Raw genomic sequence first — 144,179 nt, 5'->3', positions numbered from 1 at the left:
TTGACAATACCACACTACATTTGAGTTTAGGGATATCAATGTTATATATTTGTGTATGTTTTATCTTTATGTATTAAATGTTATAATTGTTTCACATTTGAGACCTGTCTTCCCCCACTCAGTTATTCAGTCGGTGTCCATCATTTTAGTCTATCTATAGTGTTAGAGTTTAATTTGTGCCACTAAGGTGAAATAGTCCACGGGTGTGTATCCCCCCCGATACATCCTCCCCATTCTCATACTCCCGAGTCTGAGAAAGTATGATTTGACAGGCAGCTAGACTTAATGCCTTCCCAATCAGCGAGACGTGGTTATAGAAATTACGTTGTTTTATTGATAAAAAGGGTAAAACTGGAAAGAGAATATAAAAAACTTACATTACTGTCGTGAAACTATTTAACACACTTCAGTTAACGTAATGTCCGTTCATTGATCGATCGATGCAGTCCGTTCAAATAGCCATCAAAAGCTAAACTAGGCATACTTAAAATTACTAATTACATACTCAAATCCCATTAATGCAATTGAAATAAACATCTTAAAGTAGCCTACAGTCGTAATTCAAAGTAGCAAAGGTGACTAGGCTGCCCAGTGTGGCGCGCGTGCAGCCCTGGACATATTATGCCATAGCGCATGCGAATCATGAAAGCCTATATTATTATATAGTTCGCGATCTAATCGTATCGGATGAGAAATGGACATTAAATGGCCTATATAGGCTACACAACAGCTAATCACCGCGACAAACACCTATATTATATTCTAATATGATGACCGGAATTTTTCCCGTTTGTCCGACAAATTGAAATCTTCCCGGACACGTTGACCGGCACCACATTTTTCTAACGGAAACCCTGGTATGTACGTGGCACTACTGTCTTCAGCTGCTGTTACTGTGAGATAGTGAGGGCTGGGTGTACCTGATGATGGCGTGGTCGGTACCTAGAGTGACCACAGTGGCATCGGTAGCCTGCAGGGACATCAGCTTGGCCAACGCCTCAGAAGTCTTACTCTGCAGAATGGAGACACCCAACACAGCGCCACAAACTGAGGAAACTGAGGAAACTTCAAACACAAACACGCAATGTCTAAGCAATGAAGTGACTGCGTAATACAATGACAGAGATTCCACCTGAGGCATACCTTTGCGATGTGCTCAAGCCATCGGCCGAGGGCGATGAATACAAATAGCATAGGCGGTGTGTCGAAGAAGGTGACGGGGCTTTGGTCGGCTCTCTCTGCCATGGCCACGACTAGGACAACGCAGGAGTAGACGTAGGCAATGGAAGTAGCCAACACAATCAGGACGTCCATGTTAGCTATACGGTGTCTCAATGACCTATAGGCCTGTATGTAGAAGTAACGGCCCCCAAAGATCTGATGAGACAGAAAGGGGGGAGGGGGGAGATAAACCCCATTTGCACCTTGCCATATGTGTCCTGTATCCAAATAATTACCTCCAGCATTGACACTGGGCCAAGTCGGATATTACCTGGACAGGTGTGCAGAGCAGGAAGAAGGCCAGGTTGAGGAGGGAGAGGCCCGGCAGCAGGTTCTGATCCTCGGGCATAGAGCCACCATGCTCCTGGTGCTGACTGTCCATCACCATCATATAAATCATGAGCCCCATCACAGGTACCCCAAACACCAGACTGAACATAAATGAGTTCTTCCATCTAGAACCCAGGCACACATCCACACGAACAAATATACACAGACACACAAACCTCATCAGATGAGCAGGAGCACAAAATTATTAGATAATTATTAATTCATTAATTCATTAATTCATTAATTCATTAATTCATTAGTATTCAAGATACACACACATAAACACACACACACACCAAACAAAACTAAGAAACAACAACTGGAAGGACACTTTCTATCTACAGTAGGCACAGACACAAACAAATACACTGAAGCACTCTCTCTGAAAGAGCTATAACAGATACTTGCTGTTGAATTTCCTCCTGGTGATCCAGGTTTTTTCCAAAGCCTTCGGTCTTGAACAGAGATGCCCCAAAGCCCAGCCCCTAGTACGTAGTACGTGTAGTGTGTGTGTGTGTGTGTGTGTGTGTGTGTGTGTGTGTGTGTGTGTGTGTGTGTGTGTGTGTGTGTGTGTGAGTGTGTGTGTGTGTGTGTGTGTGTGAGAGAGAGAGAGAGAAAAAGAGAGAGAGAGAGAGAGAGAGAGAGTGAGAGAGAGTGGGAGTGAGAAGGAGAGGGTGGGGGTGGGGGGTGTAGAAAGTAAGTAATTCCAAATTGTATTAGTTTTCCTCAATCCTTTGACAGAATCGTAATTTTATTTTTGGTCAAATGTATCTAAAGCTGAATAACAATTCATTGCAAAACTCAAAAAAAATTAAATAATCTTGCCTTTGTACTTTCCTATATCCTCGACACTCATTTGCAAAACCTTTTATTCTTTTTTCTTTTTTTTCTATGTACAGCGAATATTATCACCCTTTTCAAACCTATATGAGAACAATATCAAGTGACATACCTCAATGAGTCTGATGATATCTCGAGCCCCAAGCACTTCTGGGTCAAACTTGATGTGGGCTTTTTTGGTTGCCAAAGCAACCGAGGCCTCAAGAATTCCTTTGGTCCTGGTGAGTTTGGACTCAATGTTATGGACACATGACGCACATGTCATCCCAGTTATCTGTAGGTGACAGAAGCACAGTTCAGTTGCACCTTACAACCCTGGGACCAAATGGTAATGGGGTACACAGCATAAGCAGAATGAAGCCTTTGATTCATTTCTATGACGGCAGGTAATCCCTGAAACATTGCTATAGGGAACCGTAGGCACTTGGGGTCTATTACAAAAGCTAAAGAAATAAAGATTATCATTACTTTATGATTCCTATGCCTTATTTTACTCTACTGCAAGCCCTTTTGACATAGGCGATACGAGGATATATATATATATATATATATGTGCTCAGCCTAAGAGCAGAACTCACAGAAAGGTCCAGTTTCCCGTCCATAACAGCATTGTCTTCTATCAGTGTGGCACCAAAGCCTATGCCCTGTATTAGTTTTGTTACCAGAGCTGCGTCAATAACATCCGGGTCATACTTCACCTCTGCCTTTCCAGCCATGAGAGCAACAAGCACTGAGATGACACCTGAAACAAACAAACAAACAAACAAAACCAAAAAGACAAACATGTACACACGCATGCACACACACGCACACACACACACACACACACTTCATCACAAGGAGTCACAATTGTGTGTGTGTGTGTGGTAAACCACAAACCAGTGAAAGTGGTTAACACATTTCAACACATTTCAATCATGTAGCCACAATAATACTACCAGTTCAAAAGTTCTTCACAGGAGATGATAGTGACTTTAAGGATGACATCACTCACCTCTGTGTTTGAGGAGACTCCTCTCAATGTTAGCCACACAGGAAGCACAGGTCATGCCTGTCACACAGATAAAGCATTTCTGCACCTTCCTATCCTCAGAGCTACCGTTGGCTGTGGCCATCTTGGTAGGATCAGAGCTATTGCTAGGGGTAGACACCTGGGAACGGTCAACACTACCGCTGCCAGCCATCTTGGGGGACCCCACATGGGAGGACATGGGAGGGGCACTGGACCTACGGAGATCAGAACCAGGCTCTTCAGAAGAATAGAAAACAACATATTAGCCACACACAAATGGATAGATAGATGCATGGATGGAGATAGAATTGATTTAAAAAAATAAATACATAGTAAGCCTAGTAAGCATAGAAATAACAAATTATCTTGAATGGAGAGTCTCCATTGAAAGTGTGATGCATGTATTGGCTTAATCTGTGTGTGTACTAATAAAGCCTAAACAGGGATCAAAGTTACTGTAAATACATGATGGATAAATACAAAGCCAGAACGACCTAGATAACCTGTAGAACATTGAAGGAAAAAAAATCTAACATCAAAGAAACATAAACCTTTCCATAATCCGCTTAGGCTAATTCTCTTGACTGGCTCCATTGTGCCATTAAAATCAGCCAGGAAAAGTCTGAGTAATTCAAGAACACTTGATGCTACACTAGAAAGCACACTTGTCTGGTTTCCAAGGAGACCTGTGGCCAAACACTGCCTCCACTCCACCAATAGCAAGGCTGGAAGTGAACTGCATAGAAATGGAATGCATTGAATGCATCAGAGAGTGTTAAGACTCTATGACATTCAGGCTTTTGGGGATGTTTAATAAAGCTGTGAGTTGCGTCCTACAACATTACTCAGCATTCTGTAGAACAATATGTCTACTCAGTTAATATGTCAATAATATATCTATATGTCGACCTAGCCAGAAAATGTAGTTGAGAAAGTACATTAATGAACATACCTGTAATTGATGCATCAAAGCCCATGTCCTCAATGGCTGCCCTTAGCTTCTCTGGCTGAGTAAGATTAGGGTCAAAGGTAACTGTTCCCTTTTCCTCCTTTAGTGACACCAATATAGAAAACACCCCATTCATCTGAGAGATCATCCCTTCAATGGACTGTACACAAGAGTTGCAGGTCATACCTACAATCCCAATGATAACAGTCTGAGTGGATGTATCAAAGATGGAATTTGAAGGCATCTCTTGCCCCAGGTCCACGCCGCCAGTGACTGGTCTGTGAGTGCTTTTGTCTAATAAAGTGGCTTCAAAACCCATATCATCAATCTGTTCCCTTAGCTTCTCAGCTGTCACTATGTGCGGCTGAAATGTCACCACGGTCTCGCCCTTGTCGAGAGACACCTGGATATTGAGAACCCCTGGCAGGGTACCTATCCGTTCCTCGATGGAGCGTACGCAGGACTTGCAAGTCATACCCTCAACCTTCATCCTTGTCAGGGATACTGAGGCCTCTGTCTCCTCCACCTTGGTCACCTCCTCCCCAGCCACATCCATGATGCTGTAACCCATGGCCTGGATCTCTAGAGAGATCTCCCTGGTGGTGATATCCGAAGCCTCGTAGTCAACTTGAGCCAAGCCACTCGCCGTGGACAAGCTAACAGCCACTACTCCCGTCAAGCTGGAGATGCGGCTCTTGATGGCTTGGACGGAGGACTCAGGGGTAAGGCCAGAGAGCTTGAACGTAGCTTGAGAGAGGGTCCTCAGCTCGTTCTGACTTCCAGGCTCATATGCCAGGTTCTCGTAGGCCCGCCTCTGAGGGCACCAGGCCTCACAGGAACTCCCATTCTCCTGGAGAATAGAGTAAGAGTTAGAGAGATAAAGCGAGATGAAACTTGAGAGGGATGTCACACTTCTTTAACATGTAACAATGATTCGGCCCTGGCCTTGGGTGTAGTTGATTAGCCCAAGCATCAGCTGGCCATTTGGGTCCCCTAAGTGTAATTGCCGAAGTGTGTGTGTGTGGGGTTCTAAAAATGTGACCGTCTGGATTCAAACCAATGTTGCCTGTGTATTACAAGACAGTGTTATCCCACTGAGTTCAAGTCTGGGCATTAGCTCGAGGAGCAAACACAAACAGTCGGGTTCTAGGTAAGATGTTAATCAAACCACCTCTGTTACACTAACATTGCCAGGATGTGTATGCGTGGAACCCATAGGTGGTGTGTTAACATGGGTGTTAAAAACATAAAAAACATTCCTGGACAAGCACAATGAACACATGACTGGTGTCTGAGAGAAGCCATAACCCTGCTCACACGGCACCAATGTGACTGCTTAGAGTCAACACTCATCTGGATCTGACACTTTAGAGTAGGGCTTAGTGGAGTGGAAGCAGGGACACAGCCAGAACCACCACTGCGCCATTTTAACAATACAAATTTGGAGTAGCCAACATCTTCTTCACACCTGTGATTTTCAGATTGTATGCTGGTGAATGTGAAACATGATTTTTCAACGTGATATTATTTTCTTGTGACCATGTTCAGGAGCTCGATGTATATGATAATGATCCATGCACAGTAAACCACAAGAGATAGGCTATGGTTGATAGATAGATAACTTCTGTTTAATCATGTTTGTTGACTGTATAAAACCAGGACAGGAAAGCCCAAAAACATCCACTAAAATGCTGCTGTTTGCTGAACTGTAAGTGAGCCCTGGTAGTGTTCAAAGTACAGTTATAGCCTAGTAAATACATATAGCCTAGGCTACGCGGACAGTTGATCTGTCGAATATAACAGTGTAACATAATGATCTATATAATACACGATTTAATGTAGCAGCCAGAATAAACATGATATCTAACCTATGAAAGAACAATTGGCTCGGGATGACACGTGCAAAAATGACCAGTGCGCTCCTTTCTTACCTTCTGATAACCTCGATTCGTTCCGTTCCCGTGGTTCCCTATAATATGTCCGGTTGGGACAGATGAGACTCTACAAGCGCAGTCAGCCTGCCGTGTAGACTGACATTCAGACATACAGACCTGTTCACTAACGGCCGATTTCGAAACATATTTAGTAAGTCTATTTGGCGACTTTGCCGAAAACATGATCTCTTGAGTCTTTTGTTCCCTCTTTTCCGCATAACACTAGAGTGCAAAAGTTCGTTGGTTAACTTTCCATTTCTATCAGGCAAAGTCGAAAAGACATTAGCGGTGCGCGTGAGTAACCTCGCTCTGCTTGCGACACCACGGGCTCTGTGGCAAAAGTCGGTCTGCTTGCGAAACGGGCTCAGTGGCAGTCTGGGCAATAAAATCAGTGTTTTGCGGCCGGCTTCAGGGCACGTAACTACTGTAGTAGGCCTACTTGTAAGGGTGCATTTAGCTGTGTAATAGCACCCACAATAACAATATAAACTTTTGCACTCGGCGCGTGTTTTATTCCTATGCAGTGCAATGTGTGCATAAAGGGCAATTATGTTTTGCCCACATTACACAAATAAAAATGTGTGTAATGTTGTGTAAACTCCATGGGGAGTCCAGAGAATTCCGCGACAATGAATATGAAATGCATTTGCAAATCATTTTCAAATTTCATTAGACTATCATTTTCACAAAGTATATAAAAAACCCTTGCTTATCTTAAACCAACTTCTCATCAATCTCACATTAAAAATTATGGGAAAGATTTGCACAGATTTTACTTATCCCAAACATGTGTTTTATACAAATGTAGATTTGTATAGCCTAACATTGAATTCAACACCAGTTAGCCCGTAGGATGTGGACATCTAAAACCAACTTCTCACCAGAGATCTTGATGTATGGACTATGGCTAGGTTGACGGTCCAAACAAGCATGATCATCCATCAACAAGCACATGCAGATGAAGGCAAATACATTTTTTGATGTTGTTTCTTGAATTGTACACACACGCTCACTCACTGAACACTTTATTAGGAACACTTTTATAATACTGGGTACACTATAGCCTACAGACATGGTATGTCACACCAAGCACCAACATCCTAAGCAATCAAAAGAGAAGCTGTAGCATAAAAAACATTCCTAAAATACGCCCGAAAATCTGATCTGCAGCAATGGTTTTCACAGTAGCCTACTCCATAACTTTGTTACAAAAAGCTTTAGGGTGGGCTCCAGGGAGCAGTTGGATAGTGTGTGTATATACGTAGGCTATGTGTGTGTGTGTGTGTGTGTGTGTGTGTGTGTATGTGTCACTTATATATTATACACACACACACTTAAATGTATATTTAAATTCTGATTTATTTTGAGGGAATTTTTTTTATTTTGAGGGGATTTTGAGCCCTGCCTCTTTTTCTAAGTATTGCATCATAACTGGGGATGCATTGTGTGAATGTAAAAGGCTAAGAATGGGTATGTTGCCTAGAGGCAACAAGGTGCCATAGAGGGTTAAATTCTGATTTATTTTGACCATTGGCCCACTCCTGAAGATAAAGTATGAAGTGTGTTACAGTAGGACTAAATGGCACCTCATTTAGGCAACTTACAGTCCACAACAGGCATTCAGTAGACACGTAATTAAGTGTGAAGCCTAGTATAGGAATAAGTGTTCAATTGATTTAATAGCACCTACTACTCAATACAGGATATAACTCACGTAGTCTAAGGAGTGTGTCCTCCATCTAAACCCCTCAAAAAAAGTTCGGAAACGTTATTTTGGTTGATTATTCCTCCCCTTTAATAATACCAATTGGTATTGTATTTTATATCGTTGGAAAGCCTGATTAGTCACCTTTACAATGAGGTACAACTTGTAAGGATAATGCATTCGTGGAATGAGCAACACAGCTAAACGTGTGGGTAGCGGCCAAAAAATATATTCTTCTGTTGGTATTCACTCTCGTTTGGAGTTGCTTGGTGGATTGGATGATTGCACTCTCCCACATTAATAAGGAAAAAACAACACATATTGGCCACTTTTACACTTTATTAATTTTACACTGTCAGGGACCTCAGTAGCGTGTGGATAACAGTTGAGTTAAGACAGGTGAGTGGTTTAACTAACTGAGGGGGTAGGTCTGCTTACAAGTTATTGATTGATTGATTGATTGAAAACCTTTATTGTCCCCAATGGGGACATTTTGTTGTCAAACAGCTTAGTTAGGGCAGACAGAAAACATTCAATAAAATACATAAAACAGTGCAGGCTCAATAAGTAAAAAGTTCCAAGTTCCAAAGTTAGAATATGCCTTTCCATTTTCTGTCTGACACATCTTATTCAAGGGGTCTTATCGTGCATCTCCCTCTCGTGAACAACCATGTGCCTTTTAAGAGTTCCATTGGTAGCAAAGCATGTGCCGCAATCATTGCAGCGAAATGGTCTTTCTTGTGTGTGAACTCTCTGGTGCACTCTTAGGTTGCCTGCAGAAACAAAGCCTTTTCCACACAATGAACATATACATGGCCTCAGTCCTGTGTGACTCTGCATGTGCATTTTCAGGGTTCCCATCGCTTTGAAGCCTTTGCCACATTCTTTGCAGCAAAATGGTTTCTCTTCTGAGTGGATCCTCATATGCTGATTCAATTTGTCATTATGAGTAAAGCATTTGCCACATTCTTTGCAATTGAACGGTTTCTCTCCAGTGTGACTTATCTGATGGCGTTTTAGACGATTTGCTGCAAAAAATGACTTTTCACACAAAGAACACTTATATGGCGCCTCCCCTGTGTGTATCCTCTCGTGTGCTGTCAGGTGCTGCCTCTGGGTAAAGCATTTGCCACATTCACGGCAGCTATGTGGTTTCTCCCCTGTGTGAACTCTTTGATGGCTCACTAAACTAGAGCTGTTAATGAAACGGTTTCCGCAAACAGAACACTGAAATGGTTTCTCTCCAGTGTGGCGCATCATATGCTCTGCCAGTACATGCTTAAAGACAAAAGATTTGCCACATTCTTTGCAAACATGTGACTTCACACCAGCGTGTCTCTTCATATGATTTCTCCGAGTTCCTGACTGACCAAAACATTTTCCACATACTTGGCATTTAAATGGTTTCTCCCCTGTGTGAATTCTCATGTGCTTTGTTAAATCGCTCTTTGTGGTAAATCCTCTACAGCATACAGTACACCTATGTGGTTTCTCTCCTGCACCAATCCTAAATGCCACTTTCAGCTGACTAGTTGTTTTGCCCTGCCTACACTTTCGTTTTAATGTGGTATCCCCCTTCTGTGGCTTCTCTGGTGCTTTTTTATTTTGTTCTTTCTCTACCTGTATTCTCTTTGTGCGTAGTGGCTTCTTTAACCCTGAACGATCAGATTCTCTGTTACCCTTTCCAGGTACAGTTTGGTTACGGTGGAGATGTGAGGGCTGGAATGAGTGTGGCACCTCTTGCCCCTGAGTGATCCTAAGCTCATGTTCCTCCTCTTTATGTGTGAGGTCTGAGTCGTCCAGTCCCAGATTCTGGCTTCCCTCCTGCTCCCAACGATGTTGCTTAGATGGAACTCCCACTTCACAGACAGAAATAGTAAGCAGCTTGATATCTAAGAGAGTATGAAGGAGAGAGAATGAAATCAATTCAAGGAATAAATGTTGACATCATAGCTAGAATTGCATTAGTAGTAAACAGTTGTTACTGTTCTTTATTACCTTTGTTTCACAATGCAATGAAGTGCAGCTAACCAATTAAACAGTAACTGTGTGCAGTAAGGTCTACCGTTGCCTTTGTTTCAACCAATATTTTCAACACGTGTGAAGGTACAAAACACAGGACAAACGGTAGCAGGTCTACCAAACTACATTGAGTAGAAAATAGCTATTCACTTTTGTTTTACCATGCTATCATCTGCAGTTACGGTTGTTTCCTTTGATAGCAGGTAAAACAACTAATGGCTAAGTGTACAAACCTGCTCGATGTAACTTTATCTGCGGCATGAAAACGAAATCCAACAGCTTTCCTAGTCGGTTGTGCTTTTTCTTTTGGTTTTCTGCTATAGTTTTCTTCACGGAATCGGATATTGCATGCTTCGGTTGTTTAGACATTTTGAAACTGAGCTATAGATTACACTGCTTGGAAAAGGCTTACAAATCTGGTACTTTCAAACTCTTGCTTCTGCATCTCCGACGTAAACATTGCCCTGCCCCCAGCCCGCCAACAATTTATGAAGCCACCTCAGGGAAACGTCACTTCCGCGACACGCTTTCCCAACAAAACGTGCGCGCACACCTCAACCTTAAACTTTTGTGAACCAGCGTGCACTGGAAGCAGCGCTGCTCGCGGGAGCGAGCACCAAGAACGATAGTTATGGAGATAGACTCCAGTTCTATGAGTGGAGCGGAGCCCCATAGGGGAGCTCTGCTCCTATTGGTTTACCCGCTACCTAAAGTAGCCAATGACTGAATTTTTCAATGTCTGCGCCCGCCCTGGGGTGCTATATAAAGGGGCGTCCTTCGCTCCCTCATTCTCCCAAACATATACAAAACAGCCGGGTTTGAACGAGTCGAAGTGGGCCAGCAGCCCTATGGGGCTCCGCTCCACTCATAGAACTGGAGTCTATCTCCATAACTATCGTTCTATATCGTGGAGCTCCGCCCCATAGGGGAGCTCTGCTCCTATTGGTTTAGGCGGAGCGAGCGAGGCCAAATGTACCCCCACTGAGACTATTAATCCGAAAACAATCTCAGCGGCACCCGGAGCTGACCACTGATGTTGGTTCAAGACAACCTTAAAAAGTTGGCCCAACCCACACCGAGTCTGCTCCACTGATCTAGCCCTTACGTGAGCACGCAGGGTCGTAGATCTAACGGAACATGTCCTGGAGGAGGTCCCCTCCCCAGGCACATCCGTAATCATCCTGACAGCACTTGAATAGCATCCCCAACCAGGGTAATCCAAGTGCCATCCCCACTACATCAGTCCTCAGCAAACTGAGGACAGAATGAGAAAGGATGACGAAGAAATATCACTTACCTAACCCTTACGTTGGGTTGTTGATTTAACCGAACATGTCCTGGAGGAGGGTCCCCTCTCCAGGCACATCCGTATTCATCCTGACAGCACTTGAATAGAATCCCCATGACCAGGGTAATCCAAGTGCCCTTCCCACAACATCAGTCATCAGCAAACTGAGGACAGAATGGGAAAGGATTGAGGAAGAATATCACTGACCTAACCCTTACGTGAGCACGTAGGGTTGCTGATCTAACGGAACATGTCCTGGAGGAGGGTCCCTTTCCCAGGCACATCCGTATTCCTCCTGACAGCACTTGAATAGAATCCCCATGACTAGGGTAATCCAAGTGCCTTCCCCACTACATCAGTCATCAGCAAAACTGAGGACAGAATGAGAAAGGATGAGGAAGAAATATCTTCCAAGTAATACTGTTGTGAAGGCCCACAGTTTAGTGCCAGTTTAGTTTCCCCAAAACAGCCCTATTTTGCCCCAGTTATTTCTTTGTTATTTTCTATACTATTTCTGTACGTTTTATGAAGTGTATGTATTATTCTTGTAATGTTTATGCATATGTTTGATGACGTAGTATATCCGGGGTGTGTCCGTGACCCGGATGCTACGTTCGGTGGTGTATATATAAGAAACGGAAGTAGTCCGCGAGTCAGTGTGTGATGAGCATCAGAACGAGAGAGACCAAATGAGAGAGAGAGTAACGCGAAGTCAATGTAAGATGGCGGATTCAGTACGACGCACACCGTGCAGAAGCTGAGGACGCCAGGAAAGCGATTATTGAGTGTACCACTGTAGCCCGTTTAGTTGTGTTCCCGTTGGACCGCCTTGCCAGCAGCCGGCTGTTCAACATTGGACCAAGCGAGACGCCAGCTGGACATAATCGTCGCCTCCACGAGCGGACTGCGACCGAACACTGACTCCAGCGGAGCTTCGACGCGGACCACCGGACTTGGGCCCTTCACCTCGTTGTGGACCACGGAGACGGCCCTTTCCCTCCGCGTTGCTACGTCACCCCCCCCTTTCGTCGGCTAACTTCATCGACGCACATGCCATCCAACCAGGCCTCAACGCGCACCACAGCCCTGGACTATAAGCCTGTTCAGGCCAGAGACTATCAGTGAGTGATTGAGTGCGTGTGTGGCCGGCGGGGAGGGAATGTCTATCTGGGGATGTATAAATCAGTCATGTATAATAAATGTGTTGTTCATATGTGATACCGTTACCGTGTGTTAGTTGTTTGTATGCTAAATGCTAATGCTAATTACAAGGCTAATGCTAATGCTAGTTCCAATGCTAAATGCTAATGCTAATTCCCATGCTAATGCTAACGATAGTAACTGCTAGTCTAACGGTTTGCTGGCGCCCCCTGCCTGTATCCTCCTACACTGCCTATTTAGCTCCATTAGTTAGATAACCAGCCCCTTCCTAAATTATACAGTCCTTTTCAGCTACTCCCTGGTTACAATTGGTCCTTCGAGCCGGATAGGTAGTGTAGTGATAGCATGGCTGAGCGCAGCCAACCAGACCAGACAGTTACCCCCCCTTCTCCGCCCCCTGAGCCAGAGCCACGACCACAGAGAGTCCCGCGGTTGCCTCCGAGGTTACAGGAGTATGAGCTTGAGCTCGAAAGCTCACTGAGTGGTAGCGAGGAGCGCACTCCACGGGATACAGTGGTCGGAGAGGCCGAGGTGTCCGCCGGCGCGCGGGTGGCTAGCACTGAGACAGCCCACAAAGAGCACCAGCCAGAGGATGAGATGGCAGAACCGCAGGGTTTTGCCGTGGAAACGGAAGAACAGGAAGGAGAGGCCCGGTCCGACAGCGCCTGCGGGCGGAAGAGGGAGGGCTTCAGCCTTAACGATCTGCCTCCCAGTACGGCGCGCTCGAGACCTAGCTCCTGCCGCTCAGTGGCTTCCTACCGGTCCAGGGTTTCCGTGGGCAGTTCTGCCTCTGGGGCGGATAGCCTGCACTCCAGAGGGAGTAGTGCCGCGCTGTCCGAATATATGCGCCAACAGGCCGAGATGGCGTTAGAGCGGGAGCGCCAACAGGCCGAGATGGCGTTAGAGCGGGAACGACTCCAGTTCGAGCGTGAACGCCTCCAGCGCCAGGAGGCGCTAGAACGTGAACGCTTCCAGATGGAGCGCGACCGCCTCCAGATGAACGGAGCGGAACGTGCGGCGGAGAGACAGCGCCAGGAGGCGTTAGAGAGGGAACGCATCCAGTACGAGCGCGAGCGCCTCCAGATGGAGGGGGCGGAACGCGCGGCGGAGAGGCAGATGGCGAGAGAGCAACTGCACGCAGAGAAGATGGAGGAAATGATGCAGACCATGCGCGACGTGTGCATCAGCAGAACTCCGTCGGCCCGTAGCTCCAGAGCATCATCCGCACGGCCCTCTCGAGTGCCATCTCCTGAACCCCCCGCCGATGGCTCCATGACCCCCGCCATGACTGTCCAACTACAGGCCCAGCTGACCACCTGGAAGGAAGAGGACCCGGGACCCGACCGCTACGCGGCCCAGAGGGAGCCAGCGTCGCTGCCCGGGAGGGGAGCCATCCCCCAAGAGCGTAGCACACCCCTAGGTCCTCCAGTGCACCAAAATGCATGCAGGCCGGACACCCAGACCGTCACTCCAGCCCCGATGATCCACTACAGGATGTTCCCCCAGGTGGAGGGACCCAAGTTCCCCTTCTTCAAGGACGAGGACAGGAGCCAGTATGTGGAGCTACGCATCTGCCTAGACACGCTCTTGGACGACTCCTGCTCAGAGTCCTACAAATATGCGATTCTCCTTCAGCATGTGAGGAACCCCAGAGCCCACAACATGGTACTGGCCCATGCCTCCGCACCGACACCTTACACCAGAGCGCTCGCTGACTTGGATGCCCGCTACGGTCGTCCCTGGAACCACGCCCTTGCTGAACTGCAAGCCCTCGAACAGCAGGCCCCCATCAAGGATGACCGGGCGCTGGATGACTTCGCGCTCCGCGTACACACCTTGGTTGGAATGCTGAAGACGCAGGGCCCAGCTGGCGCCAGCGAGATCAACAGCACCTCCAACGTAGAGCGGCTGCTCCGCAAGATCCCACGCTTCCGGCAGGAGAGGTTCCGGCGGCAGCAGCGCGTTCGTAACCCCGGGAAGTTGGGTCTGAGCATGGCTGCCTTCGCGGAGTTCCTACTGGAGGAAGTGCATGACACCAACGTAGACGCCATGGGTTACGCTGAGCCGAAGAAGGAGAGGGAGAAGGGAGACCGCTGGGACGGGCCGAGCTCGAACAGAGGACGCCCAGTAGGAGTGCTGCACACGGAGGAGGAGCCTCGGAGAGAGAGGACCACCCGACCTGAGGGAAAGGATTCCTCTCAACCCCCTCAAAGGGGACGGAGAGGTCCACCGCCATGTCCGTACTGCACCAGCGAGCACTGGTTCAATGAGTGCAGTGACTTCAACAACCTGAGTACCGAGGCCAAGCAGAGGTGGCTCGAGGAGCACAAGAGGTGCTGGAACTGTGGGCGCGACCATCTGGCGAAGAACTGCACCTTGAGGAGGAAGTGCAACCGCTGTGAGGAGGTCCACCTCAACATCCTACACGAGGTCTCCCTCGCCAGGTCCACGGAGGGCAACAGAAGCCCTAGGTCCGGTCGCGCACCGGAAGAGGAAACCCCTGTCTACTACCTAGACTCGCCACAGAGCAGCGGCTCCAAGGTCCTACTGAAGGTGGTGAAGGTCCGACTTCACCACAACAACGCTGTGTACGACACGTACGCCGTTCTAGACGACGGGTCGGAACGGACCATCCTTCTCCAGGGGCCAGTGCGCCAGTTGGGGCTCCAAGGGACTGCGGAGAAGCTGACTCTGCGCACGATACGTCGCGACCTTAGAGAGGTCACCGGGGCGAGAATCAACTTCTCTATCTCCCCGGCGGGGCGGCCGTCGGACAGATATCGGCTTCGGAATGTCTTCACCGCAGACCAGCTAGCGCTCTCCCGCTACGACTACCCCCTGGAGAGGTTACGCGCAAGATATCCCCACCTACGGCGAGTAGACCTACATCCGATAGAAGGAGCGGAGCCAACCCTTCTCATCGGCTCGGACAACGCTGAACTGATCGTGTCGCTCCGTCCTCCGCTGAGAGGACCACGAGGCTGCCCGATGGCTGTTAAGACTGCGCTTGGGTGGGCCCTCCAAGGCGCTACCAAGGGGAGAGATAGAGACGGGAGAGCTACGTCATCCCTCCATGTCCGAACCGAAGAAGCAAACCGACCAACCGGACCGCCTGGAGTGGAATCTATTGCTGCCAGTGCACCTGGAACAGTTAGTACCACAAATGGTTCACCACAGGATGACCAACCAAAGAAGAAGTCTCTGTGGACAGAGCATAAGTCTCTGGATGGGAAGCCTTACTACTACAACTCCCAGACTAAGGAGTCCCGGTGGTGGCGCTACCGTGCCATGGCGGCAACAGCTGTTGCCGAGGAACACCTGCAGGTGGCCATGCACCCTCACGTGGCCGAGGTCAGCATTGACGCACCCGTCAACTCCGTCGAGTACACGTCAGCCATGAAAGTCTCAGCCAGTATTGTAGACGCCTCCAAGGAGGAAAGGCCGGAGTTGGCGAAGAAAACGTACAAGTGGAACCCAAAAGAGGAGGCCAAGCAGGCCTTCAAAGAGCTTCTGGAGGAGAATGGTGGTTCATCCAACGCGTCATGGGAGCAAACCATGAGAATGATCATCAACGACCCACGCTACAGCGCCCTGCCCAAGCTGAGTGAGAAGAAGCAAGCGTTTAAGGCCTACAAGGCTAAGAAGGAGAAGGAACAAGCCAAGCAGCTCAGGAAGAGGAACTGGGAGGCGCTGAAGAGCATTCTGGACAACATGGCCAACGTCACCTACCGCACCACCTGGTCCGAGGCCCAGCAGTACCTGCTGGACGACCCCACCTTCGATGAGTACGAGGAGCTGCAGAACATGGACCAGGAAGACGCTCTGATCTGCTTCGAGGAGCACATCCGCGCCCTGGAGAAGGAGGAGAAGCAGAAGACTCTGCTGAGGGAGAGAGACAAGATGTCCGAAGGTGCCGTGGTACTGGTGATCGACCAGTCCCTTCCACGCGCCGCCTGGCAGACAGGCAGAGTGACCAAGGTCCTATCACCTCATACCTCACGCTGCTAGAGCCGCCTAGCCAGTGTGCCTTCTTTAGTTAACTGAAACCGAGGGTTTCATGGGGCGGCTGTTGTGAAGGCCCACAGTTTAGTGCCAGTTTAGTTTCCCCAAAACAGCCCTATTTTGCCCCAGTTATTTCTTTGTTATTTTCTATACTATTTCTGTACGTTTTATGAAGTGTATGTATTATTCTTGTAATGTTTATGCATATGTTTGATGACGTAGTATATCCGGGGTGTGTCCGTGACCCGGATGCTACGTTCGGTGGTGTATATATAAGAAACGGAAGTAGTCCGCGAGTCAGTGTGTGATGAGCATCAGAACGAGAGAGACCAAATGAGAGAGAGAGTAACGCGAAGTCAATGTAAGATGGCGGATTCAGTACGACGCACACCGTGCAGAAGCTGAGGACGCCAGGAAAGCGATTATTGAGTGTACCACTGTAGCCCGTTTAGTTGTGTTCCCGTTGGACCGCCTTGCCAGCAGCCGGCTGTTCAACGTTGGACCAAGCGAGACGCCAGCTGGACATAATCGTCGCCTCCACGAGCGGACTGCGACCGAACACTGACTCCAGCGGAGCTTCGACGCGGACCACCGGACTTGGGCCCTTCACCTCGTTGTGGACCACGGAGACGGCCCTTTCCCTCCGCGTTGCTACGTCACCCCCCCCTTTCGTCGGCTAACTTCATCGACGCACATGCCATCCAACCAGGCCTCAACGCGCACCACAGCCCTGGACTATAAGCCTGTTCAGGCCAGAGACTATCAGTGAGTGATTGAGTGCGTGTGTGGCCGGCGGGGAGGGAATGTCTATCTGGGGATGTATAAATCAGTCATGTATAATAAATGTGTTGTTCATATGTGATACCGTTACCGTGTGTTAGTTGTTTGTATGCTAAATGCTAATGCTAATTACAAGGCTAATGCTAATGCTAGTTCCAATGCTAAATGCTAATGCTAATTCCCATGCTAATGCTAACGATAGTAACTGCTAGTCTAACGGTTTGCTGGCGCCCCCTGCCTGTATCCTCCTACACTGCCTATTTAGCTCCATTAGGCTAATAGCCTCGCAAAATCAAAGGGACAGCCTCTGCTTTGAGAGTGGTGTCCCAGCTTTCTGTCCGCCATAGCAGATCAGAAGCCGGGGAGAAGATCTCAGTCCTGCCGTGCGCTTCACATTATTGTGCCAACGCGCGCACCGGACAATACAATGTAAAACGCCTCTCCCTCTCTCCGTCGTGAGGAGGAGGACAAAAAGGCGCTCAGAGCACAGCTCTGAACCCTAAAAACACGATTATCCGTAGGGATAAAAACCGGGTTAGGGCGTAATCCAGCTTTTGTTTCGTCATCAGACATGATCAAACAATCTGCCCGTGACGAGAGAGCGCACAAACACTCGCTCGCTCAGCCGTAGTCAAGGCGAGGAGTAGACTCGTCTTGAGAGACAATAAAACGCAACCCTCATGACAAGCTGAGATGGCAGCGTAAAACTTTAATAGTTCCTGCCGCCAATCCCTTGTCAACAGCGACTGTAAGAAGCACAAGAACGTTTCGACCCGACAACAGACAGGGTCAACGTCCTGTCCCTCACACCACTGTGTAAAACTCGCCAGCGCGCCGCATATCCCTTTGCAGTGGATTGCGCGCGCGCACTCTGAAATGGTCTGAATGACCGCGTCTGTCAGACCCCTGCGTTCTAACAATCCCTCTCAGTAACCAGGCCATGAGGGGCCCCCCCTCATAGGCGGCCCCTTCACCAAGCCTCCGGCTTGAGAGAGTGCATCTTGTCGATGAGGTATGGGCCATGGGCCCTCTACCAACATCTCCATCAGTTCCGGAAACCACGGGGCTCCGGGACGGTCCGGGGCTACAAGAATTAACTCTAGCCTCTCTGACCTCACTCGTGCCAACAGTGGGAGGATAGATGTCAGGGGTGGGAACGCGTATAACAGGACCCTCGGCCATGGGTGGTGTGCGAATGTATCGACTCCCAATGGCGGGTTGTCCTGTTCGCGCAGGCCGCAGGGAGAACCAAAGGTGACACTGCGCATTCGTCCGTGACGCAAACAGAACCTCTTCTGCTTGCCCGAACCATGCCCAAATCAGCGACACAATGGAGGGTGCTAACCTCCAGTCGTCGTCCCTCGGGCCTCCCCGTGATAACAGATCTGCTCCTTCGTTGAGCAGACCTGGAATGTGGAGAGCTTTCAGCGAACTCAGGCGACTCCGCGCGCGATGACGCGCGGGTCTCTCCAGTAGCTCAGGTCGGTTTTAACCGATCTCTGTATTACAATCAACTTGCGACGGCGTCTCACTGGAATCAGTCGCAGTCCTGCGAACCGCCTCTGCAGTCCGCGCATGTGTAACAGGCCTAAGGGGACCACTACATGGGCTGTAGACATCAGTCCTAGTAAGGACCTTCTTGACAGAGCGGTGATCGTATTTGTCACTCGACACACCCGGAGAGCTGACGTCAGTGTCGCTCTCCGTGGTGCCGATAAACTGGCCTTCATCTCGGCAGTATCCAACTGAATGCCTTGATAGGAAAACTGTTGAACCGGCCACGGAGCACTCTCTGTCCAGTTTACAGCTAACCCCAGCTGAGTGAGGTGCTGCACCAGTGAGGTTGCGTCCCGAATGGCTCGATTTGGGCATTGGGCCAAGACCAGTAGGTCGTCGAGATATGCTAATATGCGTATCTCGTTTCGCCTCAGTGGTTCGAGTGCTGTCTGCACGCATTCGGAGAAAATTCGAGGAGCAAGCGTGTACCCGAAGGGCAGGCGCGTGTACTCGTAAACCTTCCCTTGGAAAGTAAAACGTAGGAATTTCCTGTGCCACTCTGTGATTGGCACACGAAATACGCGACCCTCAGGTATCTACGAAAGGGGCGTTTCGCCACTCTCTCGTTGAGGACCCTAAATCTAGTCTGGGTCTCATGTCTCCCGAATTCTTTGGGACAAGGAAATATGAGGAGTACCACCTCATGTCTCACTGGTCCCTCGGAACCAATGTCACTGCGCCCTTTGTTAGGAGATTCGTAATCTCCTCCTGGAGCGCACATGTCTTTATCGGGCAGGACAACAAACAGTCTCTCTCATGCCCCTGAAGGGCGGAGGAGGCTGAATGAACTGTAGTGCATATCCCCTCCTCAATGTCCTGTCTAGTCAGCCCGACAGAATACCTGTCCCTTCTAGCCATTCTGCATAACGCAACAACAGCGGCTGGACCGTCTGTTGTGGTGCAGTCGACAGAAAAAACTAGAATTTCTGTATGATCCCAGCCGCCGCTGTACACCGAGGAGGTGGCACAGCCCAAGGCGGGGTCATTTCGAAGGGATGGGCTGCCGTCTGTAAAGAGTGTTTGTTATGTGTAACAATGCTCTTTATTGACGCAGGTTTATTATGCCTGATAATCAAAGAACCGGCCGCACGCTCACGAGCTGGGCCAGGTCCTGATAGACATGGAGGGTTTTTTGATGTACATAACGACCCCTCTATACGGCTACAGACAGGGGTGTTTAACCTCTATTGTGTCGTGATAGGGGTAAAAAACGTTAAGCAGAGAGCTGGTCACACGCTAGTAAGCTGGTCCAGTCTCCGCCTTTGTTTCTAACCGGTAGCGATTGGACCACGCCCTGACAAGGCAGGTGGGTCACCGCTCTGGTAGATAACAGACCCTCTATACGGCGACATACAGGGGTGTTTAACCCGCTTTGTGTCGTGATAGGGGTAAGCCTGTTAGGCAGAGAACTGGTCACACGCCGGTAAGCTGGGCCCGTCTCTACTGTTATGCAGAAAACTGGCCACACGCCGGTAAGCTGGGCCAGTCTCCGTCTTGTTTCTAATCGGTAGCGATCCGACCACACTCTGACAAGGCAGGTGGGTCTCCGCTCTGGTAGATTGCATGGAAAAAGCCACCTTTACTGAAAAAGTAATGTGGGGATTTACCCTCTTTTGCCTCTTTATTTTTTGAGGTAGGAACAACTGGTGGGGGTCATCACCGACCCTCCCGCCAGTGAAAGCGGTGGCGGGGTCATTACCGAACCCCCGCCAGTCACGCATTCCTCTTGCGTTTACCCCCACGCCATGCTGTGGGGGGGTTACGCTGCCGTGGGGGGCCGAAGCGGGCACCCTCGGTGGTCGGCGGCGGAGGCTGGGAAGCCTGAGTAGGGTATGGCGCCGTCGGTAGAGGCGGAGCCCACCCTGCATTACGCCGCGCCCTCCGTTTCGCAGTCGCCGTCACTGACGGTCTACCTGCGGAGGAAGAAGAAGAGGTGGAAGGTCGCTGAAGAGGGAGGTGTCTGGCCAGGTGCTTTTTAGCCTCCTCCATCGCGGCCAGGCGCTTTGTCATGGTATCCATGGCGGGACCGAATAGCCCTTGTCGCTCTATTGGAGCATTCAGCAGGGCCATCCGGTCCGCCCCGGTCATGGTGGTAAGAGACAGCCACATTTGCCGCTGCTGTACCACCGCATTTGCCATCAGGCGACCTCCACAGGTCGCGACGCCCTGGGCCAGGTGCATCGTCGCTGCACTGAGCTTGCTCAGGAGCTCCGTCTCCGCCGCAGACAGACCGTCGGGTCGGTCTGCGGTGAGCTTCGCAATGGCAGCGGTAAACATGGCGATGTTATTTGCCGCCGCTGCCGCCTGGGCACCGAGAGCGTAGCTCTTGTCCACCAGGGCGGCGTTAAATTTGTCACGCTGGTTAGGCAGCGTGGGTTTCTTGGGCACCGACCAAGCGCTGGACCCCGGCACTAAGTAGGCCGCCAGCGCTGGTTCGAGCGGTGGGGAGCCATTGGTCATCCCCTCCGCGAGTCCCTCCACTCTAGTAAAGGGCAGGAACGCCTTTACCGGCGCCCTGCTTGTGAGTGGTTCCCTCCACGTGTCCTCCACAAACTTATCCAAGCCTGGGAGGACAGCGTTAGGAGGTTGGTCCTGTCGTTTCGCCCTCCCCCCGTAAAACAATTCCTTCTCCCAGAAGGACTCCGTCGTTGGGGGAGGGGAGGCAGGACGGGGGATCCCCAACACATCCGCCGCAGCTTCCAGGAGGCCCTGGAAGTCGTGGAGGAGTGATGGGGGGGCGATGGCGGGGAGCTCGTGAGCCTCTACCTGCCGCTCGCCCTCATCAGAGCTCTCTGACCCTGACACCGACGCCGACCACACAGCTGGCTGAGGGCGGCTTGATATCAGGGCTGGTTGAGCGGGCGGGACCATCCCTACTCGGGGAGTCGCCCGCCCAGAACGCCGCTCTGGGGCCTGTCCGGACGTATCATCGGCAGAGTTATCCGAGTCGGATAGCATCTCCGAGATAGCGCCCGTCAGGGGAACGCTCTCCTTGAACCAGGCCATCCTCCTACTCCTGTCCTCGACGGAAAGGAGAGAGCAGGGGAGGCAGCTGGGGGAGGCGACCAACGCCGCCTCGGCATGTTCGGGGCCGAGGCAGACGTGGCAGTAGTCGTGTCCGTCCTCCGCTGCTAGGGAGCGGCAGCGGCAGGAGTCCCGGAAAAACTTCTTTATCAGCGGCGGACGATCCATCTCGAAGGGAAAGGCTGGCGGGTCCTCCAGTCTAGTAGTCGTCCTTCTCAGTCTTCAGATTCAACCCGTGCTGAACTTTTTGGGAGAATGAGGGAGCGAAGGACGCCCCTTTATATAGCACCCCAGGGCGGGCGCAGACATTGAAAAATTCAGTCATTGGCTACTTTAGGTAGCGGGTAAACCAATAGGAGCAGAGCTCCCCTATGGGGCGGAGCTCCACGATATAGAACCGCACCGCTAGGCAATCCGCTTGCAAATAGCCGCTATTACCATTGAAACCTTCACAGCTACTGCTGCCCGTGTGCAAGCACCGAGCGGGTACGCGTAAACAGCACACGCATAGTGAACGAGCGCTGACGAGCGTCCACATGGATGAAATTTGGTTTTGACTTACCATATTTGTAAGATGAAGAAGACTATGAGCATGTATCTGCATTTTGACATGATGTACAGGTGCATCTAAAAAAAAGTGAATATCGTGGAAAAGTACATTATTTTCCGTAATTTAATTCAAAAAGTGAAACTTCTAGATAAATTACACATAAAGTTAAATATTTCAAGCCTTTTTTGTTTTAATGTTGATGATTATGGCTTACAGATGAAAAAAAAAAAATCCAGTATCTCAAAATATTTGAATATTACTTAAGACTAGATTAAAAAATATATTTATAATACAGACATGTCGACCTTCTGAAAAAAATAAAAAGTATACACTGTAGTGCCGAGAGACGGGAGTCGTAGGCGGCGTATCAAATGTCAAAGCTAGACGTTTATTGAATGACATGAACGAGTCTCAACCACACACTTCAAGCAGTAACTATAACTGACCAAACAACTTGGGTACCACGCACTTAACAGTCCGTGCGGAACAATACTCCCAACCCATAGTTCTGTGGGTGAATTATGTCAACCCACCACACAAGCCCCCCCAGAATTCACCCATAGTCAAAATCCCTGTGTCGGGGAGGGACGACGATCCGACCCCGGCGGGTGCGGGACGCAGGGGCAGGGGCAGCCGGGGCAGCCGGGGCAGGGGCAGGGGCAGGGGGGGCCGGGGCAGGGGGAGCCGGGGCAGGGGCAGCCGGGGCAGGGGCCGGCGCAGCTGAAGGCACCGGGACCGGGGGCGGGGGGTGGGGCATGGGGGGGCGGCCACGGCGTGGGGGCTGAGCCAGTTCCAATGACCGGGAAACGTCCACGTGAGCGGACTTGATCCTATCAATGGAGACCGTCTCGTGTCTACCACCAACGTCCACCACCATGTTCTTGTCCCCGTGTTGTAGGACCTTGAACGGGCCATCGTAAGGGGGGCGTAGGGGGCCGCGGTGGGCGTCGTGGCGAATGAAGACAAAGTCTGACGAGCGCAGCTCGGTGGGGACCCGGAAAGCAGGGGTACCGTGCTGTGAAGTGGGGACGGGTGCAAACACCTCAGCGGCCTCCAGCAGGGAGGAGCGCTGCCTGGCTGCAGACCAGGGGACAGTGGCATCCGGGATGAAATCCCCGGGGACTCGTAGGGTTTGGCCGTATACGAGTTCGGCAGACGAGGACTGCAAGTCCTCTTTGGGGGCACATCTGAGGCCGAGCATGACCCACGGAAGTTTGTCCACCCAGTTGCCGTCCGTCAAACTCGCGCGTAGGGCCGCCTTCATTGAGCGGTGGAACCGCTCGCACAAACCGTTAGCCTGGGGGTGATAGGCAGTAGTGCGGTGCAGTTTTACCCCCAAACCACTAGCTACAGCGTTCCACAGTTCCGAGGTAAACTGCGAGCCACGGTCAGAGGACAGGTCAGACGGGGTCCCAAAGCGCACGACCCACGTGCCGATGAACGCACAGGCCACGTCGGAAGACGCCGTCGAGGAGAGGGGAACGGCTTCCGGCCAGCGGGTCGTCCTGTCCACCATGGTGAAAAGATAGGTGAAGCCGTGAGAGGCGGGCAGTGGTCCCACAAGGTCGACGTTGACGTGGTCGAACCTCCTCTCAGGAACAGTGAAGGGCTCAAAAAGGGCTCCTTCAACGGGACTGACGTCGGGGTCACCAGTGTAGTGCCGAGAGACGGGAGTCGTAGGCGGCGTATCAAATGTCAAAGCTAGACGTTTATTGAATGACATGAACGAGTCTCAACCACACACTTCAATGAATGAATGAATGAATGAATGAATGAATGAATGGACTTTATTGTCATTGCTACAGTACAGGTACCAAACAACGAAATTTAGGAGGGGTGGCTCCCCTGGTGTTAGGAAAGGGAAAAAAAAAAAAAAAACTTTTAGAAAAAGAAAAAAAATCACAAGAAGGTAAGGAGCTGGTTTACATAAATAAAGGCTATGTACACAATCCACTGTACTATACTGCACAGATAGTCAACTAGGGTTGTCATATTGCACAATAGTATTTTTTCACGTTATTTAAAGTGTCACAGTTTGCAGGCTTGAAATGTACATGTTTGTGCCTCAGCACTACACCTGATTTTTTTTCAGTCCAGCAGCTGCCATACAATCCACCCAGACTGTCCAGGGCCCAGAACTTAGGTCTTTGCTGTGTTCAGGGCCTGGACGGTAACTATAACTGACAAGTTATCAAGCAGTAACTATAACTGACCAAACAACTTGGGTACCACTTGGGTACAACTTGGGTACCACGCACTTAACTGTCTGTGCGGAACAATACTCCCAACCCATAGTTCTGTGGGTGAATTATGTCAACCCACCACAACACTCAATACTTGGTCCGGGCTCCTTTTGCATGGAACAATGCAGCGTGGCATGGAGGAAATCAGCCTGTGGCACTGCTGAGGTGTTAGGGAAGCCCAGTTTGTTTTGACAGTGGCCTTCAGCTCATCTGCATTGTTGGGTCTGGTGTCGTTCATCTTCCCCTTGACAATACCCCATAGATTCTCTATGGGCTTCAGGTCAGGCGAGTTGGCTGGCCAATCATAATGTTGTATTATGTAGAATGACTGCAGACCAGTCGCCCTGACCTCTGTGGTCATGAAGACGTTTGTGTGCCTCGTGCTGACCCACCTCAAGGCCACCATCAACCCCCTCCTTGACCCACTGCAGTTCACCTACAGAGCCAACCAGTCTGTAGACAATATGGGACTCCACTTCACCCTCCAGCACCTGTTTGTGGACTTCAGCTCAGCATTCAATACCATCACCTCAGTACTTCTCCAGGACAAGCTGTCCTAGCTGAGCGTGCCTGGGCCCACCTGTAGGTGAATCACTGACTTCCTGACAGACAGGAAGCAGCATGTGTGGCTGGGCAAGCTTGTCTCGGAGCCCCAGTCCATCAGCACTGGAGCCCCACAAGGCTATGTGCTCTCTACTCTTCTCCCTCTACATATATAGCCTACATGCAAATATACTTTTAGAATTAAGGTATTCTGATTCTGATTCTGATACAGTATACAGAGATAATATGTGACACGGTCTGGTGAAAAGGTCAAAGTCTGGATGTCGCACAAATGACCAAAAAAAAAGGTAACAAAAATATATTTGTTTGCATATTACAAAAGATAAAGCGTTGAAGAGCTATAACAAACAACAGTTTTAGGATCACTAAATACTTATAATTTGTGAATTGGATTCACTGTATCTGCTGGAGGCTACTGGGTAAGTGATAGCCTACATGTCTTGTAAACAACAAATGTAAGTTTTAGGACGTGTTCAAAAGCAAGGACTGTGTGATCATCTTCCTTATCACTGATGCCACGTGTTTGACAGAATGATCAGAGTTATGAGCAAGATTAGTGTTATGAGCTAATTAAATCTCAAGTAAGCAAGATCAATCTCCCGGTATTTTCTATTATTTCCAATGGAAGTGAACCCCCACGAGACAAGTGTTTGTCCCACCTAGCAACAGTAGCCTAGGAGGGCGGGACTATGGGCGGGTCTTGACAAAGGGTGATGTGTAGGCTAGTTGATCTTCTCTCAGCATGTTGTGATGTACTAAACTTGCAGTTAGATGTTCATAGTGATGTTATTAAGTATATAAGTTATAAGTATATCTTCTTCAACTATGTTCTATTTACCTCATTTGAAATCTTACAATCTGCACTTTCATAATCTGGAAAAAACGGAATAATGACCTTGCCCTACCTGGGGACTTTTTCACTAGACTAGACCCTGTCACATATAATTGAGGTTCGCGCTCTTATTTTGAAGGATGTGCAAAAAATCGTGACCTGGAAGTGGCTGGTTTTATGTTATGGTTGAAAAGCTCTATCGTGCGCACGGAAAACGAACTTATAGTTTATGGTTAGTGGCTACAGTAGTGTATGAAGTGTATAACCTTTATCGAATCAAAATGTTCGGCTGCTTGGTTGCCGGTAGATTGGTAAGCATGAACTGTATGGAAACTGTATGAAATGTATGGCTAAATACTTGGTTGGTAGCCTGTATAGCTCAACATTAAATTATAGGAATTTTTGTTTTCAATATCATGGGGTCATGAAATTATCCCAAGTGAGCTAGACCTCGGTAGACCAATATCTACTCAACAGGCACATTAAACTATTCATTCATTCATTCTATTCATTCAGCATTCATTCATTCTCCGTCTTTACGTATTTGTAATCGTGAAGTCATTTCTGCATCGTTGTACCTATGTATTTCTTGTCGTGTTATGACATGGGATCCAACATTGTAGGTGTAACAACTGTTCTTCACAATTCAGGTCCAGACAGACGCAGCGCAAATTTCCAGTGACAAGTTCGTCTTCAATTTACCAGACTATGAGAATGTAAACCATGTGGTGGTCTTCATGCTGGGCACAGTACCTTTCCCTGCAGGGATGGGTGGGGCTGTCTACTTTTCCTTTCCAGACTCTATCGGTGGACAGGTGTGGCAGCTCCTGGGCTTCGTCACCAATGAAAAACCAAGTGCCATCTTTAAAATATCCGGCTTAAAAGCAGGTGAGCATGAGACCGTTAACCATGAGGAAGTCGCATGCTAATAGTACTAGATCCCGATGACCCAGACATCTGTTGTGCGCAAGGAATTGCATTCAATAAGAGCACTTTTTTCAAAACATTAGGCTACTTGTTTACAAAATCTCCAATGTCAATAAAAACAAACAATACAATAATACATCCTTATTCCTTTGATTATCAGGAGTTACAACTCTGGTTGTGTAATAAAGGTATGTAGGAGTCAAAATAATCATAACCATGGATTATATTTCTATTTGATAGTGTCTTTAAGGAACATTTCAGTCAGTTTACATAATGCTACATTTCTGATACTTAGGGTTGTCAACTCTCACTCAACTCTCACTCATACCCTGATATTTTTTTTTACAATATTTCCTCTCCGATTAGACATGCAAAGAGGTCTGACCAGGCTTTGAGTATCTTGCAAATTATGTTTATTTTTGTGAACTATTACTTGACTCTATCACTGAAGTTACTGAGTTGATGTTTGTGTTTCAGGTGAGGCTGGGGAACATCCATTTGGAATGATGGCAGCACCACAGGTTGCTTCCATGGCTCAAGTAGGTGTGTCTATTGAGGCTTTGGATCAGCTGGCTCAGCAGACACCTGTATCAAGTGCCATTGTATCATCTGTCGACTCCTTCACGCAGGTTAGAACCAGAGTCATTGGATACCGCAGTTATGATGTGCACCAAATACAAAAGCTATTTTGGACAAAGGAGCAACTGTCAAGTAGGCTTTTATGCCACAGGACTCCATCATGTTACAGTTACTCAAGTCTGTCTCCATCTTCCTCTCCACAGTTCACTCAGAAGATGCTGGACAGTTTGTATAATTTCTCCTCATCTTTTGCTGTATCCCAATCGCAGATGACACCAAACCCCTCGGAGATGTTTGTCCCCGCCAGTTCTATCCTCAAATGGTAAAAAACATCAGTGTTGTAACCTTCAGGCAGCTGATTGAATATTAGACTATAGTTATTGGACCGGCTCATGCTACACTATTGAGATGGGGTGTTATTAAAACAGTGGGAAAGTAGAGGTAACAAACTAAATGGATACTAAAACATTTTATGATCACACTTATGGATGATCAAAACAAGAGTTACATTCCACTTTGTGTTCAATTCAACACTGAGTATGTTTACAGGCACGCTAAGAATCCCGGGATATGGCAATACTCAGAATAGGGCATGATCATTTAAAACACCTTATTCTGGTTATGTTCCTGATTGACCAGAAATAAACATCAAAATGGAATTTGGGTAAACTTCCCCTATAATAGAACTATTGTCTTATTCTAAGTAAGTATTGTGAGTCAGTATTGTGTGCATGTAATCACTATCACAACCATTCAAATAAGTGTTAGTGTTGCTGGGAGTCAAGTTGACTACAGACCAGTTGCCCTGACCTCTGTGGTCATGAAGACCTTTGAGCGCCTCGTGCTGACCCACCTCAAGGCCATCATCAACCAATTCCTCGACCCACTGCAGTTTGCCTACAGAGACAACTGGTCTGTAGACGACGCAGTCAATACGGGACTCCACTTCATCCTCCAGCACCTATGCCAGCGACCCATAATGTACACTATATGTACACTACATATGTGTGTGTGTGTGTGTATATATATATATATATATATATGGACGTGAGTCTGCCTACAGACGACAGCTTCCTGGTGCAGCCAGAACAACCTGGAGCTCATCGCTCTAAAAACTGTAGATAGTAGTGGACTTTAGGAGGAGCCCAGCCCCAACCAACTCCCCAGTTAGCAGTCATTCAGATCCCTGGGAACAATCATTTCACACCTCAGGTGGGCGGAGAACATCACCTCCAACATCAAGAAGGCCCAGCAGAGGATGTTCTTCCTGCGGCAGCTGAAGAAATTCAATAAGGCGCAGAAAGTGATGGTTGAGTACTACATGTTTATCATCGAGTCCATCCTCAGCTCATCGATCACCGTCTGGTTCGGTGCCTCCACTGCCAAGGACCGAGGCAGACTACAGTGGATTTTTTGGTCAGCCGAGAAGGTCATCGGCTACAACCTGTCATCTGTCCTGGACCTGTTCCACTCCAGGACCAGTAAGAGTAGGAAAGATCAACACTGGTCCTTCCCTGGTCACCACCTCTTCCAAAGAAATCTATCTGGAAAAAGGTTCCGGTCTATCAAGACCAAAACCTCGCACTACACTAAACAAGCCCCCTGCCTCTCACTGACTGGGACTTCCCAACCCCCCCCCCCCAACATTTATTCAGATTTACAGGCTAAATAATTCTATTGCTTGTATATTGTTTTTGCACTAACCTCACCAAGTCAATTTCCTGTATGTGCAAATATACGTGGCAATAAAAATAATTCTGATTCTGAACCAGAACTGTCAAACCTTCCTTAGCTTTTAGCATTGAAAGTAATGGATATTTTTTTATCTCCTTCCCCAGGTATGAGAACTTCCAGAGACGCATAGCCCAGAACCCTCATTTCTGGAAGACTTGAGGTTCCACCATAGAAGCAGTGCATCACAAAGTGGCATGGACATAGAGACAAAGACTTGTTTTTCTGCACTTTATTGTCCAGAAGGCCATTCCATAAAGTGGTCTTAATGAGTTGAAGAGCGAACTTCTGTGAAATTTGAATCAACTCATGTTCGATAGAGATCTGGCAGAAATGTCCTGTTACAGGAAACTTGACTCAATCTCCAATTGGCACCTAAATTATGTTTTTCTAAAATCTGGTGTCAAGGTCTAGCACTGGCCGTTATGCGCTTATTTCACATTTTATTTGTTTACAAGTATATTCAGAGTATTTGGCGCTATTGGAAAACAGGATATTTACGCTTTTATCATTTTCATTATAGACAGAGGGCAGCTACATGCTTCACCTTTAATACGTCTTTTTTTATCAGACAAATCCATAAGATGCTCCTACTCCTTCTAAACCACTAAAGCTTGTTTGATCTTAACTGTTTTATGCCAGGTAAAATTCATCTTAGTTAGTGTTACACTCCATCTGAGGGCTGGGGGAAACATGACCTCTCAAATTCAGACTGAGCTCTCTTGTTGAAACGATCAGCCTCTATTGGTAGGAAGCAGCTCTAGAGTTTTCTATGTATACATGGCTTTGTTTATAACTGTTTGCCAGGAGATATCATTCAAAAGATGCAATAAAGAGCAGAGATCTGTATGTACTTTAGCCAAATATGTTGCGAAACAAAATGTCTATGGATAATAAAGTATTGTATTCTAACATCAGATAGCTGTCCTGAAATGAAAATATTGCTTGTACGGTAAGCTACAGACCATTTTTCTTTTGTAGTTTCCCACCGCCTTTAGAAAATGCTACACAGCAAGTTTAGAAAAATAGGTTTTATTAAAGCCTGCCAAAAGTGAAGAGGAGGCAAGGTGTAACCAAAATGCAAGAGGGAGATAAAAACAAAAGTTGTGAGAACCCAGGAAGTATGGGAGCTGGACAATTGACTCACTTAAAAAGGCACAGGGGACCACAGTGTAACACAACATAACCAGAGCAGACTTAGGAACAGATGCGAAAGTGTTTACAATTTAAAATCCCTATTCAGGAGTTTAATAGCTTCATTTTTGCAAAATAAATAACAGCCACTTTGGCTGAGAGATTTACATCTAAGAACAAGGCATATGTAATAAACAGACCATATATTCACTATTTTAAGTGTTGCATCTGTTTCTATGCCTGTTCTTGGCATGTGATGACAACACTTGGGTTCACTGGACTGGTGTAAGAGATATGGCTGAGAGTCCTTTTAACCTATACTTCACCAATCAATTACTTGTAGATCCATGAGGGGGGAGTGAGCAAGTACACACTTCAAAAGAAGGGTGGGGAAAAAGTAACACACACCAGACACACATCCATGAAATGGGGTACTGGTGCTCATTGCCAACATCATCAACGTAGCCGGTCCCAGCGCCAAATTGAAGCGTCATCGCAGACTGCAATCAAGATACTGCTGTCACGGCTGAAGCTAGTTTGCCTGATGGCTGAGGTACATCTGGGGAGGGTGAGAGTGGTGCACCTAAAGAAAAGAGAACAGAATGGTATTCACAAAGGAAATGCAATTACTCTATGTAAGTGAGCTATAATTTGTGTAATACGGGAACCCTGTAGGATTCCCATAGAACTATGGTACATGCCCTTAGCGGAGTTGAATTGAACTCTTACTTTGCTTTGTGCGGGTCCTCCACCTCAAGGTCCCACACATATAGTTTCCCCACCTGGTTTCCCAGAGCCAGCATCTAGACAAAGAAATCACGATGAATGATATACTACAAACAATCTGTAACACCTCTTAACATGGAGAGATTCAATCCATTAGTAAATGCATGCAAATAAAATGCCTGTCTGCAAGTTAATACGCTTATAGCGGTCATGTTGCTACACGTCCCTAGATACTGACTGTGTTAACCAAATTTGGTGGCAATTGCTCCAAGACATTTAAAAACCACAACATTTAGAAGCGCAGAAAATCACAAGAACATTTGTCTTTATCACACTAACCCGAACCCTTTACACCCTTGAATGCAATAAAAAATATGTTTAATGTACGGTATAGTCATGCTATTCAGGCATGCTTTATGGCTGCTTGCAGGTATATTGTATTGCTATTTTTTTTTTGTAAATTTGATTTATGTTGTCTATGTTTATGTTACATGTTTTCCTTTTTCATGTACAGCGACGTGATATTAAATGCACTTCAAACAAAAGTGTGATTTGACTTTACAACTACAGAGAAGTTGATACAATCTTACTTTCTGCCAGAAGTCCATGGAGAAGCGCATGTACCAAATGTCACACTGACTATATTCAAAGCGACCAAGGATTGTGACATTTGACTCATTTGGTTTGACGCGGTCGATGTCGTCTTCCATCTTCCCGGGTTTCCAACACACAATGGCATTCTCACAGGACTGATAAAAACAGAGGTATCGGGTCAGTAAATAGCATTTGCAAAAATCTAGTTTATGTGTTGGTATACTGCATGTAAAAAATGCAGACCAGAAAATACTCAGCTTTATGTAGCAATGACAATTCAACCTCATTCTTACCTTGGACAGAATTAGATCTCCCAACCAGCGTACACAGTCCACATAGTTTCTATGGATGTCTCTCGTAGAGAAGTCAGGGAAGTGAATCTTCTGGGAGACAAACCTGTAGGAAGACAAGATCATCTATTAAAGCGATAGTTTACTCAAAATACAAATTAGCACAATTGCTCCCCTATGAAGGTTACCTATGGGTAAGAGTCAGTCTTTTCACCTGTTGGTCTTAGAGGGGTTATACTCATAAGATCCATGAATGGCTTTCTGCATCCTCTCGGAGTTGATTCTCCAGAGCTTCAGAGAGTGGTCCATTCCACATGACATTATCTTCTCCCCAAGCAGGTCAAAGTCCTTGGAGAAACAAATATAGATATTTTTTTATTTCATCAACAAAATCTCTTATTTCTAATCAAGGAAACACATTGATCTGTACCTTGTCGTACTGTACTTACAGCGCTGAGGACTTCATCTCGATGACCTTCTACTCCCCCAAATATAGCCACGAGTGTATCCGTCTGGATGTTCCACATACGAAGGGCATGATCTGAAGAAGCATACATGAGCAGATGAGCTATTTACATGCACAAACATACAAATAATGTGTGGCTTAATTGTGTCATTTTGTAAAATGATGTAAATATTGATAGATGCTAAACAAACTTTTCTCTTTCTTTTACATTTACTGCTAAAATTGGAATGCAAGGGAGAAAGATAGTGGGACCTAGTACAGAACAGCCAAACCCAGGGATTCAACCATTTAGGGGATAGTACATGTACATGAGGCGGTTGTGACATACCCACTAACTACACTCTATTTTTACCTTTGCTGACAGATAGCAGGAGGTTTGGGTCCCTTGGGTGGAACTTGAGCTCATTGATGGCATTCCCGTGTCCCACGTAGTGCTGCATTACAAACAAACTGATTCAGAGAGCTGGAAAATCACCTGATATCAGAAAACTATTGTATTTTGAAAACTATGATCTTTAATAACACAAAGAATAACACTGGATAATGTAATCACGTTTCATAATGTTATCTGTTGTCTGTATGTGTGTGTTACTTTGTCTTGCAATGATTGATGGAAAGATGATCAACAAATCTAAATGTAAATGTAGTGTTCCAGTCTTCTACTGAGAAAGTGGTTCCTCTACCTTGATGCACTGCATGGTGATGTGATTTATGACCCGAATTATGCCACGAGATCCAGCTACAGCCAGGAGGGGATGACTTGTGCTTGTGTCAAAGGTCCAGGCACAAGTGTAGAAGTTCTCATCTGCCTGAAGGCAACCATAGTCAAGGGGTAACATACACAATTCAGGGCTCTGATTCTACCTCAGAGCAGTGGATAAGCAGTAGGGGTGTAGCGGTACACAAAGATTTCAGTTCGGTACGTACCGTTTTTTTTTTTTTTTTTAAAGTCACGGTTTGGTTTTCGGTACAGCAGGTTAAAAATTCACAAAACATATATATAGTCGTGGACAACTGTAGTTGTTTATAAAGGGCTGGTATGATTTGCTGGCTGAAATGGGGACGAGGGAACTACGTAACAAGGCTCGATTACTTCCAACATGTGTTTAAAACCGAACCAAACCGAAGGACCCGTACCGAAAATGTTCGGTAAGGATATATGTATGGTTACACCCCTACCAGTCAGTAGATGGAAATTGAAAGATACACATACATTTCTTCAGTTGCTTGACAGGACCTAATCCCATTGGGATCAAGAAAGATGTCTGTCTGTGCAACTTCTTAAATCACTATGGAAGTTGTGGACATTAGTTTTTTTTCTTCTTCTTCTTCTTCCTGGCCAGTTAGAAACATTTGGGAAGGATACATCTGCATCCACGTAAGACTGCAGAAGTCTGATCTCTCCTTGAGAATGGCACTCGTACAGCGTGACCTGGAAAACAAATTATCCCGCAGTCAGCAGCAGTGACAGACAACTGGCTAATATGGCTGCATTGGTGTTGGTTATCAGAACACCTACATTTTAAATGTAGTTGACAATGTGGAGTTGTATTGCCTTCATATTCTGGTATTTTAGCTACCTTAATACAATATATAGTTATATTGTATATAGGTAGAATCTACTATGGCAGCTGTCAGATGTTTACTCACAAGACGAATTCACACAATTCTCAACATAACCTGCATAATGATGTACTACCTACTTGGGATACAGTGTTGGAAGTGCTTAAGTCATTGGTGGTCTAAGTGAATTTAATGACAAAACGTATGGCAAATTGTTGCTAGACAATCAACCAAAAATAGTTAAATGTGCCCACAACACATTTATGTAGCATGATAATTCTCAAGTTGGATTTCTGAATTATGAAAGCGGCATCTTCCAAAAGCTTGTGTTCCAAAGCCTATTTCTGGCCTTACTGATTAAATGAAAACTGGGGCAGAAATAGGCAAACTACTTACTCTATTGCTCCCCACTGTAGCAAACACCAAGGGGTCCCCCTCTTTACTGTGCCAGTTAAACTGAACACCAAACAATGGCTGGCCATGATCCTCCTGTGGAAATCACCAAATGAATTAGTACAATTAAACTCAGCTGTTAACAACTTACGAAGTCGAATGTGAACATGTTGAGGGTTCTATTTTTACACCTTAGACACAATGGTTGAACAATGGTCAGCAGCATGAATGCGTTTTCGCGTGCTCTAACAAAGGTCTTAGGACACTTGTTGACAGATTATGTTTCATGACTGCCATTAGTACTCACCCTTAGGCTGTTGACACACTTGAAGGAATATTTGCACTTCTTAGACTTCCATTTTCCTTTGCCCCAGCTCTTCCTGCCTGGAGCGTTGGCTGTGTTGGTGGGTGTGTCTGGACGCTCGACATTCGTCCCGCTCTCAATACTGACAGCATCATCCTATAAAATAAGATGGTTAGCAATGACATGAAATCGTTCAGCACTCCATGTCACGTGTTGAGTAGTTTATAATTAACAGGGAGATGCTTACAAACTAATACTTAACTATACATTTCCTGAATGAGAACAGATAACACAGCTCATCTGGCTAATATCTATTCTCATAAAAAAAATAAAAACTGATTATTGCATCTAACATTAGAGATAAATCAGGAGAACACACTCAGTTACATGACTCAAATCAGTTGCTGTTTGGTTTCTAGCTTTAGAGAAGAGCAGTACAGTGTTGACTAAACTCACAACTGTTTTCAGGCCAAAGATTAACAGGAAAATCGGGTAGAATTCTCTTGTAAATTTCCGTGTCTCACACCGGGCCACATTACTGACAAAGGGGTCGGTGGTCAAACGGTGGTCAAAGGGGTGGTACATTAATTCTGCCGACCATTGGTGGCAGCACTGTACCTTGTTCAAGACTCAGAAACGTCCAGTGCGTTCAGTGTTTTTTGGATGCTCTAATAACGGATAGGCTAGGGCTATAGCCTAGTTACTATCTTTGAAGGTACTAGGCCCCTAGTATCTTCAAAGATGTGGGACACGTTGTCACATTGGTAAAGTCAGGTTAATGTTACTAAACCCATTCTGCCAGACTATCAAGCTAGCGATCGAGTCTTGTCTGTTTGACTAGTGTACAGTAGCTAGCTCACGGAATGCCATTGACCACAGATGTTATACAGATGCCCCATGTCATGATGTCAAAGTAGCACTGTTATTTGCATGTTCAAATGCATTTGACATTCGCCATTGTTTTAGTGTATTGATTACGATATATGATTAGCTATACGAGGAATAAGCTAGCTAAGAAAGAACTAACGGTAAACAAAGAGAAAGGCCCGGGGAGATAATGTGTTGGCTAGCTGAATCAGTGTAGGGCCTAATTTGCTAAATACAAATGGCATATGCAATTCCATGGAACAGTATCAAAAACAGGAACATCTACGCCTTCAGGCTTCAGTAGTTAGCTATAATTCGATTGTAACCTAACTGGCCTGGGTTATTGCCTAGTGAAGGAATTGAATGACATCTCCGATCATATGAATGCAGTAGTTAGTCGGATTTGGTTACGGTTGCTAGATAGCGAACATGAACATTTCATTTGTCTGTTCCAGGGGTTAATCTAAAACCCTCTCACCAACTCCACAACACTATCATCTTACATCTAGCTAGCTAATAGCCCCGTAAACGAGACTCGAGCACTGTTCTGTGCTGGCTTGAGAGTCGCTTGGGGAACGCTGGTCTTCCTTGCCAGACCCATGGCCATGGGGCTCCACTATGGGGGGGGTAGAGGCTCCACTATGGGGGGGGTAGAGAGAGACTCCTCATCCAATTGAGTGCAGCAGGCAGCAGCCGAACCAAAGCTGAAGGATGTTCTAATCTACAGCCCACTGGAGAAGTAAGCATTAGCCACACTAGGCTGCCGCTTGAAACTTTTGTGGCTAGGCTTCTTTGGGTGATGATGTGCACCTAACAAACACAATAAACCCAACATCCCTAAAACATACATTTGAAAACGGTCTTCACTTACGTTCTCATCTCCCGAGAGATCGGGATTGCTGTTCTCATCACTACTTAATTTCTGTTTTTTCGTCGGCATCTGATTTCCCGCTTCAGTAGCGGTCTCAGACATGTTGCTTCTTCTTCTTCCTTCACAAGCCCACCTACATGAACGAATCACTTCCGTGTCAAGTTCTCGTGTGACGAACCTTCAGAATAAGAGTCGGACCTTTGCAAACACGGTTAGGTACACCACTCGAACAGTCAGAGTCCGACAGACAGGGTGTGTTCGAAATGGCATACTACTCATATTAGATATAAGTATGCGAGAGCGTTCACAGTATATTACAGTATGCGAAATTTGAGTATGCGAGAAAATCTTGTATGTATACTAGACTTTGCTGAATATTTGAGTATGCCATGACTGGACACTACTGGGGTACTAAATCCCTTAAATGCATTGCATTTTGCTCTTTAGTCTCGTCAAACTGCGTCATACAAACTTGTCATACAGCTGTTGTTTACATCGTCCGATAGCCTGGGAACCGAGAGCTTGCAATAAACATAGTTTTTTGCACAGATTTGAGTGTGCAGATGCTGCTTTCTTGCACTCTATTTGATACTCTTCAGCTGCAGCACCCCAGCTAAGTCTGATCACAGATGAGTGGTGGTATTTTCACTATATTGGGAATTTACATGGTGAAATGCAGACATGACTACATTGTCATGATTACAAAGATACCACTTGAAATGCATGAAATCCATGTTTATTTGTGTCTTACACACGTTCGCCTAGTTGGGTTGTATTGTGCTTGCTGTAGCAAGCCCATGCTATGTTATTGCTCCTATATATTTATTTGAATCCTGTTCTTTTACCAAATGCTAAGACAACAATAAATTAAGCTAGTTACTTTAGCTAGGTAAAGATATTGGCCCCCAAATCATTTTACAACTTGTTTAGCTAATATCTTCTGAGTCATTTCTGTCAAATCCTGCAATTAAGGTATCTAAGCAAAGTAATGTAGCTAGCGAACAGAAATGGGGAAAAAACCGTCAGATCAGATATATAAATGGGTTATTTTGATAAAATGGACACATTTTGGGAATATACTGATATTGGCATACTAATTATGAATATAGGCAGTATGCAGTATACTCACATTGAGTATGCTAGTATGCAGTATGCTAGTATGCCATTTCGAACACAGCCTTAATCTGGGTAGGCCTACTTTGTCGGAAAGTTAATAGATACAGAAGGACATTTCCATCACATTTCTGTGTCTGGGGTTTGACTTCGAGAAGGGTATCTTCTACTCTTCTAGAAGTTCTGATCCTAGATAGTGAAATCTTACCTGAGGACACTAGGGGCAGGTTTCACAGACAAGGCCTAAACACACTTTCAATGTAAAATTTCCATTTAAGATGCTTTTCAATCTAGGATTAGGCTTAAGCCTTGTCTGTGAAACTGGCCCTATACCTATGCAGCTTTCCCCCTGGTTGTTGCTGTCTTCTCAGTCAACTGACCCGCTTAAATAAGGGCAAAATATGAGATCAAATAAAGCACTATTCAAGCAGATTGAATTCAATTGAAGTATTTATTGAATTCATGAATGTAGATGAACGGAGTGGCAGCCACGGTAATATAGTCGGCCACACTAGGTCCTCTAGTGCCCTCTGGTGGCCAAGAGGATAATGTCCATGTCGCTCTGGAGTTCCTGTTCCTCTTGGAGGTTTTGATGGAGCTGACGAGGCTGTTCTCACTCTCCAGGTCTGGTCCTCAGACACCAGTTTGATATTTGTAATTTTAAGTATTTAAAATATACATGAGGCGAGAGCCCCAACCCCAGGACCTGAAATAATGAATTAAGAGTGAATTAAGAAATGAACGCACGCACGCACACACACACACCATTTGTGAGATATAGGCAATGTAAAACAGATTGTCTCTCAATGAGAGATACAATGTGGCCTAATGCATCCCAGTCATTGACAGCATCTTACCCGCTAGGCTGAGGTGGCTGGCTGCAGGCTCCCAGTCAGCTGTGCCTTTAGCTGCCGTATCTCCACAGCCAGTCCCTCAGAGCGTCTCTGCTCTGCCTCCAGGGATGAACAGACCTCACGCTGGGAGATGAGGCTCTTCTCCAGGGCCATGGTCTTCTCATACAGCTGCTGGTCCCGGTCCTTGAGCTGGTCACAGACTTTCTCAGCCTCTGCCATCCATGTGGCCACAGCCTCCTCCAGCTCAGACTCAGAGCAGACCTCTCTGACCACTCTTAGCTCCACAGTCAGTTTGTCGCGTTCCTGTAGAGCCATGTTCTTCCCAGAGAGGGCAGCGTGGAAGTCATTCTGAAGCGAGGAGAGAAGAGCAGCCATCTCCGCACTCTGCTCCTTCAGGGCATTGTTTTCTGAGCTCAGCTTGAGGAGCTCTAGAAGTCTGGGGTGGCTTTCTTTGGCCAGATGGTCACGGTCCAACAGCACACTCTGCCACTGTTGGAGGGCAACGGTCAGGTCGGTCTGGAGCTGTTTGCTTCTCCTCCTCTCTACCTCCAGATCTGAGGCCCTCTGGTCAGCTCTCTGGTTTGCAGTGGAGAGGAGAGCATCTTTGGCAGCGTTTTCCTCTCGCAGGGCCTCCATCTCAGAGCTCAGGGCCTTGTGTAACGCGGACGCCCTCTCTAGCTGGTCCTGCAGCGCGGCACCCTGACCTCTCTCTGCCTCCAGGGAGGACACAAGCTCCTGGATCTCTCCAACCTTGGCTGCGTTGTCCTCCTGCAGGGCCTGCATTCTAGAGTTGAGGGCTTCGTTCTCCGCCCTCTCCCCTCGGAGGCCCTCTTGTAGCCGGGCGTTCGCCTCCTGAAGCTCCTGGACCTGGGCCTGCCTGTCCAGGGCGAGCTGATCACGCTCCTCCAGCGTTCTCATCTGCAGAGCGAGGGCGGCATGAAGCTCACCCTGAAGCTTGGCAGTGGTGTTCCGACCGTCCCTCAGCTCTGAGGCCTGGTGGCTGGCCGTCATTTGGAGCTCCAGGTAGTTGGTGAGGTAGTCTGGGCCCTGGACAGTCTGGACGGATTGATGGCAGCTGCTGGACTGAAAAAAAAAAAAAGGCACAAATATGTACATTTCAAGCCTGCAAACTGCGACACTTTAAATAAATGTGCAATAACACTATGTGCAATATGACAACCCTAGTCGTCTATCTGTACAGTATAGTATAGTGGATAGTGTACATAGCCTTTATTTATGTAAACCAGCTCCTTCCCTTCTTGTGTTTTTTTTTTAAAGTGTTTTTTTTTCTTTTTCTTTCCTAACACCAGGGGAGCCACCCCTCCTAAATTTCGTTGTTTGGTACCTGTACTGTAGCAATGACAATAAAGACCATTCATTCATTCATTCATTCATTCATTCAGATAGTTAGAGTAACTCACCAGGGCCGGCGTTCCACTCTTCGAGGCAGCATGATTGACTTTGACCAACTGTTTCAGAGAGGCCTGTCCACTGTTAGAGGACTTGTCACCTCCCACAGCTGGTGCCTCCTTGACTTGCTGGATTTGGGCCGAGAGGGCAGCCCGATCACCTGCACCATGGTGGGAGGAAACGTAGTAAGCAGAAGCCTCCTCCTGGAAGTCTTCGGCGATGGACGCTTGTTCCCCTGTGTTCCTCGCCTTAGCAGAATCCTGGGGCAGACACATCACATGAAACAGAGGTGTCTAACATTAGCCTGAATGTAGGGTCTTCAATTGAAGCAGCTTATATTTTCTATATACTAATCTGATCAAATATTATGGGACCTCTCCTAATAATATAGATCAAATCTCACCATTTCTAGGGACGACTGGCAGGGCTCTGAGTAGCTGTCCATGTCAGTGGTGTAGTGGGCAGAGGCCTCATCCTCTATGTCCTCAGCTATAGAGGCCTGCTCCTTGATGTCCTCAACAATGGACGCCTCAGAATCGTCTTCCTGCTCCTTATCAGAGTCCTGGGCATTAGTATGTAGCCAGTGTTTTCAACTAAAGCAGCTTCAGATTATTATTATTATTATTTATTTTTTAATCTGATCTAATACGGAGGCCTCTCATAGAACATGCACTGTTAACATTAACTAGAGTGGATAATATCTCACCGTTTTTTTTAGGAAGGACTTGTCCTCAGCTCTCTGGCTTGGCTCAGGGTAGCTGTCCATAGTGCATTGGGCAGAGGGCTGGTCCTCTATGTCCTCGGCTATAGAGGCCTGTTCCTCGATGTCCTCAACAATGGACGCCTCTTCTCCCTGCTCCTTATCAGAATCCTTGGGCAGAAACAATCAATCACATGTATTGTGCTTTTCAAAACACAATTGTCTCAGTGATTTACAATAAGAAGAATACAAACAACATAAACAATAAATACAATACAAACAATATGAACTGTTTAAAGTATCTTCGATAGTCTAGTCTAATCTAGTATGGGACATGTATTCCTGCCAGATTGGGTGAAATCTCACCAGTTTTTTGAAGAATGACTTGTCCTCGGCTCTCTTGCTTGGCAAGAGAAGTAGAAGTCCGTGCTGCAGCATACACAGGGCTCGTTTTTTTGCTCCAGTTTTTTTTTGTTTTCTGAGGATTTTTTTGCTAGTCTTGCAATCTTGGCCTGTAATGTGTTAAGGGTGCTCTGGTGTTTGGTGGCACTGTCAATCTTCTCCACGCGTTCCTTCAGCTCCTGTACATTCTGGTCGAAGACAGTCAGTTGCAGCACCCGCAACCGCTCCTCCACCAACTGCTGTACGACCTTTTCAAGTTTAAGGCGACTGCCCGCATTCGCAGTGATTTTCAGCTCCAGCTGTGGTTCTAACGCCACGCCGTCCAACCTCTGCCTCTTCCCCTCTCTCTCCACCTTCACGTTGCCCTCAGGTGTAGGACGCTTCAGACCAGACACAGTGCCCTTCTCCTCCTTCACAACAGTGGCTTCTTTCTCTTCTTTCTTCTTGTCCTCCATCTTTGTGGTCACCTCTTTGTTCTGTCCTTTCCCAGTCTCATTTGAAGGGGACACAGGACACTCTTTCCTCCCCTCTTCTTCCATCTTTTTCTTCTTCTCCTCTGCCACGGCAACTTCCATTTTCACCTAGAGGTAGTGTTGTTTTCGATCATGGATTTGGCACCAAAAAGCTCGAACAACCGAAGCGTTGTATCTGCAACGAGTCGCGCGAATATTTCAATATCCAATTCAATTCAATTCAATATATTAAAAATTAAATTAAATTAAATATCCGCTCCAGCTGAACGTGCTTCCCGCTCTATTTACGACAGATGAGAGAAGGGTCCAGCTGCAGACATCAAATCCATCACCCGGAAACGTGATGTACCATTTGGTTGGAGCGCGTCATCGTAAGCGCGTCGGTAAGTAACCGCGAGAAACCGCGAGATTTTGAAGGATCTTAACAAACACGGCGACATTTTATAGGACATTTAACGAACAATAATTTGAACACGCAATTGATAAGAAGAAGAAGAAGAAGAATTACAAATACAATGGCAAATGCAGCTCAGGTGAGAATTTCGAAATATTATTAATGAACATGTTGTAGTTTTCAGATGTGTATTTATTATTTAGGTTGTTGCATGTGTTACGCGGCTGTTTCGCACGTAGTTTTGTTCATCTGGCTTGGCTAATTGGGTAATCCTATGTGGTTTAGCGTTATCAGAGATATTAGAGAGATATTAGATTAGATTCAACTTTATTGTCATTGCTGAGTACAAGTACCAACAACAACATGCAGTTATGCATATAACCAGAAGTGCAAATAGTGACAAAACAAAGATAATGATGTACAGCTGGCAGGGCTAAAAAAACGCTGTGTTGTCTTCAACCACTTAATGTTATTTAAAAGTTCACAATAGCTACATTCTCAGATGTCTACCGATTACTTATCCCCCTATTTTTATTGCTTGTTTTCTTGTTTTTGAGAGCTGACTTTTTGCAGGCGCCGAGTTGTGGTCCCGAGCAGAGGGATGACTGGCCACCAACGGAGCTGTCCGTGTCTGACCACTGGGGGTTGGACACAACACTGAACACTACACTACACTGGACACAACACTGAACACTACACTGGACACTGGACACAACACTGAACACTACACTACACTGGACACTGGACACAACACTGAACACTACACTACACTGGACACAACACTGAACACTACACTGGACACTGGACACAACACTGAACACTACACTGGACACTGGACACAACACTGAACACTACACTACACTGGACACAACACTGAACACTATACTACACTGGACACAACACTGAACACTACACTGGACACTGGACACAACACTGAACACTACACTACACTGGACACAACACTGAACACTACACTGGACACTGGACACAACACTGAACACTACACACAACACTGAACACTACTGGACACTGGACACAACACTGAACACTACACTGGACACAACACTGAACACTACACTACACTGGACACTGGACACAACACTGAACACTACACTGGACACTGGACACAACACTGAACACTACACTGGACACAACACTGAACACTACACTGGACACTGGACACAACACTGAACACTACACTACACTGGACACAACACTGAACACTACACTACACTGGACACTGGACACAACACTGAACACTACACTGGACACTGGACACAACACTGAACACTACACTACACTGGACACTGGACACAACACTGAACACTACACTGGACACAACACTGAACACTACACTACACTGGACACTGAACATCTGTCATTACGTGAAGCGCATTGAGTCGCATCTTGTAAGAAATGCGCTATACAAATAAAACTTGAATTGATTTGATCCCTTGTACACTTTTTTGGGCATTTGTGTTGCAACACACCTGTACATTGTGCACTCTACCCTAGGCCCTTATTTTACTCTAGACAGAAGGGTCGTAACACTTGTTATTAATTCCATTTGGTATACCTCAAACTTTCTTGCATTTCTGGTGTTTGCATTTTACATATTCTAAATATATGCTATCTACATGTCGCACTGGATGGGGTTAGTGCTGTTGACTCATCAGAAAGTAAAGACTAATTCACAGAGTGTATGAAGATTCCAGTAAGGGTTTTGTGAAGGAGCCCTAGTGCTGTTGACTCATCAGAAATAGAATGTTTTATTTAGCTCATCAGTGGGCACTCAGCACCATGGACACCTCCAGCCCAGCACCTTGCACCACGGTTCCTGCCCTGCTCCATGGATTACAACGATGATCGCCTGACCCTTGCCTGACTCCACCAAGTCCTTTGCCTGACCCCTCAAACCTGTTTGACCTAATAAAGTCCCACACCTGGGGTCATTGACATTATTTTATTTATATACAGTTAGGTCTGGAAGTATTTGGACAGTGACACAATTTCCATAATTTTGTCTCTGTATGCCACCACAAAGGATTTGAAATGAAACAATCAAGATGTAATTGAAGTGCATACTTTCAGCTTTAATTCAAGGGGTTGAACAAAAATATTGTATGAAACATTTAGGAATTGCAACCATTTTTATACACAGTCTCCTATTTTCAGGAGCTCAAAAGTAATTGGACAAATTAACAATCATACAGTACAGGCCAAAAGTTTGGACACACCTTCTCATTCAATGCGTTTCCTTTATTTTCATGACTATTTGGTACATTGTAGATTCTCACTGAAGGCATCAAAACTATGAATGAACACATAGGAATTATGTATTTAACAATAAAGTGTGAAATAACTCTGAAAAATATGTCTTATATTTTAGATTCCTCAAAGTAGCCACCCTTTGCTTTTTTGTTGTTAATAAAATATATTATAATAATATTTAATATAATATGTGTTAATAATAATATGTTATTATATATATATATATAATATTATTATTATATATTTTATTAACAACAACAAAAATATATTTTATTAACAACAAAAAAGCAAAGGGTGGCTACTTTGAGGAATCTAAAATATAAGACATATTTAGAGTTATTTCACACTTTTTTGTTAAGTACATCATTCCACATGTGTTCATTCATAGTTTTGATGCCTTCAGTGAGAATCTACAATGTAAATAGTCATGAAAATAAAGGAAACACATTGAATGAGAAGGTGTGTCCAAACTTTTGGCCTGTACTGTAAGTAAAATGTTCATTTTTAATACTTAGTCGAGAATCCTTTGCAGGCAATGACTGCCTGAAGTCTGGAACACATGGACATCACCAAATGCTGGGTTTCCTCCTTTGTGATGCTTTGTCAGGCCTTTACTGCAGCAGTCTTCAGTTGTTGTTTGTTCGTGGGTCTTTCAGCCTTTAGTTTTGTCTTCAGCAAGTGAAATGCATGCTTGATTGGGTTGAGATCAGGTGATTGACTCTGGCCATTGCAGAATATTCCACTTCTTTGCCTTAAAAAAGTCCTGGGTTGCTTACACACTATATTTTGGGTCATTGTCCATCTGTATTGTGAAGCACCATCCAATCAACTTTGCTGAATTTGTCTGAATCTGAGCAGACAGAATATCCCTAAACACTTCAGAATTCATCTGTCTGCTTCTGTCTTCACATCATCAATAAACACTAGTGACCCAGTGCACAACGACACTGCAAAGAGATGTTCCGCTATCTCAGAGTCATAGCCTAGTTATATATATATATATATATATATATAACTATATATATATATATATATATATATATATATATATATATATATATATATAAAGAAAAACACAGTCACAGGCATGGACACTGAGCCTTGGAGGTTTGAACCTGGAAAAGACTACTATTCGATGTTCATTCAATTGTATGATCGTTGTCTTTCAAAACAAATATAATTGATTCCTTATGCTTCCCAGTTCACACTCAGCTGCCTATTGATTTATTGTTGAGCTAACCGTGTGTTTCTGCCTGTTTCTTCATTATGATGAACGCCAGAATAGTAAAAACGTAAATCGCCGATGCATCAAATTCTGACTTGTTTTTGCTTCACACATCAGTAGTCTACAGTCAGTGGAAGCACTGTCTCAACGTCACCATTTGAATAGAGAGATCGTCATATTTTACAGATGTTTCACAAGTACTGAAGATTGTCTCCACCAAACCAACCAACATAATACGACCTGCACAGTACCAGATTACTTGAATACTACCTGACTATTTGATTGTGTAAAAATGTTCATTTTATTGTACTTTGCACAACATTTTTGCGCTATAATTGATTCCATTGTAGTAATTATTACTTAGGCCTACTTTAACTATAACTCTATTGTGATTTTTTTTTTATCTTGATGCTGCAATGCCAATGTTGGAGAACCTAAGCCAAATAAGTGTACTCTTGTGTAGCCTAGCTAGCCTACTTGTACATTGGGATGTAATAAGAGCAATTCTGATTCTGATTCGATGTTTTTTTCCCCTCGGTCTGATTGACCTTTTGGGAACATTCAAGACAAATTACAGCGCATGATTAAATCAACAGGCTGGATTATTGGCATTGATCATGCATTTGCTACCAAGCTGTTGCCTTCACTTATCTCATTCTCAAAAAACTGGACAAAATACTATGACTAACAGTGGAGATCTATTCTAAATTCTGTCTTCTCACAGTCTGACAAGGCTCATGATGACAACTTAAACAACAACAACAAAATCTAAATTACAAGATCCCTGTAATCACCCTTTATACATATCGCCGGAGCAAATACAATAAAATACAAATATATAATAATTTGTATAATAACAATATATGCTGTATATAATACGCTAATGCATAACAGCAAAAATGAATGAACGCTCTTAATAAGGAACATTATTGGCTACCGATGTTCAACATGTCGTTATTCCTTATCGATATTACTCGAATATTAAATTACTAAATAACATCGACGGTAATCTAATAACATCTAATAGGCTTACCCACTGTATTTCCAATAACCACAGGGTGGCAACAAATACCAACTATGCAGGCCTAGGCCTATAGTTTGCTGCTTCTTCGTTATAGAATATTGTTCACTAAATCTAGCCATTTCATTACACTATTGACAATGTTATCTTTTGCCATCTCTTTAGACACACTAGCCTATTTTCCTAAAAATATATATCATTTTTGTTTAAAGAGAAATTGTTTTAAAACATATTCATCATTAAGTTTATTATGGTTATTATATTTTCTATCCACCGAGTCAGCAGGACATTCCACTTCTACCCAGCCAGGACACGAAACGATCATAGGTCAAATGTTCAATGTTCCAACGGTGTCAATGGAACATCTAAATCATTAGATGCAAGCCAGCAGATGCAAGCCGTTGAGTTGTGTATATGATATTCTCTGGTCATAATTCGCCATAGACAGTGAAAATAAAATGACCCTTAGCAACACTTATTTGTAAAATTACAATTAGGACCTTCGTAATCCTAAACACTGGAACTAGTTCCACTCTGGGCAAATGTTGCAATCATTTGCAACAATAACTTTTATCCGTACTCTTGGCAAATACAGCATTTATAGCCATATCATGGGCTAACTCCAAAGATGCACATTAAAGGGTGGCCTTAGATTGATTCACTGCAAATAAAGCTGCTATAATGTATGGTGACAATAGTGACGACAACCGCCTCCCTCCACCCACCCCGTGTCATCACGGCCAGCCTCCCTGTTGCGCAAATCAAGCTGAGTTAGCGGAAGGTGTGTATGCCCAACGACTGAACGAAATCACATTGAACTTGGATAGGTCTTGTGACAACATGATCATCGACAGAATGACTGACAGTCTGAATCCTGTGAATCCAACGGTTAGCTTCATGGCGAGCCCTGTGTATTTGGAGAATGTTTTCTTGAATTCTTCACCAAATGAACCCGACGACTACTCTTCCTGCTCGTCAAACGAGTTGGACAGAAGCTGGAGCAATGCTGCTTGTGATTTCTCTACTCACCCAGGAGGCAGCCACGGGAGCGAGAACGGTAAATGACATGAACCCGTTTAAGTTGTTGTATTTTCCCTATATTCAATTCATGCCTATTAACAGTTCTGGACGAACATATTTGACTGTTTATTGAGAACAGCGTAGGAGCCAATACTCTTCTATTTATATACAATAAATAATCTTATTTGTTATTAAATAGAACCTAGCCACTTTATCTGAACTTTAAAAACTAGATTTTCTTGGTGTGGGGCTTGTAGAACGACTCATGTTTTTCTTTTTCTTTTTATGAAAGACGAAAATACTCTAATTGAAATGACCTGAAAATGAATTTCCCCTTCGGGATTAATAAACTCTATTCCATTAAGTAGGATAGTGTGCACAACAATCCGCTATGGATGAATGTTTTACATATTCTCACCAGTCATGTTTATACCCTTTGTAGAGTTTTCCATGAGTGGCTCGGTGCCAATTGCGTTTTCCCAAGGTGTGCGAGTGAAGAACACAGTAAAACAGCTCATAATGCAGATGCGCTTTGGCAACCAGAACGTCCAGGTAAATATATAAATAGGCCTATATCCTTTTTTTGTGCACAGGCTGCTCGCGTTCTGATCCGATTTCCCACAAGTTGATAAAACGATTGGATTATGAAGTTTATGAATGTTAAACTGTCATGAATGTGTTATGCATGTTTTATTTATGTTGTTATATCTACACAACCTTCAAATAAAGTGTTACCCAATAATAAAACAAGGCTATGAAGTATCTAAGGAAGCAAAAACAAACATTCTGCCTCCCTGGTGTTAGGGTTAGCCAGGCCTGTGTCTATAAATTACAGTTCCTTACTACATAAAAAAAAATCTAGTACAAAACTGTAAGATCAGTTCGAGCCTCCAGTGAATAAACAAACCCAAATAGTGCAGTCAGGAATTTAGGGTGTTCACTGCCAGAGTCTAAGACTATAGTGACTCAAGTCTGAATGACAGATGTTCTTCTGAAGTTGACATAACTTTCATGCATGTATCAGTGTGTCTGTGTAGATTGATGATCGCATTGGTAGTGGAAAATAAGATACAGTACATTCCTATTTAGCGTGAACTATAGCTTAACTATCTGTCACACACTCCTTTCAGAATTTGAGCTCTTCTGAGGGAAGCACTCTGGATGTTGGTAACTTCACACATGGATTTGTGTCTACGAAAGCAAAGTGCGTTCAAGAGAACATATCAAGAGCCAGACCTCATCCGATAAGCAATTCTGCCCAAATGAATCCCAGCATCACCAACTATTCTCCTCCTCGCCCTGAAAACCCTCATGTCTGCCAGCCTCCCACAACCCAGCCACCAAACAGTGCTCCACCACTGTCTCAGATGTCCTTCTTTCAATGGCAAATACAACAAGAAGAGGAGAGATTGGCAGGTCTTGTCCCTGGGTTGGTCACTGCGCAAGATGAAGATGGGGACACGTGCGTAATGAGTATTCATCAACATGTCTTACTTTTGATGGATTACTTTGTTCACTTGAAAATAATTATACAGACATAACACTCTAAAAATTTCTGATTTTTTTTCTTCACTTTCATGGACATTAGTGTTCTATGTTGTCACAGAATGACCACTCTGGACCAGGGTTGCTGGTCACTATACAACTTATACTATACTACTTATACTATATACTATACTACTTCCTCCATCCAGCTTGTTTCTTGTGGTTGACAGATTCCTACATGTAGCTGTGGCGCAGGGTAGAAGAGCTGTAGCCATTGTGCTTGCCCGTAAGATGGCAGACATTGGTATGCTGGATATAAAGGAACACAATGGTCAGGTATGCACACTTTATTCACACATAATATTACACATATTATGTTCAGTAGCTACACAACTGGAGACAGTTATGGAGATGTTATGAAATGGAGTATGACTTTGTCCAATGTCCAGTTCTAAATGGCCCAACACCTAGTAGCTCTGAAAGGATATATATCAGCTATATGGTTATAACTCTACCGTTCCTTTACACACACCTGGGGCAAGGGGGCCAGTTTGGATTTGGGCACCAGTGTGCCATATTCACAGTTGTAATCATAATCTATGACAAAGGAATGGTGTTCTTGTCTTTTATTCAGACTGCCCTTCAAGTCAGCATTGCAGCCGATCAACACCTGATTGTTCAGGACCTGTTGGCCCTAGGTGCACAGGTGAACACAGCTGACTGCTGGGGACGCTCACCTTTGCATGTGTGTGCAGAGAAGGGCCACAATCTCACTCTTCAGGTTAGCCCATTCCTACACTTTCACATGATGGTGTGTGTGTCATAACTAAATACAATTCGCATCTAGGTAAACAATGCACAAGGGCATTTCATTTCGCTCACAGAGGTTTAATTTTACATAAGAGGCATGTTGAAAGCAACCAAATGATAACATCATTGATGACATAATGCAAGCATTATGCTAACATTCATACATGATTTTAGAGGAAAAATAGGCATGTCACATTTTAACAGCGCAAGTGTACCTGCTTATGTGAATCTCTGTGAATGCAGTCATGGTCTCACATTTTCAGTGGCCGTTTTTGGCAGTAGCAGTTGTGTTATCTGTTGAGTGACCTATAAACAGGCATTAACATTGAGAGCATTGCCTGCCATGTTCTGTTCTAAAGTTAATGTTTGATGACTGCAACACGTTTGCCCTAAACTCTAATCAAAAGGACATCTGTTGTATAACCAGTTAGAAGGGGATTTTTTTCTCCCAGTTATTTTCTGAGCAAAGGGCCTGTGATTGGCTGCTGTTATGAGGAAGTTCTGATACTCATGAGGAAGCACTCATTATAAGCCTAAGGCAAAAAATTCCAACAGTGAAACCTAGGGACATACAGTATTGTTAATACTAAAAAGTAATTTTCTAGGGCTGACAGTTTGAGTATCGTATAATAATACGTTTCTGAACTGCACAACTGTTTTTACTCATAGTATTTGTTTTCTTCTTATAATTAATCTACTTTATTTAACCGTTTTAAAATTAATTAATAATTATCTAATACATTATTTTTTCTGTATTGTTTTGATTTCTTTGTGTTATTAAGTTTGTACTATTGTACTACTATTCTTTTTTTTTTAAAGTGCTTATTGTATGGCACTCTGCCACATCATACATACATCCATATTATTATGATTTTATATGTTATGATATGATTATTTCTTACAGTTGGTGATGTTTTATTCTGTGCAATAGACATTTGTGCATTCACACTAGTACATGTTGGAATGGACATCAAACCTTTCTGCCACAGTACCCAGATTAGATCCCTATTTTTATTTTATTTTCAAAAATATTTGTTCTTCTCGTAGGCCATCCATAAAGCCCTAAAAGGTGGAGGGAAGCAGGTGAATGTTGAAGCAGTGAACTTTGATGGTGAGTGCTTTTAAGACCTGGCATGGACATCCTCGGGCAATTGCCATGACCACTAGCACCAGGCTAGCATATCTGTGCTTTGAGTGTCGAAGGGTTAATGCGCAAGGTATTCAATTTGTACAATTTGAAGACATTTTGTGTAGTCTAGCATTTCACGAATGGCAAAACATTGTAATTATACAATTCTTCACAATGAAAATCATGTGTATTGAAATGGTTTATATAGTTCAGCTAGCTGTGATTTACTTGATATGAATTAGTAGCACCAAACCTCTACTAAAGTTATTTAAGTCTGTGTTGGGCTTTGGCTTTTGTCCTGTGATTGTGACTAATTATAAGTGACCAATATCCTTCTGCCTTTCCTCAGGCCAAACACCACTTCAGACAGCAGTCCAATCACACAATGCTGTGGTTCGAGAGATGGACCGCATGACAAATCCATATTCACCCCAGAAAATGGAGCTGATGCAAAGGAGGAAAATGCTAGCAGAGTGTGTTACCACTCTGTTGCTCATGGGAGCCTCCTATGGGACAAAGGTGAGCTCACAAACAGGGGGCTTAAATCAATTGCTTACACACACACACACAGTCAGATTTTGACCAGTGTACTGTGTCTGTGTCCTGTTCTAACAGGATCTTAAAAGTGGGTGCACCTCACTGCACATGGCCTCCCAGGAGGCGAATGTGGAGCTGTTACGTCTCTTCTTAGACCAGCCTGACTCTTTATCTGTTGTCAATGTCAAGGTAAGTTAGCTGAGGTGGAAATATGGTGGTGATATCCCTTTATTTGTCTTGCAGCTGGTGGTGTGTATTATTTGATTGACCTGAAAGATGCATGGTGGTCAGGCATTATATCATACTTCAAAACTGTTCCCATCTTCTCATGGGTCATCAGGTAATTGAACCCTGTTTATGCCTCTAACAGGCCTTCAGTGGAAACACAGCACTGCACATGGTCAGTGCTCTGGATGGTCATGTAGCTCGGCTGGATGCCGTGAAGCTACTAATGAGGAGAGGTGCTGATCCCAGCTCCAAGAACATGGACAATGAGATGCCTGTCCAGGTGGTTCCTGAAAGCCTTGTGGGAGATCAGGTCAATATTCCCATGTCATGTATGTTTATTTGGTGACACTGAACAACGCTCATGAATCAGCATGTAGTGATCACATCTGTACAGCACAATGACATCACCATAAGCATCACATCTGTACAGCACAATGACATCACCATAAGCATCACATCTGTACAGCACAATGAGATCACATCTGTACAGCACAATGAGATCACCATAAGCAGGACCCAGATGTTTCATATAGTGATCACATCTGTACAGCACAATGAGATCACCATAAGCAGGACCCAGATGTTTCATATAGTGATCACATCTGTACAGCACAATGAGATCACCATAAGCAGGACCCAGATGTTCACATCTGTACAGCACAATGAGATCACCATAAGCAGGACCCAGATGTTTTCAAAAAAGGCCACACTGCCAAATATTCAGGAGCATATGGGACCATTTGGGTCGCAATTTACAAGCCCTTGTCTCACCCCTAATAGCAGTTATTGTTACTGTTATGTACGGTATCGTAGTGTTCAGGCCACACTGTGGGAACTAAACGCATGCAACTCAACAGTAAATTGTAGTGTAAATTGTATTGTAACAATGAGCCTCTTTTTTCATTTAGGTTCGGCGAATCCTGAAGGGGAAACGCCTCCTTGCCCGATCTGCACCCCTGTAGGTGCAGGTGGTGATGTTCAGAAACACTGTCAGTCAGACAGTCCAGTTTATGTAAGAATCATTTGCCGTCATAAGGCAGATGCCAGTTGTTTCAATGAAACTTTTTGTTGTTCACTACAATGTAGTGCATTTTGAGGTAACACAGGGATTTGAGATTCCCTTTCTTCTCCCGAGGAAGGTGTTTTCACATTAGGCCTATGCTATTTTCCTATGGGTGGAGTCACAGGTTCACCCTGTTGCTCCCCTTGTTCGTCAGAGGAATACATGACATCACAGTAGTTCTGGGTAACTGATTTTTAACACTCCCACGCATTGTTTTATTACAGTTTTACCCCAGGCAAAAATTCTAGTGTGAAACCGCCTTCAGTGGAATGAGGATTTCCGTATAGTAAGGCAATGAGTATTTGTATTATAGAGTTTTGGGATTGGGGAAAAGTAGGGTTAGTTAGTGTGCTTAGCTAAATTAATAGTTAATAATAATACTAATGACTAAATCCAACCTTCTCCCAATATGTGTTTTCATCATAATCTTTATGAACTATGAGTTGTTATAATGTATCCTCTTATTCACAGTACTTGGGGCTGTCAGTAGGATTGTGTTTGTGGTACAATTGATAATTGCATATTAATTATGATTCACTGGCACAAGCCTATGTGACATGTAGTACCCTGATGTACTGTACCATTTGTTACCACATAATTTCATAATATATATAAGTATATATTCGGTCCGCTATAACAGGGCTGTAAAAGAAAAAGAAAAAAATGGGGTTTCCAAAAAGAGTGTGAGAGAGTTTTAAACTGTATCATTGCGATAATGTCACTAAAAACTGTAGTCATGAGGTGCCTTGAGGCATTTTAACAGTCTTGCATGTTTTTACACCGTCTTGTCCATACCTCAACTACTCGATTAACTATAATTCTATCCAAACTAATTAACTAGCTTAAGTTAAAATCAGGTGGTGCAATATTTCTGATCTGCTATTGTTTGTTTTGTTCTATGTTGCATGGGTTGAATTATATTATTAAACAGCCTGCAATGTATTGATTATGCTACACAATGTAATCCCATTCATGTGGTTTGATAATTCATAGCGAACTGTTTATAAATATAATGGTACTGGTGTCTTAATAAAGGCTTTTAAGTTCAAATGTTGTGTGTATATCGATATTGCTTATTTATTAATTCAATTGTTCGGCAACCCCCCCAAAAAGCTGGTTCTGAGAACATCTGTATTAGGAATGAGGAATCAGTGTCCTTGTAAGAAGTAGAAGTGACTATGGTGAGACAGGTAGGGCCACTTGTACGTGATTTCTAGTGTGTATGTAAACTCACTTGCAACGCCAAGTTTAGACCGGCTTTAAAAGGATAGTTAAGGTTTTTCAATGTTAAACCTCAAGTGTTGTAGGCTCATCCAGACATTTTTTTTCAATCATATTTCCATCCTTGACCTTTAGCTGGCTCTAGGGCACTTAGCCATACCAGTGTACATGAATTGGATAATCTGTACACTATACGTATGAATATTAAAAATCTACAGCATCTCATATCTTTGTGGGCTATACACATATCTATATGAAAACAATGTTATTATTTGAACTGAGAATAGCTTTAGTATTTTGCAATATTCTATTTTACGTCCGCACACTGGAGCATGCAACTTGTTGCTCATTTGAGGGGAACAACACAAACATAGTGATTCAGTTGAAGTAGCTAGTCCATTCTATTCAAAAGCCACAGACAGAATATTTCCTATTAATATTCTTCTAAAGAATCCCTGAAGACTAAATGATGTTTTAGGAGCCATCCAAAGAATGGAATTATGAGCGAAAAAGTATCTGGAAAAGCATACAAAAGCCTCACAAGTACTCAAATTAAGTGGAAATTAGGTTGAACATCGAAAAACCCGAAACTATCCCTTTAATTGAAAGCACCTGCGCAGTGCTTCTGAACTTCCCTAGGGTGTGGTTCCTACTGTTGTTTCAACCTCAATTCAGCTGTAGGCCATTTACACACTGGACATTTTGTTACTGAATAAGTTAGGTAAGCTTTTCTCTTACATTATTCAGTGCTTTCCCATAAGTTTTTGACAGAGAAAAAGGAAGTACAAAGTGAAATGGTAGGTGACACAACAAAAAGAATAATAACACTTCCACAATTGAAAAACCCTGAGGTTTTCCAGAAAAAATACTATCTTGCCACTGAGACAGAAACTCACCTGTCACTGAGCCTACTGCAAGCAATGACAACACAACTTTCCAAGTGAGCACCTGATGGCCCATGCAAAATAATAAAGTTAACATTGAAAATATGTATTATATTTAGTTGACTCTTATGATCCAAAAGATTCTTGAACAAGCCAAGATTCTTCTATTTGACTGTTGCCAATGAGCGGATACTTAGTAATGTGGTCAGTCAGTTTACAATGAGAATTGCAAAGTAAAGTACTTGCTGATGTCCAATCCCTTTTTGTCAGTGTTACCAGCTTGTGTAGATATAAACTGGATCCAAAAGCAAAGCAGCATGAAAGAGAGGTAACTTCAAGAACAAGGTCAGTGGGATGTTCTGGCACTCCCTCCACAGTGTGTGATAATCCTTTCCTCTGTGTGAGGTCAGCAGGTGAAGGAGTCCCCCAGGGTTGTGTGTGTGTGTGTGTGTGTGTGTGTCATGGTCAACAGTGTTATCTCCAGTTCAGCAGCAGTACAGCTTTTACTGTATGGGGCATAATGCCTTGGTGCAGGTCAGAGGCCAAGTCTGGGTTAATGCAGCTCCAAATTGCCTTTCCTTCTAGATTCTCTCCTATCAAGGCTGGAGAGAGGGGTGAGAAGGTCCTGTAATGGAGAATGGAAGGTAGAATTTGATATAAGAAAAGCAAATCTCACAGAATGTCGCTCTGAATGAGAAAATGCAATGCTGACTCAGCAGCACTGTGGCAAACAGAACAACCGATTTTGGACCTAGTCATCACTTTTCTCATTGTACATCAGAGGTGGGCAATCTTACCCAGTGTGATGGTATGAACCATGCAGAATAGATGGGAAATGCAAAGACACAGTATTTGAGAGCTCACACATGGTTAGAATATGACAGGAAACTGAAAGCAGAGTAATGGAGCATACTCAGGTACTGTTCAGAACCACTCAGATACGGTTTGTTTAAGTCAAGAATATTATATACAGGAAGAGAAATCCATGAAAAGATGGAGATATAAAACACAAGAACCCAGCCCTTAGGAAACCATCTGAATGATGGCAACCAGGGTAAACACTTGAGTGCTGGCGTATGTAAGTAATGCAGAGAGGAAAATACTGCTAAGAGAATGAAAGAGTTCCACCACCCCCTCAGCACTGCCTGGGATATGTCAAAAATGTGTTCGGAGAAGGAGATAATGGCTGTATTACAATAACACTAATTTCCGGTTGAGAGTGTCAAGTCAGAAACAACTAGGAGAGCACACATTTTCTGAATAGAGCTTGATTGAGTGCAAGAAGCAATATGGAATAGGTTAATCATTCATAATCCAAAAACTTTCAATCCTGTCTAAAATGATGATGAACATCATTGAACATCATCTAACATCTTTTAATTTTAAAAATGTTTTCTAAATGCTAGGCAATGCTAATTGCGTTGGGGGCAACGCTGGGGAGCAAATCACTTTTTGGTTGGGAGAGAGGAGAAGTGTGTATCAATCTTTACAGGAGCTCTGTGATGAATATCACCTGAAAAAAGGCCTCCACAACACTGTGACCAACACATAAAAAACAGGTAATTCCACTCCACAGGTCCTGTATTAAGACCTCAGATATCAGCATCACAGACAGTAGATACAACATTGTGTCAGAAATGTAATCAGATATGTAAGCACTTATATTTAATAAAGGAAGGTTTCCATTTAGATTAGCCTGCATCACAGCCCACTACAGTACTACTGTATGATACAGATCAGTTCATAATCTAAGAATATTCTCACAGTTCTCGTACTACTGTGTCATCACCTGGAATGAATAAAGAACAGCACAGAAGAGGGTTTGACGGAGAGGTTGAGGCCCTTTGCACCACTGTTGTTAATATGCAGTTATATTACATGGAACAACATACTGCATTTCCTGAAACATGAAGTGAATCTGATGTGAAGTGTATTGACTGCTAACTGCACCATGGAGGGGAGACAAGTACTTAGGAGTGATAAAAAAGGAGAATAGAGGTGTAAAGTAATACATTAATTAGCTCAGTTTAGCCTTGAGATTAGCAAAGACCATAAAGATTTGATGATAAAGTGCTGAAACGGCTCTGTAGGGATCAGGGCTTTAATGGCCTGCACACACACCAACCTCCTCTTCTCTCTCTGCCTCTGACAGAGTAATTGATCATCTCTAAATAAAAAGCTGTCTACCCATTTACAACACTGTGTGTTGTTGCTGTTATTGTTGCGCAAGCTAAGGGAGGGTTGTTGCTGTTATTGTTGCACAAGCAATGAGAGGGTTGTTGCGAGTAACCTGTTGAATTTCTTCCATTTCTGACAGAGCAGTACAATGTCCTCTATTTGAGATGGGTTCCTGCTTTTAGTTCACTCAGTCTCTGTGCTCCGTCTAAACTGATAGTGCTTTTCAATGTACAGACGTTTCAACATCTGCCGTAAAGTGCAACTCTGTAGACTCGAGGGAAGGTTCATACCAACCAGGAAGGTCTGGCTGGGTAAGCATACAGTCAGTTGAACCGGTTTAAACCTGCTCTATTGTTACGTCATCTTGATGTCTTGTTCCCTCTGTCCTGAAGATATCATTCATTCATTTAACCCTACCTTCCTGAGATACATGACTTAAGAAAAGCAAGTTTTACACAAATTAAACAAATCAGGTTATGGTGTTTATTGAAGATGTGTTTTGTTCATGAAGTGGCTTAATCTGTATACTATATACAATGAATCAAAAATAGATTATAGAATGATCATCATTGTCATCACACCAGCTTGCACTAATAAATATTCTCATGTGACAATGTTTAAAAAAAAGAGGGTTTGATGGTGATGTAATCTCCTAATACATCTATCTTTGTTGTATCAAACATAAATGCGTTGCATCAGTACAAAGTATCCATTTGAGAATAGTCCCCAATCACAACTGTGGCTAAACTGTATGAACACTTCACAATACTTGTTAAGCCTCAAAATCCAGTTTCCACACAAGATCAATTCCAATGCAATATACACATTTGCTTGCACTTTTTTTGTTAATCAAATCTTTTGTTAATCCAATTGAATTAATGAGCATTCCATTGACAACACTGTTAGATTGTGAACAAAAAAGTCAACATTATGTGCAAAAATTAAATACTTTTTTTGTCTTGCTTTACTGTAACTCTATTAATCTATCATCCATATAAAATACATGAAGTGATAATGTAACACTAACAACGTATTTTAAATATAGTTACATACATATGAGCATTGTTTAATAAGGGCCTTCAATTTAAGGCACATTCAGATTTTTTAATCCAAAGGAGGATGCATAAAAAAGAATACATTTTTACGTTTGTGAGCGGGTCAAGATTTACAATTCAATTTAGAGCTATTAATCCTCTGATGATCCATTGTAATGGAAAAGTTTAAATCTAAGAGCCCACCAAGTTATCATGATACCTCATTAATCACTGCTACTGCAGCTAAACAACCTAGCGCTTCTGTGGTGTTAGAAGCTGTCTAATGTCACAAAAGGAAAGAAAATATTCTGCAGTATATTTGGACATAACAGGAGGGAGTTTTAGGTACAAGCTCAGCATTGATTCCCCTTGCATTGCTTTCCCTTTTCTGAGATTCCATATTATAGTCTACAGTCTTTAGGGTTGGACCACAGGATAAAAACTGTACAAACACTACTGCTGGGCCGTTGCTTGTTAAAGCTCTACAAAAATAATCATATGGCCCAGTCGTTGCAGTGGTGGTGGAGGGAGGGAGATCTTTTATAGGCAAGGGGACTTGTTCAGCAGACAGAGAGGTGAAGGCGGAGGGAGGTCCTCCATGGGCAGGGAGATGCTGTATGTTCAGCAGACAGAGAGGAGAAGGCGGAGGGAGGTCCTCCATGGGTAGGGAGATGCTGTATGTTCAGCAGATAGGGAAGGAAGGGGAGTGCAGACAGACAGCCTTCCAAAAGGCAAACAGGCTTGAGATCTCTCCACGCTGAACCACGTGACTGTCTCTAAATAGAAACCTCATACTCTCGTGTCTCCTGTGGAAAGAGGAACACAGTTCTTCATTAAAGGCACGCACAGAAAGACAGAAACTCAGTTCTGCCATGACGGCCCTTCTGAATTTGCGAAAGAACATTTGATAGATTTGAAGGCAGCCAGAAAAATCAAAGAAAAGAATGATGAATCAGCCTGTCATACCTCCATACCTCCAGTGAATAGATATTATTTATTGTGCAAAAATTAAATAATGAAGCAACAATATTCTCAAGGGTGTGCATTGTTACAGTATGATTGGCAGTCATGTTACAAGGAGGAACCAACTTCATGGCAGTGGTGCCAACAATTGCAATAGCTCTCAATAATCTTATTTATTTGAATAATTAATGTCAGAACAATAATATCAACCCCATTTTCATTTGGAGTTAAACCATATCCCCTGATATGACCAATGTGAAGTATCAATCAGTTTCACACATTTTAAAGGCTTTACTTCAGTGTCTGACCGAAGGTCGCCATTGTCTCTTTGAATGAAGTATCACAGAGATATCAAAGGAATGTGTAGGAGGAGGTGGATTGTGTGACTGAGACAACTGTGTGATATTGCAATTTTCACTTGAGAGAGGTGACTTGGAATTGGGTTCACCCTTCCTGGCTACCCTACTTAAAGACGCTCAACCTCACTATGGGCTTTAGTCTTATGACCACAGCTTTGTAGGTTCAGGCCACAGAATCAGATTCTGATTTATAGTCCCAGTCGGTTCTATAGTCCCAGTAGGTTCTATAGTTCTAGTCGGTTTTAGACTGTCAGGGTGATGGGGAGACCTTTCAGATCTATACACTGCTCAGCTACGGTACACTGTGAGGTTTGGAATTGAACTAAAGACGGATATTCACACAGACACAATTTGCATGATGTAACCTAATGCTACAGTGTAATGTAGCAGGATGCAGTAGAAAGTGGTCTCACCTCACTGTTCTTCAGGAGTCCAGTTGTGAAGGAAAGAATAAACAGACAATTAGTTATTGAACGTGTTGAATGTGTGGGTTAGAAGGATGGCTGGTATTATTAAGTGGGAACAATAGGGTCTCATCTTCATGATGTTTTAGCAGCAACCACACAGTAAAGAGCGGAGTGGTACAAACACACAAGACCAATTGTGACATTACCATTTTGATTTCAACCAATTACCTGGGACATATTCTGGCTCCATAAGGTGTAATGAAAATTATGAAATGGCCCTTGTCAGTAGCTGGAGGTGAGTGGAGAACAGCTTTACACCACTCTGCTCAGCTCCCATAACATCACTGAACAGTAACTAACATTTGGGGGATTAACCTGCAATCTGGCAACCCAGATGGCGCTTTACGTGCATCATCTCATCTCAGATACAGACACGAATGACTGCAGCTCAATTCAACCTGGTTTTGGGTAGCCGAATCTCAACAGGCAAGTAAAAGCTAATGGGCGAATACACCGACTATCCCTCCATTACTTGGTTAGGACCATTACTCCCTCCTTCAAACCCCACCCCAACCCAGGTATTTATACGGTACTGTAAGTCAGGTACAGCACATGTGTTTGTAAGCATTGGGTGTTGAAAATGCAAGTTCTATCTATGATTCTCGATTCATAATCCACAGCAAAAGCCCACTATAACTTGATCACTTCTTACTGCAGTCTCGTAGACAGAGTTGTCAAACGTTGTTTCTCCTGTGATGTGGTCGTACGGTAAGGAGTTGGTCATGGGTAGACGCATAGATTTCCCCTGAACCCTACAGAATAGCAGAGAGAACCAACAAAACACCGTCACAAACACATACTGTACATACAACATAACAATACATGTTAGTACGCGTTGTTATCGTTTAGAAAATGAACTGTGGATGACCTTAATAAATAATAATAATACATTTTATTTGATTGGTGTCTTTCTGGACACACAAGGTCACCTTACATTAATAAAAGTACAATTTAAAACCAGGAAGTAAAAAAATATAAAAAAAGCCATGCAACATTATCAAACATAATATAACCTAAGTTTGCAGCAACAAGACATGGACCGCATAAAAATACATCAAGTCGCAAACTAGATCCTGAATCTATCCACTGCATCAACACTCAACCTACTTTGAAAAGTAGAGGTAGATCCCAATGACGAGGACCACGATGAGGGCCACTGGGATGAAGACTGCTACTGCTATGTTTGCTCCGTCCATTCTGAAGTCTGTACTGGCAACTGGCGGACAGAATTTGGCCCATTAGTCTGGAACGCACGTCGAACGTTCGAACGATTCGATTTTGATGGGCCGCTGATGGCCCGGGCTAACTTTGGCAGTGTCACAGTTTGGCATGACAATACCAATGGTTAAGTACACTAGTGGTATAATCATATAGAGATACTGTACTGTATACACTCCAATGTTGCACACTTGACATCCCTGTTGAGTATCTTGTATCTTTTTATTAGCTCTTAGGTAAACAAAAAACATATTTTGCTCTGATTGTTATGATTACCGCACATTCTTTTCCAAACATGATTGCACTTACCATCTAACCTGCGTTCATTGATGTACTCTAGTGGGTTGGCTTGAAGAAAAGAAAAGACAGCTTAAGCAAACACAGATGTTGAAACACTCACAGAGACATATACAGGGCAAATGTGGGTAACATTTCCAAACAAAGTGCAACCATTAAAACATTCTATAAAGACAAGAGTGCCCAGCTTCGGTCCTCGGCGGCTATTGTATCATCTATTGTAGCATTTTACCAGGGGAATGCTGGTTTGTGATTAGAGAAGAAAAGTAGCAGGACTTGGGCGCTCAAGGGTTGTGCAACGATATAAATGACATACATACAACTCCATTAACAGGGGGACTGTGAAGTTCCTTTCTTTTAAGCGTCCTTGGGTTTGAGAAAGGCGCTATACAAATCTAAGCTATTATTATTATTATTATTATTATTATTATTATTACCACTGCAGACAGGGGGAAGGCTGCTCCACTGTGAGGGGTGTCCGTGGACACAGCGAAGGACAGGCTCCCCCAGCAGCTCATGGCCACTGAGGCAGGAGAAGCGCAAGGTCTCCCCAGCCTGGTAGAGGGGTTTGTCTGAGCTCAGGACGCTGAAGGATGGGACCCCTGGACTCCTGCAGGGCTCATAGGTCTCCGCTGTATAATGAACATCATTTCCTCTTAAGGACTGCTCTCTTTGCTCTGTATTAACTGCACAAAGTGAACTTTATTTGAGAGCCATACAAAGTTTAATATGGTATAATAAGCAATGCAGCATGGATGGAACTTAGAATAAGTCTCTAGCAACATTTCGTTTGAGAAACTTAAAAGGACTCTAAAGTCACTGTTAGAGAAGACATAATAATCAAACTGATGGTAAAAGTCACAGTGAAAGAACAAAGTTGAAGCTGTTTTGTCAATCCAGATGGGTGATGTGCTGTAATACTATTCATTATAGTTGTACAGTGTATGTGTGTGAGTATTTAGGATAGAGGCCAGGGTACATACGGACACATCTGGGTAGCCTCTCGCTCCACTTTGGGCCGGCGGAGCCACGGTTGTGGCAGGTGAGAAGGCTGTTTCCGGAGAGGCTGTAGCCCTGGTTGCAAATGTACTGAAGAGTGGAGCCCACAGAGAGGCGCGGACCAGACATAACCCTACGACTGTGCTCCACACTCCCAGGGTCCACACACAGCAGCACTGCCAACACACACGCGCACACACGCACGCACGCACGCACGCACGCACGCACACACACACACACACACACACACACACACACACACACACACACAGACACACAGATAGATGAACAAAACTGTGAATACACAGTACAGTACATTTACAGTGATTCTTTACAGTGCTTTTGTGCCAGGAGTGTGCACTCATTTACTCCCCCTGGTGGTCTACAGAGGAATGTAGGACTGGTGTAAGAATAGGGTGGAAACTCTATTTTGACACTAATCCATGAGAAGAGAATGTAGAAGTATTCCAACCCAGACCACAGGGTAGAAGGAGGGTAGAGAATTGGACCACAGCCAATAAGATTACTAGTGATGGGGCCAGATAGGTCCCCTGCCTCCCTCCTATCTGAACCCTGATACACAAACCCACCACCGAGGAAGATAATAAAGAGAATAGCTGTGTCTCCGTCTCTCACAGCTCTCTGCAAACCACAGACCCAATTCTGGGCCCAGTAGGATAGGGGCCAGCGTGGTTATGAGGTTGGTGTGAAATCAGCACACATCTAGCTTCGGGTCCCGGTCTCCTGGGAGTGTGAACAGTCACTGACGCTGTGCTGTGCCTTACAGTTCCATAGGGAGGCAGGGGACCAGGAGCAGACAATATTCTGATCAAGGCACCCATGTCTTTGGATAGAACAGGAGTCATGTGGAGGAGCTGCGACACAGGGCCAATTCATATCTATTCATTCATCTACTCACTCTCCAGTCACTCAGTCACTCAATCCATCCTGGGCAGGTCTCGTCCTGGTCATTTAAGCAGATCAAATACAATCGACACAGCTCTCTGGATCATTGATTTGATAATACTAGTTGTAGTCCCAGAGACACATTGACATACACTCCTAACATAATACAGTTCACAATGTGGGAATTTCTGTGGCTTGTGTGTGTGTGTGTGTGTGTGTGTGTGTGTGTGTGTGTGTGTGTGTGTGTGTGTGTGTGTCTGTGTGTCTGTGTGTGTGTGTGTGTGGGTGGGTGGGTGTGTTTGTGTAGCTGTACACTAATCTTCCGTTGGTAGACTATCTTTTTACTTTTTACTTACTTACTTACTTACTTACTTAATTACGTGTGTATATGTGTGTGTGTGTGTGTGTGTGTGTGTGTGTGTGTGTGTGTGTGTGTGTGTGAGGGTCACCTCTTTCACAGCCGGGCAGGTCTCCGCTCCAGGTCAAGTCCCACTGGCACATGAGAAGTTCTGTTCCCACCACTTGGAAACCTGGGTAGCACTGGTAGGTCACCACAGTGCCATGCACCAGCTCAGGGTGGGATGTACTCTTCCAGCCATTGGTGATCTCTGGCAGCTCAGGACATGTGTCATTACGAGGGACCTCTGTGGTCATGAGGGAGGGAGGGAGGGAGAGACGGATGGATGGAGATGGAGGGGGAGAGAGACAGTGAGAGGAAGGGAGGGGGAGAGAGAGGATGCAGGGTCAGACTACAAGACACTGACAACAATGACAGGAACATACAGGGGACCAAACTGAGCATCATCATCATCCCACATACAGACCTGGAAGCCATAAAACCTCAGGTGTGGCTTTGCATTTAAATGAACCCCAGGAGGACCCAGTAGTGGGCATCTACGTATGGTATGTGACAAGTGGCATGGGGAGGGTTGGCAGTGTGGCAGCTTGGTGGGGGCTGTCCTTGCCGTGGCAGAAGCCAGGGAGGGTCAAGCCCTCTGCAGATGAGGGTAATGTGGACAAACACATGCAGTTAATTGCGTTTGGGAATATGAATCCCAGACACCTGCACCACTTGGCTGCTTCTTGTTTTTTCTCTTTTCGTGAGAGGCGTGAAGAGACTGTAAATCCTCTCCCACTCTCACTCCTCTCCTCTCTCTTTCCCTCTCCCTCTCCCTCTCCTCTCAGTTCTCTCTTCTCTCTCCCAGTCATCTGCATTCTGCTGCCTTCTCCCCCTTCTCTCTCTGTATGGAATTCATTATGTTTTATCAGATCTCTGCTTTATGGTTTGGCTGCGGTTTCGTGCTGATGGAACGGCCCCTCAGCTCAGGGCAGCTGGATTATGCTCAGGCACTCCTCCTCCTCCTCCTCCTCCTCCTCCTTACTAACATCTTCCCTCGCTCTTACTTTCCATAATCATCTCTTTCTCTCTCTCTCTCTCTCTCTCTCTCTCTCTCTCTCTCTCCCCCCCCGCCCATTTCTCCCTGTGTCCTTACCAAAGAAGTGCACCACAAAGCCGTTGTTGTATCCGTAGATGTTGGTAGCTGGATCAGACTGGAATTGGATGGTGACATCAGCCATGGAGGTGTAGAGTTTGAAGTGAGGATGCGTGCCGCCATACTGGCCTAGCACCTTCGCCGTCAGGTCATCTCCATCATAGAATGTCAGCAAGTCATTCTTGTCTATGTGGAGCCTGGTGCACAAAGACAAAACATGTATTTTATACTGTGAACGAAGCACAACAGATTGGGTGAGTACGCACACGCATATATGCTAACACACACACATTCCTTTTTTAAAACACACACAGCTTTTGAACCCTCCTTTTGTTATCATCTATAACTATTATTATACTATCTATTACCCCCCCCCCCCCCCACACACACACACACACACCCTAAATCATCAGCCTAAATCCCCTAGGCCATTCAATAGTGAGCACTTGTCTACAAAATAAAATGCTCAGGGGTGTGGGGAACATGCATGTTCAAAGGGATTTGCTTTATATTCAGTTCACTTTAGATGCCAGGGCATTCATTTTTTAAAATGTCTTTAGGGAATTGTTAGATTGTGTTTTTCTGTTATTGTATTATATTTTCTCAATTTAACAGCCCATTTACACCAATTACTGCAATATCAAGATATTTTGGGGCAGTATGAATAACTCGTTATTACTGTTTAAGACTGTCATCATAACCAATGTCTGTAAAAGGTAACACAACTATGCCTTCATGACCCAAATGTCACTCTCCCGTGTTTAGCAGATTTTTTTGGGACTATATCCTATGTCTACGTCTGCCACCAGGGTCTAAGCCATCTCCTGAATCACAGGCAAGATGTAAAGCATGGAGGAAATGACTCAGCCAAATAGAGAAGTGACAGGCATACCTTTTCCTGTCCCTAATTAATCAGGAGTGGCTTCTGATAAAAACTCATTATAAAGCAAGACACTGAACTATAAATCACTTGGGAGCCAGCAAACGTCATGAGAAGCTAAGAGAGCATGCTATTTTGAGAACTCCCTCAACGTATAATGACATACTGTAAGCAAAAGACAGGAAAGGATTTTCAAAGCAAAAACAGCTTACTCTCTCGTTCTATTGGGATTATGTCTGAACAACAAAAGCATCTCACCTGCTCCGAGGGGGAGACAATTGAGAAACAAGTCTCTGCTTGTATCAAATCTGTTGTGATAAAGTTAAACAAGCCTTTGCCTAGCTGTGCTCCGTATCGGTTGAGAAAATCAATCATGCTCTCCATTTGCTGGCAGTAATTTGATTTAGTTTTTTTTATTTTATTTAAAAAACAGGCTCAGCTTGATTTGGTACACATACCCAGCTGCCACAAGGTAGAATACATTATCTACTACAACTCTTGATAAGACATGATATGTTCTCTTCCCCATGACATTACATAATTAAAAACACATGTGTGTTTGGAATAAGTGAAAATAAAAGCAACACCTCATTTTACAGTCCTATTACCACTGGTAGCATGGTAACTGGTAGCTTCACTAGTACTCAACCACAACATTAGTGGCGCTTTTCCATTGACCAGACCGGTACGGCTCGGAACGGCACGCATTTGAAAGTACGGTATGGTACGGGTAGGATACGCTTCTCGCGAGAGGGGACAGTAGGAGGAGTTAAGTGTCATAAGAGCACTTCACTTTAACAAGTGCCGCTATACAGCTCAACAGGGGTAAATGCGATAAGAATTATGTCAAAATGCAGCACTATCATGCACAGATCAGCCTCAAAACATGTAACGTTAGATATATAACGTTAGACAGGGAGCGATGTATTTCTATGGAAAGGCAGTGCTTGACGCTTCCATTGGACTGACGCCGGGGCTCATACAATCTCTGCGTTTGTTATAGATACGAGTGCTCCGGTGTCTTGCTGGTAGTCAAATATATTTATTTATACAGCATATGGATGTTACGTGCCTGTTACTTGCCACTTTCAGTTCTAGTAGATCTAGTAGTTCTAGTTAGATCGCGCAACCAGGGAATCGCTGACATGTGTGAAAGGGAGCAACACGGAAATCTACCATAATAGCGATTTTTTTGTTATGCTTGTTGTAAATGAAAGTTCTATGATGCATTGAAATGACATTTAACTAACCCTAAAGTAATTACAGAAAAAGTAAATGACATTTTCCGAGAGCGAAATCTGTTGTGTTATTTAAAAATGGCGGTTAGCGGTGAACTCTATGAACATGGGATGACGATGTTGGGTCCAATCAACGGTCTGCAGCGTCTCACGTCACGCACAGCCTGGCAAAAAGTACCTTTCGCTACCGCTTCCGAAGCGTAGCTAAATCGGCCCGGCTCGGCCTGTCTCGGTTGGCAGTGGAGAAAGCAAAACAAACTGGGCTCACGCGGTACGGTAGTGGAAAAGCGCCACAGGTGAGGCTATCATATGCAGATATGCAGAGAAAGCTCGAGTCTATTATCATTATAAAAAATGGAATAAGCAATTTTAACTCTATTGCCAAATGTGATATTCGTATTAGGAGATTAAACAAATCAAGCTATTAGCGGGTAGAGCTAGTATTTGATGCACTGATGCATGAAATATCCTGTCGCAAGCACACCGACACAGAAATCACTATAATGGAAACTAGGAGAATCCCTGTCTTTCATATCCACTTTGACTTGCAAGGTCAATCAAATTGTATGCTTCCACACCCAGAGACACATAGTATTTCCTCCCCTGTTAACAGCTTATAACAAATCTGCTTACTGGGATGGTGTGTGTGTAGCTGTAACCAAATAATCTATTAAACATCAATCAATCAATTTTAACACCTGGCTGCCACATGTGTATCGTTCTCCACCCCTCTTTGCACATGAGCTATAACCTAATGAAACTCAGACAGGCCCTCCTCGTTGGGCTTAATGAATGAATGAATCAGATGCCATTAGGCCCAATGTTCCTAGCTGATTGTAAGAGGAACAGTGATGAATGATTATGGAAAAATGAGAATGTTCTCATTAACACAGAAAAGTGTTCTTAAATCCTGGTAATGAGCCTCAGGCTGACAGCGGTGCAGTGTTTGTGGTAGAGTGGAATATGGGGGATGGGCACACCTGGCAGGCACAGGCCATTTATGGTAGCCATTTATGGTAGCCCAAAGGCTGACTCTTGCCTCACAAGAGCCAACCATACTGTGTGCATGGATGTCAGCTTCAACAGTACAGAATCAAAGTTTAGTTCAGGATGAGAAAAGTAAAGTAACAATTTACTCAGGATTAGTAAAGTAATAATTGGGATGTAAATAACACAACAGCAACAAGCAGGATATACCGGGAGAAAGGACTCTTTTCCTTGCTTTCTGTGTGGTTATCGCTTTTCCATCTCCTGTCTCGTCATCTTCTGTCTGTCACCCCCTCCTCATTTTCTTTCCTTCCTCTCTCAATTTTCTTTTCCCCATCTAGTTTGATACGCCCCACTGATAATGTCCCCTTTGTCATTAGACAGATGTGATCACATTAGCATATGAAAGAGGGAGGTGGTTCTCTCTGTCTCGTTGTAGCAGGTGCTTCTCTATCTCTGTGTCACAGGAAGAACTGAGGCCCAGGAAACCTTGTAGAAGCCTTCTTATCCCTTTACTTGACCCTAGTGTTCGGAGGGAAAGGGCCTGCACTGATAAACTTTGAGATGAGGGACAACAAAAGAAGAATTGTCTGCTGCGCTGCAAAATTAGGGAAAATAGCAACACTAGACATTATTGGACCCTTTGTTGACTTTCATAAGTCATTCTTGGTCTGTCTTGATGGGGACTTGGTACGATACTGATACATGATAGTTTGACTGGGTGAAGCTCCTGCTGCAGGGTTGTTCTCACCTTTCTGCCAAAAAAAAAGGATGTTAAAAAATGAACAGGCAGTGCTGAAGGGAGGAGGTGGGGCAGATCATCCATCCGGACTTCTCTGAATGTGTGCTCAGAATGTCTATGGTTCATAACATGTCCCTCATTTTCAACGTTTTGGAGGTTTCTAGGATGTTTGGCTTAGACCCGGGTCTCATCAACACCAACATTACACCTTCTGAATACAAATGTTTAGATTATGATAAAGCTTCTTCTTCTTCTTCGGCGTATGGGTAGTTGTTTTTCCTCTCCACTCCACCAGGCTCGGGGCCGAGGGGCTACCCTTTTACCACCCCGAGACCTGGTTGAGGGGCTCACCCGGGCTATATTTCTGGGCACCCCTCCAGAAGCCACGTCATCGTCTCGTCATCTAATACCGACAGACCATGCATCCCGTTGGGTGGGTGGTACACCGGGCAATCCAGGATAATATGGTCTGCGGTTTGGTCCTCTGCGCCACACTCGCACGACGCATTTGGGGCCAAGCCCCATCTGTGCATTGATGAGCGGAAACGCCCGACGCCGGTCCGGAGACGATTGAGCCTCACCCAGGATAGCCTTGGCAAGTCCATCCCGAGGGGCTCAGCGCCGGCGACTGGGATGTGGTCGCGGAGTTTGGAGGTGTTAGCCTCCCACTCCGCGCGCCACATATAATCCGCCCATCCTGCCGCACTGATGTTGAGATCTCTGCATTGCTGCCTGAGATCCTGTGCGGCAGGCACAAATGGGTGTCTCGACTTGAGACGCCGGGAGGGCTCCGCTGTTATAGTGAGCCTATCATGGAGCAGATGGTTATTAAGCTCCGCGGCCCGGCAGGCGAGACGTGCTGTGGCTCCCATGCGGCGGAGGCCTGCGGGCTGGATGCCTGCTAGGATGGGAAGGTTGTCCACGGGGGTAGGACGCAGGCATCCTGTCACAATGCGCAAGGCTTCGTTTATAGGCGAGTCGATGAGGCGGGTGTGGGCACTGCGACACCATACTGGGGCGCAGTATTCACTAGTTGAATAAACGAGGGCTAGGGCTGCCGTGCGCAAGGTCCTTGCGCCGGCGCCCCAGCCCGAGCCAACCAGTCGCCTCATCAACGCCACACGAGCTGTTAACTTCTTGCGCAGTGACTCGAGGTGTCGGCGAAACGTGAGCGTCCTGTCCAATGTCACGCCGAGATAGATTGGCTCAGCGGAACATGGCAGGGGAGTTCCATCTAGGTGTACTCTAAGCTCACGTTTAGCCTCCCTGTTGTTAAGGTGGAAGGCAGCCGACACCGTCTTTGCCTCGCTAAGCTTCAATCTCCATTTCCGGAAGTATGCCACTAGTGTCTGCATGTCCTGGCTCAGAATCCCCTCCACAGACTGCCAATTTCCAGCAGAGTACACCACTGCGAGGTCGTCTGCGTAGGCGTACTTCCGCGAGAAGTTATAAAGCTCAAGATTATATTGAATGTATCACTGCCAGCTCATAGACAATATAAAAATAAAAGGTTGCTATTATTTTCAGTAATACAGTTTGAATAGTGTTTGGACATGTGTGCTGTTTAGCAGGCAGAAATGGCACCCTGAGTTTCCCAAAAGACCTTCAATGATTTTGTAGATATGTATATTAGTGCATACAATACTGCATCTTTTTTTAGTGTTTTTTTTTTTATAAGAGATTTTTTCATTGAAAAGGTTCAGCTTTGAAAACAGGGTAATAGAACAGTAATGTGCAGAGCAGTGGGAGGAAATGCTTGTGTGAAGAATTCTTATTAGTTGTCTTTCAATTGCACTTTCTCTCACAAGTGCACGCACACACACACACACACACACACACACACACACACACACACACACACACACACACACACACACACACACACGCACACACGCACACATTTATAATCTAAACTCCTGATAACATGTGTAATGCTCTTCACCGTCGCTGAATGTCATATCTACCTAAATCATTTCTCTCCCCTACATGAATAGACAATTAATTATGTTGACAGCTTCTTGTACAAAACACGGAGGATGCCATTTATTACCATGCTGTGGAATGTACAAACCAGAGCAGAGGCGTTCCAAATAAGAGATAAAAAAATTTAAAAAAGCAAGAGAGGAAACATATGCAAATGAGCGGTTCTTAATTAAGAAAGCCAAATGATTGCACGCATGAAGAATCTATCAGGGCCTGACACTGCAAGGTCTTCTGTTCTAAAGCTTTACCTGACACCACTATCAGGGGGAACACTCTGCTCTGCTCAACATAATGAAGTCGGAAGAAAACCACCTTTGTCCAAACACCATGCCATGAAATAATTTGTTTTCTCTCTAGTTGGTAATTAACCTTTGTCTGCTGGTACTTATCTCTCACCCATGTGCAAAATGTTCTTTTATCCTTTTCTTTTTTATTTGTTTTACCAGTCACAGCGGGTAGTTCTTTGCACACTCTCTCCATCTCTGTTTGAAATTGGATCCTTTGCGCATCAAGAGTAAAGCTTCTGATCTGGGAGCAAAGATCAGAGAAGCAGAGACGTCTCATGTGAGGCGAAGATTCAGAAGAGGTGAGAGTGGTCACTCAATGGTGGGATTTACACCACGTATACTGTGAACTGGGGTGAACTGCCTGTATTTATTAATTTAATTTCAATACTGAGGAGTGAGTTTATTACCTCTTAAACTGGGTTACACACACACACACACACACACACACACACACACACACACACACACACTCTACGTACACTTGGATATCCAGCATGATCCTCTTGTCTTCCTCTACGTGAATTCCCCAGATGCAGTCCTGGCCCTTGTCATAAGCCTCAGGCCAATTTGGAGACAAGACAACTCCAGCAGAGTCAGTCATCTCTCCACTGCACACAGCTGAAACACACGCACACACACATACACACACACACACACAAGTAAGTAAAAAGTAAAAACATAGTCTACCTATGGAAGATTAGCGTACAGCTAAACAAACAAACATACACACACACACACACACACACGCACACACACACACACACGCAAACACACACGCACACACACACACACACACACACACACACACACACACACACACACCTCTGCAGGCAGGCTCTGTCTCGTTCCATTGGGGGTTGTTGGGGTCCATACACTCGATGATGACAGAGCCCTGCTCTAAGGTGTAGCCTGGCTCACAGGTGAACTCCACTACCGTCCCCACTGCCCAGGTGCTGTCACTGCTGGTGAAGTTACCGTACTTGACAAATGGCTCATAGCAGTGCCCTGCTGGAAACGCTGGGAATCAGAGCACATGAGGATTAACCACAGATTAGGATTAACCACAGATTAGCCACAGTGAAGCCTGGAGCGTTTCAGTGGTACACCACTCTTGTGATTAAAGGGAAATTGCACTGAGCAATAACTCAATTCAACTCCACAATAATGTGCTGTGTTTTAGGGACATGGGTACGGTAATAGTGATGATTTAATGTTCAATGTCAATATATTAATTTTGGCAGGGGAACAGCTTTTTACAGGGTGAACACCTCCACCTTACAACACAGTGTAATGAGAGGAGACCTGGTCAGAATGGTAATAAAATAGAGCTGCAATCACTCATTTGTTTTTCACCCAAATGGTGGACAAAGCTCTGGATGCAAAGCCAATTCTTTTAATAAACATATTTCACAGCTATCCATTGCTTGTTTACAAGTACATTGTTTACAAACAATGGTGAAAAGAGACCTCATATTTCAGTTTATGACAAGGTAAGACAGTTGTTGACAGGTATTTAACATGAATTGAAATGACCATCAACCAGATGCACAAATCCCAGATTGTGCTTTTAATGGATTAGCATGGACGTCTTGGGGCAGGACAAGGGAACAGGCTTACCCAAGAGGTACGTTTTATTGGTGACTGACAACATGTGTAATATTTGAAAGTAGTGTCAGAGGAGACCACTATCAAAGCACCTACAACCAACAGTGGACTGTACAGCATAATACTGTTTAAGGCAACCGCACAAGGTCCACTGGAATAAGAAGCACTGCTCTCTTACAGCGTAATCCCATTTGCTGCAGCAAATCAAAGCTCTAAACAGATTAAATTGATGTTATTGGATAATGACTCCAGGTTGTGTGAAGTGCTCTGAGCAGCCTTTTTACAAAACCATGTATAAGACTGAGTTTCAACTGAGGTAGAGGGGATGATGGATGATGGGAGAGGAGAACTGGAGAAAATGTAAGTTAACCAACTCTGAGAACGAGTTGAATTGATGTTCTTCAATTTCCAAAATGATGGTTAGGTAAGCCAGGAGTTTATGCAGTAGGGCTTTATACACAAAAAAGGGAGTTATAATAATGATGATAATAATAATAGATTTAGCGCCTTTCTCAAACTTAAGGACACTGTACAGAAAAACAAAGAGAAGCAAAAAAATATATACAATGGTTGGTGGGAGTGTGTTCCACAGCTTGGATGCGGCAACAGAAAATGCTCAGTCACCAAGTGTGCGTCACCTAGTGTGGGGTATGATAAGGAGATCAGCATCGGAGGATCGGAGACCATGTGCAGGGAGGTAGAGCTGGGTGTCATCAGCATATGTGGGGAATTTGAGTCTGTGTTTCCGACTGATTTCGCCAAGTGGGAGAAAGTAGATGGTGAACGGGCCAAGAACAAAGCCCTGAGGGACGCATTGTTTCACTGGTGCTGGTGCGGATCTGGATGAAGAGATGATGATGAAGATGATGAGATCTACTGGACTTTCTAATCTAGGCAATTTAACATATCATCTAAGACAAGTGTAGCAGCTGAGATGGTGCTATGACCAGGTCTAAAGCCAGATTGGTGCACATTTAGAATAGAATGGGAAGATAAAAAGGAATAGAATGGGAAGATAAAAAGCTTGGAGTTGACCTGGGAATCTAATACCCTGGAAAGGCAAGATAACTTGGATATTGGGCAGTAGTTATCTAGGTCAGAGGAGTCACCACCTTTATGGAAAGAGAGCACATGGGCTGCCTTCCAAACCTGTCAGACTAAACATATGTCAATGACTTCACAATCAGGGGGACTGAAAGCTGGAATAGGCCTGGATCAAGCAGATCGGCCCTAATGGATTTTAATGTCGATTTTAAGCAGGGCATCTAGGACAGTAGAACATTTTTGAAATGAAAACAAAGATTCACTAGTCATTAACTGATCTCCCATCAAGCCAACTGGGGGCAGGAGATGGGAGCCAGTCGACCGTCTGTCCAGGGTCATCCAAACAACCATTTCTCTCAAATAAAAAGTGCTGATTAAAGTCATTACTTATCTCAATTTCCTCTGTAATGAGGCCAGAGTCTGACAAAAAGTCGAGATAAAGAGGAATTAGAGATGAAGAGGAATTTCCATGCTTCAAGGTATTAATTGTTAATTAATTGATGGTTAATTGTTTTCCAAAATATTGTAGGATCACCAGCAGAATCCGAGATAGCACTTAGAAAGTAGCTTGATTTATCTTTCTTAATTGATGAGGGGCATCTATTGTCTGAAAAACTGCCGATCAGCTAATGAGTCTGTTTTTCTAACTTTGGCCTAGGCCTGGTTTCTCAACTAAATGAAATCTGAAAGCTCATTAAATATACAGATTGGCATTAGGTTTGGAGCTGAACTGTAGCTGAATTCTCTCAGCTACATTTCATTTCCAGCTCATTGTTCTTGGTAAGCAATCATAGAGCAGACTGTAAGGAACAAACAGTGTCCTGCAGTGGGTTAAAATAATAATTGAGAGAAGGAGAGAGGAGAGGAAAGGAGAGGAGAGGAGAGGAGAGGAGAGTGCCCGAGGCAATGCCTTTTGTATACACCATTGCCTGGAGGGCATGCTTCTGAAACAGAGCATTTTGGAGTTATTTTAGTTTACACAGCTAGACTGAGTAGATCGAGGGAGCGGGGAGAAGGGGTGGGGGGAGGGGTATTAGCTCTATTACAGATGTTCTTATCTAAAATCAAAAGCACTCAATATGGCTCCAACAATACAAGATTTGTGTATTGTTATTTGGGAATATGGGAATTAGATAGTAACTTTATACATTTGGGAATTAGATTAAATAAGGTTAAAATAATAATATTTGTAATGTGAAATTTACAAGTGTTCTTGCCAATTTCACCCACTGACACTGGTTTTGCATCTTGCTGTGTGTCATGGATAAAATAAGAATGAAGAGAAGTCTTTATGTGTTTTTTTAAAGACACTAAAATGTCTAAAATCATTGCTTAATACTATGGTATGTGAATGCTGATGAATATAGTATCCTGGGGTGAAGGGCGTGGTGCTACAATGTACATTTTGAATTCAATATTATTTGCATATCGTGGTGAAGAAAATGTAGAAATGCAAGGCATTTATTTTGATTTGGCATGTTGTGGAGACTGGAACGGGGGCCGAAGGCGGGGGGTCGTGATACTCATGTCCCACCCACCCCTAGAACCCCCATCGCTGCTCCACATGTTTACTTCATTGTTTTACATTGTCGTACATCAGATATTGTCATTCTAGCATGATGGCGTTTGCCTGAACTACCTTGCCACTGTCTTATGAACCGTGATTTTTAGGGTTAGGGTCCACATCCGCGGAAATATAGTGCCGTCACACCAGAAAATCCATCCATTACAACCTACTTTACAAACTATCAAAACTCAGTTAAAACCATTTGCTTTTATAGTAACTGGCTACTTGTATAGGTACTTATATACATTTGAAGGAAAGAAACTTGTGTATTCATGTATGAATTTATTGTTTTGTTGAATTTGATGCTGAAAAGTTTGTCTGTCCCATTGTAACCATGGTAACTTTTTGACAGTGCATATTTTAGCCAGGCTACTTTTTATCCTTCCCACAATCGCTTGCGAGTTACCAGACAGATCAGTGTGGAGTCAGGATATCTGCCATAAGACAATGGGTTAAAACTATCATTTTTATCTCATGGATGGTCAGTCCTTGAATCCATAGCTCTGTCTATGAAATTGAGAGTGGTTACATTTCTCCAACCCAAATCCCTTAGCCGTTTACCAGTGCCGGGGAGCCCGCTTTGTTATTGTTTGAATTCCAGACTGCACCTTTAAGGCATCATCTGTGTTTTTGCCTTTCGGCCCACCACTCAGATTTCATTTTGGCTCACCAAGTCAAAAGCTGTGGGTACCCCTGGCCTATAGTGTATAGATTGTACCTTGGTATCTGACAGTACCTGTGGGTGTGATGGTCTATAGTGTATAGTTTGTGCCTTGGTATCTGACGGTACCTGTGGGTGTGATGGTCTATAGTGATGTCAGATATAGGGACACTGTACCTTGGTATCTGATGGCGATGCCCGTGGAGGTGCCAGAAGCGTCAGTGGTAAGCTCAATGAAGAGGTGTCTGAAGGAGCTCGCCAGGCCCTCGTTGGGCAGATACTCCACCTCGTACGAATCATACAGAGGAGGGGAGTCGATGTTGTTCCCGTTTTTGATCAGCAGCCTAAAAAGAGGGAAATATAAGTATCTAACTGGATTTCTACAGTCCTATAATGTGGCCGCCAGGGGAGGCTGGTGGAGGTAGAAATTGGAGGACAGGCTCATTGTAATACATGGAATGGAATGAGGAATGGTCTCAAACACTCGGATTTCTACCTCCACCAGCCTCCACTGGAGAGAACGAAACCACTTGGACTGTTGGCATGAATGACACGGTGCTGGGGTACGTTATAGCATTGGGCTAGACTGTTCTGCATAAAAGCCAAAGATATCACTGAACACAGCCCTGCAGCTACTGACCTCAACTACTTAACAGTCCATTTGTCTCTGGATGGCTACCATGGCCAGCGCTCATGAAAACACAACAAAATCTCCACTCCAGGGGAGGCTGGTGGAGGACAGGCTCATTGTAATGCATGGAACAGAATGAGGAACAGTATCAGACGTGTGTGGTTGATACTATTCCTCATTCCATGCATTACAATGAGCCCTTCCTCTGATCATGCGTGTACCTACGCATTTTAGTTTCTCATTTTTTACCATTTAGCAAAGTGACACTAATTAGAGATTACAGGGACAGTCTCCCTGTAACTTAGGGCTAAGAGTCTTACTCAAGGGCACACTAGTGGTGTTCCCAGGTGGGATTTGAACTCATTACCTTCTGATCATTCAGTCCAACTCACTATCCACTAGGCCACCACTACCCCTCAACTACTACACTATCCTCCACTGCTCCATTCTGAGCCACCCTCTTCATTTGGAAGTGGGAATTCAATTAAATATTTCAATGGAAGTGTGTGTGTCCCCTCCCTCTCTCTCTCTCTCTCTCTCTCTCTCTCTCTCTCTCTCTCTCTCTCTCTCTCTCTCTCTCTCTCTCTCTCTCTCTCTCTCTCTCTCTCTCTCTCTCTCTCTCTCTCTCTCTCTCTCTCTCTCTCTCTCTCTCTCTCTCTCTCTCTCTCATCATTAACCTCAGTCAGAGACACAGATGTTCCATTAAATCCTCTCTCAGATGATGAGACAATGCCCTGAAGTGTAGCAGCAACTATTACTGTACAGTATGTATGTATAGTGATATGTCTGAGTGACAGCAGCCTGTGGTGAGAATCATGTCCAGCTGTCACACAGCCAGCAGTGTGAGTCTGATCATTTGTTAGCCACTTGACACAGATCATTTGGGGGGGTTTTGAGTTTCCCATCTTTTTTTCTCTGTTTTTATGTTGAGAGACCATCCATTAATTAAATGTCACTCAATTCAACTGTCATGTATGCTAAGCAGTGCTGTTGGTTGATTTCTCCTCTATTTGTTTTCCATGCACGTCCAAAGCGCTGCATTGAAGCGAACTGTTGGGGAATGTTTTCTTTGGGGTCAATTAAAGGTCTGAGTTTAGTAGAACAACAACATGTTTTTGAACAACCAAGTGTATAATCTGTGCCCCTCTAAACTCCTCTAATTCTTGGAAATTGAGTAATCATAGTTGTGCACATCTCCCCCTCATCTCCCCCTGCCTGTGGACAGTTGCCAATAACTTGTGTCACACTTACAATATTCTCTTTTCCTGTCAACACGTCTGTTTGCCAAGATTCCTCATAGGGAGTCGACTTTGTATATATACTCCTTGTGTTCAATATTCAATATCAACTGAGAGGAAACCAGAATATTCTCCAACAGAACACTTTGGACTGGACTAAGTGCTGGTGAGAGCACAAAGCCTTGAACCCTGTAGAACACCATGCCACCACACCTGTCACCGTACCTGTCAGTAGTGAACACCCTGCCACCGTACCTGTCAGTAGTGAACACCCTGCTACCGTACCTGTCAGTAGTGAACACCCTGCCACCGTACCTGTCAGTAGTGAACACCCTGCTACCGTACCTGTCAGTAGTGAACACCCTGCTACCGTACCTGTCAGTAGTGAACACCCTGCCACCATACCTGTCAGTAGTGAACACCCTGTCACCATACCTGTCAGTAGTGAACACCCTGCTACCGTACCTGTCAGTAGTGAACACCCTGCCACCATACCTGTCAGTAGTGAACACCCTGTCACCATACCTGTCAGTAGTGAACACCCTGTCACCATACCTGTCAGTAGTGAACACCCTGCCACCGTACCTGTCAGTAGTGAACACCCTGCCACCATACCTGTCAGTAGTGAACACTCTGCCACCGTACCTGTCAGTAGTGAACACCCTGCCACCATACCTGTCAGTAGTGAACACCCTGCCACCATACCTGTCAGTAGTGAACACCCTGCCACCGTACCTGTCAGTAGTGAACACCCTGTCACCATACCTGTCAGTAGTGAACACCCTGCCACCGTACCTGTCAGTAGTGAACACCCTGCCACCATACCTGTCAGTAGTGAACACCCTGCCACCGTACCTGTCGTCGTCCTCAGCCAAGGCCACCTTCTCAAAGTGGACATGCATACGCTGTCCCTGGGGGGCCTCCAGCAGCCAATGGCAGGTCAGGTTGTTGCTGTAGTTGCTAGGAAATGCAGGAGATACAATGCGGCCGACGGTGGCATTCCTGACCATGCCGCCACAGGCAGCTGGGATGTACACCGAGGAGAAAGAGGGGATGAGAGAGGAGAGAGAGGTATTTACTTTGAAAAACAAATCACTCCATATCCATCCTTCAGACTTTGTTCAGACAGATAATACAACACTTTGAGAAGTAGTAAGAACTCTATGGGACCATAAAGAGACTGTTGTCATGGGTAGAAAACCTCTGAGATTTTATGTGTTTTTGGGATCTTCTAGGTCCCCTGCTGGAACAGCCCTGCACATCAACGGACTTGGCAGAGTTCAATGAGAAGGGACAGCAATGTGTTCAGCTGTGGTTGAACCACATCTAGCCAAGCCTTGTAACTGACTCTCTTGTGGACACGAAAAGAAAGAAGTAGATCAGGTGAAGGTTAGACAGAGAGATTAACCTTGATTACAGTGGAAAAGGAGCTGTGCCACGGTGGCACTGTTCCCAACTATCAGTGATCAGACTCTGACAGATCTGTCCTAAGGACTGGACTGACTGACTAAGGAGCACACATGAACGCACACCTTTCTGATAGTTTGTTTACCAGAGACTCTCCTGGCTCTCCACACACTTTTAAACACTTCACATCCTCAGCACTTTCTAATATAGGAAAGAGCCTCCCAGCCTGCCTTTTCAATGATGCATACACTCAGCTCAATACTAGGAGAGACATATTCATCTAGCCAGGTCTGAAATGTCCACTTACTATTCATCACTGGCGCACATCTGAGCAGTAGAAAGACATCCTGCCTCAAAACTGCCCTCTGGGACTCTCTCTCTCTCTCTGTGTGTGTGTGTGTGTGTGTGTGTGTGTGTGTGTTTGTCATGCAAGAGGAGGCAAAACACACTCCAGGGCTAAACTCGTCTAAAGAAAAATTTGACACTAAAAGTCCTTGGTTCTGCTGAGAGTTTAAACCACTTGGCTGCTTTGTTTAGCTTCCCCCTCTCTGAGAGGCCTGGGGAGGCCTGTTTAAGATTCACCGCTAAGCTTACACTGCTGTTGACACCATAGAGGCCAAAATCAATGAACCCAATTAACTTTTAAACAACATGAAGTGTGTGGGGGACAACACATTAATATAGTTAGAAAAGCTTTATTATTGCATTGTTTCATCTAGTAGAATAGGTTAATCACAATGAAAGGACATGTGTTTGAAAGACTATGTGCAAAATGAAATAGAAAGTGATGATGTGTGTATAAGTGTTTACAAATATACAGCCACCGAACATTTTGTTATGGACCAATGTCTTATTAAAAATTATTCTACTTCTGGTTACTATAGATCTCAATCGACCCAAAATGATCCACCTATATTCTATTCTCTTGATGTGCTCTGAAAAATCTGCTACTGGATGTTTAGAATGAAAAGGGGACAGTCTAATTCTATTCAATTTGACATAAAAGTCTGTGATAGTGGTGGTTATCTGATGGCATTACACTCACAAACACTTTATTAGGTACACTAATACTGGCTAGGGCCTCCCTTTGCTCTCAGAACAGGCTCAATTCTTCAAGGTATCACACAATGTGCTGTGAATCTCCCGTTCTACCACATCCCAAAGGTGTACTATTTGATTCAGATCAGGTGACTGGGAAGGCCACTGAAGAACACTGAACTCATTGTCATGTTCATGAAGCCAGTTTAAGATTACTTTTGCTTTGTGACATGGTGCATTATCATGCTGGAAGTAGCCATTAGAAGATGGTTACATTGTGGCCATGAAGGGATGCACATGGTCAGCAACAATACTCAAATAGGTTCTGGCATTTATTGATTAATTGGTATTAATGAGCCCAAAGTGTGGCTGAATGAAGGAGAAGGTGTACAGGCGTTCCTAATAAAGTGTTCAGTGAGTGAATGTCGTGTGGTGTTTGGTGTGTCTACCCTCATTACCGATGCACTGTGGTTCCTTGCCGCTCCAGTAGGGGGTGCTGGCGTTGCGGCAGGTGAGGGTGTTCGGTCCCTGCAGCTTGTAGCCAGTGAAACAGTAGAAGTAGGCTACACCCCCTGAGTGAAGGCTGCTCACAGACACATCCCCGTAGGCTGGACGCTGAGGGAAGTTACAGCTCAATACAAAGGCTGGAAGGAGGGAGAGAGAGAGGCAGAATTACACACTGGCATTATAGACAAACAACACTTTAACTGTCATCATAATAGTATAGTTGTCGTTTTTGTGAGGAGATGAACCTTGAGTGGACTTCTTATGTCTATAGGACGTCTGCTACTCCAGAGTGTGTCCATGAGACCTCTGTTCATCAGTGGTAGCTGAGGATGATGGATTGGGCTGGCCATATCCCTAATGGAGGCCATAAAACAGGCATGCTTCCTTGCCTATCAGCACCCCGCCACTACCTCACCTGCCTTGAGGAGACACGAGACACTGGCATGCACTCAAAGTCGTTCTGTGCTCCTCATGCAAAACAAAAAAACAGATAACTTGTGCTTGACTTTAGCATAAATGTCGCATTGATGTCAATGGGATGTTTACACACATTTGTTGAGTTACACACGCAGATCTCAAGTTAAGATTCGGTCCATACTATATACTGTAAGAAATCTGTCTCAGACATATTCAGCAGGGGACTGGATGTGGCCGCACTGCTTTTTACATTGCGAACATACCTTTAACAACTCTGTATCCAGACAGGCCCACAGGTGACCATTTAACTAACTACTCTTATATAACCACTAATCCTTCTTCTCCCATCCCCAGGCATTTTGGCCACTTATTCACAGGGATATTTTCGACTAACGGCTCCCCGCTGTCTTGTTGTAATTGCCCCAGCTTTATTGTTAGCCCTTGGATTGCTCTACGGCACTCCTGTATTGATTCTGTCACACCCTTCCACCGGGGTGAGGAAATATGGAGAGGGCTTAAATAGGGCGATGAATCATAACCTTTCACCTCAGCTCTGCTCTGTCATGCTCTCTTGCTATTGAGGGATTCTGAATTCACTTGCTTGCTTGTTCCTAAGCACACAGAGATAACAGGATCCGCAGGCGCTTGTATAGCGTCCTATTAGAGCTGCACTCTGAGAGGGCCAGCATCATTCAGACACCCCTGTAGCAACTGCACAGACCAGTCTCCATCATTCACAGAGCTAGGTTATTATGAGGGTCACCAGGAGCCATAAATATCCAGGGCTACTTGGCTCTCCGCTACACCAGTGGAACTTCAGTTCTACCACAGAGGCATAAACAAAACAAAAAGATAAAAGTGTCATCATGGCACCATTGTTGTGTCATAACACTGGTGCTAATATGGTCCTTGGCTTTCCCAAAGACAAATAGCTTTGAAACGGCACACTGGTTACTTTACTAGGCTATATCTCTTTTCTTGCTTTTGTACTGTCACAATATAAGGGTCATATATCATGTTTTTAGTTTTAATCAAAATGGCCTGGCCTTACCTGACCTCTGGTATTGTTTACGAGATTCCTATTTTCTTTCAATAAAGACGGAGCAAGTTGTCCAACCTGCATTTCTTCACCATTTTGCTTCCTGTCAGCGGGTAAATAAATGTGACTTAAATGTGAACCCTGTCTGAGGAAATGAATGTCTCTGTGTTTTATTTCTTGGCTGTGCAAATCTGATGTTTGTTGTCCAAGAGAGAGTTGTGCCACTTCATAAGTAGGATTGAGTGGTTTCCTTACTAAGCTGTAAATTGATGGGCTGGTTGAAAAAGGCAGATATTTGAGAAAGGATGCTAAAATGCTACTACAGCCCTAGGCGATACCCATAGGGCAATTCAAGGATATGTTATATATGTTCATGCTGCATGACATTTTCTCTAGTTCCATTCTAATCAGAACAGTCGACTGAGACTAATCAAGTCTGTTTAGTCTGCTAGCAGGAGTTACTACCTCATGAGCTACTACCTCCTGACCGCAACCATTATCCCCAGAAGCCCTGCTGGCTGGGCCCGAGACAGACCAGTCTGAAAAGAACCATCCTGGCCTAAATGACCCCACCCATCCCCAACCTGCCAGGCCTAAATGACACCCCCCCCCCACCCATTCTCCCCTCTCACACTGTAGGAACAGCTGCGATAAGAGGCAGGCAGAAGAGTGCACAGAGAGAGGCGGAGGGAGAAGCCTGCTGACTGCTGTCTAATCTCTCTCCACAGCAATGAGAGGCGCTCCTCTCTCAGAGTCAATGAGCCAATGAGCAGTGCCCAGACACTCCCCCGGCCATTCATTTCATTTATGGTTTATTGCAGCGGCGTACTAACGCAGCAGGGCTCTGGGGCGAAGGCATGAGGATGTTGTTATAGCATTATCACCCTGCCATTCCGGTTTCAATTAGACTAATACAGAGAGGGCACTGGAGGCTAGCCTTCTGTGGAGACTGTCCCCCACCTCCCGGTGCTAAATCACACACACTTATAGCTCCTCCTCCACTGTAGTCTCACTGCCACTGCGTTACCGCGCAACACTCCAGGCCCCACCGCAAGGTTGAATGCCAAGGCCTCCCTCCAACAACATTTGGCTGTTGATTGATTGGACCCACTTCTCTGATTTCTCGTGCGCCCACAACACAAAGAGAGATCAACACAACAACCCACCACCACGGTCTAAAAATCATTCCCTTACTTAGAATTAAGCATAAAACCCAATTGGGGATTAAAATAACTGATTCTTTTTTATTAACTTGTTTTGCTCTTGTGAAGTTCACAGAGCCGTCAGCTTGTTGAGAGGTTGCAAATGTTACAAAGTAAGTACTTTTCTTCAGAGACTGAGGAGAAAAAAACGTATTCTTTCATTACTGATTCCAGACATGTCTGTGGGTCTGGAGAAGGGCAGGAAAGGCAACAGTAGTATGCTGTCATAATGGACACGTGAGTCACTTGGCTCTGCAGAGCAGAAGCCTGTTGTCCTCATGCTAGTGCTAGCTTGCGAACACAGATGATTGGTCTATTAAGACTGCTGTATATTCCATGACCTGATGAAAGATACATGCTCCTCTATGCTTGGACATTAATTATGAAACACAGAGGGGAATCATTTGGCCCATCAGAGCTCATTGAGGATAATGGAGTGTGACAGGCTTACTGGGGGAGGACACTGTGGCATATGGGAAATCTCTCTCCGTGTTCATATTGGATTTCACGCTGTGTCACATTAACACCCACTGCGCCGCAAGACCAAAGGAAGTAGAAAATTACCCCACAGGCCTGTGACGGGGTGTCAGAAAAGGCCCCAAGGAGCAACGTGCGGCAGGTGGTCACTGTGAGAACGCAGTTGAATCTACTCAGTTTCACACCGTTCTGTGATATTCTGAGTAATGTTTTCTCTGCACACGTAACATTTCCACTTAAGGTTTGTGATTCATAGACATGAACACAAAGAAAACAAAGATCAAGGGCAGAGACAGAAAAAGGTTGAATAATATAAGGAAAATCACCAATGACAGTAAAGAAATACATTTTATCATCAGTTGATATAAAGAGTTCAGAGACTCCCTTGTTCCCATAGAAATACTAGCAACTAACTTCTTTCCATTTCCACCGACACCTCAGGTGCCAAAACACAAAAGGTAATAAAACGCTCTGGCTTCATTATACGTACAGCACTGCTGTCATGCTCTCTCTGTAATGGGCATATCAAGCAATAATCTTAATCAATGAAATGTCTTGTTTCAGTGGAGCCCCATGAGTTGCTTTACAAGTGCTGGGAAAAGATCATTTCATCAAAGCGAATAAACTACCGCAGTTAACGACCGCTGGTAACGACCGGAGTCCCCTGTTTTCATATGGCCACGCTAATGATCTGTGGCCATGATGAGGGGTCAATAAACGACAAGCCAGAAAGAGTGGTAGTACAGCCATGCAGCGCAGCAGGGAAACCCTCAATCACAGCCCCCTCTGTACAACTTCAGGGGTTCTGAAAACACAGGGCTGCCTGGGACAATGGATGGCATGTGCTGAGAGAAGTTGGGATTTGATCACATGTTGATGACCTTTGGATCTACAGTATCTGCTGCTGTGGAGGTCTATCTGCTGTGAAGGTCTGTCTGCTGTGAAGGTTATTCTGCAATAGATGTATATCTGCTGTGGAGGTCTATCTGCTGTGAAGGTCTATCTGCTGTGGAGGTCTATCTGCTGTGGAGGTCTATCTGCTGTGGAGGTCTATCTGCTGTGAAGGTCTATCTGCTGTGGAGGTCTATCTGCTGTGAACGTCTATCTGATGTGGAGGTCTATCTGCTGTGGAGGTCTGTCTGCTGTGGAGGTCTATCTGCTGTGGAGGTCTGTCTGCTGTGGAGGTCTATCTGTTGTGAAGGTCTATCTGCTGTGAAGGTCTATCTGCTGTGGAGGTCTATCTGATGTGGAGGTCTATCTGCTGTGGAGGTCTGTCTGCTGTGGAGGTCTATCTGCTGTGGAGGTCTATCTGCTGTGATGGTCTATCAGCTGTGGAGGTCTATCTGCTGTGATGGTCTATCAGCTGTGGAGGTCTATCTGCTGTGAAGGTCTATCTGCTGTGGAGGTCTGTCTGCTGTGGAGGTCTATCTGCTGTGAAGGTCTGTCTACTGTGAAGATCTATCTGCTGTGAAGGTCTATCTGCTGTGGAGGTCTATCTGCTGTGAAGATCTATCTGCTGTGGAGGTCTGTCTGCTGTGGAGGTCTGTCTGCTGTGGAGGTCTATCTGCTGTGATGGTCTATCAGCTGTGGAGGTCTATCTGCTGTGGAGGTCTATCTGCTGTGGAGGTCTGTCTGCTGTGGAGGTCTATCTGCTGTGGAGGTCTGTCTGCTGTGGAGGTCTATCTGCTGTGGAGGTCTATCTGCACAGATGGCCTTTTTTTTAATCAAGCTCTGACATGAAGCTGACAAAATATTGTCCTCCTGCTTGTCCCGCTTTAAAGTGTGACACCTCTGCACAATAACTAACTTACCTTATAGGTTGTAATGGCAGATATACAGCATTTATTACAAAACAACTCTAATGTAAACACCAGTTTGTTATAATAATGGTGCATTGTTTACAACCAGGGTTCAGTACGTGTCTTGTTATGCTTGACAGACTCACTTGAATACTTTATTCTGTTTGCAGCTGTTGTAGTTCATGCAATTTCCTTCCTATTAAAGACTGATATGGTGATAATTTAATTGAGTAAAAATCCATTCTGTGCCCCTAGCCCCCTATAATTAATTTAAGGGAAATGCTCCCCGTATAATTACTTTTCAATAATAGTTTAATTATAACACAATGGATCACTATTAACTGTGTAAGGACAATTTGGCAAAAAAAAAAAAAAAACATTAAATACATGTTTGAAATCAATTTGCTACCACTTAAATGGTTTTCATTAAAAAGGATTAAGCAAGGGTGGCCTGGCCCCTACCAAGGAATTACAGTATTAGTGAACAAACTGGCGCCTTTCTGTCGGTTCTGGAGGTATAGTTGCTCTGTTAAGTAAAGCAACATTTCTAAAGTTGAAACAACCAAAACAACCTCAAAAGCTCTCCCTAAAGGAATAGTAGAATATGTGGAAGACTTGAGGTGCAGAGTGGAGTAGAGAAGAGGAGGAGAAGGAGAGTCGAGTGAGCCTTAATCACACGTTGTCTAGCAGCAGTTCTGACACATCCATCTGTCTGTCTGACAGCTTGTCATGGGATATCTGCCTGTCTGACAGGTTGTCGAGGGATGCTGGTGTCTAGTGTCTGTGAGGTGCGTCTGAAGATGGCCCATGCCTGGGGACCAGGGGCCATGTCTGACTGGGCAGCGGACAGAAGTAGACACTTTCAGATAGATACAGACATGCAGACCAGACCACTGTTCTCTCTGCCACACACACATTCTGGTAAGTACATGTACTACATACAGTACATACGTGTTTTGTCGTGTAGGTATGTGTGTCAGTGCTCGCGCACACACACACACACACACACACACACACACACACACACGCATATACGCACACACATACGCATATATGCGCACACACACACACACACACACACACATTTCTTTCTCGGTCTCCAACTGCCTCTTTACTTGAATCTACCTCTAACAAAGCACTGGTGCATTATCCACATGGAGGGTTTGCTACTGATTCATGCCAGCCAATCTCTTTCTAAAGGGAAAACCGTATCTGTTCATGCAGGCCTCTGTGTGTGGAAGATATGTGCATCAGCATGATTGCTTATATACTTTGCAATTCCCTACTGCTCAAAAACAGACTTTCCTGCATGATCACCTGGTTATGTAAAATGCAGAATGTGTTTTCAAATCAAATCTTCAAAATAAAAATGTATGAACCAGTGCAGAGTTTTTGGAATACAATTAAGGAAAGATCAATGTGAATTATGTAGACATACATGTGTTAGTGGAGATATGATTAATGTATTGCACTGGCGACATCCATCCTTTGTTCCCTTGGAGAGAAAAAAAAAAAAGCAGTCTGGCCTCTTTCTCATAGGATGAGACTGACAGGAAGTTGTGCCTTTTGGGGGGGTATTGGAGTGAACGTGTTTGCCTTCTGTACATCTTTTTTTTTTTATGCTGTGCAAATGCCTTATGGTAATTTTCCTGTCAATGCTGGTCAGAGACTGATGGCCTTCTTGTTCACATTCACACACTCCTTCCCCCCACTAAGCACATCTGCACTAATGGAATCCTCGCACCACAACCAATCATTGACACAATCATTGTTACCCAGGCCTTCAATGGGGATAGCATGTGACAGATAGGAAAACAATGGTGAGTGGACCTGAAGGCCTTTTACATGAGACAGCAGCTGGTGAAACCGGAAAAAGTCACCAACCAATCAAAATGTTCACACTTTGATTCTGAAAAATGTAAATAAAGTGTCAAATCAATGACACACTCGATAATCAAGCCAAAATATTGCAATACAATGGATTCAGTGAGTAATCCCCACTACTCTACACTAGGTAGTAGTGGAGATTACTCGCAGAATCCATTGCATTGCAATCTTTTGGCTTGACTAGCGAGTGTGTCATTGATTTTCAACAACGTTGAAATGTGTTTAGGTTTTTTCCGAATAAAAGTCTGAACGGTCCGTTGGTTGGGCGCCTTGTTACTGGTTTCATCAGCTGCTGTCACAAATGGTGTCTTGAAAACCAGTCGCATCTAAAATAATTTGCTGTACCCTGAGAGAGGGTATGCAAAAGCTATTACTGGTATTTACATGAGAATCTATGAAATTGAACACTTTTCTGCATCCCAGACCAATCTGAGCCAAGTCAAGATTGATTGTCTGGCCAACAATTATAGCCTTCAGCATATTTCATCTGTGGATTGATGTAAGTATCTGCTGACAGGAAATGTAGAGCTTAATACCTGGCATATAAACAACAGGATTTGGCAGGCAAATAAAGAAATGGGGGAAGAGTGTCTAGGAGAGGGAGTGATAATCCAACTAATAACGTTTTCTTCCTTCAAGCCATGAGAGCTACAGGCAATGTTCAAAGGCCATATGGTTCCTTACCAGGTGCCAGTACTTCAATAGTTACATTATATACACAATACAATACACACAATATATACAATACACATGAATGCGCACGCACGCACGCACACACATGTTTCTGACCAGTTTTCCCACCAGTCTTAGAAGGGACATCATCATGTGAACAACTGCCAGGTTGTTGAGATGTTGGAACAAGGTCGTGATCATCAACTTGGCATTACCTCCACATGCAATATTAGCCCTTCTTATGGCTGGCCAAGTGTGAGAAGTAGATACAACTATAATAATAATCGTCAGTGTCTCAATGCCAATACGGATACGTGCCAGTAAGGGAGTCAGAACCGGTCTCTCGCTGGGCACACAGGGAGAGGGGGAGGTGAGGGTAAGATAATTAGTAAGAGCAGGTGGTGAGAAGGTGACGTACAGTAAAATAGAAAAGTGAGGAGAAAGTGCTGTAATCATCACTCTGTCATCTCAGCTAGAGTAGATGATTAAACAGGAATTAACCACAGACACCTCCAACTACACAGTGTCCATCTTCTAACAGATGTGTCCAGCACCGTGTCGTGCATCCTTGTCTGAGCACCATTACATGGGGCAGGTGATCAGATGACCGAGAAAATAGATTATATAATATCAGTGCACTCATCTTAATACTCTGTACAACTGTCATGGTGGATAATAATGGTCTCTAGCTTATTCTGTATGGACACTGTGAGAGAAAATTATTGTATGTGGGGGACATAAGCTACATTTAAGATTCAAACTCCACCATCTTGGGTTGAATGTCTGCAGCAGACTGTAGAAGATGATTTCCTGTTGTCACACAATAGAACCAGTTTCTCTACTTTAAGCTTGACATTGGCTAAGACAACAAGACACATTTAAATTATTACAAAGACCTGATTGCCCTCTTTTCTCCCTGAGTGGACGAGGCCATCTGGAGCAGTTTTTGGCTTTTGTGTCCCCCAGACCCGGTGCTCTGGGACCAGACTGAACCAGTTTGTGGCTATTGTGTTCCTTGTTCACCTTTGTCTCCCTAGGAGAAAGTGGGGGCCGATTCCCCCCTAACCTTCATCCAAAATCATCTTCATCCATGTACAAACTCACACCCCTTGCTCATGATTGGTCTAAACCTCACCCGAGGGCGGACCCCTTACCTGTGGAAACCTGAATTGTATAAATACTGACATGTAATGAATGATCGTCACTTTTTGGGAGGAACTTTGAAACGTTCAGACTCGTCTGACGGACCTGTAAACTTCCTCCTTCTGCAGAAGAATATTAAATATCTTTTCTTATACATTTTGAAACGAAACAGGCTGCCATTATTGAATAATTTGCTCTAACAACACTCAAAGAACACTTTATTAGGAACACATATACACCTTCTCATATATGGAGATGGTGTAATGGTGCAGGGAATGTTTTCTTGACACACTTTGTGCCTGTTAATACCAATCAATCATCGCTTGAATGCCAGAGCATATTTGAGTATTGTTGGTGACCATCTGCATCCCTTCATGGCCATAATGTACCCATCTTCAAATGTCTATTTCCAGCATGATAATGCACCACATCACAAAGCAAAAGTTGTTTCAAACTGGTTTCATGAACATGACAATGAGTTGAGTGTTTTTCAGTGGCCTTCCCAGTTACTGGATCTGAATCCAATAGAACACCTTTGGGATGTAGCAGAATGGGAAATTCACAGCTTGAAAGTGCACCTGTAAAGAATCTGCAGGAATTGCGTGATCCAATCATGTTATTTACATTTACATTTTTGGCATTTAGCAGACGCCTTATTCCAAAGCGACTTACAATCAATACATTTGAATACTAAGCATGTGAATCAGCAGTCCACTATTCGTTGCAGGAAGAGTACTCTAGCTCGGGCCCGGGGCCACTGATAGAAGGAAAAACCTTCTCCCTATTATCGCCTTCTACTATATATATATATATATATATATATTTTTTTTTATATTACTGGAGAAACTGAGAAACAGTACAAGGGGGGCAATAGAAGTTCTTAGGGACACAGTAGAGGGGAAAGCGGGTGTCTTTAGGAGACGTAGTGGTGAGGGTCAGAAGATGTCTCAGGAGGAGCAGTTAAGAAGAGATGGGTCTTCAGTTTACGACGGAAGATGGGTAGTGACTCTGCCGTTCTGACAGCCGTGGGGAGCTCATTCCACCAGCGGGGAGCCAGTGTTGTGAAGAGACGTGATCGGGCAGCCCGACTGCTGTGTAGAGGAGGTGGGGCCAGTCGGCCAGCCGAGGTGGAGGAACGGAGTGAGCGGGCAGGGGTTTGGGGGGTTACCATTTCCTTCAGGTAGGCAGGGGCTGTCCCTTTAGCTGCCTGGTATGCAAGCACCAGGGTCTTGAATCTGATGCGAGCTGCTATCGGGAGCCAGTGCAGGGTGCGAAGGAGAGGGGTGACATGCGAGTATTTGGGGAGGTTGAATACCAGCCGGGCAGCAGCATGTTATCATGGACCAGAGTCTCAAAGGAATGTTTCCAACATCTTGTGGAATCAATGTCATGAAGAATTGAGGCTGTTTTGAGAGCAAAGGGGAGGCCTTACCCAGTATTAGTATAGTGTTCCTAATAAAGTGTTCGGTGAGTGTATGCCAGCAGATAACCACCACTATCACAGACTTTTAGGTCAAACTGAATAGAATTAGACTGTCCCCTTTTCATTGTAAACATCGCAATAACAGATTTTTCAGAGCACATCAAGAGAATAGAAGATAGTTGGAGGGTTTCTTTAAGTGTAAAGCTCACCCATATTGGTAGAAGCTGGATCATTTTGGGGTTGAGATCTATAGTAACCAGAAGTTGGGGGTTAACAATTTTTAGGCATTGGTCCCTAACACAAATGTAAGGGCTCTTTGGGGTAATGGCTAGGGGGTAAATGTCAGAGGGAGAAAATGTCTGACTAGCTGATAAATGGATCTTAACTTTCATTTTATGTAGCCTAATGAGTAGTCAGGTGTTTCAAGGCAGTGCTTCATTGCAATATAATGCACTAGTGTTTAACACGCTGGTGACCCCATTACATCCTAATTAGCAAGCATGTGCCCAAATTCAGTCCAGTAGTAAGTGCTGCTGTCTGCAGTCCACACACTTGCGCACAGAGAGAGAGAGAGAGAGAGAGAGAGAGAGAGAGAGAGAGAGAGAGAGAGAGCAAGAGCAAGAGAAACAGAGAAAGAAGCCTGTGGAGAAAACTGGAGAACACCCGAGGGCTGCTTCAGCTAGACATTTACAAGACTGTATTGCATACTGCAAGTGATCGCCTATAAAGATTACAATACACGTCACACTTACAATCTATTGGCCAATCTCCATTAAATCTTTGATGTGTCAGATAACATCAACTTTTATTGTCTCCATGGGGAAGATATTCTTTGACACAGTTAGCTGCGGTATAAATATAGATAAAAATAGAAAGCATTGCATACATATCACATTTTAGAGCCTATCCCTTTGAAAACAACTTTTCTCTGTTTTGGCACGGTTTACTCTCCACTATCCGTTGAAGGCAGGGGGGGATAAAATCAGTGTTGTGACGTCAGCCACCCTCACTAATATAGATCAGAGCACCACACTGCATCTGAGCATATCAAACAGGGGGAGGGGGGAGGAAGAGGGGAGGAAGACAGAAGGAAGAGGGCCTGCTGCGTGAGGTAATTTGAGGGTTCTGTAAAGAAACAGAGTACGTTAATTGCAAGTAATTGCTACGGTGATGTGGTGCTGTTTGTACCATGACATTTGATTACCCACGTACCTAAATAGAGAAGCAGAGGGCTGCTTAAGAAACCCTTGGATGTCTCTTATACTGGATGGCAAAAAACTGGATGGCAAAAAACACTCTCTTATGAGAGGAGAGAGAGGAGAGACACAGGGAGAGAGCAGGGACGTGCGGTCAGGGGAGGCAGAGCCTCACCTGTCATACTCCAATGAAAAAAGCTGTCATGAAAAGTTGTCATGAATTTCTTTTCCACTTATCTGTGTTATACATTTCTGTATTTATTATATTTCTGTATGATTCCAATAATTTGTTATAGTCAAAATTGCCAAATTTGCAGAGCTCCGCTGCAAACACAGGGAGAGATGAAAGGTGATGTAGCAACAACCTCAGCCTCACCTCTGATTGCACAACCTCTCAGAAACTGGATGGAGCGCGGCCAATAAGTGTGTGCCTGTTACAAACATAAAACTGCAATGAAAAAGGGGACATGGGGAGGCAGCTATCACATCTGAGGGTGGGGTATTGAGCCCATGTAATTGACGCTCGCTCTCCCTCTACATTATCTAGCTGTAGCAAATAATTTCCAGCGGCTGCAAAAATGGAAAGTGTTATATGTAATCTTAAAAATGTCTCAAGATTGGACTTCAAAACAGGGAGTGATAAAAAATGGAAGACCAATGCCTGAGCTTAAGGACATTGTCCTTTGAACACTTGTTTCAAATGGAGTGATACTGCAACTCGTCCTGGCTGTCAAAGCATAGCTAGCCATAACACTGTAGCGGGAACATAGATCTGTTTTTTAGGATATTTACTTCATTTACAAGTAAAGTTGTAAATTAAGTAACATGGAGAGAGGAGAGAGGAGTAAGGAAGAGGTAGAGAGAAGACTAACAGTGGAGCTAGAACCTACTACAGTATACCTAACTAAGGAGAAGGTAGGGAGAGAAGGAAAGAGGAAGAAAGGAAATGAGAAAATTATGCAAAAAGGGATGGGAGGGAAAATGAATTTCTTATTCAACAGGCACTCTCGGCATTGTGTGAAATGACATTAGCCTGTCACCATTCCACCACAGTTCATTAGGTCCCAGAAACAGAAGTCACTGGGCTTGTGCAAAGTTGCTTTTCATTTGACTATCATGTGTGAGCAACAAGCCTTGTCACCTTTCTGAAACTGGCGTCTCCTTTTGACATCTCTGATGAATGACAATTAAATGAGCGTTATCACAGCAATTTCCCTTCCTAATTATGCGGCCCATTGACAGCAGTTGTCAATTTCTGGCGAACATAAACACATTATGTTGACAAGTGATAACAGCGATTGTTATCCCCGGTGCACAGAGATTGCTGGCAGAGTAGGGGGGAGACAGCCCAACTTTGTAGGCCCTACATTGAAGTTGGTTCTATAAGCATCGTGAAATTAGATTGGTTGTTTTATGGCTTTATTCAGTTGGTTGCTTCTGAAGGGGTGTTTGATCAGTAGTGTAGTGTACAAATGCTGTTCCATTCGATTGTTGCGTTGCAATTTAGTGTTTTAGTTGTTGTTTTGGTTCTGGTGATATGCTGTATGGTTGGTTGATGTGCTAGTGTTGTGTTGTTTCGTCATGGTGAGGTGAGGTGTAGTCCTACCTTGGTAGCGCAGCAGGAAGGAGCCGGCCCTGTTCTGATGGCTGTGGAAGTGGATGGTGATTTGGTTGCTGCGGCTACGCACTACCAGCCCCTTCATCAGGATGGACTGATTGGCCAACACCGAGGGCTCCCCACCCCCCAGGTCCTCAAATGTCACCCTGTCACCCTCTGATAGGCTCACGTTCATCACCTGGATACACAGACAGACAGAGAGACTGGCTCAGGACAGGACACACCTTCACATACACACTTACCGTGCATTATAGGGACTGTGTACTGTACAGTCATAAGGAAATGGAATGAATGGCCAACCCGTCAGGTGACAGCTTTATAGTATCACATGAGAAGACCTGATGAAGACCAGCTACCACATATCATTGTAGCTACCTGGCTTTTCCAACATTATACAAAGCCAACAGGTCAGTAAGGAAGCATGTTGACAACACTGTGGGTAGTCCCAGTGACAACAGCCCGTCTCCCACCTCAACAGAGGTTACCCTCATATGAACCACCTTTGGGATAAGCCGCCATGTCACTCCACTGGATTTAACTCTCATATTAAAACACTTTACGGTCCCATATCCCTCCACACAAGATCACACTAACCACCTGACTCTGCAAGGAGAGAAATACCTGGCAATCTAACACATCTGAGTGCACAATGGAGCTATACTCATGTTCATATGACTAAAATAGAGTCAATTGCATATCAGTATCCATTAGCTGTTATTCCATCTCATAATTGCTTGACAAGTGGGTGACAAGAGTGTGGCCCTCTGGATCTGTTCCATATGGTTTGTATTCATATTCCACATTGCACATAACTCTTTGATATAGCCTCTTTTATACATCTGTACATTACATACTGTACATAAGCTATCTTAACTGTACATAGCTCATAACTGTATATACCTCTAAACTACCGGACATGCCTTACTGTACCTATCACTATCATTGTCATGTTTTTATATCATGTTCTTATAAATCACAATTTGCACTTCTGGTTAGATGCTAAACTGCATTTCTGGTTAGATGCTAAACTGCATTTCGTTGTCTGGGACTTAGTACTCTGCAATGACAAAAAAAAAGTTGAATCTAATCTAATCTAATATGGAGAATAGATGCGTCACTGAAAAGAATGGGGAACGGATGTGTCACTGAGAATAATGAAAAATAGCTGAAAGAGATGAACAGGACTGACCTGAGGTGAAAAAGAGGCCTGTTGTAACAGATAAAGAGCCTAGAGTTAGAGTTGCAATGTAGGTGCAGGTTGACTGTCACCACTGAGCCAGGAAACAAGGCTGGACAATCTGACAGGCATATCTGTGTATCTATCAGTGGCATGTCCTCCCTCAGGGATTTAGTCTAATAATCTGATACCGACTGTATGCAAAATCTCCATGACCTGTATCTAGGTACAAGGACACTGCGACAATCACAACAGGTGAGGACGTAGCAGTGTAGGGCAACCAGCAGTAATGTACTGTTAATGAACTCACGGTACATCGCTGGATAATAGCCCATTAAAACAGAGGACAACACACAGTAATCACATTATCCTGAAAGCCCTGTGATAATAGAACGCTTCCAGAATATTGTGAGGCGTAATCCAATTAGTGTTGGCGTTAGTCCCGTCTGTCTACTTTGCAGTAATCTCTGGGATCTGTGTACGTCTGTCAAACAACAGCAGTACTGTTGTTTTATCTACATGAGGTCAACAGTATTTATAATGGAACTTAAAGCAAAATGGCTTAGACCTACATGTTTATAAATACTGTGTGTACTGTATGTACACAGGTAGTGTTAATATAGACCTCCCCCCCTACCCACTTCAATCGACACACAGAAATGCTTGGAATGTGTTTATTTATAGCCTACTCTCTAAATAAAGCATAGACACATAAAAGCAGTTCCACATACAGTAATTACTTAATGTAAAAAGTGTCGAATAAATTTACGTCAATTTCACAATGCATCACCGGAGTATAGGACGTTCACTTTGTGTGTCCATCAAATACTGTAACTCGATTTAACTTCACACAAACCCCAAATTTAAAAAGAAAGAAAACAACAAAGAAAAAACCCACACAAGCAACAGAAATTCACGTGAGAGTATCAACTCTGAGAGAGCGGTAGAGAGTGAGAAAGACAGAGATAGCAAACACCGCTCTGTGCTGCATGCTATTTAAAAGCAACAAATGACAGGTAAATAATTCATACGACACTTCCTCATAAATAAACAACGGGTTCTGAGAGAGTTTGGAGGATACGCATCTCTGTGTTACTGTGAAAGAACAGGGAGAGATGAGATATCAATGGATGAAAGTGAGCGATAGAGGAATATTATAGAAAATATAGTTGTTTCCCGCCTTTTTTCCTGTACAGTGTGTGTGTGTGTGTGTGTGTGTGTGTGTGTGTGTGTGTGTGTGTGTGTGTGTTGAAGAGAGAGCCCCACTAAACAAAGCACGTTCTCTGCTCTCTAAGCACTCATCTCTTCAAAGGAGCCTCAGTGGAGCTCTATCAGCAATCTCTCCCACAAAGCTGCTCTAATCATCACTGATGCTTTATCACACATAGGACCTTTCACACACACACACACACACACACACACACACACACACACACACACACACACACACACACACACACACACACACACACACACAGCAGTTAAAAAGTGCATTTAAGTAAGGGGAGATCCAGTCTGTGTCTTTCTGTGTCCCTCCTCCAGCAAAACACTGCTGTGCTCTATTCATCCTGTCACCTAACTCTCCTTTTCCACCGTACAGAGGAACAGGGGGACGAAGAGAGAGAATAAGGTCTCCCATAATTAGGAAGTTCCATTCCCTCGTTCAGAATGTCCCACATTTGTGTGTGTGTGTGTTCCTATGTGTGTGTGTATGTGTGTGTGTGTGTGTGTGTGTGTGTGTGTGTGTGTGTGTGTGTGTGTGTGTGTGTTGCTAATTAAAGAGAGTAATTAAGAGGGAGGTGAGTAAATGATGGAGCACTGAGAACATCTGTTCTAGACTGGAGAACTGGGCCATGGCAAGGAGAGACCGAGAGAGAGAGAGTTAGGGAGGAAGAGAGAGATAGAGAGAGAAAAAAAGAGGCAGAGGAGTTGTCCCACAGCCCCATGAGGGCTAGAGAGACACAGTTCTGCTACATAAATAGCCTGTCTACTGAGAGGCCTGTCTGAGCCATCTGTCCAGGGACACAGGGGGCAACCTGCAGACACAACACACACACACACACACCACACAAACTAGATACCACACACACACACACACACACACACACACACACACACACACACACACACACACACACACACACCACATATTATGGGGGATAGATCACACACCATTGATTAACCATATAGAGTACCACACACAAGCACACATGCACAAACGCGTGCGCGCACACACACACACACACACACACACACACACACACACACACACACACTCACACAAGGGCCAGATAGAGCAGGCCACAGGCTTTGCAGTTGGCACACAGTCGTATCTCTGTGACTGCCTAAACCTTTCAGGTACGGGTAAGAGAGACATTATCCTAAGTGCATTCCTATGCTTGTCCTTGAAATGCCCTGAGTGGTCTGTCACACACAAACACCGCGATCACACAGACCTGAGGCCAATGGGACGGTGGAGAGAAGCTCTGGGATTAGAAAGGCTCTTTGAAAGGAAATTGAATGCTGTTTCACACTGGGCCAAGTCTGTCTCCTGTCCTCTTTCTATTTGACCACCTGAGTAATTCTGGTTTCCAGATGCACGATGAATGCTGATCTGAGGAAGGTCGTTTGAACAGAAACGAGCCCAGAGATGAGTGTATGGGGCGGTAGAGGAGTGAGGACCAGGAAATGATACATTGTTAGAAGAAAAGGCAATTGCAGAATTAATCAAAGTCTTTGAAATAATGTGACACGGCCTAGTGAAAAGGTCGGCAATTCTCAAGTCATGCAAATGACTCGTTAAAGTTAGGAGTTTTCCGTTTTTTTGCAAAAAAAGTTGAAGTGTTTAAGAGCCCACTCGATATAACAAACAACAGTTTTAGGTTTTGTGAATTGGATTCACTGTACCGTCTGCTGTAAGCTACTGGGTAGGCTACTGGGATACACGGCTTGTAAACAAACGTACGTTTTAGGACGTGTTCAAAAGCAAGGACTGTGTGATCATCTAATTATGTGTATGTATGTGTTTTTAGCATGTTGATGTGATGTTGATCAACATGTTGTGATGTGCTAAACATGCAGTTAGATGTTCATAGTTATGTACCTTCTTAGCTGATAGCTACTAGCAGCTGTTTTGCGTGTGTTTTAATTCAGAGCGAGATTCTCTGGTATTTGGTTTGAGGTGTACCAATATTCAAATAAGCATCTTTTGACGCATCATTTGAAAGCTTACAATCAGCACTTTCTTAAACTGAAAAATGACCTTGCCCTACTTGAGACTATTTCAGATGGTTTCATGAAGTCAAGGTGAAAACGTCTAGTACTCTGTCCCGAGTCCCTAGTCTCTGTTCATAGTTGAGATCAGTTCGGGTTGTTGGTTACACATGGAACTGAAAATATAAAGCCTCCATACAAAATATGGATATCATCATGTTTTTTTCCCTATAGTCCTATAAACTGTATACTGGTACAGCAGGTTATGTATTTATCATAATTTGTATGTTTAGAACATGCTAATATATTCTCCATTTCGGTTCACATCTCTCTGTGTGGTGGAATATAAAACCCCAAGCTAAGCTTCACTCGTCCTCCACTACGTGACGGAACTTTCACACGCTTCCTGTGTCTGCACTTATCTCATTTTAGCATTCACCTCACCCATTTCTTTTCCATTATCGCCACAATCCCTATACGCCTGTCGGAAAATTGGTTTTATGCAACACGCTCGAATGAAGCAGGAAAATTGTAGAGGAAGGAAAAAAAACTATTGTGGAGGAGGGAGACGCTGATGTGGAAACAAGAGTAAGGTTATGGGGTAAATGAAAAACATGTTTAGATGGACAGCAGTGTACAATCAACAAGCCGCTTCGTTATAGAATATGAATTACCTGCATGAGGTTGAATGCAAAGGTGAGTAAAAGGCATAGGATGTAATCATTTTTAATAAAAACTGTACCAGGGAAATTCCATTAAGGTCTGTTTAACTGTTATGAAAGAGGTGAGAAAATTGTGATTTTACGACAAAAAAGGGCTGCCTAAACAACGCTTCTTGCATGCAGCGAAGATAATGGGCATTCGTTGCCACAAATTGGATTTAAGAATACGTTTGGCATAGACAATTTGTCTTTTAAACTACTGCTTTCCTCTGGGTGCTGCTGGTTCACTATCATTTCAGACAGAGAGGAGACAAAGGACTCTGACACCTTTCCACTTGTATTGCAGCTGAGGGGATGCAGAGATAGAAACTGACACTGGGTTAATGCTATCAGCAGGAGGTGGTGACCCACTGACAGAGCGTTCTCAGTATTGATCCTCTCAGTTCCTGACTCCCCCTGACCGTCTGCTGGCGATGAAAAGCCTGGATCAAAAATGTAATGGTTACAATTATCACCACCTTTATGACAATTTTCATCCTAATCCTCCTTCTTCATCATCATCATCATCATCATCAGCAGCAACATCCAAAGTGTCACAGTAATTCAGATTATTGGCAACATTGTCACTAAGCAAAACATTTGTAAAAATGTTTTGCCTGTGATGGCACTTCAACGGATAAAGTTTATCATGCATAGTACGGTATGTAATCTAGCTAGATGTCTAGTCCACCTCTGCATCCATGGTATTTTAACCTGCTTTCGCTGCACAGTTAAAGTAAAGCTGCTTCTCCTCTATGCTATTAGTCAAAGAGTAGAGAGCAGAGACCTAGAGAACCATGAGTCATCAGATTAATCTCACTGTTATTAACTGAACTCAGCTCTGTTTGTCTTAATGAGCTGAATCAACATGAGAATGCTCATTATCTGTCAGAGAACTGCAGCTATGTGCTACTTATCCTGTTATTAACCTAGCTTTTTATTCTCCATGCTAATTCTCATCTCATCTCATCTCATCATTCTCTCATTCTCTTCTTTCCCTTCTTTCCATTTTATCTTCCTTCTCTCATTTATGTTTGACAGTAGGTCTCTCTTTCTTACTCTCTCTCTTGCTCTCTCAGAAAACCTTGTGAAGCCGACACCTCCTGCATATCTATATCTCTTCCATGATTTTTCTCTCCTTCATTCCAAGTTGCGTTCGCTGAGATTTTAAGAACAGGAGTGAATATTGTCTGAAGTCTCAGAAAAAGATGTAATGGGAAGGAAGAACAGTGTGAGGGTGGAGAAAGAGGGGAGTTAGAGGAGAGGGAGAGGGGAGCATAAGTGAAGCACCATACAGCGGGGTGAATCAAAGGCAGATGAGCAGTCTGCAGAGTGCTGATAGCTGATCCGCTGAGGCCGACTCACCTCAACTAGAAAAAATACATTAAAAAAACACAACCAGAAAGGATTCTAAAGTGCTGCGCTGCACTCACTCCACATCTAAAAGCACCGGCTCAGCCACATTCGCCAATTTCAAATCCTCCACCAACAATAACAAGGTACAACAGAGGCAGCCTAGTGCAAGGCAGAGGGGGGGAGTGGTAATGGACTTCCCATCCTCTCCTCTTTTCTTCCTTTCACGCTCTCCCCCTCTATCACTCTCTAACTTTCAGTTATGGCATGGAGATTTGGCCTCTTTGGCAGTGAGTGTGACTATCAACTTCTAGAGAGTGGCACTCGTGTCATAGCTGTCACCATGGGGAAGCTGTCACAGAGCGAGGCCAGCGCTTGCATCTGTTACCTAGAACTGACTGAACAGATAATATGTATGTTAGGGAACAAGGAGAATAGGCCAATATAAGAGGTACTGCTACTTAATAAGTTGAATGTCCAGAATGTGAGATACCCCTGGTATCTATCCCACGTCTTGGCCACACTGATGCCGGGTTCAGAGAGGTTGGTATTGTGTTCCAGAAAACAGCTTCTGCATGTTTAAGCCTCGTCTCATCTCAGTGAGGGAGCAACACTGAGAACAACTCTGTCGTTAACAGTCATCCAGGTGTTCAGGAGAACTAGTACTCAGTGATGCAGACAACAAACAGTTACAGGGATATCAAAGAGCCGGGCTCTTAAGTGCATCTGTTCCTCTCTCCCACAGCCTCAGAGGCCACGTATAACCTGCTAATTGCCCCTCTCTCAGCTCTACAGTGATACCACGCAGGCCTCGGGCAGACCCAACAACAGAAGGAGAACACCTATTAAAGGCATTGCCCTGTACAAGCAGGTCCTGTAAGAATGAGAGGATGGGGATGGATCACAAAAAAGACACCACACCATGTCACCAACACTGACCCTCAAACACCCTCTACTTGAGATTGTATATTCCTTGTAGAGGGGGCTCTAGCCCCCTGAATCGTGGCAAGACGAGACAAGCCCTCCGAGTTTACATTGGACCTCTCATGGGCCAAACCCATAGATGCAGGTGGAAAATTTGGGCCCTGCACTTGGTGTAGCAAATCCCTGCACAACTGAAGGCACCGAGGTCATGCACGAAGAAGCTGGGCTATCTCGCCTTGTCTCCCGGGTCAATGGGGGGCAATCAGAAGAAGGGATAGACCACGCCTCACCTCACTCACTCTCTTCACTCTGTCCAGAGGGGGGAGATATAAGGCTGATAGGAGGGAACGCGTAAAGGAGCACCACCAGTCTGGTCACTGGTGAGCCAACATGTCAATGAGTGTTGTGATCTGTTATCGCTAATAACAAACAGCAATGCATGATGTCCTCAGATGCGTAAAGATCTATTGAAGCCCTGCCATAACGTTTCCAAATCTCCTGGACGACATCCAGATCGCGGAGTCGCCATTCCCCTGCTAGGGTGCTTCTCCGCGACTGTAAATCTGCTCCCAAATTCAGTCTGCCTGTGTTGCTCTGAGAGACAACAGATGGCCGCTGCTCCAAGGCAGCAGTTTCTGTGCTATGCTCAGGAGACGCTTGGAGCGCGTCCCTCATTGGCAATTGATGTATACCACTGTGGACGTGTTGTCCGACCTGACCAGGACATGATATCCCTGTAAAAATGGGCACACATGCTGGAGGGCTAGTAATGAATGAATGAATGAATGAATGGTCTTTATTGTCATTAATACAGTACAGGTACCATACAACGAAATTTAGGAGGCGGGGCTCCCCTGGTGCTTGGAAAAAAGACTAAAAACAAGAAGGGGAAAAAGCTGGTTTACATAAATAAAGGCTATGTACACTATCCACTATACTATACTACTATACTATACAATAAAACACTGTGCTGTACTCTATGCTATGCTATAAATATCCTAACATTTCCTATATCTGAACCTTATGTACACAAGGGTTGTCATATTGCACATAGTGTTATTGCACATTCATTTAAAGTGTCGCAGTTTGCAGGTTTGAAATGTTCACAGTTGTATTTCAATATTGCACTTATGTTTACAATCTAGTAGCTGCCATCAAATTGTCTAGATTGTCCAGGGCCTAGAACCTAGGTCTTTGCTGTGTTCAGGGCCTGAATGGCCCTAGGGTAGAAGCTGAGCTTCAGTCTATTTGTCCGTGCGAACATGGTCCTGAACCGCCTGCCTGAGCGCAGCCGAACAAAGTGTTCGTTCCCAGGGTGGGATGGGTCCCTGGAGATCTTGGAGGCCTTCCTGAGGCAGCGTGTGTTGTACAGCTCTTCCAGAGAGGGGAGGGGGGCGCCGATGATCTTCTGGGCCGATCTCACGACTCTCTGTAGCGCTTTCCTCTCTGCGGCTGTGCAGCTGGAGAACCACACGCAAATGCAGTAGGTGAGGATGCTCTCCACTGTGCAGCGGTAGAAGGTCACAAGCAGCTCCTGTCTGAGGTGGTATTTCCTGAGGACTCTCAGGAAGTAGAGCCGCTGTTGTGCCTTCTTGATGATGGCTGCTGTGTTGGTCCTCCAGGACAGGTCCTCCTGTATGTGCACCCCCAGGAATCGGAGAGTTGAGTTGTCTAACACGGTGTAGAGCTTAAGAATGTTGATGTAGGCTGAACTCCTAGAGTCTGACCTTTGTGAACTACTCCCCCATCTCTGTACACTACTTTGTGTGATAGGATGCTCTATACGGAGAATCCTATGGCAGTGGAGAGACCCCTAATTACAATGTGAAGGGACCCCCTCTTTACTCTGTAACGCCGTCTGGCACACTGTGGAGACTAACATACATTTGTGCTGATGTGGAGAAGGATCATGGTGGGGTGCTATGACCCATTACTGAAAATCTTGCATGAAAAGGAGCCCAAGCGCGACTACCACAATCAAGGAGGCCATGAGCCTCAGACACATCCATTACAAAACACATCGAGACATGGGTGAAAAGCCTCTTGCCTGTCCGTCATGGGGGCAGCTGTGAGCATGCTTTTGGCATCATTCATCCTGAAGCCTAGGACGAGCAGGTGCTACAGCAAGAGTGTTGTGTACTCAGCTGCCTGATCCGAGGTGTCTGCACATACAGTATCAACCATTTGGAAGTGAGGATCCTCAAGCTTTTTTCCTGAGGGGAAATAATGGTAAACGGACTGACTGATATAACACCTTATTCCAAAGCATTTTACAATGGCCTCTCATTCACCCGTTCACACAGCAATGGCGGCAAGCTACCGTGCAAGGCGCCGACCCGCTCATTGGGAGCAATTTGGGGTTCAGTGTCTTGCCCAAGGACACTTCGACATGTGGCCAGCCGGGGCTTGAACCGCCGATTTGTCGAACTTGTGATCATTAGACGCTGGTTCTACCTCTTGCGCCACAGCCGCCCCTAGCGGAAAGCAGCTAGGGTTGCTTCGGTACACTTTGTGAGTGTCCGTGGGGGACAGACCAAAATGGTAATGTTAGATATTGATAATTTGCTCCCTCCAGGATAAATATGTTAATGCAGAACTTTTAGGTCAACCATGTTAAACAATTTGTTGGGTCGAATAGACTCCAACAGAATGTGATGAGCGTGAGCGTGAGCTTTCCGAAGTGGTAGATCCGTGAGCCCCTATTGAGGCAGGATCAGCCATCATGACGGAGGCAGTTTAATTTAACAGTTGTTGCCTTGGCGTCGAGGTACTCAGCCAATGACATCTCCATGGGTGGGATGGAGTTCCAGCCCGCTGACTCCGCATCAGCCATATCCAAGTGGCTGCAGCCAGATCTGAAGATGATGGATGTGAGGGGCTTATCTCACGTTGACTGAATCAGGGATAAGCAGTCTAGGAAGACAGGCATGTGCATGCACACAGATGGGGGTTCACCTGCTGAGGTTAGACCGTCGAGCCTAGACTTCTTCATGGGTGGAGGGGGCCCAGGAACTTTGAGACTGAGTTTCACTGCAGCATGCCTGAGTGGTTGCAAGAAAGCAAAGTCAGGGATAGACTCCTCACCACACTCACTTGCCTGTGTAACAGGTTAAGCAGAGGGGAGGGGCTCTTTTCCAAAAGCTTCCTCCATTTGTCCCTCTAAGAAATCGTTGTTGGAAGCAGGGGCGGATTTAGGATTGTAGGAGATCGGGGGCTTAGCCCAGAGGGAGAATATAATGTGCGCGCGGAGCGCGACGGAAACATTTGCCTTCAACCTTCAACTTACCACCACCTTAAAGCGGACAAAAGGCACTGGAGAACACATATACATTCACACCCTTTAATGAAGCAAACTAATTGTGGTGGTTCTGGGCACAGAGGGAGGTCAGCACACGTAGCTCCCCCTGCAGGCCAGAATGCGCCATTGGATAGCAGCTGACCTGTATTACAAAATAGACAGTAAACCCACACACACACACACGCACACACACACACACACACGTCAGTCACCATCATTTATATTTGTATAGAATTACATAATTGATGGGCTGAGGCTAGTTATGTTACAGTATGTATATCAGGGCAGACTCTGTGCTCACCACTTATATTGTATTTAGAGTCTTGTCCTGTGTTATATGACGATATATTACATGTATTGTTGGCCTGTGTATAGTATTGTGAAATCAAATTCCCCCTGGGACATTAAACAAACTTAGTTAGTTAGAGTTACATCTTAGGATAGATTTGAGTCATGTTTTGTATACATACATACTACCATAAGGGCATACTTAATGTGGTTACTCCATGTTTACTAGCTGTAACATTAACGTTACATCATTCTTTTTCACTTGTTACTCAGTCAACCAGAGTGCAGATATCAAAGACTATCAGCCACTTATTCACTTTATTTGTATAAGTATTATCCTTTGTTTGATTTCTTACCATGTACCGTAACAGTACCTTGCTATGTTTCATTTTCATTATAACATAACGTTATGTTATGATAGCCAGCTAGCATTAGCAAACCGGAAAAGTAGTGTCAGTGAGTCAGTCACCTTTCTAATAAGATTCACAAACCTGAAACATCATCTATGTCATCACTGCTGGTGATGTCATTGTTGTCAGCTGCTGATACTGCTGCTGCAACAGTTCTTGGCGCTTGTTTTGTTGAAAAAAACTTTCGGATATCCATCCTTACAATTTTGCAAGTCAGGCACTGATTGAGATCACTTCTTCTTCAGGGCAGGGCAGGCTACGCAGTACGCAGGCTAATGTCGCGCAGCGGCTGCCTCTCTGTTGGACTCCGGTACTGCACGTTTTTTTTCGAAAGTAAAACATTCAGGGCTTTTCAGAAAACATCCGGGGCTTGAGCCCAAGTAGCCACCCCTTAGCCCCGCCCCTGGTTGGAAGCACAACACGAGAGGTCGCTCTCATTACTCTCATAATGAGAAAGGTCCTCCTGCTGCTTTACCCCGGGGTTCCCCAGGCTGCATGGGTGCCTGCTGAGAGAGGAGAATTGCTGTGAGGCCTCACAATATGCACTCCTCATACAGTCTATTCGCCAGCTCTACACTCCCAGCGAACTTGGCTAACCCTACCCCTCCACTGCAGATTCCAAAACGTCAAAATGCAAGCAATACTCACAAGACGAAGGATCAGAGGCATCTTTAATGCCAAAGGAAGCGGGATAGGTGGGATGGAAATCCCAAGGGGCGGCAGTTAAGCTAGGTTCTATTGGAACACTACAAACAGGCTTGGCGTGAACAGGGTTCCAGCGGATACGGTACGCAAGGGTGCATATCCCATAGTGAGATGTCGAACCGAGTCAACTGATAGAGAACACCAGGTCACTGGCCCAGGGAGAAGAGAGGGAAGGGCTTGTCTGACACCAGAGTAGAGATGTACCGTGCAGAGGAGCAGGAGTGGAGCAGAGCTTGCTTTAAAGGATGAAGTGGTGTAGCTGTTTGACGGCTGTTGAATGAGTCTTTTTCTGACTGAGTGCTAACGTCAGAGCCATAAGGGAGAGGCAGCTGAGCATCTCATCTCAGGGAGATAAAATACAGGTGTAAAACTACTGGATCAGTGTGAGAGTCCTCACAGGGTTCCACACACTCTCTACTGAGTTAGCGAATAATCTACAGCAGAGACATGTTCTAACATCCACTCCCCAGAGGCTGATAAAAGCCAGAAAGAGCTAGTGTAAATGTTGTGTGAAGTGTTAGAACTGTGGAGGAGTAGCATGTAGAAATATTTGCATTCAATATTCAAAGATTGCTGAGTCGAGTGGACAAATGAAAATGTATAAGAAGGCCTATATGATTTATGGATAAGAGAATGTTAAAATAAGTCTCTTCTGTCACTAAAGGGTACAGTAGAGGCAATGGAGTTGGCTCTTCCTATTCTGCTGTAACTGGTGGAACTCATCTCCTCTCCAGCAGTCAATACGATCTTGACGAGCTGCTGGTATCTCTTTGATCAACATCCGTCCTGGTTCTCATCCTCAGGTCTAATCCATTGCCATCTTCAATTTCTCTCTGGGGGAAGAGGCAATCATCAGGTGCAGGACATTTGATGGAACTTGAGAATGAGCTTGAAGGCATAGCAGTTCATTACAAGGGCCTTTACCCACACAGCATCTCTGACTGATACACAGCACAATGACAGGGGTATTGCAATGGACCTGTCAGCCTGACCCCCATAACCCAAATCACTGTTCACTTGTTACATACACCAACCCTGTAGTGCAGACCTGTTAGCATTTGGCCTCAACATCTAATTTAGCCTATATCAAATATATCTGCTTTTCTCTCTCTATTGCAGAAGCCTGTATTCATACAGTACGCTGTATCACAGAGGAGCCATCACAGTGGAGGAGAACCTGCTCTCCCCAAACGATGACAGGTAATTAACAGCCCCATGTTTTCACCACAAGCCTCCTTGTTATGATTGAGTTGTCGGCTATCAGGAGATGAGTGGAGTGGTCTGGGTTATTGATTCCGGTCTCTCCAGCAGTAAAAAGCCTTAGCCCTATGCTTCCCTGTACTGCTGCAGTACTAAACCACCCAATCAGCTAAATCCTGAACTCTGCATTTGTTAAGACAGGGAGCTACTGTGCAATTAACATGCTTAGCTCAGCCCCCTCTCTCCTCCACCACTCCATGTTCTAATGAACAAGTCAAAGGGTAAAGACACACATGTTTATGCTAATGGCCTTCATTGCACATGACTCATCATAGATGACTGAGGTTGAATGTGTTATCCTCGACTGCCACCTTTGTGTAACCTTCCTCCCTCTTGAGCTAATTCTAGTGCCATATTTAAATTTTCTCTTTCTTTGGACATACAAGGAATACTTAGGTTATGTCAAGGTGTGTGCACAGTGGACTAGAATTTACATACAAGATGAACATCTACATGGCACACCTAGAGAGGAATGGCAAAAGGAAGCCTCTCAGACCTTCAATAAAGTGCAGGGATGACACTGTGACAAATGTGTCCCTTCAATCTCAGCCATCAGTCCATAGAGAGACAGAGACTGTAGATACGGTACTTTATTGAATTGTTCTGGGGTCTACTTAAACCTATTGATCACTTAGTCAATACCCTGCACTATCCATGACTTTAAAGGCCTGCTTATAGACCCTCTCCCACCCAGACCTGGGACTGACTCATCTGTTAACTGCTGGCATCAGCTAGGCATGGATGTGTTGCTGCTTGGCTAAATAGTATGACCAATTAGAGAGGTGAGTTCATATAACCCTTGCTCAACAAAATAATTAACTTTTTTATTGCTGTAATATAAACAGTTGTGCCCCTTGTAATATAATCCTACTTGCAATCCCACATGTCAGTTTCAATCAAAAACAATCACAGAACAGAGAGAGAGAGAGTGAGAGAGAGAGAGAGAGAGAGAGAGAGAGAGAGAGAGAGAGAGAGAGAGAGAGAGAGAGAGAGAGAGAGAGAGAGAGAGAGAGAGAGAGAGAGAGAGAGAGAGAGAGAGAGAGAGAGAGAGAGAGAGAGAGAGAGAGAGAGAGAGAGAGAGAGAGAGAGAGAGAGAGAGAGAGAGAGAGAGAGAGAGAGAGAGATCGCAGCCCTGGGTTTCACAGCCCTGCAAGTGAAGTGGCCCCAGCTGGCTGTTTTAAATCAGAGGAGACTGTCATGACCCTTCATGCTACCTCATCTCTCCAAAAGGTTGTGAAGCGAGAGTGGAGATTGATAAAGGCTCACCTCAGGATCAGCCCTGTTCTGGTGATGAACTCTCTCTCTCTTTCTTTCCTGGCACAGACAACCCCACCTCGCTGCATCTACCTTTCCATTCTCTATCTCTCTCTCTCTCTTACTTGCCCCATCTCTTTCTCTCTCTCCATCTCTCTCTCTAAGACAGAGCGTGCAGACATTGCCACACTAGTCTAAGGCCCTTGACAGGACCCGCCCTGCATGAAGCTGTGTAGGTGGAAGGTGGCATAGGGACTTTGGTTGAGGGTCGACACCAGTTGTCAGTCAACTGCTGGTGAGATGGAGGCAGAGCTTGTCTGTAGACAATTGGATGGCTTCATAATAAGCGTAGCCTTTCTGTCTCTCTCTACCCCTCTCTCTCCCTCCCTCTCTTTCTCTCTGATGGGGCTATACAGGTGTGGGTAACAGGCCACAAGGCAGGCAATTTAACAGAGAGAGAAATTGTGGACAAGGAATAATCCACAACAGTCCTTATCTTTATAAAGCCCACATCAAAAGAACGTCTAAATCCATCGTAAAACGGATGATCAACTGGGCCATTCAGACCCATCTTCGACACAGTCTGGTCACCTCTGGTTTAGCAAACACCTTTGAAGTAGATTAATCCTAGAGATTTGCAGATAAGAGGAATTATAAACGCGACACCAATCAGCTACAGTATCGAGCCCTAAAGATATCCTAAATGTAGAGGGGTGCCCTGCCTTGCATTGTCTGAGTTCCACATTATATGTGTCAAGTATCTTGTGAATAAAGCCTGTTTAATTAAGTTAAGAGGAGCTGGAGAGACATTTTAACAGGAGGGCGTTTAAAGAGTGACGTAAGCAAACAAAAGGAGAGGACAGATAATCCATTATGCAATTCATTACAGGAGGAACTTGAGAGTGAAGGATAGATGAAGGCTTATATACTGTAAATGTATACAGAGAAATGCAGGAGAAGGACAAATCCACAAGAGTCCTTATCTTTATAAAGCCCACTTCAAGGAAACCGTTTAAATCCATTTTTACCATGAAACGGATGATGAACTGGGCCATTCAGACCCACGTTCTATACAGCCCTCTGGTCTAGTAAACACATTTGAAGTTGATATATATGTCTATATATACTGTACGTGTTGTCTCAGGTGGTAATACGCATAGAGCATGCTTCCCATACCCCTCTCTCTCTCTCTCTCTCTCTCTCTCTCTCTCTCTCTCTCTCTCTCTCTCTCTCTCTCCCCCCCTCCCCCTCTCTCTCTCTCTCTCTATCTCTCCCTCTCTCTCTCCCCCTCTCTCTCTCCCCCTCCCCATCTCTCTCTCTCTCTCTCCCTCTCTCTCTCCCCCACTCTCTCTCTCCCTCTCTCTCTCTCTCTCTCCCCCTCTCTCCCCCTTCCTCTCTCTCTCTCCCTCCCTCTCTCTCGCTCTCTTTCTCTCTCCCCCACTCTCCCCCTCCCTCTCTCTCTCTCCCTCCCTCTCTCCCTCCTGCTTCACCCAAGACGTGAAGCAGCTGGGATACATCATGGTGGATGATTTGTGGTACATCTTCATTTTCATCCAACATATATTAGCGCAAGCATCTGGGAGGTCAATGAGGTAATGGCTGTTGTATATTTTATGAGAGCAGGAAGCAGAGACAGAAAGTTAATCATGTGGATGAGAAGGGGGGTTTCAGGTGGGGGGTGGACCACTCTTTAAATCACAGCGTCAGCCTTCTAAAAGGTCAGATGCTGCACAATGACAGTAAATACCACGGTGAGCGAGTGGATAGAGTGGCTATCATCATGAAGCACTGTCTGGGAGCCAAATGGCCATTTTGGATGTGACATTGGATATCTAATTTGCTATTTTCTTTGCAGTGTTTGTAATTCTAAGAGAGAATAAATCACAAATGATGTAGACTTACAGATTATTTATTTGAAAAATTCTCTTATCGTATTTAATTACTAGATAATTAACGGAATAATTACAGAGCAAGCAACTTAAACTATGATCTTTAGCGACAGTATAACAGCAACCTTCAACAGTGAAAATCAATGAACAACACACATAAAAGCCAATAATTAGGTAACATTGTACTCCACTGGTTAACTCCAATGTGATTCAAGATTGATTACTTGGGCGGAAATAGGTAAGACGAGGGACCGTGTTTGACTGTGTCTGAAGCCATAAGGAGCACAGGGATATGGGTGAAAATCAAACTGAGGATAGCATACTGTAGGTCATGACATCACAATCACAATATTGATTCAGATGTCATCTCATCAGCTTAATCCATTTAATATTCTGAATGGTGCTTCTATTGGTCTACATTATTATTCAATGACGTTTATGGTAGTGGTTCCCCACATACTGCTCTGACCTGTATCTCCACTCCGTAGCCCAGATAGACGGTCACGGTGTAGCTGCAGTCCACAGAGGAATAGTACCAGGAGCTGGACGGCTGCGGCGTCTCGATGTAGCCCTCTGGAGCTGTTAGGTTGAAACGACATGGAACTGCAAGAGACAAAAACCACAGAGTAAAAACACTGAGATCATGGTAGCAGGACAAGTGAGGAACGGGACGTCAATGGCGGAGAGCTACGATCAAAGGGCAGTTGTAAATCTCTGTTGTAAAATTGGTTTTATTTCAGTGAGATTAACCTGACTAAATAAAGGTTGAATAAATACAAAAATGCTTATTGTCCACTGTGCTCTCGACATGCTGTTCATGACATTTTTATGAAAAAAAAAGAACACACTATGTGTTCCACTCATGCAGTGACGGGTATCATACTGTATACTATGTGATGAGAGTACCATTTAATGAAGTATACAGGAGCTGTAGACTGCATTATTACCTGGGCTCTGCATGCTGGTGGTGATGGTGGTTGTGGTAATGGTGGTCGTGGTGGTTTCGTCTTCCAAATCACTAGGTAACTCAGATTTCACCATAAGGTCCACGCTGCCTGGGCTTCTGTTGTCATCTGCCTTCACTGCATCCTTCTCTACTAGTGGGGTCAAGGCTGTTGGTGCAGTTGTAGTTACCTCTGACTGTTTCTGACTATCAATATGAGCAGCAAGGTTGGGGGTGGGCGGGTGTGGAGGGGGGACAAATGTGTGCATGATGGGGGTGGTCAGGATGTCCATGGTAACAGCTTCCTCCTCTGTCCCTGTGCTCTCTGTCCTGCCATTGGTTAATTCCCCGCTCTGTGCCATGGCGACACGCCGCTCTGGTGAAGCACTGTCCACTGTAGCCAGCAGAGATGTAGCTGCCATGGTAGCAGCGGTTACAGCAACATCAGAAAAAGCTGGCACTTCCTCGTGTGGCACAGCATGAGAGGAGGAGTCCACAGTGAAGTGGGGATTGGAAGCTGGCCTAGTCGGATAAGAGGCCGCCACCCCCCCGGTATCCTCCAGGTAGCGTTGCTGACCCCTGACCCCCTGGGCCTGGGGGGTCTGCTGAGTGAGGAAACCCCTGAAGAGAGGATGGTGGTTGGGGATGTTGAGTGGAGGCGCTGTGGTCACTGCAGGACGCTCTTTCTCAGGATCCCAGCTGGTGGGGTACAGACTGGCCCCACTCTCCAACTGCCCCCTCTGGGAGATGAGAGACTTCTCATCCTTCAAAACAGAGCCTAGAAAGATCCAAACACAAGAGATGCTGTGTCAGTTTAATCATATTTAAACCAAGAGATGACCAAAGAATAAATTGTATACAAACAATTCAGTTTAAACATTCTTCTCTACCTTTTCTTCTTCTCATGTGAATGGATTTTTTTCTGCATCACACACACCTAATGACATGACATATGCCTAATTACAATACAATATTGGTTGCATGTCCTGATACACACCTACACAGGAATTCCTAAGGGAGAGGCTGATGGGGCACCTTGTGACCCTTGCGACACTATTTAACAAGGCCATCCACGCAATTTACCAAATACCAGCTTGAAGCACTGCAGTACTGATACCTCTATAGATGATCACCTGGAACAAGAGGCCCCTCTGGAAACCTAGAGCAGTAAAGCCTAAACGAATTTTCTGTAATAGCTAATTTCAACGGTTTCCCTCCTCCCCGTTCACTATTTAATGAGAGTGAATATTCATCCCTGAGCAGCTTTAATGAGCAGATATGATTTGCCTAGCAGAGATGATGGCTCTCCCCCCCACCTGCACCTGGCGAGATCTAATCTGGAGCCCTTCAGGAGGCTGCCGTACACCGGGGGAAGTGTTCCTTTCTTCACAATGCTTAATTTCCACCCTAATAGCTCTCCCTCTTACGGAGCTAATAGCAATCTGCTTCAAACAATCAGCTCATATTGTACCAGCACCGCATCGCACACAGCACTTCTTTCAGCAGGCAGCACAAATTGCTCAGCAATACCGAAGACATTTGACACATCAAGCTCCCCTGAAAAAAAGATGATATCTCAAACCAAATAGAACTGACTTGACAATATTTCTCCTCGCTTCTGAGATGTCAAAAAGCACAATGTACACATCTTTTCTCCTGAGAGCAGCAAGAGTTTTTGTGAAGGATCGACTCCTTGGCTCAGATTAAAATATCCACCCGTCAGACTCATGCAGATGACACATGAAAGTTGTTGGCAAGGGGAAAAAAAACACAGACACAGATGTTGGGGCTCACTGTTGGTAGAAGCTTAACTTTTTAAATAATATTATATTGAAAATTATTCATACTATTTGTTAAGAGAAAACAACAACAAAATATAACCGCAAGTGGCAATGGGGCATGTTCCTACAGATATGCCCTTATAACCATATATGGTGTGAGATTGACAGACACAGGGTAGATCTACAGACAGGTTGTAGATTGACAGATAGGGGGTAGACCTACAGACAGGGGGGTAGACCACTCACCTAATATGGGCCAAGTTGAACTCCTGATTTACTAAGCTATTATGAAGTACCCTAGGACCACGGGCCTGTAAGGTACCAGTCACCTAATTATGGCCTGATATACATAGGCTACTATGCTATGAGGATAATATACACTAATATACACCCAAGTTAATGACAATTTTTTTTAAATAGTTTATGTCAAGCATTTCACTACTAATAATGTGCTTACACTATATTCGGTAAGCCTAGCATAGTATGCCACCCCCATCTGACTGAATCAGGTAAAGTAAGGTAAGGTTCCCTTCTTGTTTTTTAGTTTTTTTTCCTAGCACCAGGGGAGCCCCCCCCCCCAAATTTCGTTGTTTGGTACCTGTACTATATCAATGACAATAAAGACCATTCATTCATTCATTCATAAAGCGGTCATGAGAAGATGAGTTTTAAAGTGCTATATTAGCATTAGCCTTAGATTTTAGCCAAAATGGTCATGGTCAAAATGGCAAATTTCAAAGACCAGTTTTTTTAGATGCTTCAACATGGTAACACATTGTAGTGCCAAGATGCATTGTTAATCAGACATAGGAGGTATATGTTTTCAATATATTTATAGAGTATGTTAAGTGATATGAACCAGAGTAAAGTTGTCTGTGTAGGCTATTCGTGAACGATATATAATGTTAAGCTGAATGGAATCAATATACAGCATAGAGGCAAAGACAAGGTTAGTGAATGAATGAAGCAACATCAAATAAAGAGTCACTAGAAAGGGGGAAATGTGCTTTTAGTAAGGAAAATGTAGTGATGAACATGGGCATAAATAAAGCAGCAAGAGAAAAAAGGAGCATTCGAGAAAGTAAATGTTATCAACAAATCAAGAGCAAAGGAAAGTAGTATACATTATAAAGTAAACACACAGAGTAAAAAGCTAATAAAAAGTTGCAACGCTTAAGTTCAAATGGCTATCTACATCGATACATTTGTGAAAGTACAGGCAGAGATTATTAGGGATTATTATAGAGTAATGGCTCATCTTCAATCATCGTCGTTGCTGAGCTTGATGATGGTGTTTTTAGAGGAGCGATAGATAGGATATAGCCGTTGTTTGCTGTGATGCTCACCATGTCAAGGGAGAAGATATGTGAAATGATTGCAGTCTTGTCGTTGGTGGAGAGGATGTCTGGTGGTATAATGCTGGTAATTACACGTGTATTCATCTGAAATGTTTGTGTCTTGCCGTCTATTACCTCCAAACTGAGGGTACCTCTCCACTGCTGTACAAGTTTCTAAGTCTGCTACTGCAGTGTTGATCTCTTTTAGTGTGTGATTCTGTGGGCAGGTATGTTCAAAGCTTATGTTTGCACCATTCACACTGTGGCATCGTCATCTATGGTGGGAGCCAGTGGTGCTTTGCTGGGTTTTTTCGTTGGTGTCTCCTCAGTAGTGCGTGTTGTACTTAGTGTGAGGGTCTCTTAAAGGAGGTTACCGACATTTTGCTGAGGGTATACCATTTGTCCAAGTCCAATTTGAGGGTACCCCAAGTTGTGAGGTGCGTACTGCCAGTACTGTCCCCCACAGCATGGTGTTGTGTGTTATTATTTGAGCATGAACATTCCATGACAGTCTAGACAGTTATTTATGAAACATTAAATGGACAATGGCTGAATGTATACAAAATCACGTAATTTCATTACCTTAACATCTATCCTCTGTCCTCTCTCATTCATAAAAGATGGAGGAGGGGAGGAGGGTGGGCACGTGTTGTGCCCAAGCCAAATGAAGCGTCATTACGTCACAGACGTGTCGAAAAATTCAAAAATTTCAAACATTGAACATTTCAAACATCTGTAAATGTCCTTGTTTTTTTAGATATCTTCAAATGCTTTGACATAGTAACACATTGTAGTGCCCTCTATCAGCCTGTCGACTGCCATAAATATTGACGTAGCAGGGCAAATTCTCAGAGCATTTGAACACCTGCAGAAAAATCCATCATGGTTGACCCTTTATGGGTTCTTGAGGCAAATATGTTCCCCGTGAGGAAAGACACATATGTACCAAGTTTCATACATTTTCATACAACAGGGTAGAAATGCCAGTATTGTGAAGTTACCGTATTTTCCGGACTATAAGTCGCGCTTTTTTTCATAGTTTGGCTGGTCCTGCGACTTATAGTCAGGTGCGACTTATATGTCAATATATATATAATTTCATACTGACTGACATGAACCAAGGAGTAAACATTACCGTCTACAGCCGACAGAGGGCGCTCTGGGCTTGTGACAACTATATGCTGCTAGTATATCCCTGAAGAAGTTATCTAAAACATTAGCTTGTTGAAGCTAAGCAAACGGTAGCTTGGTGAACTTGCTTACTGGTAACTTGCTTGTTGGACTCGCTGGCTTGTTATGTTCATTTAGCCTATTCAGCCTCCCAGGTATGTTCTTTATGCTATTGTGTTGCTGAATAACTGTTAATGTGTTATTTTAACATACCAGACTTCTATTCAGCCTGTTGTTCTGTGTGCTATTTGTAGTTGAATAAACTTGCCTTTCCAGATTAAATGTCTGTTCTTGGTCTTGGATTTTGTGAAATATATTTCTAAATAAATGCGACTTATAGTCCAGTGCGACTTATATATGTTTTTTCCTCTTAATGTAGCATTTTTTGACTGGTGCAACTTATACTCCGGAGCGACTTATAGTCCGGAAAATACGTACTTGATTTTCTATTTGTTATTATAGCGCCACCTATGGTCTAATCATGGTAATTATTTCTGGCATAGTTACTGATGCTCTCTAGTTGTGGCATGCAAATTCGTAGCATTTTTGGTCAGGGACTTTTTGAGCTATTTGACCAAAGCCAGGAAAAGAATAAGAAGAAGTATACCACCAATAACAATATTGTTCCTACTACTACGTAGTAGAAATACTAATTAACACCAAGCATATGACTCAAAATAAAGGGGCTGCTCCACCTCCCCATCCACTGAAGTCCGCAACCTGGGTGTCATTCTGGATTCCACTCTCTCATTCCAGTCACATATCAAATCCATCACTAAATCCGCTTTCTTCCACCTCAAGAACATCTCCAGACTCCGGCCATCTCTGTCAGACTCACAGAGACACTCATCCATGCCTTCATTTCCTCCCTCCTGGACTATTGTAATGGAGTCCTGTCCGGGTTACCAGACACTGCCCTGGATATCCTAGCGCCAAACTCTGGACATTTGGGTACAGAGCTTTCAGTGTGGCAGCCCCCACCCTCTGGAACTCTCTACCCAAGGATATCTGTGACTCTCCTCCAACCCTGGTCATATTCAAAGCTGCCCTTAAAACCCACCTATTCACCATTGCATTCAACCTGTAGTAGCTGTTTCACTGTTTCTTGTTTTGTGTGTTTGTCTCTCTGGCTCTGTTCTGTTTGTCCCATTCATTTGTAAAGCGACCTTGGGTTTGTGAAAGGCGTGTGAAATAAATAAATGTAAGTTATTATTATTATTATTATTATTGTTGTGAAGGCCCACAGTTTAGAGCCAGTTTAGTTTCCCCAAACCAGCCCTATTTTGCCCCTGTTATTTACTTTATTATTTTCTATACTATTCCTGTACGTTTATGAAGGTGTATGTATTGTTATTGTAATGTTTATGTATATGTTTAATGACGTGGTATATCCGGGGTGTGTCCGTGACCCGGATGCTAGGTTCGGTGGTGTATATATAGGGACGGAAGTGCTCTGTGAGTCAGTGTGACGAGAATCAGAACGAGAGAGAGTAACGAGAGAGAGAAATGAGAAGTGAATCTAAGATGGCGGAGTCAGTAACACGCACACCGTGCTGAAGCTGAACCAGTTTAGCTGTGTCCCCGTTAGCTAGCCTTGCCAGCCGCCGGCTGCTACCGTTGGACCAAGCGAGACCAAGCTGGACAGAGCCGTCGCCTCCACGCGTGGACTGCGACCGACCGTGGACAACCGGACCGGAGCCTTCACCCCTCGTCGTGGACCACGAAGAAGCCCCTTTCCCTTCGCGTTGCTACGTCACCCCCCCCCCTTTGTCTGCTGCCTTCCTCGAAGCACATGCGAGCTCCAACCAGGCCTCAACGCGCTCCTTGCAGCGCCAGACTCTAAGCCTTTTCCAGGCTAGGTACTGTGAGTGAGTGATTGAGTGTGTGTGTGGCCGGCGGGGAGGGAGTATATATGGGGATATATATATCAGTTGTGTAAATAAATGTGTTTGTTCATATGGGATACCGTTGCTGTGTGTTTAGTTGTTTGTATGCTAAGGCTAATGCTAATGCTAATGCTAATTCCAATGCTAATGCTAATGCTAATTCCAATGCTAATGCTAACGATAGTAATGCTAGTCTAAAGGTTTGCTGGCGCCCCCTACCTCTATCCTCCTACACTGCCTATCTAGCTCAGAGTTAGTTAGATAACCAGCCCTTCCTAAATTCTACAGTCCTTTTAGCTACTCCCTGGTTACAATTGGTCCTTCGAGCCGGATAGGTTGTGTAGTGATAGCATGGCTGAGCGCAGCCAACCAGACAAGACAGTTACCCCCCCTTCTCCGCCCCCTGAGCCAGAGCCACGACCACAGAGAGTCCCGCGGTTGCCTCCGAGGTTACAGGAGTATGAGCTTGAGCTCGAAAGCTCACTGAGTGGTAGTGAGGAGCGCACTCCACGGGATACAGTGGTCGGAGAGGCCGAGGTGTCCGCCGGCGCGCGGGTGGCTAGCACCGAGACAGCCCTCAAAGAGCACCAGCCTGAGGATGAGATGGCAGAACAGCAGGGTTTTGCCGTAGAAACGGAAGAGCAGGAAGGAGAGGCCCGGTCCGACAGCGCCTGCGGGCGGAAGAGGGAGGGCCTCAGCCTTAACGATCTCCCTCCCAGTACGGCGCGCTCGAGACCTAGCTCCTGCCGTTCCGTGGCTTCCTCCCGGTCCAGGGTTTCCGTGGGCAGTTCTGCCTCTGGGGCGGATAGCCTGCACTCCAGAGGGAGTAGTGCCGCGCTGTCAGAATGTATGCGCCAACAGGCCGAGATGGCGTTAGAGCGGGAACGCCTCCAGTTCGAGCGTGAACGCTTCCAGATGGAGGGGGCGGAACGCGCGGCGGCGAGGCAGCGCCAGGAGGCGCTAGAACGTGAACGCCTCCAGATGAACGGAGCGGAACGTGCGGCGGAGAGACAGCACCAGGAGGCGTTAGAGAGGGAACGCATCCAGATGGAGGGGGCGGAACGCGCGGCGGAGAGGCAGATGGCGAGAGAGCAACTGCACGCGGAGACGATAGCGGAAGTGATGCAGACCATGCGCGACGTGTGCATCAGCAGAGCTCCGTCGGCCCGTAGCTCCAGAGCATCATCCGCACGGCCCTCTCGAGTGCCATCTCCTGAACCCCCCGCCGATGGCTCCATGACCCCCGCCATGACTGTCCAACTACAGGCCCAGCTGACCACCTGGAAGGAAGAGGACCAGGGACCCGACCGCTACGCGGCCCAGAGGGAGCCAGCGTCGCTGCCCGGGAGGGGAGCCATTCACCAAGAGCGTAGCACACCCCTAGGTCCTCCAGGGAACCAAAATGCATGCAGGCCGGACACCCAGACCGTCACTCCAGCCCCGATCATCCACTACAGGATGTTTCCCCAGGTGGAGGGACCCAAGTTCCCCTTCTTCAAGGACGAGGACAGGAGCCAGTATGTGGAACTACGCATCTGCCTAGACACGCTATTGGACGACTCCTGCTCAGAGTCCTACAAATATGCGATTCTCCTTCAGCATGTGAGGAACCCCAGAGCCCACAACATGGTTCTGGCCCATGCCTCCGCACCGACACCTTACACCAGAGCGCTCGCCGACTTGGATGCCCGCTACGGTCGTCCCTGGAACCACGCCCTTGCTGAACTGCAAGCCCTCGAACAGCAGGCCCCCATCAAGGATGACCGGGCGCTGGATGACTTCGCGCTCCGCGTGCACACCTTGGTTGGAATGCTGAAGACGCAGGGCCCAGCTGGCGCCAGCGAGATCAACAGCACCTCCAACGTAGAGCGGCTGCTCCGCAAGATCCCACGCTTCCGGCAGGAGAGGTTCCGGCGACAGCAGCGCGTTCGTAACCCCGGGAAGTTGGGTCTGAGCATGGCTGCCTTCGCGGAGTTCCTACTGGAGGAAGTGCATGACACCAACGTAGACGCCATGGGTTACGCTGAGCCGAAGAAGGAGAGGGAGAAGGGAGACCGCTGGGACGGGCCGAGCTCGAACAGAGGACGCCCAGTAGGAGTGCTGCACACGGAGGAGGAGCCTCGGAGAGAGAGGAAAGCCCGACCTGAGGGAAAGGATTCCTCTCAACCCCCTCAAAAGGGACGGAGAGGTCCACCGCCATGTCCGTACTGCACCAGCGAGCACTGGTTCAATGAGTGCAGTGACTTCAACAACCTGAGTACCGAGGCCAAGCAGAGGTGGCTCGAGGAGAACAAGAGGTGCTGGAACTGTGGGCGCGACCATCTGGCTAAGAACTGCACCTTGAGGAGAAAGTGCAACCGCTGTGAGGAGGTCCACCTCAACATCCTACACGAGGTCTCCCTCGCCAGGTCCACGGAGGGCACCAGAAGCCCTAGGTCCGGTAGCGCACCGGAAGAGGCAACACCTGTCTACTACCTAGACCCAGCCCGGAGCAGCGGCTCCAAGGTCCTACTGAAGGTGGTGAAGGTCCGACTTCACCACAACAACGCTGTGTACGACACGTACGCCGTTCTAGACGACGGGTCGGAACGGACCATCCTTCTCCAGGGGGCAGTGCGCCAGTTGGGGCTCCAAGGGACTGCGGAGAAGCTGACTCTGCGCACGATACGTCGCGACCTTAAAGAGGTCACCGGGGCGAGAATCAACTTCTCTATCTCCCCGGCGGGGCGGCCGTCGGACAGATATCGGCTTCGGAATGTCTTCACCGCAGACCAGCTAGCGCTCTCCCGCTACGACTACCCCCTGGAGAGATTACGCGCAAGATATTCCCACCTACGGCGAGTAGACCTACATCCGATAGAAGGAGCGGAGCCAACCCTTCTCATCGGCTCGGACAACGCTGAACTGATCGTGTCGCTCCGTCCTCCGCTGAGAGGACCACGAGGCTGCCCGATGGCTGTTAAGACTGCGCTTGGGTGGGCCCTCCAAGGCGCTACCGAGGGGAGAGATAGAGACGGGAGAGCTACGTCATCCCTCCATGTCCGAACCGAAGAAGCAAACCAACCAACCGGACCGCCTGGAGTGGAATCTATTGCTGCCAGTGCACCTGGAACAGTTAGTACCACAAATGGTTCACCACAGGATGACCAACCAAAGAAGAAGTCTCTGTGGACAGAGCATAAGTCTCTGGATGGGAAGACCTACTTCTACAACACAGAGACTAAACAGTCCTCAGGGGAGAAACCAGACGACCTGAAATCTCCTGCTGAGCAAATGTTGTCTAAGTGCCCGTGGAAGGAGTACAAGTCTGACACGGGAAAGCCTTACTACTACAACTCCCAGACTAAGGAGTCCCGGTGGACCAAGCCCAAAGAGCTGGAAGATCTGGAAGCGATGATCAAAGCGGAAGAGAATGGGACGGTAGAAGCTGCAGCTCCTGGCACCGCCCCCGTCCCCACTCTTCAGGTTGATCCTGCTGCTACCATGGCGACCATGATGGACATGGAGGCCATGGCGGCAACAGCTGTTGCCGAGGAACACCTGCAGGTGGCCATGCACCCTCACGTGGCCGAGGTCAGCATTGACGCACCCGTTAACTCCGTCGAGTACACGTCAGCCATGGAAGTCTCAGCCAGTATTGTAGACGCCTCCAAGGAGGAAAGGCCGGAGTTGGCGAAGAAAACGTACAAGTGGAACCCAAAAGAGGAGGCCAAGCAGGCCTTCAAAGAGCTTCTGAAGGAGAAGGGTGTTTCATCCAACGCGTCATGGGAGCAAGCCATGAGAATGATCATCAACGACCCACGCTACAGCGCCCTGCCCAAGCTGAGTGAGAAGAAGCAAGCGTTTAAGGCCTACAAGGCTAAGAAGGAGAAGGAACAAGCCAAGCAGCTCAGGAAGAGGAACTGGGAGGCGCTGAAGAACATTCTGGACAACATGGCCAACGTCACCTACCGCACCACCTGGTCCGAGGCCCAGCAGTACCTGCTGGACAACCCCACCTTCGCTGAGTACGAGGAGCTGCAGAACATGGACAAGGAAGACGCTCTGATCTGCTTCGAGGAGCACATCCGCGCCCTGGAGAAGGAGGAGAAGCAGAAGACTCTGCTGAGGGAGAGAGACAACTTGTCCGAAGGTGCCGTGGTACTGGTGATCGACCAGTCCCTTCCACGCGCCGCCTGGCAGACAGGCAGAGTGACCAAGGTCCTGCCGGGTCCGGATGGAAGGGTGCGGACGGCCATCGTGGACGTTGGTGGTCGCACTTACACCCGACCTGTGGCACGCCTGATTGAGCTCCCTCAAATTACGAAGGACACTATCACCTCCTACCTCACGCTGCTAGAGCAGCCTAGCCAGTGTGCCTTCCCTAGTTAACTGAAACCGAGGGTTTCATGGGGCGGCTGTTGTGAAGGCCCACAGTTTAGAGCCAGTTTAGTTTCCCCAAACCAGCCCTATTTTGCCCCTGTTATTTACTTTATTATTTTCTATACTATTCCTGTACGTTTATGAAGGTGTATGTATTGTTATTGTAATGTTTATGTATATGTTTAATGACGTGGTATATCCGGGGTGTGTCCGTGACCCGGATGCTAGGTTCGGTGGTGTATATATAGGGACGGAAGTGCTCTGTGAGTCAGTGTGACGAGAATCAGAACGAGAGAGAGTAACGAGAGAGAGTAACGAGAGAGAGAAACGAGAAGTGAATCTAAGATGGCGGAGTCAGTAACACGCACACCGTGCTGAAGCTGAACCAGTTTAGCTGTGTCCCCGTTAGCTAGCCTTGCCAGCCGCCGGCTGCTACCGTTGGACCAAGCGAGACCAAGCTGGACAGAGCCGTCGCCTCCACGCGTGGACTGCGACCGACCGTGGACAACCGGACCGGAGCCTTCACCCCTCGTCGTGGACCACGAAGAAGCCCCTTTCCCTTCGCGTTGCTACGTCACCCCCCCCCCTTTGTCTGCTGCCTTCCTCGAAGCACATGCGAGCTCCAACCAGGCCTCAACGCGCTCCTTGCAGCGCCAGACTCTAAGCCTTTTCCAGGCTAGGTACTGTGAGTGAGTGATTGAGTGTGTGTGTGGCCGGCGGGGAGGGAGTATATATGGGGATATATATATCAGTTGTGTAAATAAATGTGTTTGTTCATATGGGATACCGTTGCTGTGTGTTTAGTTGTTTGTATGCTAAGGCTAATGCTAATGCTAATGCTAATTCCAATGCTAATGCTAATGCTAATTCCAATGCTAATGCTAACGATAGTAATGCTAGTCTAAAGGTTTGCTGGCGCCCCCTACCTCTATCCTCCTACACTGCCTATCTAGCTCAGAGTTAGTTAGATAACCAGCCCTTCCTAAATTCTACAGTCCTTTTAGCTACTCCCTGGTTACAATTATTATTATTATTATTATTATTATTATTATTATTATTATTATTATTATTACAAAGCACTGATCATTTACACTGTTGTAGTCTTATAATCTAAAAGATGGGCCAACAGTATACAGTAGAGTCTGAGTATCAAATGGAATTCATTTATTTTGTAGTATTTAGTAGTAGTTTAGTTTAGTAGTATTTAGGCATGGGTCCTTCTGTGACCGAGGTCTCTTTTGTGGAGGTCTCTTTTGCTAAAAAACATAATATCATCATATCATAAATGTAACATATCAATTAACACAAGAGAATACAAAGTAGTTTGTTTTGAAGGTCGTTCCATGTACGCGGGGCACAAACTAAAGGGTTAGGGTTACCTAGTTCCGACTGATTTACCTAGCTCAGATGAAACACGTCTGCCATAAAAGCAATGATGTAAGGTTTTAAAATAATGTTTTATAAATCAAATCAAATTATAAGCCCTTCTTGAAATCAAAGACCCCCAACCCACAGACTGATATAAACGACAATGTGCAGAAACTGTCCCTGGAGATTAACTGCAGAGTAGATAAACCAAGTCGGTTTGAGAACTGAGGCTGTGCATGTAAATTGTGTCACCATAGTCGAGGACAGGGTGGAGCGTGACCTCCGATTCTCAAAGGTTATCTGCCACTGGGCACAGGAGTACCAATGGCAGACAACCTCTGTAGCAGGAAGGCATGATCAACCATATCAACAACTTTAGAGAGGCCAATAAAGAGGGCTCAGTGGGCACAGTGCTGTTTCTTATCCAGTGAGATCAGACCTCATTTGTAACTAGGGAAGCAGCAGAGATGGTGCTATGTCCAAGTATCTTCTCTTCCATTTTTGATTGTTCTCCTGTATCTCCCATCACGTGTCTACTTTGAGTACACAAATCCAACTCTGTTTGTCTATTAACCCTCTACCCCCCTACTGACTAATATCACAATGTGCTTTCTCCCTATTCCTGTTCTTCTGACACTCAGGAGGACACATAGACGCTACATCCCACCTCGCAACCCAACATCAATCGTACACAAAGCCTTAAACACTTCCGTGGTAGAAAAACAACAGATGGAGAATTTAGGGTCATTGTTAGCCTGTGGGGAAACTTAGCCAGGCTATCTATCTGATCTGAGCTACTTCAATAAATGTTTATTTCATATAGTTAGCCTGCAGAGATAAAATGTTCATTAAAGGCATCACATTATTTTTGTATATCCGTAATGATGTTAGAATTGGATAGAACTGAGTGAGTTAGAGAGAGAGGGGAACCTATTCCATTTCAGTGATTTAACTGCTTTCCAAAATGTAGTCGGTTCACCACCAGAATCAGAGATGGTGTTTAAATAGTAACGTGATTTAGCCTTCTTAATCACGGCAGGATATCTGTTTCTGAGATGTCTGAAGGATAGCCAATCAATAGTTTAATCAGTACGTGCACATAACCCACGCACATCTCCCTCTTTTCCCCGTCCTCTCATTGTCTTATGACAGGTGAGGTCATCCATATGCAACATTCAGAGCCTCGACTGGCCCATCTTGTAGGATGTGGAACCAATCTGAAGATCTGAAGATTGATAAAATTGATAAAATAGATCCTAATTTGTGAGATTCATATTCATTCCCTTTGCTTTCTATTGGACTGCTACTTATGTTACAAAACCATGAAAACTTGATATACATCGTTGGTTACTGTTGTTTGATGTCACTTTTAGAATAATTTATATGCACTGTTAAGTTTGCACAGCTGCGGTTATAGCACCCGTTGTGTTTCATATGAAATGTGGGTTGCTCAGCTGCCTGGCTGAACAATCTATGATAGTTTTCATGTATATTTCATGTATATTTCCAAACTAAATAACAGTTGCACCCAACCCTAACTCTAGGAAGGAGTCGTGCTATCTGACACGACACAATGCCATCCTCTTTCACAGTGAACACAAAGACACACAAAAGGCTGAGTCTGAGAGAGATGAACCGCCTTGAGGAGCACTTTGATGTTTATCACTTGGGTTTTTCAAAGGAATGCTGCAATAGAAAATATGCTTATATTGAATAAACCATGAATTCAATATCAACCCCAATGAATACAGTTCTGAGAAACATTCTCAACATTACGGCTGCGAGGTTCGTTGCCAAGGCTTAACATAAAAAACGAAGCAAAACCACTGCTCAGGGAAGCACGGTTGTTCCAGTTTCCAAGAATTGTAGTAGATTTGTTTCCAGAGGGAAGCTCCTACTCTTGCATTTGACATGTACTCCGGTACATTCTGCTGTACACTGGGCTGTACACTGGGCTGTAACTGGGCTAAAACATCTCCACTGTGGCCTATGAATTATGGAACACCCTGGTGTCGGTTTCACCTGTGTGGTCGGGGCCTCCCTCTGGGCTGAGTGGGGCTCAGGCTTCTGAATCAACACGGAACACAGGGGAGCGTATGTTCTCAGACAGGTTTCTTTCTTTCTCTCTCTTTCTTTCCCTCCCTGGCTCTCTCTCATGAACAAAGCACAGCCCTCCTCTTCAATCCCCGCTGTATCATGAAATGAATCTTGACAAATTCTTATCATGGAGGGATAAATTAACAATGCGCTAGGGATATAACAATAGTATGAAGGAGAGGGAGAACTCATACTGTGCCTCAAATTGAATTTCTTTGATTTGTGTGCTTGTGTTAGATTGTTTGCCTACTTATGTGCAGCACACAGGAGGCCCCATAATGAATATGTTTGGATGGGGCAGCGCTGGCCATGTGTTTCTGGCAGCCTCTCATTACGTGGGCTGAGAGATCAGAGAGGGGCTGAGAGATCAGAGAGGGACTGAGTGCTGCAGCAGTGTTATCTTGTACATAGCCCAGGGTAGCTACACAGCACACAGACGTGGATAGCATGGCCACATATACATATAGTAGTAATAGTCCATCTTCAACTGAAGCTAAATATGCAATGCTAAAAACTCATCAGGGCCAAAAAATAGGCATGCTGTCTATATAAACTGATGCTCTGGTTAAAATCCTGTTTGCTTGTAATAACTGACTACATCACTGTACATGTACACTAGTTTACGACAAACTACAAATTCCAACAATACTTTGGCAAAATTGATTGGAGGGCAGCTCTGCTTTGCGACTGAACACAAACCAGACTCTCATCCAATTTAGCCTGTGGCGAAATGTTCATGGGTGAGATTTCTCCATCTTTATATTGATTGTAAAAAATCAAGCAAGAGACACTCATTCAAACATTCGTAGTATCAGCAGGTATTCAAGCCTAATGACCTCAAAGACTCCTCTGGCATTCAAGGCTCCATTGATTTGTACTGCAGGTATTAAACTGAGACCTGAGAGCTGGACTGCAGAGATTCTGCTGAGAGCTGTAGTCTCGGTCCCTCGTCACTACCTGGATGGCAAACAGCTGCCATTGTCACTAAATCCTTTGAAAAACGTCAGGAGTTCACATAGAGCAATTTACATAGAGTAGGAGGCTAGGATAGGTCACATACTGATTGGTTCTGGTGGAACACAACAATGTCTGAGGCCATATTCCCATTCAGAAGGTGCTTCTGTCCCTCTTGCCCTGTAAAACTGTGTCCTTACAGTTCCCTTAGAGACCTTTGGAAAAAGGTCATTCTCCTATCTTCTCTTATCTCCATAATGACCAGGGACAAAGAACCGACAGGCCAGATCAATGCAAGGACAGTGCTATCAGTGCAGCGGTATTGATCTCTGGCTGAGAGGAGCCCAGTGATGCACTCTGCAGAGGAGAGCCTGGTTTCCCTCAGTATTGCAAGGTAGGAGGCAGAAAACAGTACAGGCCCAAACCCAATATTCTAATCTGGTCTGTTTTAGGAAGCACTGGGTTTGTAATCAGATAATTATTTATTTAATAATGGTTGTAGTACTCCACAATTGAGAATGAAACACATGTTTTGGTATAGTATAGGACAAAGCATTAGACATGGAAGTTGGTTAGAAATCTGGAGAATTTTTTGGGGGGGTTGCAGGTGTGGTGGGGGGCCCTGACATTTAGGGCCTCATAATAGATTGACCACTATTCACTGGAAACTGATAGCCAACATTTATATTACCTATTATATGTGAGGCATTACTCAATTGTATGAGGAGTAAAAAGTAAATTTCATAAAAAGCAGTAACACAGTGGAAAGCACTGAAGTTACAACAGATGTTCACTCTATTAAAGGCTGCGCTTTTAAGACTTAACAGTAGGGCCAAGGCCCAGAATGCTTCAAGGAATTATCTTTAATTGAAATCCTGCACTTTTATGCCAAGTCGTTCTAAATCCTCTTGGTGGAACCCATTTTTATTTATTTCTTCTGCCAGTCTTTTTGTTTGTTTGCTGCAAACATTCACTCTTGAGCACCAGATTAGCAGTGCTGGCTCTTTGTGAAGCTGTACAAAGCCAGCGCAATTAAAGGCTTTTCTCTCCTTAACAAGCTCTAATCCAGACATGCTTTTAATTCATTTGATTTCTCTCGCTGGCTGTGCCAGAACTCAGGGCCTGCAAGCACTGTCTCACAGTGTGGCAGTCCGAGGCTCAGTCAGTACAGGGTGCTGTGTGCTGGGAGCTCCATCACTTCTACAACCAGGGAGATACGCACGCACGCGCACACAGATGTGCACAGATGTTCACATACGTGCATACTCGCACACATACGCACGCTCGCACGTGCACACACACACACACACACACACACACACACACACACACACACACACACACACACACAGCCTGCCAACGACTGAACCTCCCAACTCCAAGCGGAGTTGGAGGAAATATGGGGAGGAGAATCCAAACAGAATAACTGAGGAGACCACACTGTTTGGCAGCTTTAAAGCACAATCCTGCCAGAAATGGTAATTTCTGTGGAAAGCTAACCTGATATACAGTGTATTGTAGGCTTATACAGTATATGGCATACTGAACATGTTTAAAAATATATTAAAATGACACAAAAGCCTATTTACTTTCCTAACCATCCCATTCCTATACAGTGGGGGAAATACGTATTTAACACATCACCATTTTGTCCATTTCCAATGAGCCTATTCAAGTGAAATTTGCACCAGACTTTGGTATTAACTCAAACAATCCAGACAAAAAATCTAAACGTAAACTGGCTTTACTGGAAGATTCAGAAGTTGTGAAACACATCTGTAGCCAATTCCATGTTCATGTTTTGCAACAATCTGGTCGCGAAGGTCTTGTAGAAAGCTCTTTGTTTTACCCATCATTAGATGTTTGTTGTGTGGCGACTTGGTAACAACAAAAAAACGTTTATAGCCCCTCAATATATTCTAACCCAGCTGACATTAATTAGCACAGATTGGAGGTAGAGTTGCCTCCGAATTAGTTAGGCTATGGTTTTCAGCTGGTTCCTTGCCTTTCCTTGCTGGGGTGTACTGCTTTTCCTCAATACTTTGTTCCGGTTTCATTCCACTTTATTACACATAACTTTATTTACATATGGACTTTAATGTTTAGATTTTTTTTGTCTGGATTGTTTGAGTTAATACCAAAGTCTGGTGCAAATTTCACTTGAATAGGCTCATTGGAAATACATTTACTGGACAAAATGTTGATGTGTTCAATACTTATTTCCCCCCACTGTATTTATCACAAAGGATCACTGGCCTGTGACTGCAGTTTATCTTTGTTAATACTGTATGTTTGCTATTGTGAGGTAATGCTCCGTTTAAGTATACTTAATATGTATCTGCTATTAATTTGTAATATACTTTATATACATACTTAAGCTCAATATATGTACAATTGTATTTTAGTTAATTTATAACAAATGTATTTAATTGGAATGTAATTGTATTTATTTATTTGTATATTAAATAGAAACACTTAATAGTCATCCCATGAAAAGTATACTACTAGTAACTGAAAGTAAGTTGAACTTTTTACATTTGACAAAAGTTGTATTTCTGTATACAATTGGATGGATGTACCAATCACATATTAGGGTTAGGTGTATTTTGAAAACACCTAGCCCCTTAAAGTGTATTTTGAATATGATAGTAACAAACACAAATTCTACTATACTGAATACTACTTGCAACTAGCATTTCGCTATTTTGCTATTTAAAGTACATTTGAAATATGATGGAGAACATTGTAATCACAATTAAATTCTATGAAGTACATTTCAATTACCTACAAATCACCTCTTCAATTCGTGCACTAAGTATGCTTAAAGTACAGCAGAAGTAGTTCCCATTTCAGCACTACTAAATATACTTAAAGTTAAGGGGGAGCTGTTCTCTCTATAATATAAACATTTTCTATGAAGCATTTGCTTCATTAGTTGTATAACATACAGTATTAAAAAGCCTCATTTGATTCATTCTATTCAACCATTCTTGTACTAAATCAGCACAAACTCAACAATCATTTGATAATTACATTATTTGGAGTCAGTTTATCACTATTAGATATGCTTTGCTGTTAAAGTATATTAAGTGTATTGGAAAGAAAGGTGTTCGCTGGGGTTGACCAACAATGTTCTAGACTAGAGAGATCTCTCTCCATTCTCCTGACCCGACACAGAAGAGTTACACCATACACTGGTTAAATATGTAAGGCGTCATCAACAGGCAGTTTGCATTTAATCAGGCTTTTAAGGTGATGCACAGGAGAAGATGTAGGATAACAGTAAGCCTCTCATTCGCGGTCTTCATTATCTCATTATCCTGAGCAGAGTAAACAGCAACAAATCTCAGATCGGTATGGTGCGCATGATATTATCTCAGATTCAACCATTTGCCCCTCGCCATTTCCATTGATGTTACATTACAATGTCATTAGAAGCAGATTAGACTACAATGGCTGTGCAGTATTTCTAAAGCAACATCAAAGAAAACAATGAGAAACAAATAGTAATTATTGTACCATTTATTATCATGATCTCACTGGCTAATTGGGATTGGATTCTCACAGCCTTACAGTAGGTGCTGGTTCTTCTCATTGACTAGCTGAGAGGAGGAGGCTAAACAGGCCCTCTGCCTTATTTTAGTGTGGCTCAGTACCACCTCCTTTCAAAAAACATGATCAGATTTGACCCCTTGCTCTTGACTGCATCATGCATCAAAATTGATAAGAGCAGTGTAAACATCTGTTAGTTTAATGTATTGTGTTGATGAGGGATTGGGGATGCAGTGCCATGCATAAGTAATTGGACAGTGAAGCATTTGTTCTTCTTTTGGCTCTATACTTCCCCAAAAAATGTATTTGAAATCAAACATAAAGTATAGATCATCAGCTTTTACTTTAAGGATATTGTTGTACACCTTGTACACTTTTGTACACTTTTGGATTGTGCATTTTTTTCTACCACCCAGTATCCTTACATTTTCAAAATCACATCACAATAAGCTAGTATAAATTAACTGTGTACGTTCTCAGTCTCTGTGTACGTTCTCAGTCTCTGTATACGTTCTCAGTTTCTGTGTACGTTCTCAGTCTCTGTATATGTTCTCAGTCTCTGGACCTTGCACCAAAAATCCAACTTCTCAGTATCAACATTACAGTTTCTTTCTTTTGCACAATGCACATTCACCTCTTTCTCAACTAGTCTTTTTATCTGTACATTTTCTTATCAGCAGAATACCTTTCTAGAGAAATAGCTCTCAGAAGCTCGACTAGTCATTACTGCCTTGTATCAGTCTCTGTGTACGTTCTCAGTCTCTGTGTACGTTCTCAGTCTCCGTACAGTAGGGCAGTAGCAGTAGGCAGGTGCAGATGAGCGAGTTGAAGGCTATAATATTATTGAAGAAGTACGTTTTTTTAGCTTTCTTTTAAACATTAGTGAGCTGGCTTCCCTGATCTCTAAAGGTAATGTGTTCCAAAGCTTTGGGACATAGTTGGCAAAGGCTGCGCTCCCGATCTTCTTCTGACTGTTGCTGGGAACCTCTAATAAACCTGCAATAGATGATCTTAGTGTTCTTGAGGGCACATAGTTGACAAGGGAATTAGCAATGCACTTTGGCCCTCGCCCATTAAGGGCTTTGTATATAAGGAGGAGGACCTTAAAATCAACCCTACATGTTACTGGCAGCCAGTGCAGAGTAGCTAGGACCGGAGTAATGGGCTCTCTCCTCTTGGTTCTAGTTAAAAGTCGAGCTGCAGAGTTTTGAATGAGCTGAAGTCTTGCAGTAGTTTTTTTAGGAAGGCCAGTAAAAAGTGCGTTACTGTAATCGAGCCGGCTTAAAACGAAGGCATGAATCAGTTTTTCAGCATCTTTTTGGTTTATAAGTGGTCTTAGCAATGGTTCTAAGGTGGAAGAATGGTGTTTTCGTCACCTTGTTAATATGGGACTTGAAGCTTAGGTCTGTGTCGAAAATAACACCGACTTGTAACCTCAGGTTTAATCCATGATGTCAGTTTCCCCAGATTATTAAACAGCATTTCCCTTTTTGCCTTAGGGCCAATCAGTAGGACTTGCTCATCCATTTATGTATTGCTATAAGACAGTTTGTAATGGAGTTTATAGCTGAAGTATAATTTGGTTCAGCAGAAATTGCATTTACAGTTGCGTGTCCTCGGCATAACTGTGGAAACATACGTTGTGCTCTCTAATGATGTCCCCGAGTGGTAACATGTATAGTGAGAATAGTAGTGGACCAAGGCAGCTCCCTTGTGCAACTCCGAAGTCGCTGTCATATTTCTCAGCACATGATCTCCAAGCTTGACATAGAACTTTCTAACTGTAATGTATGTTCTGAACCAATTTAACATAATGCCAGAAAGACCAACTAACTCTTCAAGACGATTGATTAGGATATCATGGTCGATCGTATCAAACGCTGCACTTAGATCTAATAGGACGAGAATTTAGACCTTATTTGCATCAGAGTTTAGTCTGAGATCACTCACTATTTTAGTAAGAGCAGTTTCAGTGCTGTCTAAAACCTGATTGAAATTCCTCCATGACATTGTTTTCTTTGAGAAAGGAGTTTATTTGTAGTGAAACTTCTTTCTCAAGTATCTTACTAATGAATGTGAGGTTGGATATCGGTCTGTAGTTTTTCAGTCTTACAACAGCTGTTTTGTAGGCATCTGGGAAGATGCCTGTTTGAAGCGACGTATTTATGATCTTCAGGACATGATTTGAGACACTATCAAACACCCGCTTGAAGAATGCTGTTGGTATAGGGTCAAGGCAGGAGGTGGAGGAATTACATTTAGAGACAGTGTTACAGAGGTTCAGTAGTGTAATACAGGTGAATTCACTCATAGTTGCTGCTTTTGTTTTCCTGAGGTCAACTATGTTTGCGTCAGGGGTGATGCTGGCTCTAATAGATGTTATCATATTATTAAAGAACAGTGCAAGTTCTTCGCATTTTGTTGCTGACGGCGGCGGAGGGGGGGGGCAGTGTTGATTAGCTTGTCAATAGTAGAGAATAACACTCCAGAGTTACTAGCGTTTTCTGTAATAACCATGGAGAAGTAAGCCTTTCTAGCAAGGCGTAGTGGTGGTCAAACCATTTTGTCTTCAATAAGACAATTATATCAATGGGCTTTTGTAGCTCGTAAATAGTCCCACTTAGTCCATCACTGCAGTGTATCTGCCAACAGAACTTGACAGGCTGGTTTGGGACCTTGGGTAGAGTGATTACTCCATCAGCCAGGGCTGGGATCACTGTGGAGTTATGGCCAGACCTTGTCAGTAGCTTTTCAGTGCTCGCACACACAGATACACACACACACACACACACAGATACACAGATTTTCCCCACTCCGGTCTCGGTCTCCCTCATCTTTAGAGCCAAAGGTGTGACACACACACACACACACACACACACACACACACACACACACACACAGAGACACACAGTGATTACTCCATCAGCCAGGGCTGGGATCACTGTGGAGTTATGGCCAGACCTTGTCAGTAGCTTTTCAGCACTCGCACACATAGATACACAGACACACACACAGACACAGACTCAGACACAGACAGACACATGCACACACAGAGACACACACACACACACACACACATAGACAGACAGACACACACACACACACACACACACACACACACACACACACACACAGGCTGTAGGTCAATCCCATCTGTCAGAGCACTTATCATAGACCAAGCCAAGGGAACTGACCAGACAGTACCCCCCCCCCCCCCCTCACCTCTCTTCCCACCTTTATGTTGTTCGTGGTTAATTGGCTCATTCCAGGGGTGGAACTGATACCATCTGGAGTACTCCATATCAGGCTGACATGGCATTAAAATACTTTATTGTTGGGTACTAAGACTCAAAGTGTGAGTTGTTTGTGCTGCAGCTGTGGCTGTGGGGGAAAGATGGGAGATTCTCTAAAAATTACAATTAATGGTTTTAAGTTTAATAACAGTTTAATGCTGTTGCCTGTCAATGCTGCCTCAACATCACACTTCAGGGGTCGCTCACCCTGTACAGAAAACATAGCCAATATGGATCAGAATGCACGTTGAAGACGTTGTTTTCAAGGGAAAATGATGCTAACAATCAGCATTGTTTTTATGGCAGCCAGTTGGAACAGCTGGCGTCATCCCTTTCATGTCCGACTGTATCAAACAATTGGTTGGTCATCACGTTATGTGAGAATGAATGTCCTGTGAAACAAACTGGTATCTCATCATAAGCACAGGCACAGTTGTCTATTCTGGTGCCGTGAATACATGAACTACGGTAATTCTATAGAGGCATGTACTGTGAGTGCCTTCAGTTTCACCAAAGCATACTGTAACCTTGACAGTGACTGACAAGACAGTTGACCCGAAGCCCCCCTACAATAAATCTCAACAGCTGAACTATTTATACTGATCAGATTCAGTCCACTTGCTCTCAACCTGAAGCTCAGTGCACTGCAGAGCCATGTCTGGATCCGGTAGTAGGTGCATCTGTCTAACTGTGTCTGTATGTCCCTCCTGTCCTCATCATTCCCTGGTTTCACCATCATCATAAGCAAACACACAGAGACATTCTGCTATGTCTAACAACAGTGTGCACAGCACAGTACAAACCATCAAAGGCAATTTCATCCTCTGGAGGCAGGCTCGGTGGATAAAAAAAGGAAGAAGTGGAGAAAGAAAAGGAGGACTGAAGGAGAAAAAGACTGGCGGAGAGGGGGGGGGAGGGGGAGACCTTGGAGGAGCAGGAGAGAGGGACTGAAGGATAATAAGAATAAGCAGAGGGTGATCAAGTAGCTAGGTGATTGAGAGGCAGAGGTGGAGAGAAATAAGGAAGGACAGATGAGGTAGAGATTGATGGGTGGATAAGGGACAGAAAGGTGTGGTGACTTTTATTTTCGGTAGTGCGTCCCCCTAAAAGAAACACTGAGCCACACATGCGGTCGAGAAGCCCGTGAAAGAGGGAGTCTGGGATACCAATGAGCTACTGACAGGCTGCAATGCAATTAGATGAAGAAATATGGGGGGTGGGGGGGGCCTGGGGAGACGAGGGACCTATCAATGCCTGGCAGCTGTAGGGAAGATCAAGCACCCAGCCACTGCCTCTGCAACTGCCACTGCTATTCTCTGCTAGGAAAGAGGTTCTGCCCAGAACCTTTCAGCCATTCCAGTCCCATAGACATGATTACACCCTGGTCAGACACACACTCATCATCACCACCACCACCATCATCATCATCATCATCATTATCATTATCCTCATCAGTGAGGGAGGGCACAGTCGGAGAACAGTGGGGAGAGCAGGTAGTGGTGCAACAGCGACATAACCTTTAGCTGGATAGTAGAGCCCCACAAAAACACTGTATTCCAAGCATGAGAAAATATACCTAATTCCATTTGGAGATTCTGTATTAATCCCCCATCTTCCATTTCTCTGCTCCATGGTATGATGGAAAGGACGTTAATATGACAGAAGGAAGTGAAAATTAAAAGGGAGAGAGAGACAATCTTCCCTGCCACTGCTCCGCTCCCTACAGTATATAACCTGCTGCTGAACAAGTCAAAGACCCAGGAAATCATCGTAGACTTCAGGAGGAAAAAGTCCGAGATCCAGCCCCTGCTCATCGACGGAGAGAGCGTGGAGAGAGTCTCAACCCTCTGATTCCTGGGGATGCACATGCGGGATGACCTGACCTGGAAGGACAACACAAAAGCCACCATCAAGAAGGCACAACAGCGGCTACACATCCTGAGAGTCCTCAGGAAGGAACACAGCAAGCAGGAGATACTGGTGGCCTTCTACCGCGGCGCAGTGGAGAGCATCCTCACCTACGGCATCTGCAACTGGTTCTCCAGCTGCACAACCGCGGAGAGAAATGCGCTACAGAGAGTCGTGAGAACAGCCCAGAAGATCACCGGCGCCCACCTCCCCTCTCTGGAAGAGCTGTACAACACACGCTGTCTCAGGAAGGCCTCCAAGATCTCCAGGGACCCAACCCACCCTGGGTACGAACACTTTACCCGGCTGCCCTCGAAAAGGCGGTTCAGGACCATGGCCGCAAGGACAAACAGACTGAAGAACAGCTTCTACCACAGGGCCGTCCAGGCCCTGAACACAGCAAAGACCTAGGTTCTGGGCCCTGGACAGTCTGGACGGATTGATGGCAGCTGCTGGACTGAAAAAATCAGGTGTAGTGCTGAGGCACAAATATGTACATTTCAAGCCTGCAAACTGCGACACTTTAAATAAATGTGCAATAACACTATTGTGCAATATGACAACCCTAGTCGTCTATCTGTACAGTATAGTATAGTGGATAGTGTACATAGCCTTTATTTATGTAAACCAGCTCCTTCCCTTCTTGTGTTTTTTTTTTTTTTTTTTCCTAACACCAGGGGAGCCACCCCTCCTAAATTTCGTTGTTTGGTACCTGTACTGTAGCAATGACAATAAAGACCATTCATTCATTCATTCATTCATTCATATATACAGTATCGAGCCCTCTCCCTCCACATGCATACACACAGGTTCACACACACACACACACACACACACACACACACACACACACACACACACACACACACACACACACAAGTGATACCATCTCCCACCACTCCCAGGGCATTGAAAGCCATTTCTTTGTGCCATTAACAGCTGTAATGGGGTCATATGGAGGCTGGCGAAACCATCATGAGTGTGTCTGTTATGGGTGTGGACTGTGCACCTGAGCCTGTAGTGTGTTTTTTAACACATATTGTGGTGGAGAAACTGAGGACAAGCAGAAGAATCAACAGAGCAGTGTAGCAAGTTATGTAGGTGCGTGAATATACTGTATGCTTGTAACCAAACAAGTAGAAACGGTTATGACAATTTAAAGGAGGAGGAATTCTGTGCCTAGTTTTGCATAGGAGCAGGCAATCAATAAGAGGAATAGCTTACTGGAAAAAATGATGGAATTCATTTTCAGGAAGCACATGAGGAAGAAGAAATAATGTAGGACACCAATTTCTCATTCTTCAAAGACAGGAAAAAGCTGAAAAACACTAAATCAATACTGTATGTGTAAGCGTTAGCAGAAATAACATTGTTATTTATATAGGAGAACAGAACTGATTCCAAACTTTGGAGCCAGCTCTATTTTCCCTGAGTGGTGGTGGTGGCTCTACAGTAGCGGAGCGTTCCACATGGCTGCTTGCCTTCAGTGAGCTGACAGCCACAGAAATGAGAGTTTACTGCTCTCAGGCGGAGTCAGATAAGCCACAGATGGGCCTCTATTCTACAGGTCGAGGGGGACCTTAGACCACAACACAGAGTAGAGGGTGGTGGTAAAGGGAGAGGGGAGAAATATAGTGCAGATAGAGAGAGTGTGGAGGAGTGATGTGAAAGAGAAAAATAAGGATAAAGGCAAGTGAAGCAGAAGAAGGGGGGGGGGGAGGATGAGAGGGGGCACAGGGTAAAGGAATAATATGGTTTTAATGGAGCGCAACCCAGTAAAGGCCTCTTACAATTCCTGTATAATTAGCCTAAAACGCCTATCCAATGTATAGCCAAAGTCAATTGAAAGCTGTTCTTGAACCATTTAGAGTAAAATGCATGGGGTTGGTCTCCTTTTGAAGGTAACACACTGAAGTTGGTTCCCCAACAGTAAGAATGACTAAGTGCCACTGGCTTTGAGAAATACAAGTTTGAACAAACTGAAGTAATTCAGTAATGATTTTTTTTTTTAACAATGTAAACAAACTGTTTATTACCAGAATGTTACATAATGTTAATGTTATGTTAGTGGTCAAATATAAGCCTTAATTGGTGAGTTTTTATCAAATTTGTCAATGTACCGGTAGTGTGTTTGTTGGTGGTCTGACAGCGACGTCGTTTGTGTGTGCTGTTGTGATTGTATCTTGAGATGGATTATTTGGCTCAAAGCGCAAGAATCATAACTTTGAGAGGATGTAATACGTGACAACCTACGTGAACATAGGAAGCATGTACAGGGCAAGCCAATTAGCACATGGCGCTAAGGCCTGCCGGCGGGCCGGCGGATGCTTAACAGGTTAAATGCAAATAAATGATCGGTTACAGTATAATGGGATAATTCACTCTGTAGTTTCCCCCTACACAGTTTCAACTGGCCACTGTTGATCTGAACGGAGCATAACTGTAGTGTCGGTTGCCTTTTCTCTCAGTTAAACAGCTGCCTCAGTGAACCACATTGCGAAGATTAGTGTTGGGCTGATACGCAATGATTACGGCTGTTAGGGAGAATTCACATCATTGCGATGATAGATAATAATTAAACTGGGCAACCTTTTGTTATTCACATAGTGTTTAAGTTGACAGAATTTTGAAAAAGCAATTTATTGCAAATTATTATTATTATTATTATTATTATTTTTATTTTTTTTGGGGGGGGGGCACTGAGCAAGACAGACAGTTCCACAGTAATAAATCACTCTCTATCTGTCCCTCCCCTACGCAGTGGCTATCCTATCCATGAAATTGAAACCTGCAACATTCCAGGAGAACCGTACATCCTCGATGGACTGTCACAAAGATCCTAATGCATCCCTTAGGACAATCAGACAGACCCCAACATGCAGACCCCTCCAGCATGTAGCAATAGAGTTCACCTTTGACCTTTCTCCCAGCCAAACAAAGCACAGAGAGACCGTACAGAGATGTGATGTAGCACTGTGAGCGATCAGGCAGGCTGGCAGGTGTGTAATGTGTGTGTAGTGGTGTGGAACAGAGGAGACGTTAACATCCAGGATCTCACACAGGGGACAGAACCCAGACACACATACACTGTGGTGAGGAACGACCTTTGACCTCTAGAGAAGTGGCTGCCTTTGGCAGTCGGGGCATTCAACAGGAAAATAGACAATCAACTCTCTTTTTATTTTGGTTCCATTTCTGTTTCATCAGCCAGTGGGACGTGCAAGGCACTGATTTCCCCAGTGCAAGTTCAATCATTGAAGTGTGAGATGCAAATGACCAAAGGGAATAATGGTAGAAAAACAAACAAAACAAACACAGCAATAAGTCTGTGGGCTATCTTCTATAGCGAGGTTTGTAATTATAGAAGTTGAGAGTGGGAGCTGGATAAAAGGGAAATGTTTCATCCTAACATGATTAAAAACTCCCCCTCATAACGCTATCTGCATATTAGCAAAGAGAGCAGAATGTTCAAGAGATTCAATAGGCTAGACGAGTAGTAGGCAGTAGCCTACAACAATGGTCCCGCAGGAGGTGTGTCAGGACTGCAGAACACGCATTTCAGAGGATTTGCATGAGTGATGTAGCCTACCTATGACAACATCACCGTATCTATTTCTTCCTATTCTCCACAGCCCCAAAAATCATTACAAAACCCATGCCGTGGTGTGAATCATACATAATTACGATACAATGAAATGTGGGAATCCAAAACCCCAGTTCAGTTCAATTTATTTAAATTCCACATCACATTGGAGAAGATACTTTAGTTTGGACTAGTAGCACGCCATTATTCATCAAAACAGTATAGAATAACCAGAGAGGGAGGAGGTGGAGTTCCCGTGGTCCCCATCAATATTGAGAAAATAGCGTGTGAGGTGCAACTGTTCCCCATGGCAGATGGGCTTATCTTATCAGGAAACCAGACAGGGCAGAGCAGAGCAGAGCAGCACCACCTGACTGTTTCTCTGACACATCTAGATAACTGAGAGTAGACGGCCACTGATTCAATCACAGATGGGCACACACTCCTGTCGCCTGCAGATCCTCCTCTCGACATGACAGCCACGCTGTGCTTTGAGATAGAGGAGGGAGATGGAGGTTGCAAGATTCTTTGAACACTAGGATGGCTTTCTTCACCTCAGGTGAGCTTATAAAGAAGCAACTAGCACTAGGATTTCTCTCCAATACGTCCATTATAAAGCTTTAGTACAACCTGAACTTCATGTTATGGATGTTACTTGAAGCAATTGTTATTCCAACACAAATGACAATTCATAGGAAAGAGTAAACAAAGAAAATGACAATTCTGCTGTTTAACAATGATAAATAATTACAATAGCTGAGGGAGATAGAAATGGTATGAATTGTGAGTGGTGGTTTGGGCGGTGAGGGGGCACTGGTACTGACACGAGAGTCAATTCAATGTTGTGCGCTCTCCTCTCCAGAATCAGTGGGGAGCATGAATCACTTCCCAGGCAATAATAAACATGATGTGCGGCCCCTCTGCAGCTGCCCCCTCCTGCTGGCCGACAGAGATGTCAGGGCCCCCGCTGAGGGGATGCTGTTGTGGGGCTCTACAGCACTATTTGAACATCAGCACACTAAATAACTCTAAATAACCCCTTCACTGCCGTGGCCCTCTGTGCCTGCCATAGCAGGGAGCAGAAGGGCAAAGATCTTTCTCTACTCAATTACAAAGCTGGACCTCTCATGCCTTATGTTTACAGCTCACATCAGTGACAACAAGAGAAAAAGACCTGCTTTGGTATTCACACAGTGTAGCAGGGCTGTATGTGCTGTGACAACAGCAACAACTTATTAAATGCAGCCACAGAGTTTCAGCACTGGCTCAAGAAGACAAATACGATTACTAAATCAATTATGCTCGTCTGATTACTTTTGATTTATAATTACCGAGCTCAGAGCCCGGTCTGCTTTTAACATTAATTCAATAAGCTTGTTTGTGCATGGCAGTGGATTGCAGCTGCTGCTTTGCTGTTCAGTGGCTGTGCAGGTGCATGTTCTCAGCACTGTTCCACATAGAGCCTTCTTTCCCCTAGTCCTATGTGCCCCAACTATATCCCCTAAACACACTGTCAAGGGATGATGTGAAAGGTGGATTAGAGGAGGTCAGTGAGATGTGTTTGGTGTTTTCAGACAGAGCAAACTGATCTGTATTTTACTGTCCAAGAGGCACATAATAATAAATAATATATATATTATGAAATATAATGACACTCACCTGTAAAGAGGAGTTGGGAGGGGTGAGGAGGACATCACAACATGAAAGAGAGAGAGAGAGAGAGAGAGACAAATTGGTTGCACAATCAAAGAACTTTACATCAGCATTGTAATCAGATATTTGCAGGTACTGATAATGTCAAATTAAAGATATTGATTTGTCATGTACTGTAGTCCAAGACTAAACCAGGAAACTTGGGTTGGAAACAAGTTGTTTAGGAATAAGCTAAATCGTTTTGTCTCCATACAATTTCTTTCAACATAATGCATCTAAAGCTTTGAAAGAAAAACATAAATTCAAAATGTCTGTATTTGTTGGAAGGACATCATGTCACAGTGCACAGTCTAAATATTAATATTATGAAAATGTATGAGGGGAGAGGGTTGGAGATAACAGTCGTGTAGATAGACTACAGAGCAGCTCAGCTTTGAGTTTAGATCAGACATAACAGAGGTGGAGCGGAGAGTTCTCCAGGAGACAGGTGAACTGATAAGCTGATTGATTTGGGAGATACACTGACCAGTAGATGCCCTTGACTGATGTGAAACAAATGACAAGCCTATTGGATTTCTGTAAGCTTTGGATAAAAATGTGAAATTCAGTCCAGAGATTGATAGTAGTTCTGCTGCAATTCTGCCTTTTTGATGTTCAGTAAGAGGGGAGGATGGTTGTGTAGATAGAACATCATATGAATGATTCTAATTCTAAGGTGTAGAATTGAATGAATTAATGGATGAATTATAGAATTCAGTGACATACAATGGCCCACTCAAATAGACTGACATTCAGCTCAGGGTCACAACATCCCACTCAAGACTCATTATTTTCCTGCTTGGGCCTATAGATAACGTAACATCCATACGAGCTATATCAAAGGACTGCACAATCAGCCGTTTAAGCCTTCCCACCTGCCAGGTTCAGACAAAAGCATGGGGGTTGAGACTAATTTTAAGAAAACGGTATTTTGACAATGGCATTGAATCTAATATATTCACAGCCTGACAGCGCTTTCAAAAGCTTGTACAGTGAATAATAAGCCCGCTGACTAAAACCATCGTAATGGTCTTGAGACTTGAAATATGCTTTGAGAGATCAAACATGCCAGTACTGCGCTGGAACGGTTGATACGGCACCTACTGATAAGCTCTGACTTTAGCTCCAGTCTAAGGACATGGCAGTCATTGTTGAGGCGAGGCTATAGGATAATGAAAGAGAGTCAGGGCTTGTTGCTGTAGGAATTAAAGGACAACTAGCTGTACCGTATGGCCCCACTGGCTCCGTTTTGAATGCGCTACCTACACAGCCTGCCTCTAGACTCGAACGGTGCAAAGGCAAACATGACACCTTCAGATCCTCTAATACTTTAGTACTTTAGTTACACCTATTTATTGTACTGTAGTTTGGATCTAGGAGCAGAGAGCTGTTATAAACCCCTCAAAAAAAGTTCGGAAACATTTTTTTTGTTGATTATTCCTCCCCTTTAATAATACCAATTGGTATTGTATTTTATATAGTTGGAAAGCCTGATTAGTCACCTTTACAACAAGGTACACCTTGTAGGATCATGCATTCGTGGAATGAGCAACACAGCTAGACGTGTGGGTAGCAAAATCCCCTATATTCTTCTGTTGGTATTCACTCTCGTTTTGAGTTGCTTGGTGGATTGGATGATTGCACTCTCCCACAGTAATAAGGAAAAAACAACACATATTGGCCATTTTTACACTTTTACACACTAATTTTACACTGTCAGGGACCTCAGTATTGTGTGGAAGATCCATACGCAGTCACGACAGCTTGGCACCTCCTCCTCATGCTGGTCACCAGCCTGGTCACACACTGCTGTGGGCAATCCTGAACTAGGATTTGCCGCAAGTCAGCCAACATGGTTGCGTTGGTCACTCTGGCACGTACAGCACGCCCAAGCTGATCCCACAAGTGTTCAATTGGGTTGAGGTCTGGACTCACGGCAGGCCATTCCACCCTCTCCACTCCCAAATACTGGAGGTGCTCTGTGATGATCCTGGCTCTGTGGGGGAGAGCGTTGTCATCATGGAGGATGGAGTTAGGTCCCAGATTCTGAAGATTTGGGATCGCCACTGGCCCCAGAATATCATTCCTGTCAATGAGGTGCCATTCAGGTGCAAGTCACACACCTGTGACTGACATACACCTGCCAGCACTTGAAGCTCAAAACGAGAGTGAATACCAACAGAAGAATATAGGGGATTTTGGCAAAAAAATGTGGGCCGCTATCCACACGTTTAGCTCTGTTACTCATTCCATGAATGTATGATCCTTACAAGTTGTACCTCGTTGTAAAGGTGACTAATCAGGTTTTCCAACGCTATAACATACAATACCAATTGGTATTATTAAAGGGGAGGAAGAATCGACTGAAATAACGTCTCCAAACTTTTTTTTAGGAGTTTAGTAAACAAAATGAATAAACATAAACATACTGTATAACACATCATTTGGTGAGGTACCAGAGCCACAGTGGCCCAGAACATGGACCAGCTCTTACCATGGAATGCCATTGAAAGGAGCTCTCTCTCTCTCTCTCTCTCTCTCTCTCTCTCTCTCTCTCTCTCTCTCTCTCTCTCTCTCTCTCTCTCTCTCTCTCTCTCTCTCTCTCTCTCTCTCTCTCTCTCTCTCTCTCTCTCTCTCTCTCAATTTCAAAGGGCTTTATTGGCATGGTAAACATACATTTACATTGCCAAAGCATGTGAAGTGTGAAGATAAAAAACAAAAACAAAAAGAATGTAATGTACATACTAGAATAAATAAATAGATTACATACTAGATTGCAAATAAATAGATTACAAATAGATTACATACTAGAATAAATAAATGAAATAAAACTTATTTCAATTCTTACGGTGGTTTTAGCCCATTTGATTGCCTTTTTCTATCACAGCAGCTAACAAATCTTGCTGCTGTGTTTGCACATTGCTGTACCTCACCCAGCAGATATAGTAGCCTTTCGACATTGGTCAAGTCCTCAAAGTCTCCCTGGATGTTGGTGATCAGTGGGAAGTATGTGTCCCTGATGTCCTTGTACAGCTGGCAGGTAGTTAAGAAGTGCAGCTCTGTTTCCACCTGTTTCCACCTGGGTGCACAGTCTGTCTGGTCTGGGGAGCCAGGTCTGCCTGTGGCGGCCTTTCTCGATGGCCAGGTTGTGTTCACTGAGTCTGTACATAGTCAAGGATTTCCTTAGCTTTGGGTCTGTCACAGTACTCAGGTATTCTGCCACTGTGTATTTTCTGTTTAGGGCCAAATAGCATTCCAATTTGCTCTGGTTTTTGGTTGATTCTTGCCAATGTGTCAGGTAATTTTCTTTTTGTTTTCTTATAATTTGGTTTAGTCTAATAGGTGGCTCTGCTTGTGACTGTGAGAGTCCCAGAACTAGCTGGCTGAGGGGGCATCTCCCTAGAGTCTCTCTGTGGGTAAGGGCTTTGTTGTGGAGCGTGTCAGGGTGACTTTCTTTTAGGTGGTTGTCAAATTTAACACCCTCCAAACCACACTTTCCACTGCATTCACTCACTTACACTACTTATATTCCGTTCATATGGTGTGTGTCTCCATTTTTGTTATGGCCCAGAGGCAGGTCGTAACAAAGAGAGCAACATTCTTAGGCTTCAGTTCCTCGGAATTGCAGCAACGAGAGAAATAATGTGGCGGTAGTAATACAAACTTATAAGGCAATAAGGCAAGATAAATAAAGTGGCAATAGTTGTATTATCATGGCTAATTTGTCTCAGAACTGAAGGTCTGTACGTGCACCTATACCCTCCCTCCAGCTGGTATTGAACTTGGCATTTAACTCACACAGGGATAGAACAGATCTGGAGGTTGGGGGGGAAATTCCATATTCGCTCTCCTCTCTCTTGGAGTGTCCTTGTCTCTGTGGTTCAATCACAGGGAATAAGTGAAAATCAGCAGCATATATACGTAGCCTGCCTCCCCCTATCGGCCCTCTCTCTGAAGAGTTAATGGAAGCATTAGTGTGAGTGATGGGCCACACCACTCTCACTCCATCATCTCTACTATTACCTCCAGTGGCGGCTCCAAAACAGCCCAGGGGGACGTCTTCATTTGCTCTAAACCCGGACCAGAATCTCACCACAAACCCGGCAATTTTATCAGCATAGTATAACACAATTTGTAAATCCTTGAGACTGGTTAAGAGACTGGCACCCAGATGAAATGTTTCAATATGCAAATCCGTACAGAGCCTTAAGCCCTGTCACCACCCTCAGACCATCCCCCTCACACTCCCCCTCTCCCCCTTCCCTTCCCCCTCCTGTTTCACAATCACTCCAGTGTCAGTTTAATTTCTCCCGATAAGACACCAATTCCAAATCGACCCCTAGCCCCAACCTTTTGGCACCACATGTAGATCTAAGAAGATTAGATCGTTTCTCTACAAATCGTTTCTCTAAAAAAGATCTGAGGTCCAGCCCCTGCTCGTCGATGGAGGGAGCGTGGAGAGAGTCTCAACCCTCCGATT

The 144,179-nt window shown here is 44.6% G+C and overlaps 6 protein-coding genes across 9 annotated transcripts in view; 3 read left to right on the top strand and 3 right to left on the bottom strand.

Moving 5' to 3' along the window:
• The window catches only part of atp7b (ATPase copper transporting beta), a 16,262-nt gene extending 9,709 nt beyond the window's left edge, over positions 1-6,553 (bottom strand). Inside the window, exons 1-9 of one of the 2 annotated variants that reach the window (XM_080526413.1) lie at positions 6,284-6,553; positions 4,356-5,202; positions 3,386-3,640; positions 2,970-3,133; positions 2,504-2,665; positions 1,960-2,036; positions 1,493-1,676; positions 1,144-1,377; positions 921-1,012 (exon numbers count right to left, since the gene is read on the bottom strand). In XM_080526413.1, coding sequence (XP_080382539.1) covers positions 921-1,012; positions 1,144-1,377; positions 1,493-1,676; positions 1,960-2,036; positions 2,504-2,665; positions 2,970-3,133; positions 3,386-3,640; positions 4,356-5,202; positions 6,284-6,469 — 2,201 coding nt within the window. In that variant the 5' untranslated portion in view covers positions 6,470-6,553. The remainder of the gene's footprint in view (positions 1-920; positions 1,013-1,143; positions 1,378-1,492; positions 1,677-1,959; positions 2,037-2,503; positions 2,666-2,969; positions 3,134-3,385; positions 3,641-4,355; positions 5,203-6,283) is intronic. The other variant, XM_080526412.1, reaches the window with a different exon arrangement.
• A 19,659-nt stretch (positions 6,554-26,212) lies between these two features.
• Positions 26,213-29,661, top strand: hikeshi (heat shock protein nuclear import factor hikeshi). 2 transcript variants are annotated; one of them, XM_080526759.1, is made up of 5 exons: positions 26,213-26,325; positions 26,665-26,902; positions 27,419-27,570; positions 27,790-27,842; positions 29,359-29,661. In XM_080526759.1, exons 1-5 carry the CDS (start codon positions 26,296-26,298, stop codon positions 29,411-29,413), a joined length of 528 nt encoding a protein of 175 aa, XP_080382885.1. In that variant the 5' UTR covers positions 26,213-26,295; the 3' UTR covers positions 29,414-29,661. The 2 variants fall into 2 exon arrangements, with proteins under 2 accessions (XP_080382885.1, XP_080382886.1); XM_080526760.1 differs by having other exon boundaries at positions 27,724-27,842.
• Positions 29,662-30,323: 662 nt separating this feature from the next.
• eed (embryonic ectoderm development) lies at positions 30,324-36,567 on the bottom strand. Its single transcript, XM_080526850.1, has 12 exons — positions 36,460-36,567; positions 34,725-34,877; positions 34,421-34,513; positions 33,828-33,893; positions 33,145-33,270; positions 32,814-32,895; positions 32,445-32,536; positions 32,210-32,343; positions 31,999-32,101; positions 31,702-31,860; positions 31,115-31,188; positions 30,324-30,968 (listed from the first exon to the last, which is right to left on the bottom strand). The coding sequence occupies exons 1-12, from the start codon at positions 36,559-36,561 to the stop codon at positions 30,842-30,844; spliced, it is 1,311 nt and encodes a 436-aa protein (XP_080382976.1). The 5' UTR covers positions 36,562-36,567; the 3' UTR covers positions 30,324-30,841.
• A 10,566-nt stretch (positions 36,568-47,133) lies between these two features.
• On the top strand, positions 47,134-53,644 carry nfkbiz (nuclear factor of kappa light polypeptide gene enhancer in B-cells inhibitor, zeta). 2 transcript variants are annotated; one of them, XM_080525075.1, is made up of 10 exons: positions 47,134-47,379; positions 47,785-47,894; positions 48,473-48,804; positions 49,058-49,163; positions 49,462-49,608; positions 50,685-50,748; positions 51,116-51,285; positions 51,382-51,492; positions 51,674-51,841; positions 52,440-53,644. In XM_080525075.1, exons 1-10 carry the CDS (start codon positions 47,163-47,165, stop codon positions 52,491-52,493), a joined length of 1,479 nt encoding a protein of 492 aa, XP_080381201.1. In that variant the 5' UTR covers positions 47,134-47,162; the 3' UTR covers positions 52,494-53,644. The 2 variants fall into 2 exon arrangements, with proteins under 2 accessions (XP_080381201.1, XP_080381200.1); XM_080525074.1 differs by having other exon boundaries at positions 51,674-51,860.
• Positions 53,645-58,687: 5,043 nt separating this feature from the next.
• On the bottom strand, positions 58,688-111,663 carry LOC308154098 (seizure protein 6 homolog; the record flags this gene model as incomplete). Its single annotated transcript, XM_080527276.1, has 17 exons — positions 58,688-58,717; positions 60,353-60,452; positions 60,808-60,916; positions 61,228-61,266; positions 61,653-61,847; positions 62,199-62,390; positions 63,570-63,764; positions 64,614-64,810; positions 71,210-71,348; positions 71,553-71,747; positions 75,785-75,951; positions 78,332-78,500; positions 80,380-80,565; positions 93,290-93,479; positions 110,243-110,376; positions 110,721-111,494; positions 111,654-111,663. The coding sequence occupies 17 exons, from the start codon at positions 111,661-111,663 to the stop codon at positions 58,688-58,690; spliced, it is 3,021 nt and encodes a 1,006-aa protein (XP_080383402.1).
• A 352-nt stretch (positions 111,664-112,015) lies between these two features.
• LOC308154097 (pre-mRNA-processing factor 40 homolog A-like) lies at positions 112,016-123,849 on the top strand (the record flags this gene model as incomplete). The annotated part of the gene is made up of 4 exons (XM_080527275.1): positions 112,016-112,076; positions 119,943-120,721; positions 120,755-121,022; positions 123,773-123,849. 4 exons carry the CDS (start codon positions 112,016-112,018, stop codon positions 123,847-123,849), a joined length of 1,185 nt encoding a protein of 394 aa, XP_080383401.1.
• Between the last annotated feature and the right edge of the window lie 20,330 nt (positions 123,850-144,179).

This window comes from Nansenia antarctica (assembly GCF_963989245.1).
Source record: "Nansenia antarctica genome assembly, chromosome: 3".
Classification (NCBI taxonomy): Eukaryota; Metazoa; Chordata; class Actinopteri; order Argentiniformes; family Microstomatidae; genus Nansenia; species Nansenia antarctica.
The sequence above is the reverse complement of the archived record's forward strand: the minus strand, read 5'-3'. Positions and strand labels throughout refer to the sequence as shown.

What these genes read in the sequence shown, in the direction of transcription:
- nfkbiz (XM_080525074.1), top strand. Translation starts at nt 47,163, where the DNA reads ATGATCATCGACAGAATGACTGACAGTCTGAATCCTGTGAATCCAACG. An exon ending in CAGCCACGGGAGCGAGAACG is followed by an intron (nt 47,380 to 47,784) that starts GTAAATGACATG and finishes TACCCTTTGTAG; the next exon opens with AGTTTTCCATGAGTGGCTCG. An exon ending in CAAGATGAAGATGGGGACAC is followed by an intron (nt 48,805 to 49,057) that starts GTGCGTAATGAG and finishes TGTGGTTGACAG; the next exon opens with ATTCCTACATGTAGCTGTGG.
- hikeshi (XM_080526760.1), top strand. Translation starts at nt 26,296, where the DNA reads ATGTTCGGCTGCTTGGTTGCCGGTAGATTG. An exon ending in GCTTGGTTGCCGGTAGATTG is followed by an intron (nt 26,326 to 26,664) that starts GTAAGCATGAAC and finishes TTCACAATTCAG; the next exon opens with GTCCAGACAGACGCAGCGCA. An exon ending in CTGTCGACTCCTTCACGCAG is followed by an intron (nt 27,571 to 27,723) that starts GTTAGAACCAGA and finishes TCCTCTCCACAG; the next exon opens with TTCACTCAGAAGATGCTGGA.
- eed (XM_080526850.1), bottom strand. Translation starts at nt 36,561, where the DNA reads ATGTCTGAGACCGCTACTGAAGCGGGAAATCAGATGCCGACGAAAAAA. An exon ending in AGTGTGTCAACAGCCTAAGG is followed by an intron (nt 34,514 to 34,724) that starts GTGAGTACTAAT and finishes TGATTTCCACAG; the next exon opens with GAGGATCATGGCCAGCCATT. An exon ending in TCACCATGCAGTGCATCAAG is followed by an intron (nt 32,896 to 33,144) that starts GTAGAGGAACCA and finishes TTTGTAATGCAG; the next exon opens with CACTACGTGGGACACGGGAA.